Genomic DNA, 144,179 nt, shown 5'->3' with positions numbered 1-144,179 from the left:
TTGGCCTCCTCTCTGTTCCTGTGAAGCCACATGGTCAGAATCACAACCAAATGCTATCCTGGAAGAAAGAGGAGCGTGCTGAGACTGTTAGTTCTTCAGTAATGGGAGGTAAGACTCTCCACACATAACAGTAAATTAAAAAAAAAAAAGTAGTAGAGATACTGGAGAAGTATTCTTCAATTCTATGAAAGCAAAAGAGAACCAAACAAAAAATCAGGTGCTGATAGGAAAGGAGATAAGTTTGATGGTAGACAAATGAGGGGGAAAAAACTGAAACAAAAACCACAGAGATTTCATTGTTTTGTTTTGGATTTTTATGTCTGTTTTTAAGAAATTTTTCTTCTTGAAGCAGAAAATCGGAAAAGTGCTGCCAAGAAAGTCAAAATGAAAGAAAAAGGAAGAAGCCAAAGGATAAAAAAGACAGAAAACATTTGAAGATACTTGACAAATCATTGCATATTTAAAATCAATAGGGTCAGATGACATGAATTCTACATGTTCAGAGACTGATACCTAATTTTGCAGAATATCCTACTATTAATTGCTAGAACTTTTAAAAGGCAAAGAAAGGTTCCAAAGGAAAAGAACACATTTAGACCTTGCCTTAAAAAAAACAGGTGTTTGGAAAGGCAAGCACCCAGCTAATTACAGATTGGTCAGCTTAGTGGTAACGATCAAGAAGATACTAAAAGAAATTACCTTCCCCCCAAAAAATCATATTTCGAGCCCCTAGAGAGGAACACAGTTCTGAGAAGCAAACAAGGTTTTGTGAAGAGTGAATCATGCCAGACCAACTTAATTTTCTTCTATGATAGAGTGGCAGGCCGTGAGATAAAGGGGAAGTAATAGATGTAATCTACCTCGATTTCATTGAGGCTTCTGATTCTGTCCTACATAGCATTCTCATCAGTGGGTTGGAAGATTGGTCTATGCTGTACCATTATTAGGAAGGAGCATAAATGCCAAAAGACTGCCCCAGAAGGATGGTTATCTGTGTCTCAGGATAGACGCGTGTTTCAAGGACTGGTAGGGTATCGTAGCCCACAGTATGTTAGGAGAGAGCAATGGATGGTTTAGCAAGGGGGGCACAAGAGGTCTCGTGCCTACCTTTATTTATCGTTAATCATTGTATCTTCGAGTAGTTTGCTTCCTTTCTCTGGAGCTCAGTTTCACAATCTGCAAGATGGGTGAGTCAGAGCAGAGATTTCTAAGGTCGCTTTGAGCTTTAAACTTGTATGATCCTTTGTTAATATTATTTTAGGGATTTCTTCATGACTGGGCTAATAAAATTGAAGGTTCTCATAGATATGTGGGCTGTTTCAACCTTATTTACAACTTCCATTTAACAAAAAATGTTACACAGGAGCGGTTGCTCTTTTTCTAGTAACTCTCATATCTATATAGTTTTTTTCATTTGCGTAGTAGTTATTTTGAGTGTTTTTTTGAGTGCCCAACATGTGCTCAATGACAGGAAATGAAGGAACTCAATTTGTCAAAAGCAGCAACTCTACCTTTTATGTATCGTACATAATATCTATATCAATGTTTTTTGAAAAGCAATAATTACAGAAGAATGTTAAAATGAAGTATTTGCTAACGGATTAAAAACAAGGACTAATATAAACCGTAAGTTTAAAAAATTATACTTAGAGTCATGCAAATTAATTATGTTTGCTACTTAAATTATAGCAAAATGGTTTATTGAAATAAATGAAAACTCAAATGCATAAAATCTAGACCTCACTTTCATTGACTTAAAAGCTACTTGCTTATTAAAAGCCTATGCGATTTTCTTTTTCATTAAGTAGTTTATTCAGAAAGCTAACTAACCTTGGTCAACTCCAAACCATTCTTAATTCCTGAGAGCTGATTGATTTCTTATGACTTTAGCTAGTTTATATGGAAAGCATATCTCTAAATTTCTTGTAAAAAGCACCCAGATGGAATCACATCCTAAGGTGGTAATATGCTTATTGTTCATTACTTCACTTTTTAAGTTGGCATTTCAGATTAGTTAAGCATTTGATAAAGCTCATGTTTATGCAAGTGTTTACAAATTAGAAAAGCTGTTAGCAGCATTTAATTTGTTTGAATATATATTTTTAATTTACTGCTTCTAATGGAAAGAAGCTTAAGGGAATTTAAGAGTCATAGCCTTACTGATAGACATTAAGCATATGCGGAATGCAGTTTTTATTGTTAATATTTTACATTTGCTGCATGCCAACAGTTAGGTGCAGTAAAGAAGGCCGTGTAATTCCAAAGGCAGGAATGTCTACTGTACATGCAGGTGTTTATATCACTATACATATTTATCTTTTTGTGGGCTTTTTCACTGCCCTCTAAATGAAATGTGGTTTCCTCCCACTAATTTCCTCACACTAGCGTTATAATGAGAATGGAATGCTCCTCTGATCCTTTGGCATGAGATTTGTCTAATCACACAGAAATTCTGGACACAGCTCAGATCCTGTCATGACAAATATCATTTCAAGCTTTTGCCAATGGCCAGTGTATCTCCAGGACTATGTGATTAAAATGAACCATTTAGAACAAGATATCATCCAGCGATCTTTCTGAAACCCATGCAAAGGGTTTACGTTGAGACATGCTGCTCCTGGCTATGGATCTATGAGTAATGATGACTTCATCTTTATTATTTTTGGAAATTATTTGATTTCAAGCTGAACGACATCACTTATTCAGACATGAGTTAAGCACCTACTTTGTGCCAGGTTCTGAGCTGAGTGCTGGGAGTGCAAAGGTGAATAAGAAAAGGCTCTTCTCATCATTATTTCTAAACGGGGCTGTTAGAGGCAGCCTTCTATCTAATTTCCCTGACCCTGATTTTACTGGTCCCTTCCGATTTATCCTCCACCCAGCCATTAAAAGCAACCCATCTCAAAAATAAATCAGAGCATGTCGGACCTTACGTTTAAACTCTCCAATGACTGCCCTGTCTCCCACAAGATAAAATCTGGGCTTTCAAACATAGCATCAAAGGTCTTTCATAATTTGGCCTCTCTGCAGTGCTATTTGTCACCCTCTTCACTTACACTTTTTGCTCCAATAACACTGAACTGCTTCTGGTTCCTCTGTACACTGTTTCTTGCCTTGCTTATTCTATCTCTGGCAAAAATTCTCTCATTATCCGCTGTCTTCTGTTCTTCCTTCTAGATTCAGTTCAACCACATCTACTTTTCTGATCTTTCCAGCCAAGGACCAGACAAATTAGGGCCAACTGTGTTAAGGCATGTGTCACGTGCCCTACGAATCTCTATAACTGCATTTACCACCTAGTTGTGTGATCACCTGTTTATTGTTTCAGCCCCCCACTAGACTGATGTTTCCGTCTTTGTTTGAAATCAGTGACTGTGTTTTTTCATTTCAATAATTCCAGTTGGTTCTTTTTAAAATTCCCACCTGTCTTTATTTCCTCTGTGCATGAAATTTAAACAAAAAATTATCTTCCCTATTTGGGGTGTCATTTCTTCACTTATCTTGAAAGATCCTAAATATATTCAGTTTACATTCACTTTTTTGGAGACTCTTCAGTCATTCCCATTTATATTAGAGTGAATTAATCACCTGATTGTCAATTTTGTGATCCCGCATGTTGCTACTTTTCCCAATCAGTTTCAGAATTTTGGCTTTAAGTTTTATCTTCAGTGGAAGCCTACCTACAACATTCTGCCCTCGACTAGGCCCCTTGAACCTCATGGTCTGAACCAAGTCCTTACAGTCTCATAGCTGTGGCTTAGGATTCCTGTCCTGTGAGGCTCACATCCAGTCATCCAACAGTGAGCAGCCTGCCCAGGTTTGACAGAGAGACAGACTGTGCCTGTTTTCACCCTTTTAATTTAGCCTATAAGCTTTAACTGCAGGTATCACTCAATCACATTTTGTTTCCCAGGCACAGAAGGGGTGCTTTAGCCTGTCGTTTTTTAAAATGAACGTGAGTTCAGACTGTATGAGGTCTGAGACAATTCTAACTCCCACTATCTCACCATATACATACTCTTTACCTCTTCTCTTCTGAGACTCAAAGCCCTGGAGACTTTGGGAGAGGTCAGTCTTTAGTTAACACTTGGAGTTTCTATTCCATTTCTCATCTGCAAAGTATTCATCTTTGGGCCATGGTTATGTCTTTTTACTTTTTCATTTTAATATTTTATTTAATAATCTTATATTTGTGATGAAAGGAGGAGGAGTCAAGGAGCAAACTGGTATGTTCATCTGTCATTTTCATTTCCCTTTGAGGAAATAAGTAGAAATGGGAAGTGGAGACCTAAGGGTACTGAAGGAATGGGATGAGTCAGTTCAACAAATAAAAATGAGACTATTCTATGTGTAAGAAACAGGGTTTGAACCCAAGAAGATGGAAATGCTAATAAGATAGAGGCCTTGATCCTCAGGGGTTAGGATAATATATGCTTAATTTTATTCATTCGTAAAAAAGACACTTATTGAGTACCTAGTCTATGGCAGACATTGGTTAGATGCTAGTAATTCATTAGGAACAAAATAGACAAGATCCCTGAGCCCAGCAATCACTGGAGAAGATGTGACATATAAAATTTTAAAAAATTAATAATGTGGAAATTTTGAGGAATCTAAGCTATCTGGAACACCAACCTTATGATTAAGCTGACACTAAATGATGAGTTGAAATGAACCATTCAACAAGTAGGGGTAGTCTCAAAAGAGGTAACAGCATGCAGGAGGCCCTAGAGGTTAGAGAGAGTGTGGTGTTATGGAAGTACAAAGCTAGTTCAGTGAAGCTAGAACAGGTATGGGCAAAGCTCAGGTCATCCAACCTCATCGCTGTATTCAATCCCCTCTACAAAGAGATTATTTCCAGTAATGGAGAATGCCTCTTAGACCCTGCAAGTCTATCTTGGTCCATTAACATGTTCCCTAGGTATTCACAATGATACCTGGGTACCTCCTCCTTTTCATTCTCCTTTAGATCATTTGGTATTACACAATTCAAACTGAAGTTTTTAAGAGCTGATATAATTTTCCTTCCAAAGATCTCATGTCAAGTATCTCCAAATTGTTTGGAATCCAGTTGAATAAATTATAATATATGTGACTATCTTTTTTCTCCCAACCTATCATGAACTCTGAAATGATATGATGTCTCACTCCTAAATTACTTAACACTGTTGAAATGCCAACTAATTCTTCCTGGTTGGCCAAAAATGAGTACAGGATGGCAGTTCCCCCAGGAAATTTTCTCCTCTGGGAAATGAAGCTGTTAGCAAAGCAAGTCAAGGACCTGTTAGACATTCTGCTGTTAACCAAATGAGACTTCCAGCAGATGTCTGGAGAGTTGAAATCCCCATCACTACTCTGTCTTTTCTCTGCACTGATTTTACAATCTGTGTCTAGTAATACACCATACATTTCCTCCATGTGTCCCAGTGTACTCTCATAAAGATAGCACTTCTGTGTTCTTCATTTGTCCTAATCCATATGTTCCTGCCCTCAGGTCTGGAGATTTCCATATGAATGTATATCTTCATGACATTTACCCCTGTTCTGCCTCCTGTCTAAGCAGTCTGTTTATTTAGGAGTGGGTATACCCTCTGATTACAACGTTGTAACACCCTTCCTTTGAATTATATATAATATAGAGCCCGCAAAATCCAGGGAATAGTTAAAATCACCCCACTCTTGCTGGCCTGTCTCCAGTGCACTGTATCCAATGCTTTTTTCTTCAACTGCTTTCCAATAAAAATTACCAGGGTTTGAGTGTTAAACTTTCTGTAATCTTTGCTACTCTGGACCAGCAGCAGGGACCTCTTCTCAGAGCCTATTAGAATGCAAAATCTCAGGCATCATCCCAGACCTACTAAATCAAAATCTGCATATTAACAGGATCCCCAGGAGATTTACATTAAATGCATATTAAATTTGCAGAGCACTACTCTATCATACCAGATTTCCCCTGTATATCTAAACCTTATTCTCACTTCCTCATGCCATAAAGCCTTCTGGATCAGCTTCAGTTGGCCTCTCTGCAAGCAAGCTCACCAAAGGTAATCAATCTCTGTCCAAATTCATCCTTACGATATAGAGAAGACAATTGATTCATTTGGCATTTAAATATATGACCCTGTTTGCACCATGTTTTCTCCAAATAGCAGACATGAATGTACCATTTTCTTGACTTTAACATATCTGGGTTCCACTGCTTATAACCTTTGAGAAGGTGCCGTATCACATAACCTACCGCCTGTTTTGTCAAGTTTACAAGATATTCTTAAATCTTCTTAAATATTTATATTTTTAATTTAATATATTAAAAACTTAAATTTATCCTAAAATATATCAGCTGTTGTGAATAGAAGATAAAGTTAAGTTTATCTCCCTCCTGCCACCAAGAAACAAAAACAGAAACAAAAACAAACCAGTATTATTAAATTTGAGTTAGATACCATAATCTGCCAAAATCTCTGAGCCCAAGGCCTTTTCTTTGTTAAAGGGAGAGATTGTGAAGTATTAAAGGTATGTTAAAGATACAGAGTGCCAAACAAAGTTTTTTCTCTTTGATGTAAGGTGAAGCCCTGAAAGACTAGAAAAGGGAACTTTTTGCATGCAATGGGTTTCAAATGTTATTACCAACTACAATTAATCTTGCAGTTGAGTCTTTGGAAGACACCATGCTATTCAGCAAAGACTATCTATCACTTAAGTCCTATAGTGGTAATTGCTAATAGAGTTAAGATTATAAATCTGAGGGAAGTGTGTCTACTTTAATTAACTGGATCAGAGGGAAATTTTTAGCCACTTCTCAAAGATACTGCTTCCTTGACATATATCTATGTGGTATTTATAAGTAACCCGTGGTCATGAGTGATAAGTGACTTGTATTGGTCTGTTTGCTACCATAAAATAGGGAGCCTCCTTATCAAAATGAGACTTATAGTTTCAAATTTAGTGTGAAATCTTTCTTTGTGCCAGGCACACATTTGGAAACAACCTCTCTATTCTGCTAAGATCTCAGTGTTTATACTGGTACATTTTCCACAGTGACAAGTAATGTACAAGGCAGAACAAAACATCACCACAGCCTTGCAAAAGCTTTATAATAACATTGTATTGCTTTGAACCATTCAATCAATTGTAGACATGGTTTAACTGTACAGAAAAACTAAATGCAATACCATGGGAAAAAATGAAAAGTATTTTGCAGCCTAGCTTCAGCATAAAGAGTTTGGGAGCATTTTTTTTTTTTAAGAGAAGAAAGTTACACCTAGGCTCCCTGGATTATTATATTTCTAGTATGGCTATAATAATTTCTCTTTAAAGATTCAGAAACCCAGTATTTCACTCAACAAAGCATGTTTTATGCTAATTAAAAGTGCCCAAGAAGTCATGAATTCCCTATGATCTTTATGGAGAGAAATCAATACCTGTATCTATTTCTATAAAACTCCAGGGTTTTACTGGTGGATATTAGAATCCAGAAAGGTAGGCTTTTATGTTGTGTTTCTTGTAATAATGAGCAATCTAGGGTCAAATAGAAGTCTCATGCAGAGTACAGAATAAAAGAGTAACTATGAACCATTGAAAAATAAATGCAGAATCAGATATTTGTAATGCTGCTTAAAGCGAGGCTAATCTTTATTCAACATTTTTTACTCACATATAAGACTCCCATTGTGTGCTGTCTTAGCAATGGATATATTACTGAGGTTCTAAACATTGAGTATTAATGCAAAGAATTATGGTTTTATAACTCAGTGGGAGAATGCATGCACGCACACAGACACACATACACATAGACCCCAATCATTGGTACCTCCAGCAGTATTTATTATAATAGGAATTCTTGAAGCATCTTGCTTTTGTTGCAATTAAAAACTATTGAAATGTTTTGAGGAGGGGGACTGGCTGATATCTACATGTTCACCCAAGAGTAAATGACAATGATAGCTTTAAAGAACACTAAGATATCTCACTGCATGCCTCTAGCGGATACCATTCAGATTGGCCGCAATCATAATCTTAATCATCGTCACGAAAAACTTAAAAGTCTATTTAATCATATTTGATTTTTTGTCCAATAAAATTATAATAGTCTATCTGCAGCATTGACTAATATCACAATAGAATGAGCTTTATTGCTACAGATCCCTAATGTGTTTTCAACAGATTTTTCTGAAGAGTGGGAAGATGCAAGATTCAATGAGGGAATGTATTCCAAGTGAGCTTCCCATTGTATATTTACTTGAATATTAAGTTCAGTATTATAACCGGTGCCCTTTCTCAAATGATGTCATTTTTTCCTGAAGCACAAGGGTTTCAATATAACAATGGAATTATTTCAGAAATCCACTTATGATAACTCATACATGACCAATTGGCTGATAAAACTTGTGGCTCCATAGGAAGACATGGGCATATAAAACACGCACATCCCAGCAACATCACAAACAGAATGAAATGATAAAATGTCAAACTGCTTTTGGAAAATTAAAAGCAATTCACTGAAAGTTGTGTAATTGACGGTTATATCCTCTCGCAGGTAATTGTTGTCTTTATTTATCACTGCCAATAAGCTGGCAGTAACTCATATTAATCATAGATGAAGGTAGGATTCAGGATTTTCTTTTTCTGATCACTGTCCTAAGTTTACCCAACAGAGGCTATTGTTAGTACCTCAGTGCCTTAGAATTTGTTCACAGTGCTGGGCTGTGTTCTGAAGTCCTCTAGGAAAAAGGGCTTCAAAATATACCTCTCCCTATCCCTCTTGTTGAGAGCTCTTTTCTTGTGAGCCGGTAGGAAGTAGCATCGACAAATCTGTGCTCTTTGATAATTGGCACATATAGGATCCCTGTGCATGCTGGTCCCTGCTGACTCAGGAGAAAGAAGATGACAGGGGGCGGTGTCTTGGGCGGGCCGTTTGTGCTCAGGCTGCATGCTGAACACAGCTCCTGGGCAGCCATCATTTGTAGACTACCTTTTCATTGGAAAGTAGGCCTTCACCTTTGGCAGGTGGCTCTATTATACTAAGCAGCTCACAAATCTGGTGGGGAAGCGCCTCAAACTTTCTTTGAATGGTTGTGTTCCACATTCATAGGTGGTGTTCAGAAAACCTGCATGAGAGCAATAATTGTGCTCTATTTAGAGGCAGTGGTGTGTCCTGAAAAGCTCGCATGGATGAGCCATGCATGGCCCCTAAAGCCATCCGTCACAGTTGTAACAGAGCACACCAGAAGTCATAATAATGAAATGCTTTGCGGATCTTTCTCTCGGCTGCCTAATTATGAAGCTTCTATTTTACAACCATTTGAAGTTTTTTTGTTGTTGTTTTTTTTTTTTTTTTTGGAAGAGTTGTTATTTCTCTCAGCGTGAAGGCATCCCACATGGGTAGTTTACATAGTCACGGAGGTAAGGTTTTAGTTTTATCTTATTTTTAAGTTAGGTATCATTCAGGTCTAGCTTTACCAGCAGGCTTTGGTCCGAGAAGTACTGAAAGGCATGCACCAAAGTCTCCTGCCTCAAAATGCCTCTCCTTATCAATATTTGAAATCTGCAATTAGAGATTGTCTTCAATACATACAGGTGTCTATACCCTTAAGATTTATTTATTAAAATAAAAAAGGTACCAGAAATGGGTAAATAACAAAGCTGTTCCTTAGCTCAGTTCAGAAACATGTACTGAGCATCTCTTAGACATCTGAAACTCTCTGGACCCCAGAAATCCAAGGAGTGGGTATATATTCACTTCTCTTTCAAGCAGCTGACATGAGGTTTATGCTGGATCTTGGGACTAGTTTGGAAACTAGGCCCATGTTTGGAAAAGGAAAGAGTGAAGAGAAAACAGGTTTAACTTCCCCCTCAGTCTTTTTTTTTTTTTTAAGATTTTAAAAATTTATTTATTTGAGAGAGAATAAGAAAGCACAAGAAGGGGGGTAGTGTCAGAGGGAGAAGCCCACTCCCCACTGAGCAGGGAGCTTGATGCAGGACTTGATCCTGGGACTCCAGGATCATGACCTGAGCTGAAGGCAGTCACTTACCCAACTGAGCCACCCCGGTGCCCCTTCCCTCACAATCTTAACAAGAAATAGACTCAGTTACGTTTAGTTAAACTGTACACTTGACAGCTGCTTGTCATATGTCATTTGGTTCCTACTATGCTTTATGTACACTCAGCAATAAGCTTAAGCATAAAAAGAATAAAGGGATGAGAAAAAAACACTCGGAATTATATAGCAGTTATTTAATGCTTAGGGGGCTGATGGGAATATATGAAATACCTAATGTTTAAGGATGACCCCACTATCAAGCCATATTGCCAGATACCACAAACAGATATAAATTGTCAGAGCAGCAAAAGTACACAGTGACCCTGTGTTCAACTAAGCACAGCATTCACTACAGTAGTTAACCTTTGACTGTAGTAGTAAATTAATGCAGATCTCCAAAAAACACTCCTATGCAAAAATCAGTCTGGAAACACTGATGCATAATAATAAAAGTCTAACAGTGACTTGACCTCCAAAGCTTATGGCTAGGGGAGGTATCATGTAGTGTTGAACTAGGGAGGAGCATATGTTCATTAGGAAGGTTGTTGAACACTAGACATCCTATATTTTATGGTTAAATTCTGCCACAGCCAAAGAACAGCAACTTGTGTTATAAAGACAACAATGTCAGGTGTTCCAACCTATTTTAGTAACACCCCTTTATTACTGAAAGTGTCTCCGGTAAATGCCCAAATTGCCTATTTGCACTAAATAAAATGTCACTTTGTGAATAAATTAAGCATTTTATGCTACCTTCTGTATGTCTAATGACATCCGTTGTAATATAATGTTTGCTTGTCTCTAGAGGCTGGCTCTAGAAATCAGCTTGCACCTGTGGCTTTTGGGAGATATTAAGTAGAGCTTTTTTGTACTCACTTCCCCTGGCAGAATGTCAGCGATATTCCAGGAACGACTTGAAAAATATTACCAGGGTATTTCTCGATACACCTCTGGGGCTTAAAGTTTTGAATTTACATGGACCTTTTGACATGTCACAGTCCCTGTCCAATGGGAGTTCCTAGCAGCTTGTAGTTCATACTCTTCACCTTGATTCTGCCTGTGAACAACTGGAGTCAGATTAATGCTGTATGCTTGGCATAAGTGTGACTAACTCCACCATTTTTTTTATATGGTCTGGTTTTGCATTTATCTGTTGTTGCCTCTATCCTTGAAACAACTCAATTTCTGCATTCTTTTTTTTATGCACCTTGATTTCAGACAAAAACTATAAATTTAGCATGATCACCAGAAGGGAAGAATGCATCTGTAGTGTATCGTGATCCAAATAAATCCTCAAAGTTGCAAAAGTTATCCAAATCTCATGTTACTATGTCAACACCTGAAAAAAAGTTTCCTCTCGTGGCTTTCTTGACCCAGTATATACCAAAACACCAAAGTTAGTGAGCTGAGTTTTTGAAAGATGTTCCCTTGAAGGGATAGTCCAGGTAGGCCTTTCACACAAAAGTATAAGGTATAAAGCATTTGTATTCAGCATTTCTTATCTTCCTCTTTTGTTCAATTTGGCAAGCACTGGTAAAAATGAGGACCCCAGTAAAGGATACCCTAATGACTCATCATCTAAAAGAGAGAAATTATGAAAATAGTTATAGTTGTTCTTCAGCATACTTGACTGTATGAGAATTTTGAATAATAGCAATTGCTAACATAAATTGAGTATTTACTATGTGCCAGTAATTATCTAAGGCATTTTCCACACATTATCTCTTTGAGTAGTTACAACAACCCACTGAGATAGGCAATGTTTTTCAACAGAAGAAGAAATTGGTACTGTAACAAGCTACATCAAAATTAGGACAAATCCCTTTATTAAGTTGTATTCTTTGCATTACAAATTCTCCTTTAACTTGGAGAGTTGCACAGTATGTTATTTATAAGCATTCAGTGATGGGAGTCAGAGAATCTAGTTTAAATACCCTCTTTGCCATAACTCTTTAGCTGACTTTAGGTATCGGTTGGGATATTTTCTATTGCCAGTTAGAAAATAACACAGGCTCACACACAGAGAAATATTGGGAAAAGAAAAATTTATTCCTCATAGAACTGAAATTGCCAAAGTAATGCAGTTTTCGGGCATGATGAGTCTCAAGATTTCCACAATGTCAGCAAGACCCACTCTGTATCTATATTCCAACTCTCTTCTCCTTCCTGTTGACTTCATTCTTAGGCTTCACTTGGTGACATGATGGAGGCTGCTACTTCAAGTCCTAAATGCTCCCAGGTTCAAGTTTAGTGAGAAAAACAAAAATAAAAGCAAAACAAAACAAAACCCCCCAGGAAACTCTCTTAGCCCACTAGTTTGAGCAAAAGTCTCAAGCCTCATAGATGCATCTCTGAGCCCATAACTGAAACCAGGGGAATGTAATGCATTGATTTGACAGCATTAGTCTGGTTCATATGTTCTTTCCTGGAGCTCCAACTTAAGCACCTACAATAAGAGTGGATATGAGTGGTTCACCAGTAGAAAATTGGACTGTTCTTATTGGGAAAAAAAATATGGAATGGGGATGGAGGAATTGATTCTGAGCCTCAGAAACAACAATGTCCAGTACAACTTGGGAGATTCTCTTCATCTCTCTGAACATTACTTTTTCATCTGTAAAATGGGGGAACTATTTACTATCTAATGGAGTTGTGAGAATCTATACAACGTATGGCATCTTCTAGTTAATTGGCTTCTCCAAATCTTGTTTCTCTTCTTTTTCCCCTTTTCTCTTCCTCTTATCCATCATTTTTATTTTTATTTTTACTTTTCTTTGTCATCGTCACCATCATCACCATTATATTCATAAATCTCTTACTACGGGATCTGGCTCATGGCAAATCTCCTTTAGAAAAAGACCCTTCCAGAAGGAATTGAGTAGAGAAGATCTGAGACTAGCTCATGTGACTCCTGGAAGTCAAGCTCCTCAAAAGAAGGATCCTGGGTCTCAGTTAAATATCACATCTAAGTATGCATACAGTTGCCTAAACAACACTGCACACATCATTACCGGCTTAGAGATCATCTAGTCCTCTATAAAATCCAGGTTCTGGTGTTAAAGGTTATTTCCTTCCCTGTCTTGGAGCAGCAACCAGATAAAAATGTTCCATCACACCTTATAAGTTGTCTCCTAGAAAAAGGAGTGAACCCCAACCTAGCACACACATATCTCTTAAGCTTTCATTGCACATCTGCAAGGAAAATTATACATTTTGTGATTTATAACAAAATTATAGAAGACAATCATGTTCCCTGTCTTTATCTCTGATTGGATACATCACATAAGCCATGCTTTATTACCAATCCCCAAATGATGTGATTGGATTATAAATGCTAAAATTCACAACTTCTTCATCATTGCAAAATAGCAAGCTGATTAGTAAAAATATACTTAGTGTTTAAACCCAGTCACCACCTTTTCTGAACATTAAAGCTCAGCATACATTTCAGTTCAAATTAACAAGTGTACAGTGAGTACCTGCTTGACTTTCCTTAATTTCCAAAATAGAATCCTGGGGTAGGGATTTACTGGTCCAGGATAGATCAGTTGCACATCACAGGACAAATGAATATAGTCCCAGGAAAGTGACATTACATCAATCTGCTCTCCCCAGGGTACTCATGAGGGGTGGGTTGAAAGCACATTTAAAAAAAAAAAAAGGAAAGAAAAAAAGAAAGAGAAAGAAAGAAAGAAAAAGAAAAGAAAAGAAAATGGTTCTGGGTAGAGAACAATGTTCCATCTGTATCTACCTCCAATACAAACCTCTCAGAATAGCTAGAAATACTTGTATTTCAGCTTTATTGAGGTATAATTGACAAAATTATAAGATACTTTTTAAAATTATAAGATATTTACATCTTGTTGATTTGACGTATATGCACATTGTGAAAGGACTCCTAATCTAGAATATATATATATATATATATATATATATATGGATGTTTAAGTTCTACTTTCTTAGCAAATTTGAATTATACAACACGGTATTAACTTTAGTTATGACATTATACATTAGATCCTTAGATTTCATTAACCTTATAGCTGGAGGTTTGTACCTGTTCACTAACCTCTCCCTATTTCCCCCACCTCCAGGCCCTGGCAATCACATTCTTACTTTTTCTGTCTATTAATTCAACTTGATTTTAGATTCTACATATAAGTAATACCACGCAGTATTTGTCTTTGTCTGGCTTATGTCACTTAGCATAATGCCCTCAAAGTCCATCCATGTTGTCACAAACAACAGGATTTCCTTCTTTCTCATGGCTGAATAATATTTTATCGTACACACACGCAGACATAGACACACATACACACATGCACACATACCACATTTTCTTTACCCATTCATTCCTTGACAGACACTTAGATTGTTTCCATATCTTGGCTCTTGTGAATAACGCTACAGTGAACATGGGAGTGCAGATATCTCTTTAATAACCTGATTTCATTTCCTTTAGATCTATACCCAGTAGTGGGATTGCTAGATCATGTGATAGTTCTATTTTTAATTTTTTGAGGAACCTCCATATTGCTTTCCATAGTGGCTGCGCCGATTTACGTTCCCACCAGCTGTGTACAAGGTTTCCTTTTTCTCCACATCCTCACCAACGCTTCTTTTTGATACTAACCATTCTAACAGGTCTGAGGTGATACCTCATTGTGGTTTTGCATTTCCCTGATGATTAATGCTGTTGAGCACTTTTGCAGGTATCTGTTGATCAGGTACATTTTTTTCTGGATGTTTGTCTTCTTTGAAAAAAATATTCAGTTCCTCTGCCCATTTAAATCAGATTGTTAGGTTTCCTTTCCTATTGAATTGTGTGATGGATATTAACCCTGTATCAGATATATGATTTCCAAGTATCTCTCCCATTCCATAGATCACCTTTTCATTTTGTGGATGGCTATCGTAAGTGTTGTACAGAAGTTTCTCAGTTTAATGTAGATTTTTGTAAGTTTTCAATAGTTATGGGTTTCGTTGGGGGGAGGCAGTCATGAATAAAACTTACCACCTTCCTTTCCATATATCTAAAACCCCATTCTTTCTTTAACAATCAGCCCAACTTTCCTTTGCTCTTGGTGTCAAATAAAAAAAAAAAAATCTTTTCCAAGATCAATGTCAAAAGCCTACTCTCTATGTTTTCTTTTAGAATTTTCATGGTTTCAAGTCTTGAATTTAAGTCTGTAGTCCATTTTAAGTAAGATTTTTGTGTATGGCATAATATAGGAGTCCAGTTTCATTCTTTTGCATTTGACTTTCCAGTTTTCCCATTACCATTTATTGAAGAGACTGTCCCTAATGTATATTCTCGGCTCCTTTGTCATGAATTAGTTGGCCACATATGCATGGATTTATTTCTGGGCTCTCTATTTTATTTCATTGATCTGTGTGTCTGTTTTCATGCCAATATCATACATTCTGATTACTGTAAGGTATCAATTTGGTTTGAAATCAGGAAATATGATGCTAAACTTTATTTTTATTATCTTGTCAAAATACCACTTACATCTTCATTTAGAGTTATTCATTCACAGATTAAATAATCATCTAGAATTACCTCAAAAAGAATTCATTTTTTTGTCTTTGTGCAAAAGATGTAGGTCTAAGATTTTATGTACTATAAATAGTTGTGGGTTTTCTTTGGTTTGAGACAGTCTTTTTTTTTTTTTTAATTAGTTTATTTGACACAGAGAGAGAGAGAGAGAGCACAAGCTCAGGGGAAGTGGCAGAAGGAGAGGGAGAAGCAGACTCCCCACTGAGCAGGGAGCTAATACAGGGCTCAATCCCAGGACCCTGGGATCCTGACCTGAGCCAAAGGTAGATGCTTAACCTACTGAACCAACCAGGCCCCCCGGTTTGAGAAAGTCTTGCACAAAACTTACCACTTCCCCTTCTATGTGTCTAAGACCCCACCCTTCATTTAAGATTCAGCTTAACATTTCCTTTCTGAAGCATCTACAGCTAGAAATGTGGAACACAAATACTGTGTTGCCTTTTTTATTACTTTTTAAATGTGTATGCCCTATCCTCTGAACAGGATTATAAATCAAGGGAAAACAGTGAGTTCCAGTCTTCTTTGTGACCTTGGTATTGAGCCCCAAGTCTTGTATAAATATTTTTCTTTAGCTATAGCAATCGTTGGAAATAATAATAGTGACTGCATATTGAGCTTCAGTGATGTGTTGTGCACTGAGATGAGCACTTGATAGTCATTCATGTAATTCTCAAAAAACACTAACCAGGCAATTGTTAGCACCTCTTTTAAGTACACAGAAACTGAAACTAAAGTGATAAAGACTCTTATCCAAGATGGCGTATGGAACTCCATGCTCTGTTTCTTTTTTATATCCTAAGACTATTATAAATTACCTATTAAATCTCAAAACCTTTGCATATGTTTCTTCACAATGAGAAAACAGTGCGTTTGTAAACATTACTACACTGAGGGGTGTAAGATTCTTATATCACAACATGTTTTCAGGCCCACATTGAAGCCCTCATATCTAAGCCCTTCTATGAACTTCTTTAATAACCTTAACACATCAGTATTATTGCACTATTGGGTATCTGGTAAACTGTGAACAAATGATGGATGAATACTATGTTGTATTTAACTTTTTTTTCTCGATACTTGGTATAGCACCTGACATATTATAGCAAGTATTGAATAGATAATGCTTTCATATATAACTGAAAGAATGAATCAATCCATCCATCCATCTATCCATAAATACAACAATTAATAAACAGGTTAAATGATGCTACAGAGATTTGTCTACAAAATATCATGTAATCTGACTTGGATAAATAATAGCAATAAGTGACTTTCCTAGACTCTTACCACCTTGGACCTTGGTAGAGCACTGCTCAGAGAACTTTCTAGGGCTGATCGCCAACACATCGCTGCCAACACAGTGCCAAAATCCCTTGACTTCTATTGTTAATACCTTATTCTTATGTATTCTATCTGAAATATGGTTTAATATTAATTTATGTACTTGAATCCTGAGCTTTGCTATCAGCAGCGAACATTTTCATGTGACATAAACAAATGTGAACGTTTAAACAAGCAACAGATTACCCAGCAGTGAAATGTACTCACCACCTCTAAAGCAGTGATCAAACCAACATCTTCTGAGCACTGAGTTAGCAGGTTAAACTCGGCCAGAGTTGTCAGAGTTTACATATGCACCCTTCCTCATAAGCATATAGGGGACCTCCTGTGTTGCCAGCAGCCCTGGACATGGTAAAGGTAGGATCACGTAACTCAGAGAGATCATTTAAGACTGTTAATAAATTCACCTTTTCAGTGTAGATTGGAGAAGAGCCATTGTGGTCTTCCTAATTCTTGAAAGTGGTTTCCTCCAAATATTCTTAAGTTCCATTTTACTTACTCCATCCTTAAAAATCTGTAATATAACTGAAAATATCATTATCCCTTTAGTGAATTTTTTAGTCTCTAACAACATTTTTCTTTGTAACAATATTTTAATGTATTTGAAAAAGCACAGGGTAAGTCTCCTTACCTAATCTTACTAGATGGAAGATCCATTTACTTTGGTGTTTTTGTTTTCTTTTTTCTTAATGTGCAGTTACCATATCCAAATCCAAAGCCTGAAATGTTTCAGATTGTTCAAAAGAAGATTTTGAATAATCACACGAGCTAATAAATGTGGCTTAGTATTCTCAGTCATAAAACGGTGCTATTTTTGTTTCCATGTTACATGTATACATGTATGTATAAAAACTTACATATATTTATAAAATAACTATTTCCTGATTATGCATAATGCAAACTTATATCATGCTATAATTCATCTCTACATATCTGACCTTTAGCTAGATAAAAGAAAATTATATTGAGCAACAATGCAATATAAATGAACAATATAAAGCACTAATGTATTATCATTACTAGATAATAAAGCAGTGTTTTCCAACAATACCTAACCTAGACTGATACACAGTCGTCAAAAAATAAATACAATATAGCCCTGATATTTCCTTCTCCTCTACCTCCTCCTCCTTTTCTGTCTCTGCTTCTGTCTCTGTATCTTCCTCTTGTGCGTATACACACACATACAAAGCTTACTAATACATGGTTGATTGGCAGCTGGATTCAACCTGAAGAAAATTTTTTATAAACCAGTATCTTCATAAAATTAAAAATTTTGAACACATAGCCACAAAAACACATGAAAAAAATTATTGGATATACTAGCATGACTTTGTTGCTATCATCGTACGATTGCAGCCAGAACTTCATTAGGGATTTAGCTAAATGTTCATTTGGCAGTGACTTCCTATTTGAATAGTATAGAGTAAGACTTTCAGGATGTTGTGATTTCTATGCTTCTGCTGATAGATATACTTGCTGTCCTCATAATTGGTTTATCCCAATAGATAGCCTCCTTAGAGACCATGCAGTCACGGAAAATATCACCCAATTTCCTTCCAAGAATTGTTGGAAGGTTTAATCAAGAAATGTTTGTGAGGTGCACTGGGGAGGGAAGTACTCTCCAGAGGCAGAGAGAAATGATTATTACTGGAATTAGTCTTTACAAAAATCTCTAATCATCACCCAAACAAGATGAAGAGATGATGGAAAAAATCCTACACAAATTAGGAACCAAAATTTCTAAATACATTTTTTTCTTTAATTGGAGCACAGTTTTTTTTTTCCTTTTAATATTAGTTACCACTGGGGGTCTAATATTTTAAATGAGTTTTTAGAACAAAAAGAACATTAAAATTATGGATTTGGACTTCATTCATTCTATGCTTCTACAATTCTAAATTGCCTATAATTTCCTTCTTTACACATGCAGTGTAAGAATGGTTGTTTTTCACAGACCCTGCTTTTCTACTAATTAGTTGCCAGAATTAAGTTTGCAATTAACTAATTGAAACATTTTAAGAAAATGTGTCATGTATCAGAAAAATAATTGAAATGCATAATTTGAGGAGGAATTTGGATCCTGTCTTGTATATTGTAATAATTTGGATGTTCATGGCAAGTGAGAGGGATCTGATTCAAACTGATTGAAGCAAAAGTATAGATTTATTATAATGATCCTTAAGTCACTCATGAAGCCCAAGAACAAGAATATAGTTGGGCCAGAAGACCTATTGAAACAACAAACTCAAACATATCTAAGATTTGCTTTCCCTATCTTTTCTCTTCTCTCCACTGATCAGGCTTTCTTCTCTTTCTTTCTATAACAGGATTTTCTGTTTCATTAGCCCTTGTGGAAGAAAACTTAGTTGCCAAGAATTGCATCTCATGTTCTAGACTCTTCGAAAGAGACTGACACACTTTCCTGTTTCAGTTCCAGAATTCCTAGGGAGGGACTCATAGTTCCAGGCCAGGTTGGGTATCTACATTTAACTGATCAACTTAGTTAGATGGGGGTCTCCCTGAAACTAACCTAACAGTTCCTAAAAAAATCATGTGGATGGAGTGAAGATTGAGGGGCAATCTCCAGACAGAAGTGCTTGGGAGACAATTGCCCAAGGACCTCCTTCATACATTAAAAAGATAATATTTCTAAAACCATCCACAAGTTGCTTTTCTAAGTGTAAAGTAGGGGGAAATCATACAATTAAATAATATTATATTTAACCTTATAAAAATAACTTGATCTAACTTATCCCCCAAGTGTAAGAGTGAAATTTTTCAGCTGGATAAGACATCATCACTACACAAGAATGATAAACTCAAAAGAGTGAAAAACTTAAAACTATTCATGGATGATATTGTCCTTGGTTCAAGCATACAGTGAATAATGAATCTGTGGAAACCCTTGTGCTAGGTAGTGGGAACACAACAATGAGCAAGACAAGCTAGTGGAGCAATTGACACATTAACAGATAACATACAGTAATGCAGAAAATGCAATGATGGAAACGTCGACAGATTATTATGGGAATACTGAGAAGGAACAAACTGTAAGGAGCGAGGGGTAATTGTAAGTGGCTTCCTAGAGGAGTCAACCCCTGAACCACCCCTACAGCAATAAGTAAAATTTATTCAGATAAAGAAATGGAAAATGAGCAGGAAGAGGTAAGCAGGGACAGATGATAGAGGAGCTTGAAAACCTAGCTACAGAGCTTGGGTTTTCTTTTTTTCTTTTTTTTTTTTTTAATAATATTTTTTTTACTATATTATGTTAGTCACCATACAGTACATCCCTGGTTTTTGATGTAAAGTTCCATGATTCATTAGTTGCGTATAACACCCAGTGCACCATGCAATACATGCCCTCCTTACTACCCATCACCAGCCTATCCCAGTCCCCCACCCCCCCCCGAAGCCCGCAGTTTGTTTCCCAGAGTCCATAATCTCTCATGCTTCATTCCCCCTTCTGATTACCCCCCCTTCTTTATCCCTTTCTTCTCCTACCGATCTTCCTGCTTCTTATGTTCCATAAATGAGTGAAACCATATGATAATTGTCTTTCTCTGCTTGACTTATTTCACTTAGCATTATCTCCTCCAGTGCCATCTATGTTGCAGCAAATGTTGCGAAATCGTTCTTTTTTGATAGCTGAATAACAGCTTGGGTTTTCTAAAAGTTCCTAAGAAGAGACCATGGGAATGGCACTATCTAGTTTGCTCAGAATGAGGTCTGAGTTACATTTCCCATAAGCACAGTCCTAGACAGTTGGTTTCTAAGTAACTTCTCAAGTGATTAAGTAAGCTAGGCTAATTTTGAAAAAAAAAAAAAAAAGGTAGTCCAGCACATTCTGTCATGTCCTAATTATACAACACCCCTGTCCCACACCCACATACTCCCAGGTGGAAAAAATCTGTTAGTTCCAAGAAACAATTGTGTTTAATCAAAAAAAAAAAAATCAACAGAATTAACTATTTGAACACCTTTTTCTTCCTTGTTCCAAGAATGAAGAACACTTTACCACATTCCCTTCTTTGTATCGCTCACCCCCACCAAACCCAGGCTTTCAATTATAGTCAGGCTAAATTGCCTGCCTTTCCCTGCCTTTACTCATCATAAAGTCATTTGAATTTGCTCTTGGGAATTTTCATGCCCAGAACCGACTCTTTCTCCCTATCTGCCAGAATCTATGGTTCTCATTATTAAAAACTCAGTTTGAGGCCATTCCTCCTGGGGCTGCTCATTACATTAGATAGGGAATGTGTGGGACTCTCCTTCTGTCAGTCCCAACCATCTCTGCTACTGCATTCACGATATGTGAGTGCATTTTTGTTCCTAACATTTTTGTGTGTGCATTCTTCTTAAAATACCCAGAGCTAAAGCCTCAAAGCATAATGATATGCCCTCTCCAAAATGTTTATTAAGTTGAATGATACTAACTTTAATCACAGAAACAGCAAACAGACGTGGTCTGCTTTCCTATGTGCATGTTTCGTATGAGTTTCAGAAACATTTCACACAACAAAAATATTATTTCTATTGCCACCTTTAAAATGAGATTGTGTCCTGAAACAATATTAAAATCACAATCCCAGGAAACTCATCATTTCCCAATAATAAAATGTATTGGCTTTAAGCTGTAGCAAGTCCTGAGAAATTGGTCCGTGAAATCAAGGCATAATAATTTAATGAAAATCTATCTAAGAGTTTTAAAATATATATGAGGACTAATTATCTGTTACTTGTCCTCTATGGTGGATCTGTTATAGCTATCATCTGGTCCTCCTATTTGGCAAATAAAGAAAATGCCAAATAAAAAAAAAAAGTTTTTATCATTCTGTTTTTTTCAGATACAGTCTTTCCATACTCTAGAAAGGGTTTCTGATCATATATATTTGTGTGAGGCCTTTCTCAATATAATGAGAGGCATCTATTTACTAAAAAATGCTAGCATCTGTCATTTAACAGAAAATACTTGATAAATTCTAAGTCTACCACCATTTAATTTTTTTTATCCTCTAGGTACAGGGTTGTTCCCAAGCAATTGCTATTTATTTATTTGTTGGCATTAAGAATGTTTTCAGGACTCCTGCCCTGGATTATGTGTGTACATGTGCGCCCTTCATTTCATTTCTCTGCTCCCCAACTTCTGAACTCTTCCTTGACCCTATTTTACTCTCTCTAGACTTAGCTGTTCGACCACTATTCTCCCAATCCTCCTCTATGCTTTGTTCTCTTCTCCCCTTTCCAACTCTACCTGTGCTTATTTTACTGCACAATTAATGTTTTATTCCAATCATACAACATATTTGCAATTTAATAGGACTCTCCTGGAACTTCATTTTCAACCTTAAGGCTTGGCTATTCGAGTGGCAATGAGGTGCAATGAAAAAAAAATACTAGAGGAGAAAGGAGGAGACTCATTTCCTGTGTGCATGTTTTATGTGAGGTTTAGAAATATTTCATACAATGAAAAGATGATTGCTTTTGCCATCTTGTAAAATGTGATTGTGTTTTGAAAAAATATTAAAATCACAATCTCAGGAAACTCATCAGTTATGACACTTATGAGCTGGGTGACCTAAGGCAAGGAATTCATACTCTCTAGGATTGTCTCTTTCTTTACACTAAATCAATGGTTTTGCTAATGTGTTTCTTTCTTTCTTCCTTTTAAGTAGACTTTATTTCTTAGAGCAGTTTTAGGTTCAAAGCACAGTTAAGGAGAAGATACAGAGATTTTCCCTGTACACCCTGCTCCTATATATGCGTAGCCTTCCCTCTTATCCGCATCTCCCACCAGATTGGTGCATTTGTCACAAGCAATAAACCTACATATCATTATCAACCAAAGTTCTTAGTTTACACTAGGGTTCATTCTTGGTTCTGTACATTCTATGGACTTGGACAAGTGTATAATGACATCTATCCACCATTATAGGATCATACAGAGTAGTTTCACTGCCCTAAAAATCTTCCATTACAAATGTGTTCCTTGTCTTTGTTTCTTTTTACTTTGTTATTTTTATTTTGCTTTTGTTTTTGTGAAAGAGTGACACTCTCCCTTTGTTTTTAGTTTTAACCAAATCTTCTGTCGAATCTGAATGTTTAAAGCAAAAAAGAGAATTACACTATTTAATGAAGAGGTGGAATACCTGAAAACCTGTCTCCTGGGATCCATCTTGCTGCATCACCCCAGACTCCTTCTTTATGCTGGTCGGAGAGACCTCTGTGGAGTCAGAGGAACATAGTCTGAAAACCACTGCTAACCCTCTCTTTACCTGGCTTTCCTTCATGAAACATACCTGGGATGGAGCTGAGAAAGAGAACCTTTGTTCAAAACGGTGCCTGTTTAACACATTCACATGGCAGCTGTTGAGATAGTACTAGAAAGCCATCAGCGTTAACAATATGAAAGGCTAATACCAAGCTGCTCAACAGATGATCAGATCCATATAGAAGAAACAATAGTTAACACTATTTTGTGTGCTGGCTAATTCTCTCAACCATCAACCAATAAGTATCACAGCTCTCAACTTAGTGGGCCCTGGCTTGCCTCTCCTCCCATGCTGCAGCACTGGGCCTGTTTGCTATCACCTGCCCTGCATCAGCCCTTCTTAGTTTCCAAAGTTGGGGATTTCAAGTGAGATGAATATGTTACTTAGAGACCTGGCTCTACCTACGTGATGTGGACTTACAAGTTACAGAAAAAATTGCCTTTCCTGTTATAAAAAAGAAAGCACCCAGACAAGAATGCCAAAAGAAAGTCATTTAACAGAGTTACTAAGAGACATTCAACAACTAAAAACCCGTATCGATTTCACTTTTCTTGTTTAGTAAATATAACCTGTGATTCATTCTTAAAAGCATTTGCTTAGACCTCATAGCTTTTGGAAAGTCAAACTTGATGACAGATGCTGCATACTTATGTATTCCATTCACAGATTCGCTAAGAAACTTGTCCTTATGATATCATGCATTTTGATGTAGTAATTAACCACACAAAAAAACACAGAGAATTTATGAAGAGTTAATATAGACATGTGGGATGGACAATGGCAAACGTTTCATTATGACATGTGCAATAATTCTCATTTCAAGTAAACTAACTAAATGTCATTTTAGATAACATTTGAGGTTGGGATGATTGTGGCAGATATACATAATTTTATTTGATGTATAGCCACAGACAAGTGTCAAAATTAGGAGAAACAGAGGGAAAAGCTTTACTTTCAAGCCTCAGTGCAAGTTTTAACACTACTTCAGTCTTCAGGGCCATAAATCTTCAATGTCCCCTAATCCTTACACTTAGATCTAGATTCAGTCTGACTTTCAGGCCATCAACAGCTGGGCCACGAACACCCCCATATTTCCTTTATTTTTGGTTTTCTCATTACACTTCCTGTCTTCCAAAATCCTACAACAGTAATGGTTGATATGCAATTCAGCAGTCGATGTCAGAGTATCTTTTGAAGCTTGCTAATTATTTAACATCTTATTCTCCTCCTCCCATAGCCTATGAACAAATAAACAATTTTTTTTTTCCCTTGTTCCACTCGTAGAAGGATTCTGGAAAGGTTCATTGGAAATAGTTATTGAGGGTGCCCTTCATAATTTTGCAAGGATAATTTATTGGAAAGAAGAAGAAATAGAAATGTAGATAAGGTCCAAGAAAATAAAATAGGGAACATAGAAAACAATCAAAGGGAGCCACAGGAAGAGAAGTATCTCATCTTAGAGCATGTGCTTCCATTCTGACACCGGGATCTCACAGAGTTAACCTAAGACTTGAACATCATGTGTTAGCATCTCATAAAAACATATGTTAATGGAAGTCACTATTCATTGCTGTTGCTTTTATCAGTGTCATATTTGTTATGGAATTGGCAACTTTATTATTTTTTGAAATTACTGACTATAAATCCAGGCCACAAATCCAGAATGATTAAAGTATTTACCTTCTACCTAGTGTTTTGTTTTGTTTTGTTTTTCTAGAAGGTAGAATGAAAGTTACAATATTGATCAATGCAGTGTCTAAACAGGGAACTCTCCCCCTCTCAGCAGCCCTGAGTAAGGTATTTGTGAAATTTGACTCAATGAAATCATTTTTTAAATTATATATATAATATCTCTTCCTTGGAGAGATATATAGATATAGATATAGATATAGATATAGATATAGATATAGATAATCTCTTCCTTGGATAAATTAAAGGTAGCTCTACTCACGGGTCTTTGCATAGATGTGTATGTTTTAATACATTTTAATACACTATTTGTTTAAAGAAATAGAGGCTACTGTGAATTTTTGTGGTACGCTGGGATTGTGATCCAAAAAGCATGCTTCTGCCTTATAGTGAAATGATCGGTCTTGCATTTGTGCTATCTCCCCCCATTGAAATGAGCAGCAACTGTGATAATTACCCAATGTCAATGTTTATATAAAACATACCAAATATAGACATTTGCTAACTATCAACATATATGCCGGCTTTTATAGATGCACTTGGCATGTTTAGCAATTATCACTGAAAGTATTTCCATGAACTTGAATGTAGATGTTGAAAATTCTATTTAACTAACAAAATAAAAAATATCGTCTTGTCATTATTAATGTCTCAGAAATGTGTTTATAATTCAATGAATTCAAAGTAAAGGTGGTTTTTGCCTTGAATGCTTTATTCATTTATCTTTAATTTTTATCTTATTTAAATTCTGCCTTAGCCTATTTTGATCATAAAATATACTCAGTTTAATTTCATTTTGTCAACTTCTTAACTATTAAGCTCAAAATACCACCGTACCTGTCACATGATTAGCGAATAGTTGCTCTCTAGGATTTACAAGATGCTTTTTTTTTTATGCTGATTGACAAGCAAAAGGGTAGACCTCAAAAGACTTATTTGCCCCTTCACTCCACTTTTTCTCCACTTATTCTCCACTCTCCTTTCTTCAGTGAAAGTAGATCTGACATTTATGATCACTTTCTTAATGAGCAGAAGGAGTTGATTATTGCTGTCTGGGTGTCTTATCACTTACGGGTTCCTTTAGGGCATACTTTGTATATTTGCTTCACTATGGTGTTTGCCACAAAGCCAAGTCTTAACAAGTATGTTAGTTGAAGGAGCCAGTATTTGATTGTATTCACATGTGTTGGGCCAAAACTGACTTCCTAATGTAGTAAAATCACACTATGCTTCACATAATGACTTTCTTTTTTAAAATTGTGCCCCATGTTTATTTTATGCTCATCGGTATCTGATTTTCCAATACAGTGGCCAAGTTTCATTTCTCCACTTACCGAAGCTGTCCTCTGAGGTCCTCATCATTAATTGATATTTATTGAGCATTTGCTAGCGTGCGGCTTTACACCGGCCCCTCTGTTTAAAATATTCCTCCCGAAATGTAAGAATCTATTGTTTACATTAGACACGGTCCTCCATCAGATGCACAGAAGTTTCAAAACCCGCACTGGCTGGCCCCTAATTAATCAATACCCAACGCCGCTGCTGCTCGTTTGGGGCTGGGTGCCTTCTCAGCCCTGACCGGAAGGCCTGGAGGAGCGTTGATTGTAAGATGTTCTGACTACAACTTATGCCGCTTAATAGCCATCACGCGGGAAATTTACGATGCTGTATCACACTTTAGGGAAGCTTCTGCAACTTGCCAGCTCACTTTGTTTGCAGTAGTCAAAGCCCCGGAGGCATCAGCATTTAACTGTGATTTGAAATTGCTGAAGTGGGCTGTTCCACCAGGCCGGGTGGCCCACACAGCAAGTCTAATAACAGAAGGCGTCTGTTTGTGGGGAAATGGCCGGGCATGCTGTATTCAGATTATCCTCAGCGAGAAGGCCTTAAATGCCTGAAGCAACTGCTTTTCTCCCTTACCCCCCACTCCACCCCTTTTTCTGTTTGAGGATGGAGCACAAACGTAACCTGAGCTGACCTTGGGCTCAATGTACTTATTCATGGTCTGTTGAACCCGTGGTCAAGTTTCTGTCACTGTTATTAATCATTCAGATTCCAATTGTCAAACAGACAATTGGAACCCTTCTGCACAAAAGCTGAGTAAACAGGGTACAGTTGGGGCGGAAAGAGAAAGAGAATGAAAACAGAGGATTAAGGCAAATAAAATGGATTAATCCTTGACATGATCATTTATACCAGGACTAGGAGTCCAACAGAAGAGCTGTTGTAGATTATGTGTGTGATTAATCCCTGCTATAGTTTCATCGGTGACAAAATGATTAATAAAGTTTAGGACAAAGGCAAATCCTTTTGGATCTGCACCCAAGCGTGTAAAATCTAGCAAGGACTTCTCAATTCAGACCTTGGTTCCCTTGCAAGACAGGCAAACTTCTAATTCATATTTCTGACGCCGTAATTAGAAGAGAGCCCCACCTTTACAATAGACCAACCCTCCATTAGCTTGCAAAATAGGAAGGGGTTAGGAACAAGAACCCATTTCTGAAAAGACTTCCCAGCAAGAGGTTTATTTGCGTTCAACTACCAAGAAACAAAAATATTGCTAGCCTGCAAATTAAGCAATAATCCCTCCAGCCCTTCTTTGCTCAAGTAAGTGATTGTGCATTTCAGTACAAAATAGGGCATCAACAGCAGAGATGGCATGGGAGAATGGATGGATGCAAGAGAGGATTTAAGCAATATAGCATTTTAGTTCTGATTTTTTAATCATACTCTATTTCAGTAGGGGATATGTCAGTTTATGATGTTCTTTCATATACTTCACACCCTTCAACTCCTTAAGACGCACAATAACAAAACTTGCTGTGGATGAAAATCACTTAGGGCATATGCAGGTATATGTAAATGCAGGCTCCTGAGTCACTCCCCCAGGGATTCAGCGTCAGCAGATGAGGGGAGAGGGGAACTATGGGTAATCTGTATCTTAATCAACATCTGCAGGTCAGTCTGTTGGAGGCAGATCTCAAAGAGGCTTCACGAAATGCTGCTCGAAGGCAAAGTATGTTGTTGTAATCTTTTTTACTTGGTGAAGAAATTAAGGATCAGAGGAACTAATGTAAGATCAACATCAAACTTTGATGTTTTGACCACTGTCCTTTCTTTCTGCACTGAAAGAAATTTTGTATGGGAAGAGTCCCGACACAGTCACAACAGACAGCCACAGAGGAATGTGCTGTAAACAATACAAAACAGGGCTTTCCAGCCTTGGCTACACGTTGAAATCACCTGGGGGGGTTTCAAAAATACAGGTGCCTGTGTCCTACTCTCATATACTTGTTTTTATTGGTCTTGCGAGTGCTTTGGGGAATGGGTATTTTTAAAGACCACCAAGTGATCTTTTAAAATTGAAAGTACACGTAAGTTTTAGGACCACCGATATGAATCAATGAATTAAGACAATGTGCCTATGTTGACTCCAGCATGTCCTATGAAATATGAGATGGCTTTCTGTAGTAGAGGAATATTTTAGTTTTAACAGTTATGTATTTGTTTTATTACATATTTTTGAAAAATATATTTATAAAACAAATCCTTTATCTGATACATATTCCTTAAGACAAAGCTAAATTAGGCATTGACATTTTTTAAAAAAGTGAATTAATTAAAAATATATTAATCAATTAATTGTATAACTGTATGGGGAAATGGCAAAAAATATGGAAGTAGTATATAAATAACTGAAACTTAGCGCAAACTGGGTTAAATTATTATCTCTCTAAAAAGGACCCATTTCATAAATGCAAGTAGGTTATTGAAATAATATCTAAGCCCTTAATTATTTGATCAGCGTATTAACATACTGATAAGTCAACATGTTGTCAGCTACTCAGGTCAGATGTCAGGTAGATAAGACCATGAAGCATCTGGGATGAGAGAGAATGACAGAGGCATGTAAGACAGGGAAAGACTAGAAACAGTTTTACTTTCTTTACAAAAATGGGCCACCTAGACATGAATTTAGCATATAGAGATAATGTAGAGATGCAGAAGGAGACAAGATATTCCTCCTAGTAACTCAGGACTTGAAGAATAGACCTGAGATTATATTATTGAAAACAATACTGGAAATTATCTGAATTCTAAATACAAGAAGATAGGAAAGAAAATCTTAAAAGGCCTAATGGTTGAGAAATTGCCCAGCCAAATATTATAACATAAAATCACAATCATGACCACAATAATAATAATAGCGATAATAATATGATAAAGTACTGGCAAAGGAATATCTGAGAAAGATGAATGATACAGCATAATATCTAACAGTCTGTCCCAACATATTATATTAAGTATGTGATAAAAACAAACATCGAATGTGTTGGCAAACGGCATTGGGACAATTAGAAAATAATAATGTTGTATCCCTAATTTGTCACTTATACCAAAATAATTTCCAAATGAAATAGAGATATGCATGTAAAGAAAAAAAGGTAAAAGTATTTGAAAAAGACATAGTAAAATATAAAGATGTATAATATATTTGAGTGGAGAAAATTCGCTTTGATGAAATCAGAGACAGAAACCATAAAGGAACATGTTGATACATTTAAATAATTCAGTTGTCATAGGACAAAATTAGTGACAAATCAAAAATGGACAAAAATATTTACAATTCATGTTATAAAATGTTACTGTCGTTGGTATATAAATAGGTCTTATAAATCAGAAAGCAAAAGACAAATATGTCAGTAAAGAAATGGTCAATAGACACTAATATGCAATAAGAAAAATATATTTATTAAACATACAAAATGCAAGTAATGAAATGTAAATGAAGATAATGATAAAATACATTTTTATCAGCTTGGCAAAACTATTAAATTATAAATAGGTTATAAGTAGTAAAAATACTTTTGGATGACTAGTGGACAATAAATAGCAAAATCATAATTTTATAAGACCTTTGATCTAACAGTTCTACTTTTAAGGATTGGTCAGAGGAAGAAACAAATATTGACAGGAACAAAAATTTAGCTCTAATATTGTTTATTTCCACATGAAATGGAGGGTAGCAGTCTAAAATCAGGGAGCCAGCATGGTCAAAGTCTGGTGAGACCTCTCTTCCTCCCAGCTTGTCGATGATCTCCTTCTTGCTGTGTCCTCACATTGGGGAGAGAAAGGCTCTGGTATGTCTTCCTCTTCCATAGAGGCATTAATTCCATCATAGGGGCTCCACTCTCATGACCTCATTCAACCTAATACCATCACACCAGTCGGGAGGGGGCGCGGGTGTTAGGACTTCAAATATATAAATTGGGGGAAGGGTGATATATTCAGTCCATAGTAATGTGGTAAAAAATATAAATATGGGGGACTCAATGAACTAAGAATGGCAAAACATTGATATTGCTAAACTTGGGCCTGAGACACAGTTGGGCTCATTATATTATTTTCTCTCCTTTTTTATATGTTTAAAAGTTTTCATATATAAGTACATTTTTAAATTTATGTGGTAGGATAATATGTAATGACATGGAGAAGATTTTCAATATATTTAACTAAAGAAACAAGCTGAAGAGACTTACATGAGGGATGCTTGGGTGGCTCACTTGGTTAAGCATCTGCCTTTGGCTCAGGTCATGATCCCGATCGAGCCCCGCATCAGGCTCCCTGCTCATGGGGAGTATGCTTCTCCCTCTCCCTTTACCCCTCCTCCCTGCTCGTGTTCTCTCTCTCTCTCTTGCTCACTCTTGCTCACTCTTGCTCACTCTCTCTCTCAAATAAATAAATAAAATCTTTAAAAAAACACACTGATCAAATCTGAAATTTTAGAGTAAAAAATGGCAAATATCTTTGTGGCCTGTATAGGGGGAAAAAAATCTCAAAAAACAATAGCAGGAGGTTTAAAAATTATCGCATCAGTATTAGGGCTATACATAAATTTTTTTTTCAATAATCCGTATCTTCATCAAAAAACATGTGTTACATTTTTAATAAGAAAACATGTTATAAAAACAATGCTTGGTATCAATTTTTCACCTTGACATTTAAAAATACAAATTTCCTTTAAGTGGTCAATTATTTTTTGACATTTATTAAGCACCTAATATGTGTCAGGCCTTCTGCTTGGAACTGTAGATAAAAAAGGTAAATATGACATAACCTCCTGTCCTCATCATATGCGCAGGGGAATTAGGTATGCAAATTAAATAATTATGTCATTATAAATGCTAGCATACCAGGGTACATACACGGCTATGAGAACTCACAGAGAAAAAGGACATTAGCTTGTTTTTACTTGAGGTTTCCTAAAAAGCAAACAAGAAATTATCAACTAACTACTACTGGTGAACTACAAGATTTCTAGTCATGAAGAGGTGTGAGTTTTAAGTAGACCTTCTTATAGCCATTCGCTGTGACCTGACACTTGGCCCAGACCATTCGACCCCTGGGCCACTCCATTTCTTCTTGATTCCTGGACAGGTTCCTTGAAGCCGGGAGACCAACCAGTGATCCTGACCACATGGAGATACTTCCAGGTGCATCGTAATTAGTATGGGCCTTGATTGAACCCTCGTGTATTAGAATATCTATAGTGACCCTACATTCCTGATAGTTATTATTAGAAGGAAATGAAATGAATCCAGTCTAATAAACCTTACCAAAAGCAGAGTACTCACTCAAGGCCAAGAGTTGAACTATTACAGTACTTCAAGGCCAGAGAACATGTGAATTTAAGTGCACATTGCGCTGTGCTGTCACCATAAAATACACTCCAAATTTTGAAAAGTTATATATATATATATACGGAAAACTTAGTTTTATATATATATGCATATGTATATATGCATATATATGTATAACTTTTTAAGTGGGGGCTACTAGAAAATTAAAAATTACTTGTGTGGCTTACATTTGTGACTTCACATTATAGTTGTAGCGCATTAGAGCACTGGATTAAAAGCTTCTGGTAGAAGAGCATCAAAGGGACCTCAGATGCTGACATTTTGTAAGTATTTCATTACATCTTCATAACAATTCTGTCTGGTGAGCATGGCATTTTATAGGCGGAAAAACCATTAATATGTGGCCCATCGGCTCCCGGTGGATACAAGGAAGGAGATCTCCTGGAATCCCACTCCCTCAAATAAGGATCTTCCTTGGTTTATGTAGCCTCAGGAGACAGGGTAGATAAAATGCCTTAAGAGAGAAACCAACCAGAACTAGTCAAATTAACAGGATTTTATCCACTTACTTCAAAATTTCGCCATATATTCTCTTGGTTTCCCAGAATTAACTTTTACATTCTGGAAAGGTCAAATGCTTTTCTATTTCAAGTTTGAGACATATTTTTCTTTTGGAGGTAAGTGAACACTGAGCCTCTTTTATTTTCCTCCCCACCCCCGCCCGGCCCCCGGCCTTTCCTACAATTCTTAAGAAAAACACACCATGGCCAGCCTGCTTTCACTTCACCCTCAAATTCTTCGTGTTTAGGATGGTCACATCTGGTAACCACAGATGGCTGTCACTGAAGGCAGAGAGAAAGTGGAGACCTCCTTAGGTTTTCAGCTACTCCATGTGTTTGTTGTTTTAGCCCTAATAACGTTTCTTTTCTACTTACAAATAAAGCTCAGCCACCGAACCTGTTCAGGGAACTTACTCTCATTCCTCAGAAATCAATGATCAGGAAGACATCAGTATTTGGCTCTGAATGAATACATGTCACTCTACTCTGAAGAAAACCCAATGTTTACATTTTTATCTGTTGATATTTTAATTAACAATGTAAGTGCAATGTTTGCCCTGTGAGTTCAATGGGAAAAACTCTGCAAATAAACAGCAGTTCCCTCTTGGACAATCACTCTGTAAATTAGCTTACTTTGTCAATAAAGTGTATGCCTATCAGGCTCTTCAAAGCAGCAGGGGTAAGGATGTTCATTTACTTAAGCAGTAGGTTCTACCATTAGCGTTTGTGATTGGTGTTAATTAGAACTGTGTGTGCATGTCTCTCCGCCACAGAGCCCACATTTTCAAAATCCTAGTAACAATCAAGCTATTAATAAATTAAGTACCCATATTTGTTTGTGTTCTTTTTTAATCTAATTGAACCTTTCTGAGCAATACCAACTTGATAAGCGTTTGAGGACTGGCTTCTCAGTACTATGATGACTTGAATCATGCTTGATCTCTGTTTTTTTAAAGAGCTAATATAGATATTTAACATTTCCATTGGACGTTTTTACAATGGGTACAGTTGGGAATCCTATGTATTTTGACTCTTTGAGGCAAAAGCGTATTTATTTTTTACCTTTCTTTTTGCCTTAAATGGGCTTTGATAAAGCAAATGTTTTATTGTCTCAAAACCAAACATTGAAAGCATGTAAATTAGCTTTAAGGCATCCAAAAGAATTTTATGAGGTATCTAAGTGGATATTAATGTTATGTTGACAAAATTAAGTAGTTCGAGCCATTATGTAGGTAACTGAGAGGATGTAGGTAGAGGCATAGATAGGGAGCTCTGCCATCCAGTGGGGAAGAGAGTATTTCCCTTGGACCAGAAATATCCAGACTGGCTAGATTATTTTCAGCTCTCTATCTCACTTTGCCTCAGGAGGTACAACCTGAATGTTTCCTGGTGATGCTGAAACTGGACATCAGGTGAGCCAGTGCAACTCAAAGCCATTCACAATAGTGGTAGCATTACAATAAGGCAAAGAAAAAAAGTGGTTTATATATTACTCTGTAGGAATTTTTTTTTTTTTTTAATCTGCCAACACATATTTCTCTGGAGAAGTTCAGCAACATCTCAATCTAACTTTATGCTTTGTATTTGCGTCTTAAAGAGAAAAAAAATTTTTAAAGATTCATTTATTTATTTTAGAGAGAGAGTGTGCATGAGTGGGGGGGAGAGGCATATGGAGAGGGAGAGGGAATCCTCAAGCAGACTCCCCGCTGAGCACAGAGCCTGATGTGAGGTTCCATCCTGGGACCCTGAGATCATGACCTGAGCTCAAACCAAGAGTTGGACGCTCAACCAACCAAGCCACCCAGGTGCCCCCAGATTAAAGAAAATTTTAAAACTTATGCTCCTTGGAAAATTTCCAAGGGATCAAGTAGGAAAATCACAATTGTGGTTTTGCAGTAGTTTAGCTTTGGCTTCAATATCACCAATCACCCAGAACTATTTATTTCTTAACTTCTTGTCTTAATACTGGTGATTTGATTCTTGGATATCTAAGGATCAATTGTTCCTATGCTTGTGAGTTCGTACATCCTTATGGGCGTATCTTTTAATGATTAGAAAAGCCAAAATAAATCTTACAAAAACACTTAGAAACAATTATACTTTAGTTTCTAATTTTCTTAAAAATATTTACGGCATTTAGCTTTAGACAATGGAATTTGTTGTGTTAATAAATTTTAGCCTCATTAGCTCCTGATTCTTATGTGCTCTTGAATTCATACTCCTGTTGGTAGCATCCCCACAGTTCTAAAGTAACCGTGCAACATGCTACAGGATTATTACAGTTGGGAGAAGAATCATCACAAATTGAGGACACTTGCAGTAACAATGAAAAGGACACTTAGAAATGTCCAACATGCATGGACATCGAATTTGTTTCTAAACTATGTGCTGTGGCACAAAAGGAAAATAATTTGTCTACATGTCAATAGATACCTTTGTATCTGTGTATTCCTTGTATGTGGCAATTCTATATTTAAGGTGGTTTTATTTTTTCTTTAATTATATTGAAGTCTGTGTGTGTAGACACTTGGGAAAAGCAGAATGTTGCCTATCCCACATTACATTTTCCTTCTTTCCTAGATTTTAAATAGTATCTTATTACAAGGGAGAAATTTCTCATAGAAACATAACATAAGCTCTTCTTAACTGGTAGAGTAATTAAGATATTCAGTAAATTAAATTTCTAATGAAAATGTTTGTATTGTGAGGATACAACCAGATTATTTTTCCTATTGCTAGATACTTAGAATTTGCAGGCTGTATCTATATTCTTCTTTAAAAAAAAAATAATAAAGGCAGTGTTTACAAAGAAAACCAGCCAGTTATTTTCAAATATATGATTTCCTTTTCTTAAAAAGGCCAATGTTTTAAACAATAAGCTATTTCATGGATGGTATATTTCTGATAACAATAAAAGATAGATGTTAAATTTATATATATCTTAAAATTTCATGAAAAGAGAGAGAGAGAGAGAAAAAAAAAAGAGAAATAGAGAAGCTGTTTGGGTCCACTGAGAATGGGTGTACTTCTATATAATATCAGAGATTTGCAGGTTTTTCCTGGCCTGAGGCATGGGAAAGATAAAGCATTGATTTGGTTTTAAAGGATTTTGTAAGCAAATGTATACAAAGTGTTTATAAAGGCCCTTGGAGTATGTTGGGAAAACATACTGCAAAGATACTGCTGAATTTATAAAAATAGCCACTAATAGTAGCCCAGATCACAGTATTCCTATTTATTGTACAATGATAAATTCTGTTTTTATATTGTACAAAAATATATGTTTAGCCCCAATGACATTGTGTGGATCTAAGAGTTGCTAATATTTGCAAGTCTTAATGCATGTTCCTTCACCATAGTAAAGGTACGTCGGACTCACATGCCCTTCGGAATAAGGGAAAATCGGACTTCATTTTTAATTTGGCATTCACTAGTATGCAAATATTTCTTTTCTTAATTTTTAAAGAATATGAATTTTCTAAATTAAAGCAGACACTGTCAGTGCCTTCCTTATATCCTTCCACCCCACAGATGATTTGGAGCATGGGAACTGGACTTAGAACTATCAGTACTGGAGACTCTCGGCCTGAAAGATCTCTGTACTCCAAAGTCTGACTCTGCCTGTATGTAAGGCAGACTGCAAGTGCCAGGGTCCTCATGCTTCTGGAAGCAGTGCTCCATGAATGACTGAAGGGAATTGATTGACACATAGCTCTTCTCAGTTGTCCCTTAAGAGAAAGAACTCTGAGGCATGTGTTCTACACTGTTTCCTAGGGTCTCCCATGGGATTCCGCTCCAGTTGCTCACAGTGGCCGTCTGTTATTGTAGACTTATTGGCTTCCTGCCCTTTCCTATCTTACTTCCCTACTTCTGTACCACTGATTCCTGCAGTCATGTCTCTATTTAGACTGTGTGAAAAATAATTCTTGTTTTAGGGTCTGCTTCTGGGAAAGCCCAATGTGAGTCATGCATTTTTTTTTAAATTTGGTTACGTATCCATGCAGTTAAAAAATTCATAGGATAGAATATATAACAAAAAATAATTCTCTATACTATCCTTGTCCCCCAACAGTAAAACACTTCATAGGAATGGGCAAGAAGAGTCCTTGTCTTGTTCCACATGTTTTAGAGAGTCACATGTGTCTCAAATACACAAAGATATAAGTTTATTAAAAAGATGAGATGCTTTTACTCTCAGGTTCTGGCATTTAATGCTGGCACAGGGCCCACCCTTAATATCATAGTTCCAACCCCATGGAAATGCTTATTCACATCTCTTGCCTGAAGTCTTGAAATAAAAGGCAGTTGTGTTCAAATGCTCTGAAGGTTGTAGGTTTTGTTACAGTCAATGTTGAAAATGGACACTGCTTCAGAGGACAGAGAAGTTTTGAGCATGGAGCACTTAAATAAAAGACAAATCAATTAACTTGTCAAGTCCTTTCTCTCAGCATAAATGTAATAGATTCCTGAATGATGAAATATTATTTCCCAGTAGTGCTAAATATCCATTCTTGTTCTCTCCCTGTTCCAATTTGTGGTCCTGAGGTATTCATGAATTAGTGTGATGTTCACCACTGTTATACATAGAAATTGAAGAATTTTTGAATTATTAAACGATTTAGATTCTTAAGTTTGTATATATTATGCAAATCTATACAATTACATTTGAAGTGTAATGCAGTCTGATACAATTTTTTTACATTATCTACTAGAGAGACAATGCTGAAATTATATTTTTTATAAAATTATCTTAAAACATTAATTTATATTTCAAAAAAGTAAATAAGCATTTCAGTTTTATTTGACTAATTTGTTTTAAAATGATAGTATTCATTAATTCCAATTTACTTTGGCTTTTTAATTTTTAACAAATAGTTGAGTTTTTAGAATAAAATAATTTTGAAAGCATGAAAAATTCTTCCATTTTGGTATACATTTCCATTAACTTATATTTTTAATAAAATTACATTCAAATTTTGCAAAAAATATAATTCAATTACTTTTTATATAATTGAGATTATATATAAGTCAATATTGGGAAATAAAAAATATTACATTGGCACTCAGGGAAAAAATGGCAGAAAATTTAAAAAATACACAAATTTTCAATGCAGTGATTTAGTTAAATTTTCACACTAGACTTCTGTCATACAAGACCCAAGAATTCATGAAAAGGGCATTACACATTCTTTACTTAATAAATATTTAATTACTGCTCAAAACAAGGAGGATGAACAAGAAAACTATTTTTATCCATTCAGCAACATGAACAGGTTTGAGTTTTCATATACTTTACTATGTAAAATTTTAAATACTTATAAATACAATGAGAGTGAAGAAAAGGATTATTCACATCAAATTCATAATTCAGAAGCAACAATTATATTTCCTTCCTGCACATTAGAAGCTAAAGGAAATTATGCCCACAAAATTATCAAATTGGACAAGAGGTATAAAATAAACTGGAGCTTTATCAAGCTTATAAATGGTAGTTCTAGAATGCAGTCTTCACATTTCTCTGATAGTGCAGGAAAAGTTTTCTAGTGAAACAAAATCCAATTCAAATTAAGAATTACAATTTTCCATTGATTTAAGATGGCAAAAAAGTAAAGTATTTAATTTTATCCCAAATTATTTCAAATGGATAAAGAAACTTGAGAAAGTAGTCTTTACATCCTAATTTCAAAGACAAAATATGTAGGTATTACAAAATATTTGGTCAAAGATTAGCTTTTGCAAAAAAATCATATTTGTGATTAGAAGCGTTTTAGGTTCTCAATTAAAAGAGTATATCACTTGCACACACATACACATATACCACACTAATCATTAGAACTAAAAAAAGGCTTGATAAAGAGCAAACAATGAATAGTATTTAGCAAAGACAAGGAAACTTTGATACGAAACATTTGTATGAATGGTTAAAGAATATAATATGTCCAATATTTAGCCAAGAATAATGAAATTTTACACAAAATAGACAATAGAAATGTTGAAAAATATATTTACTTAATAGAAATATTTTGAAATGTGATGCTAGCATGGCCAAACATATGAAATGATTTAAAAAATTATTAAGATCTAGAATAATAAATTCAAAATGTGAACATTAACGTAGTGGATAATAAAATGAGAGATTAAGTCATACAACAAATTTTTTTTAAAGATTTTATTGGGTATTAAGGAGGGCACATATTGCATGGTGCACCGGGTGTTATACACAAGTAATGAATCATGGAACTTTACATCAAAAACTAGGGGTGTACTGTATGGTGACTAACATAATATAATAAAAAATATTATTTAAAAAAAAGATTTTATTTATTTGAGAGCGAGAGTGAGCAAGAGAGAGAGAGCACGAGTGGGGAGCAGGGATAGAGGGAGAAGGAGAAGCAGACTCCCTGCGAGCAGGGAACATGCCGTGGGGCTTGATGCCAGGACTCTGGCATCATGACCTGAGCTGAAGGCACACGCCCAGCCGACTGAGCCACCCAGGTGACCCTATACAACAAATTTTTAATCAAAAGTAAACATTTTTTTAAAAAAAATAAAAAATAAACATTATGCACGGAGATTTTTATCACAGAAAAAGTCATGTTTGGGGCGCCTGGGTGGCTCAGTTGGTTAAGCGTCTGCCTTTGGCTCAGGTCATGATCCCAGGGTCCTGGGATGGAGCCCCATGGTGGGCTCTGTGCTCAGTGGGGTGTCTGCTTCTCCCTCTCCCTTTGCCCCTCCCCCCACTCATGCTCTCTCTCTCTTTCTCTCAAATAAATAAATAAAATCTTTAAAAAAAGAAAAAGGAAAAAAGTGATGTTGAACATCTACTACTCCTTAGAGATAGATACTATTGAGGTTTCCAAAGATGAAAACAGGGGCGCCTGGGTGGCTCAGTCCTTAAGCGTCTGCCTTCGGCTCAGGGCGTGATCCCAGCATTCTGGGATCGAGCCCCACATCAGGCTCCTCTGCTGGGAGCCTGCTTCTTCCTCTCCCACTCCCCCTGCTTGTGTTCCCTCTCTAGCTGGCTGTCTCTTGCTTTGTCAAATAAATAAATAAAATCTTTAAAAAAAAAAGATGAAAACAGAAAAATAGAAATTATTTCATTGGGTTTACACCTGTTCTTATTAAGAAGTACATGTTTTGACTTAAATGAAGATCTGAAAAGACACTTTTTTGAGGTTTGGGCATTGATTTAAAACATTGTCTAATGTTTTTGATAAGGGAACTAATGTGGCCAGTAAGGAAAGAGGCATAAAAGCCAGAATTTTGACTTAAAGTCCAGAGCCATTCTTTGTGCAAGGCATGGCACATAGTTTGAATTGGTTACTAAGAAACATGGTCTTAACTGGGAATAATCTTTGAAGCAATTCAAGTGGTAACTATGGCATTTTCGGGATCTGCTCTAAGATGGAAAATGTTGATGAGACATTTTTCAAATGCAGCCTTACTAAAACTCCTGGACAATCAACAAAACTAAATTATGTTAAAGCATTAACAATTTAGACAATACATGAAATGTACTGAAAAGTAAGAGTCGTGAAACAACAGAATATCTTTAAATAAAGAATGTATCAGGATCTTTAGTAGAAAATGAAATTAATTCGGAATTATCACTCTCCACACTTTTTGATGATTATAAATAGTGCTAGCAAAAGATTTGCAAGAAAGCCTAAATAGATCTGAGTTTGGCAATATCACTTATTAATATAGTTTTATTCCTTTAACTGAAAAAAAATCATAAATCAAAAGAAACAAATATGCGACATAAGTGGCTCTGCCCATACATTCCTATAATGTGTATGGATGCTTTTGCACTACAAAGGCAGAGTTGAGTGGTTGCTGCAGAGACCAAATGTCCCTCAAAGTTTAAAGTATTTACAATTTGTTTTCACAGAAAATGTGCTTCGAGCTCTGATGTAGAGAGTGCTTAAAGAGACAGTCATCTCTGATATTTTGTCCACTTTTAGTCATAAAGCCATAGCTTCACACCTATTTCTCAACTTTTTTTATTATAGAGTAAGATTTGTCAAAGGAGAGGGTAGACTAATAATTTTGTTAGCTTGACTTATAACTTGTAGACATTTAAACAAATAGCACATGGCCTTTGTACGTACTCCTCACCCAGGGCCTGCCAGTATAAGAACTGGTCGTGTCCCTCTGTTTCCCAGATATCTTCTGCAAGGACTAGCACCAGAATCATTTTCTGAAACGTCTTTGCAAACATACATAGATGTGCACACACAAAAGGAATTTGAAGCTGCATTTGTTCTCGTAGCTTGCCATTAATATCATCTAAAAAGACTCACAGCATCTCCTTTACCTTCTTCCCTACTGAGGATGACAGAGCCTCAAAGATGATGATGCCAGTGGGAGCTCTAGATGCTAGTGATACAGGTTTCTACATTGTGTTCAAATGTACCCTACCAGGTCAATTAGGTTCTCTCTCTGGCCTTCTTAGCGTTTTATCTATATCTATATTGTAAGATATCTATGTCTTCATTTCTGTAAGAATTATTTCTGTATTTTTTTTAAATGATTCGTATGGCTTTCAGGGGTGTTAGATATTTCTTCACTCTTTGGAGTATGATGATGAGTGTGGGGGCATAAGTCTAAAGGTAGAAGCCATGAGAGGGATGAATTGGTTTGTACAACTAGTGAAGAAAAGCGGAAATAAATCAGTGGGAGTACATAGATCAGAAGAAATCAGAGCCAGAGGGCCCTATGTCTGGAAGAATGGCAGAGAAAACCTGACTGGCCCTCACTTCCAATGCCTCTACCCCACCCAGTGGGAAAGAGGAAGACAAGATTACATGATACCTGATGGAGGTCTTCAAGTTTTGGGGAGTAAGGTATGGCATTAAACCCCTCCTCCATTTCTACCACCTAATTTTAAGCTAAGCAACTATAGACTTCACTTATATTTCTGGTGAGAGAAACTCTTTCTGGCAAATACCAAGAGAAGTTTTAGTACTGCCTGGAATTTGAAGCAGAAGAAAATTGGACACAACATGTGGGGACAACTGACATCGGATTGCTTTTCTTATATGTCTGTTTTTCTTTCCCAGGTCTGTGGTTTCAGACCATGAGAGAATATGTCTTATTCGTTCCTGTTTCTCCTATTCTAAAAAGGTGCTTTGGTTGCAATTATGCAACCATTAATTATTTGGAAATCTTATTAGGTGAACCAGTTTCTAAGTTCCAGAAGGTATGGATAGTGAAGGTGACTTACCATACATACCAAGGGTGTAGTGAAGAAATCTGAATTTTTAAGCTGGGTGATACCCAAGTTCTATCTCCCCTTAGTTAAAATAGAGGCACAAGTATTAGCCATTCTCTAATTTAGTGCAATGCTGAGGTTAAAAACTCCATTGTGATAAAGGGGTATTCCTAAGCATCTAATTCCCAGGAATCAGCTTACATAACTGAAAAGACTCTCACTTATTTTGTAATTTCTGTTCCTTTACAATATACTAATAAGTACCACTTTTGGAAGAATCATACACGATTCATTTTAGTCTTTGCAATGAATTGAAACTGAGGCATTATGAAATCCTTGCAAGGATTCCTCATGTTTGAATTTGATGCTCTCAGTGTTTAAATGACACCCCTTGAAAAGATTCATACCGTTTTTAAAAAAAATAAAATAAAAATAGACCAATTTCAGCTCTGTGAAGAGAATATGGAGAAATTAATTCCTCTGCAAGACATCTTGAAATGCAAGATTGGTTTATAGAAACAGATCGTGTAGCGCGATCTTATTTCTATTCCACTAACCTTTTTTTCTGTAACTTGGATTGTTTTTGATAGAACACTCTGTTGATGGAAATGCGAACATCCAAGGAAGAATAGATTTTTTTAATGATCAGAAAGAACAGCTTTCCCATAAAATATGGGGTTCACTGAATTTCCAGGCACACAGAATTTTTTTTATTATATGTGAATTTTTTATGAACCAGCATTCAGAAAAGAGGTTCCATGGGCCTAAAGGGAACATAATGTGTCAGATTATATTGATTGAATGAGTGGTAATAATGGTAATAATAATAGCTAAAATTTATTTTGTATTTTTCTTTTAAAAAGCTGGAAGTATTTCTTGTATACGCTGCTTTCTTTTTCACCCTGCAGAAGGAGTATTTTCAGAAGGATGCTGACCCATCAGGAGGCCATAGGGAAATAGTTTCATTACCCTTTAGTGCCAGGCTGTGTAAGAAGAATATTTATCTTTCTGGGGCCTGAGATGAGGTGAAACATATGTAGTCATTCTGATCATATAGCCTTGAAGTCCCTGGGGCCCCATTTCATGGTCTGCAAGTAATTTAAGTAAAAACACAGAGAGTATATAAATATGGAAATTCTGCTAAGACATTTCCTCCTTTAGTAGAATTCTCAAGGTTCACTATTCTTAGTCCTAATGATACATCTTCATTGTTTTTTTTTCTTTTTTCTTTTTTCTTTTTTTTTCAGGGGGAGGGTTGTAGGTGGTACTGAACTAAGGACATGTGTGCTAGCCATGGTCCAAGATTGGCTGTAATCTGGGCAATAGGAAGAAGGCAAGTTTATAGCCAAAAAATTATAGTATTTAAAGTATACAGTGCAGTATTTCTCAAATAACTGACTACTGAGATGAGAAAACAAACTAAATAAAGGCAAGGGACTTGCTTAACATCAATCAAATCTCTCACGTTCAAATGAGAATGAATATGTCTCCTTCCTCTCTCCTTGACAGTTCAAAAGGGCAAGGTTTTGATGGAAAATCATGAACCCTATTAGCTCTTATTACATTTGAGCTGAACTAGTGATAAGGGATATATTAAAGTCCTTTCCATTTTTTTCAGAGTAAAATAGGAAGAGGCTGTGAAATTTGTCCCCATTCCTTCAGTTCTTTCCAAGTTCTGCCTGCCGCACTCTTACTGACATACCATTCCAAAAGGGTTGCTCCTTTTCTTCCCTAGAGGGAGAGTTATTAATCACATTAATTTATTTGCCATTGTCACTTTCAATTCTAAATGAGTAAATAAAGAACTTTTCCTTAATAAAGAAGTAATTTTGTACAACCTAAGTACTAAAATATTTTCTAGAATATTCCTGACATTTATCCCCCTTGCCTCTGAATGAAGACCTCCAGGGATTAGCACTCTCTCCACTACAAGGAAGTTATATTAATTATTAGACCATTCTTAATGTTCATGTTTAAACATTCTTCATTATAATAAACTACTGCCTGCCTTCTTCTCTGTTATAATCACTGGCCCTAGTTTTGCCCCCTCGAGCAACACAGATCAAAATGAGTCCTTCCTTGTGATAGTCATTTTCATATTTGAGGAGAGCAACTTCATCATTCTTCAAATTCATCTCTTTTTCAATATAATGTATCTCCAAAGAATAAAAATAAGGTGGCCCCCTTTAATTTTTAATTAAAGTTTGGAAAAGATAACTAAGTCGGACATATATGAGAAGTCTTTAAGAGAAGTGGTAGGTGATCTAAAAGTCTTTTAGCATGAGGCAGGGAGAAGACACCCAATATTCAGCCATTTCTGTGTTGATAAGAACGCTTTTCTTTTCCTTATGAATTACTTGTAGAATAGTATTTATAAACTAAGAAGATTGGATTAGATAATGATCGTGTCTCCCAGTTCTAAATGTCTTGCTCTCACCACATAGTTTGGAAAGAAAACCCAATATTAGGCTTACTGCTCCCTTGAAATTCTGTTGGTGGTTGGTAGTTTTAATCCACACATTTCAGGTAAATTCTAAAGCATATAGTGAGCTGAAGATGAATGCCTTGAACAAACTCTACTAGGGTCTTAGAGCCCTCACAAGACCAAAAATGAGTAACAGAAAACACCCTAGTTGTAAATTTCCTGGAATTTTAAGCAAATATGTGACAAAGCCAATTAAACAGGTTTTTGCCTCTGTGAAGTCTATAAAATCCTAGTCTGGTTTGTTTAAGATAACATACCTTCTTATGTTGGTGAATAGTCTATGTTGTTTGTTGTTTTGTGGGGAAGAAGGCAAATGGGATTTTCAATTCTATCTTATATAAGGACTGCACCTAGGTTATTTGTAGACTAAAGGTTCAGTGTAGTCTCTAGGTGTGCCATAGTTTGAGTAAGACCAGGTCTGAACAGTAGCTAGCTCTCCTTATATAGATGAAATGTTTATTAAGATATAGGAGGCACAGACTTATTAAATTTAATAAAATTCAGTAAGACAAATAAAAAATAAATGTCTCATTTTAAAGCAGCGAATAATAGTTGTAAATCCAGGTACAGAACTCAAGTCTTCTAATGCAAATTTAGCTTTTCCTGTTACAGTAATAGGCAACTGCCTAGAATCTACCTATAATTCATTATTCTTCATTATACAATTATTTGTATCATTTGAGATAATATGTTGGCATTTTGAAACTTCTAATTCATTTGGACTAATCAGCTGAAGTTACAGTTGTGAATATTTTTGATTCAGAAAAACAAATTGATGGGCAAAATATATCTTCTTCCCCTTCTGAAGAAGCGCCGTTGCAAGGTTGAGGGAGAATAAAGTAGCGCTGTGGTCTCCTACTGGACACTCTACTATCTCTTGCTAATCTCATTTCCAGATTTTGGTGTGTGTGTGTGTGTGTGTGTGTATGCATGTGTGTGTTATTTCTCTTTGCTACTTTCCTACGGCACTACTAATAATCTCATGAATACTGCACAGATGTTTTCTCCATTCTGTGACATACTTATTTTTCAAGTGGCTTCTGAGAGCAGATGTTCCCATGTGTCTTTGTAACTTCTTTTCAGTTGATGCTTTTGCAACATAAAAAAAAAAAAAAAGTGTAGGGGTAGAGAAGAAGAATACTAAACACCAATTATAGAAGGAAAATAAAGACCAATGTATGTTTAACATTTTTATTGTGAAAGAACCTCCATTCAATTCAGTTAAATTTAATAAGTATTTATTGGAAATCTATGTGTAAGGCCCTTGGCTCAGTTCTGGAAGGGTTCAAAATAGACAGATGTCACATAGGTTGGAGGAAGGATATTTGCAAAACAAGAACACATTCACAAGGCATATATGGGAGCTGGTATCTCAGGCAGAAGGCAAAAATAAAGTACGAATGTTTAGAACATATGCAAAGAAAAGTAAAATTATCAGCAGAATCTGGGTATTGCCTCATGTGGTGGAATAATTGGGAATTTAGATTCAGGAGGTGGTTTAAGGCTAGAGTATAAGGAACCATGAACAACAGGCTGAGGAGTTTGTGATTAAGTGGATTTGTACTGGTGACTCTTTGAGTAGAGGAATAACACAATCAGAGCCATGTATTTTGGAAGATTATTTTGGCAGCCATGTATAAGAAGGATTGGGGAAAACAAAGGCAACAGAGATAAGAAACCACAGCTATTCATTCTACTGGTGATGAAATAATAAGGTAGGATGTAATCTGTAAAAATGAGAGAGTTACAGATGTGAAGATATTGAGGTAAGAGAGTCATTGTTTATAAAGTGTTACTTTTGTTTCTTTCTCTCCCAAAAGGTGTGAGTTAGAAAGACAAAGGAAATAGTGCCATTGATAGAAATTGGAACTTAAAAAATGGTAACATAAGGGTAGAGATTATGAGTTTGATTTGATTGCAATATATTCAGTTGCTAACGTCCAATAGGTATGCATATCGGCTGTTAGGAAGAAAGTTTCAAACTAGCAATAGATACATAACGTTGCTGTCTGTACAGAACTGAACAGTTATCGGAAAGAGGCTCAGAAAGACTGGGAAAAGAGACCCAAACAAGTCCTTGGCAATTCATGTGGTACTGATAAGAGAATCGAGGAAGAAGAGCCTATTTAGGTGACAGAGGTTGCAAGTTCAGTGAAGTAGCAAGAAAAGCCTTAATAATCAAAGTTGAACAATAGGTCCCAAAAGAAAGGAGAATCTACCTAATTCCATATGGTAGGTAGTTTGAGGAGTAAGCAAAGATTAAAGATTTATTGTAAAAAGGTTTTGATGACAAATACTGGGTTAAATATTGGTTGGTGGTTGGGCTTAGAAATGAGAACTTCAACATATGCTTTAATTAGCCAATGTCTTATGGATAGAGAAGTTTTTTTTTAAATAAAGAAACTTGTTAAAGAGTATGTGTTTTACATAAAAGACTGGGTGTTAGCTTATTTTAGGGTACTGAAAATATAAGGAAAATTTGAGTAGAATCTACGTTATGCTCAGTGAATCTCTAATTTCTCTGTAGTCATGCCAGTGAGAGACTGAGAGTCTGTTACATCAACTAGAGAGACCTAGGCCCCCAAACTTGGTGCCAGAAATTGCATACTCTCCCACTGTCCTCCCTGCAAGGTAGCCTCATTGCAAACCTCAACTGGACTTCTCTGTTAATCTATTTGTCGCTCATTTATACCAGGAGATGACCTCTTTTTCCTACTATCCTGATTTTACCTAATTATAATAATATTATAACCTGACAAGGACATTATCTCCCAGAATCCATGGATTGACTTTCTAGGGCAATCTTGTGAAGGAGTTTTTGCTTCTCCATTTCTGTTCTGGGCTTTTTGCTTTAGAAGCTTTTAAGGGCACAGCTTTTCCTCTCAGCAGGTGAAGTGCTTTAAGATCTCAATTCCAGTTCATTTTAATTATTGAAGATCATCATTTCCAATAGAATTGGAGAGTCTATGGTGGTTAAGCCCATTGTTGTACCTGTTCTAATTTTAGAAATCCATTCTTTATATTCAACTGAGTCTTCTTCCCCCCAAATTCAAAATGTTAGTTCTTTTTCTCCCTCTTAAGAAGGAATAAGAGACATCAAGCAAGTCGCTTAATATATGTGATTGTCACTTTTTCTTCTAAGATTGATACGATTATATGTGAAATTGGTTATGGAAGTGTTACGTAAAACTATAAAGCATGAATGGGTTCTTAATTGTTAGTGATATTAATTATAAGTAGGAAAACAAGCAGTTAGAATAAACAACCATGGGGCGTGACAGCTGGCTGTAAAAAAGACAAAAGTTACATTAATTATAAAAATATAAAAGCAAATGTTTGTGGAACCATATAGCGAAGGGATAGCTATGCTAAATACACAGTGATCCATGTTAACATTAATAAGTAATTTAGAGTACCTCAATCGGGCATGAATTAACTAATTAATACTTGAAATACTAATGTAATAAAATACTAACTATAATACAAATGTAATATTTGTAATATTGATCCAAATTTATCAATAAGAAGTTAGCATTTTCTATAAGAAAATTATATTCAGCATATTCTGTACAGGAGGAGGGGAGAATGGAAGGCATTCAGAAACATTTTCAGCCCAAATATTTGAAATCTTTACAAAAAGTCTTGTACTACAAATTTAAGCCTCGGATATTTGCAAAAAAAAATTTTTTTCTTCCATGACGCTGATTTTCCCAGAAATGCTGGGTAAACCCACCCATTCAGCACATTCATTGGACTAAGGGGCTCAAGCCCCTCTCCTGCAAGATGAAAAGTAGAGGTAGCACAACCCTTATAAACACAGAGAGTATCACTTTCAGTACTGTTCTTTTTTGGTCTTTTTCATTCTAGCATTTCTATTGCTACGATTCCTGAAAGCTACTACTTTTTTACCCCTACAGAACAGACAATTTCAAAACTCAATTAATAAATTAAATATATATATATATAATTTCACCCTCCTGGTGAAAAGATGAGCACTATTGCAGCAAAAAGCTACTTAATCCTTGCTTGAACCATTCCATGTTTTAAATAGCTGCAAATTAGTAGAACATACCTAGAGTTCTCCTTCACTCATCAAATGAATGCATAAAAATGATGCCTTCAGGGACCAGGAAAATATCCTCAGTGAAAGAAGAAATATGTGATGTAGAAAAACAAATACTTATTTGTTCCTATACTAGTGCCTACTACACAGTAACATTCCAGTGGGTACCTGATGAATAACTTGGAGTTATCTTTTAAAGTTTCTGCCCAATGTGGTTCTCAAATGAGGAAGCTGAATGTCTACCTTGCAAATGTTTAGCTCAGAGTTCTTTCTAAACAAAGAGTTATATCAGGAGAGAATTCCGTCTTGCTTTTAGCTTTTGTCTTCTTTAAAGGTGAGATGTTGTATACTTAAAGACAAAGTTTTTTACTTGTAAATCATCTGGAAGGACAGTTTCATTCTTTCCGGGGGAAGTAGCAAAAACTACTCTGTGCCCAGGAAGAGGTAGTCAGATTAAGGACAACCTCTGGTTGGAAGTGTTGACCCAGAAGCTACACTTAAAGGAAAAATAAAGTAGGACCTACACACTCCATTCATTATTTTATTACTTGTAGGTACTTGTGCTGGGCAATACATAATTTATATATTATAAATCCTGAATACCTAATTAAATTTATTATGGGCTAATTACTGTATGCTTATCTGTCCATGAGATCATGCAAGGAAACCCACCATCTAGTAATCTACAAAATGAACAAGCAAAATCTAGCCCTGCATACAATCACCTATACAAAGAATAAATGTCCGCCATGAAAAATTCCCTTTGGACTGGAGGATATGTCCTCTAAAATTCGTGAGAATTGAACTTCAATTATTCAGCTTTCTTCTTTTGATTTAGATTACATGTTTACAACATTCCTTCTCCTCTTATTATTTCTTTAGTGAGCAAAGTTTTGATATTTGGTAACCTGAATAGACTTCTCGGTAGAGTATTATTGTTATAAAAAACAGTTTATAATGTTACAAGGATCCTCTTGCTCTACAGTAATTTTAGAAACATAATCAACTCTGTCGATTCTATCTATGACAGACTTTTAATCTGCCTTAACACCCTCTGCCACTCTACTACTTTATTAGGGAGGCTGTGCTGACGAAATGAAGACTGGCATCAGAACCAGTAAAACACATTAAACAGAGAGGAAAAATCGTCACACTTAGAAGACGTTGAAGACCAAATAGAAAGCCGAATGAAAAGCAGTTGTTTATGATTTGTTTGTTAGACCTATACGTGATTCTTAAACCTCTCCATTGGTGCATACATCAGAGACCTGGCTATATTATTCCTGCTTATTCTTACTCTAAAACATTGAGAAAGCTCCTTACTTAGAGACTGTGACTGAGGAGATGACTTGCTTTTACCCTAGCAAAGCAGTGATATCCATCTGTCCAACCGTATTAACTATGCAGTCATCCATCTCTTATTCAAAGCTTCCTGTGTGCTAGCCATGACTTTCTTCAGTTCCTACCAAGCAAAATATTGTTATAGATACTTAAAAATATTTTACAATTAATATATGTGATTTTCATTAAAAATGGACAGGGATTGAAAATAATAAATAAAGGATTTTGTAGTACATTGCCCATTCTTCCCCCAACGCTGTTGATTTATAGAACCAGTTCCATAGGACAGGTTTTTTAAGATGAGCAATTTGGCCACTTAGACAAGCTGTTGATATTATCATTATTATAACTACTATTATTATCATAATAGACACTCCCACCTCTCATCTCTGGATACTCATGATCTCTCTTGCCCTGTACTATGCCATATAATTTAGGTTTTTCAATTATGTTTAAGTCTTACCAATGTTAGAAGGTAAGTTGAACAAGGACAAGAATCTTTCTTGTTTTATTCTCTGATGTGTCCCAAACTTTTAGAAGTGGGTAGGGCAAAACATGGGCACTTAATATTTGTTTAATGAAACAATTATGTCCTATTAAGAACAACAAGAACTATTATTATGTGTTTGCTTTGAAGCTATGTAAGTGCTTCTATGGACAAGAATAAACCCACATATGTAGACTTCTGCATGTCCAAAAGGAAGATTCTGGATGATTTTAGTTTGCAAAGTGGAATGAGGACAATCATTGCTGGCAGGATCTGCATATAAAGAGCGTAGCGGCCCTATGCACTAGACACTGTGCTAAATGCTTTGCAAATATTATCATCTCATTTATCTAATCTCAAAAAGCACGTTATGCTTTACGATATTTTATCATTCTCTTTTCTTACTGAGGAAAGAAGGTCCTCGCCCGAAGTCACGGAGCTAGTATGCTTAGTTGAAACTGAATAATATGCGGCATAGTCCAAACTCTAACTATACTCTGATATATTATCTACGTGCACTATATTAATAAGTGTTTCTCAACTCTTTGAAACAAAAGGAATGTGCAATTTTAGGGCATCACCCATTTTTAAGGAACAGTATCATATTTCCTTTTTTAGGGGAGAAAAGAGAAAGAGAGAGAGAAAGCTGTCTTCAGCCATCCCTGGTAAAGCCTTTGTAATACCCGTGTAAGTCAGGAATTCCTTCGCTTACTGTGGCAGTTAACAACCACAAAAATAAAACCAGTCAGTGCTCTCAACAGCCCTTTCCCTTTATTCAAGTGAGGTTTTTGCCATAAACTGTCTTTTAAAAGTAATCTCTGAGGTTCAGGTGACACTGTCCTCTTGGATTGTTTGTGTCCTGGACTGTGGAGAAGCCGCTGACTACAACCCCATCATTACCTGCCATAAATGGAATCTAGAGAAAAGCAAGGCTCCAAATGAGTGAGGAGGTGGCTTCTTTTATAGTCCAGCTCTCTTCCCTAATAGATAATCTGAGTATCAAAGAGAAAATTCACCGCTTCTCCCGAACACCAAATAAAACAAATGTTATTGTATCTGGGAGGCGTTGGTGCTTTAAACATATTGATGGAACTTAGAACTGATTGTAACATAGGGAGAGCTTGCTTACATGACTCACAGAAAAAAAATGATTGAAATCACCTGAATAATGACAAACACAGGGTCAGGGAAGGACAACAAGAGATTTATTACGGACAAGTACAAAGTAATATATGCATGCGGCAAAAAGCCATCAGACGTTCAGTGCATAGAGGGAGGGAAGCTGGCCCATTTGTGTTTCCAGTGGGGCAGAGAACAGTCTGGGTCTGGTTTAAGGAGGCATTGAGCCACAGAGAGTGCAGGATCTTAGAAAACATGATCTGTGACAGAAAGATGTGGGCATGGCATTGATCAGACTTGGGTTCTAGTCACATTGTGCCTCCAACTGGCTACATGGCTTTAGGCAAATTGCTTCATCTCTCTTCACTGTGATTCCTTTAGTTCTAACAAGAGTGAGGTTGGCAAGAACATGTTCCCTGCTTACCTTGAATAAATTTCATTGATATTAAATAAGACCATATGCCTACTGACTTAAAAGGAGGCCCATTGCTAAAATTGTTTAAAATTAGGACACAACAGAAAAAAAATACTATGATCCCACACGAGACACACACACACGTGCACACACACACACTGGTCATAAGCATATATAAAATGGCAATTTTATGTTTATCCTTATTCTCTGATTTCTCTTTGTGATAAACATCTTTTTGTTCCCAGTCATTTCCATTTTTTTGTGAGAGAGAGAAAAAGAAGAGTAGAGAAAAAAGAAACCTAAGTATGTAAAAAAGGAAAATTCCAAATGCTATGAAAGGGAGAGAGATAGGAAAAGAGATTCCAAGATTAGCTTTTTAAATTTGTATTTCTTTATATTCAAGTTTTAATTTAAATTTTAGTTAGTTAACATATAGTGTAATACCAGTTTCAGGAATGGAATTCAATAATGATTCATCACTTACAGATAACAACCAGCAAGATTAGCTTTTTGTTAAAGCATAATGTGTCACATTAGAATCTTGAAAGAGAATAGAGGGAAGAATTTGCCACCTTGTGAGGAGAGCACACATAGTAATTTGGGGGCAAATATTGATTAAATGAGTGTATCATTTAACATTAAACCCTGACTTTTGTATTAATGGAATAAGGAAAAAGCTGCTTTAGACTCAGAGGCTATGGACTTGACTTGAGTGAACCCATGCAAGGTAGCTTTGACAAGGTTTCTAGGCTCATTTGAGGTTGCAAGAGAAGAGTTAGAACTTTTAGCATTCATTTTATACCCCTGCCCTGATATTTGGCATTTTCAAAGATACAAAGCAATATTTTGGAGCAGTAAATATCAATAAATACTAAGCCATCCTTACCTTTGACAATAATGTAACACAGATCTCCTCAGACCCATGTGTTCTCTCTCCTTATACTTGCCTTACAGTCAAAGAGAACACACCACTCAACCCAGCACACTAGTCAAAACTAAATCTCTTAATGCAAGTCTTGCTTTTCTTGGGGAAGAAGTAGAAGTCTATGGAAGTCAAAGAGAAATTTCCCTTCTCCATTTTTTTCTAAACCTTGGTATAAACAGAATCCTGTTGTTGATATAACTAGGAATTGTGTGCCTCTCACTTCTTTGCAAAAAGCCAAGGAAACATCAGTCTTTGTGATTTTCGTAGTTTTACAGAAAATCTAAATAGTAGGAATTATCCTAATTCAGCAACCAAGTTTTGAAAATAAAAGGTATACTTCTCCCCCCCCCTCTTTTTTTTTAAGTAACTATCTCCCCTGGTGACTTTAAATTTTCATTACTGACCCTTAACAACTTTCCAGGAAGGCAGGAAAGGAGGAGACATTGGATCCGGAAGTAAAAGTGAGGTGCTCTTGGCAGTCGTTGTTCAAGCCTCAGTGAAGATAAATCATCTTATAGACAGTAATGTGAGTCACCTAGTCAGATGGGGTTCTATTTGCCAAAACAGTAATCAAAAACAACCAAAACAAAATGCCTCTACAACTTTTCTGGAAACCAACGACAGTTTGATGGGATATTATGGTGTCTGTGTCCCCTTCGATAAAGATTCTCTAAGTGAAGAAGAGTGGCAGTCATGCCTGCAAAAAAAAAAAAAAAAAAAAAAAAAAAAAATGGGAAAAAAAAAGAATTCAATAAATTAAAAAAGTGAAGGAGAAGGGAAAAGACCCCCCAAAAAAAAAAAAAAAAAAAAAAAAAAATCATGTGGAAAACAAAGTAATTACTGGATATTTCAGATCAAGGGGTGTAACTGGGAGAAAACACATATGCACAGGCACGAACACACACACCCAGATGTGTTAGGAGAAGGGACTCATGTTGCTACCCTATTTGTCCCCTTTTACTTTGTTTTTTATGGATATAGTTCCAGGCTGTTCTTTGTCTTCCTTTAAGAATAGAGTAAGCCAAATAACAAAATGCAACCATGGCTAGTAATTGATGTCTTTTATGGCTGCTTCATTAGAAAAACTAAAAAGTTGGAGAGGGGAAAAAAATGTTAGATGTGTATCTGGCATAGTGGAAGAGATATTTGACATGCTTACACTGGAATTCCCCTTAGAGAGCAAATTGTATTTAAGGGAGTACCCTAAGAAGCCTCTTAAGCTAGTAGGTGAGACTTTCAGCAATTGGATAGGAGACAAGATAGTAAAGTGATAGCTAAGTTGCTCTGTTTTATATGACCTAGGAGAGGGAAGGAGGGGAAAAGGGTATGGCTAAGAATTATATCCAAAGACATTTTTAAAAGGTGATGTTCTGTGTATGATTTCCAGTTGGTTTTGTTGCTATAATACAATGCTTCCACCATCCTCCTTAAACCCTCAGTAAAGCTCCTTTATAGAAAAATCTCGTGTAAGGATCACTTTTGATGGTAGTTCAGAAGACAACTGTGTTCCACACGTGGGTCAGTGTCATAGAATAAAGGTGACGTGTACGGCATTTGGGTGATCCATAAATTGAGCTTAGGGTGAGGCACTGGTACCAAAGGAGTTGAGAATGTCAGCCCTCTAGGAATATAGAGGAATCTGAAGAAATTGAATCCCCCCCCAAAAAAAGTTTATCTATACAAGTGATTGGGAAGATAAGCCCAGCTGACATCTGGGTTACACAGAGAAATGTAGGTTTTTGCAGAAACAGCTTTTCTTGAAAAAGTTATGCATTTTTGACGTGCATGCAAAAATATTGGCCATTGGTGCAAAACAGAATTGCATGTCTCTGAATCATGGAATTCCAGTACCTGATCTCTGAGACTATCTCACCCAAGTGACTCATTTTACAGGTGAGGACAAAAGCCATCCAGAACCGAAAGTACTGAGCTGGCCTGTCTAATGCAAAGCATTGTTCAATCTACTGAGTTGCCTCAATTTGAAATGATACTGACTTTTTTCTTAAGTCCTTATTAATCACTCGTGCTAAGTTTTATGTGTTTGAGCACTTAATATATGCTAATTTGTTTTACTTGGACCTACTAGATACCATGGGGGGGGAAAAACAGAGAAAACCAAAACTGAACTTGAGTCGGAGAAATTGGGAAGTGGGGAGATGAATTCCAGAATTAAGAAAACAAGGCATGTATGAGATTCTACTCTCTCAGTAGCAACAAGTTGGCTCGGTAGCCAAACAGGATCTGTATTTGAATGTCTGAAGACAGTCCCAAACTTTTCAAGTTCTGCAGGGATGTGTATTTGAGATGCAAACATAAGAGTTGGAAGCAGACTCTGACTCAGCAGTGAAGTTAGTGGCTTGAGTTCAGCAGTGTTTCACAAGATTTGATGTCTTTTCATTGCTCTAGAGCAGAAGTGGTAGGAAAAACATCTTTATTAAACACACACACACACACAAAATATAATTTAAAAATAGCAACAACAACCGAAACAACTTTTTTTTGTCCTTCTGGAAAATCTATGCCAGGGCCTTCAGATATAAGGAAAGTCAAATAGCATAGACTGTCTCTTAATTGCAAAGAAAAGTAGCTATATTCTGCTAAGTCAGTAATTACTAGATGTTAAGCATTTTACATATGATCTCCCATTTAATAATTATGTCTCTTGAGGGATATTGGATACTTAGCAAGGACAGAAAGTTCACTCAAAGCCAAGAAGATGACATAATGGTAAAATTAAGCCATGTGTCAGAATTGGACTTACTAGTCAGTTTCTCTGTTTTTATAAACATCTCTTTCTTGAAAAAATTATGAACAGCACCAAGAGAAAACAGGTCTTTGTCAGAAAAAGCTTTCATGGCCCTGATTCATACTCACATCATCTGAATTAGAGGGCATTCAAAGATTATAGGACACCATGACAAAGCAAAATATATAGGTACTAGACTTTGACACACATTTGTGCATTGTCTCATGGCAATGTTATAACTTTAGTAACTGGCAGGAATAATGGTCAGATATTTGGGGAAACTCAAAATTGTAAAATCAAATCAGTACTGAGCTGGTGAAGATACTTAGAACATCATAAAATGAGGAGCAGATGCTCTGTTTGGGGGTTTTAATCCTGTATATTTTATAAATCAAGAGTTTATAATATATTTTAATACATTCCTTGAAGGCTCCAAGCTTTGATCTTTGGCTTTCTCTTTGCTATGTAGAATTGTGTACAAAGCGAGTTCTGAGAGTAAAATTTGGCACCATTTGTTGCTAGTCTTAGGGAAACCAAGTCCAAAGCCAGAGATAAACATTTTTCTACTATAAAATTTTGAAAGCAATGGTGCTCATCTCACTCTGTTTGATAGCAATGCGAATTCAAGTGGCTCTCACTTTATCCACGTTTGCTTCAATTTAGATCTCAATAGCATATATGTGGAAATTGTTTTGTATATTTAAGAGAACATGATATTTAAATTAACTTGAATACATTTTTAAAATCCATTACCAGCACTACACTTTTTACTTTGGAGTATTAAAAAATTACTCTCATTTCCCCTTCTTTCACAATGAGTTTCTCTTGGTGACAGCCCGTCTTTACAAACTGATGTAACCCTGTCCAATAGAACTATGACTGCACATGGCCCCCCTCCTTTCTGGACTGGGCAGTGAAAATACATTCTGAGATAAGTTGGCCAAACATTATCTTTGGGCATAACTGCACAGGACCTGACCACTGTATGCATTTGTCAGTCAGATATGAAATTTAGATGGAAAGTGGATTAGTACAAAGCAAATCCTAACCTATTGTAGACTGAGTCTCCTCCCTCCTCCCACCAAGTTCTTCTTTGCCTCTGCACACATTAGAATTCTGTTTGGATATCAACAAAAGTCCCCCCCATACTATGATCCATCCTAAGCCAGATGAGCATGTGTCCTATGTTTCCAGCAAGGCAACCTGGTCACCAAGTGTGATGATCCCATTTAATTTGCTCTATTTTGCCTAGATTTCTCTAGTACTTACTCTAAATAATTGAGATGAGTCCTGGCCCAAGTTCCTTGATGGAATATGCCTTTTCCACCTGTGGATTTGGCCTTTTCACCCAACTTTAAGGAAAGTTTAAGCACTTACTGGGATGACTCCTTGGAGGGTATTACTCCTTGGGGTACTTTTATATTATAACTACATATATAATTCTTTCTGGCTTTCCTCACTAGGAAAAAAAAGAAGAGAGTGTTGGCATTTTTAAAGCCTGTGTCTCTGCATTTGATTCTATAAATCAGCTTTCTTGCTGGAGTCAAAGGTCAGTCCTCATGCTGCATAACAATACTTTTCAACCTAATATTAAAAGCTGGCTTCATTTTACTTTGTAATAAAATAAAGCTTCACTTTAGCATTAATATCATTCAAAAGGCAGCTGCTCACATAATAGGTTCCTTTTAAGCAAAGTGGGAAAACACACATTTATCAAACAATTTTCAGTTTGGAGGCTACAGTTTCAATTACATCAAAAAACCTCAACCAATCAGGCTATTACTTCTGAAAGATGTCAGATCTATGCATCTGACAGGATATCGAATAGTCAATGAGTTTATCGTTGCATAACATATTTATAAAACCCTTTATAATGTGGAAAGGAAGGAAGAAAGGGAGCTTTAAAAAAATGTTTTCTAAGCCAATTTTAAAGAGCCCATGTCAAAACTGAGACATACTTCCTGTAAAGAAAATAGTGTACTTTCCTGGATACTATAACATGATGAATGGCAAAAGCAAAATTGAATTTATCTCAGTATTGGTGCCATTTACTCGCGTAGATTTTATGTTAGTGATAGCAGTAGAAATGGAAGCTTCTTGTTTTGCTCTCTGTAAGTTATTCTAGTAAAATCCATGTCACTTATGCACACTGAACCTAGAATCCAGCCTGGACATGAACTATCCTACCAGGGCTGGGCTGACATGAATTTTAACCATGGAGATATAAATCTTTCTTGCGTATTGCATGTCAGCCTTGTACAATGTTAGAATATATAGTTTGGCTTACAAAGTTATGGAAAGCTTCTTTTTAGTATCTATACACGTATTTTTTCTTTTCCTTTCTCTGATATGTTCTAAAGCATGCAGTATACTCCCTTAGCTTGTGATCCCTGAGAGTATCATTTTCAAATAATTTATGAAAGTAGAAAAATAATATGGTGGTCAATCCATCTCACATGCACCCTTGCAATTTCTTTTTCCTATTGCGTTTGACATTTAATTGCAAATACTGAGATGGAATTGACCCAGAGAAGTCTTGCCAAACCAACCCACAAACAAAAGCCGTAGTCAGTTCTTTCTGTCACTACGATTGATAAGGAAACCAGTGCCTTAATTTCTCAGGTGATTTTCCTCTCATCCTGATGAACCTGCCAATCAAACTCAAGAGACAGGCAAGAGAAGAAATAAGTTTCAAAAGAAGGAGCAGCAGTAGGTGAAGGCCTTTATTGCTACCACTTCTACCTTCATTTTTTCTGATTTCTTCTTCTTTTTTTTTTTTTTAAAGATTTCATTTATTTATTCGACAGAGATAGAGACAGCCAGCGAGAGAGGGAACACAAGGAGGGGGAGTGGGAAAGGAAGAAGCAGGCTCATAGCGGAAGAGCCTGATGTGGGGTTCGATCCCACAACGCCGGGATCACGCCCTGAGCCGAAGGCAGACGCTTAACCACTGTGCCACCCAGGCGCCCCTGATTTATTCTTCTTTTTGTTAGTCCTCTTGTCTTCTCCTTTCCTTCTTCTATCCTTTCTAGGATATCCACCTTTTAAATATCTCCAACCTATGGCAAAATACTCACATTTGTCACTTAAATGCCACAAGTGGCTATGCCAGGCTATGAGTCTCGGAGCTCTCATATCTTTAGGTTTCAGTGTATTTTTTTTTCAATAACTTTTTAACATCAGCCCCTCTGACATACAAGTCTCATGATCCTCTTTCACATCACAAAATGATATTCCAGAACCATCTGTGTTTAGATTGCTATGTGTAGTGGAAGCTAAAAACATGACATTCATTTCCAGGGCGCCCTAGCACCCCTCTCTGGCATTTTCTCCTTAAACAGTAAACATATATACATGCGCATGTGCATGCATATACAATTCTAAATGGAATTCATAAGACATAGCACTGGGAACAGCTCACTTCTTAGAAATTCTGAAGAGCTAGAACTACATCCTCCCCCACCATCAGAGACCCAATAAGCCTCCACTGAGGGGGAAAAATAAATAAATAAGAAGCTGCAGTTGTAAGAGACAGCCTGATCTAATTGATCCCAGCCCCTTAGGGAGGATATTCTTCACTCAATTAAGAGCACAGCCACCTGCTTGGTGTATTGGTGTCTAGCAATTCAGTTGAGCAGGTCCATCTGCAGATGAGGACCCCAGCTTTTACTGATGCATGCTACAGAAACACTAGCATATTAAGCTCTAAAGCTGGTTCTTAAACTGTCATAATGCTGCTGAATTATAGCTGATTGGAATACCGAACATGAGAATGCTGATTGGCTGAGAGCAAATCAAATCTGAGTGAAACCACGCTGCACTAATAGAATAATAAGTCAGAATGCTTGAGAGAAATTATTTATACCATTGCTTCGCAAAAGTCCTGATCAGTCTTTTAGCTTATGTTCTCCAGCTACCATCCTTTCTAAGATGTTTAATCAAATCCAATGTTAGCTGTTCTTCGGAGTGTTATTGATATACGTTTGTCCAATGCCACATTTTATGAAAGAATATCACTCTTTTAGGCTTGTACTATATTATGTGTTAACCCACACACATAAATCTGTTTATGGGATAGGTAAAACTTGGCAGTTGCAGATTTTTCAAAACCCAAACGATGACCAATTTCTAAACAAAATTCAAGGATTCCTAGAGTTTTTGGGTAGCAAACAAAAGCCCCAAGTGAATATAGTTTATTTTTTAAAGAAAAATACGGGTTCTAACTCTTGACATTGTGGTGAAATTATAAATTCACTAAAGCACTAATTAGAACTAATTATAATATGAAGTTAAAGGGCACCAGCAAGCAGGCTTAAACCAAACTTGCATTTGTTTTACATGATTTAACTGTTCCCCGTTTTTCTTTCTACTTTTTAATTTTGCTTGGGCTCTATGTAGCAAGGCCAACAGTTAGTAATATCAATAGTTAATAGGATAGTAGGCCTAAGATAAAAATTTATAGCATTCTTTAAATATTAAAAAAATCAAAACTATTTTTGATCGAGTATATAATGTTTCCTACCCTCTAAATTCTAAAATAAACTCTTCAAATTCTAAAAGTGTATTCTCTCTAATGTACTTGTTCATTACCTTTAAAAGTTTTAAGACCTTTTACAGTAAAGGTACTACGGATATGCAGAATGACATATTTTTTAATATTTAATATTTTGTTTAATAACTCCTGTATTGGTAAGAATATCCATATGATAAAATTATTTAGTATATATTTATATTTAAACATTTTTCAAGAATACTTTTGTCTTAAGAAGTCCAGCACAAAGAATGTCATCAGTTATATATTTTTAGAAAGGGTCTTTTTTGTTTTGATTATTTTTCATGAGAGTTGACACACGGATTTTTATAACATATTTAAAGTTTCAGAATACAAAAAAAAAAACAACAACAACAAGGCAGATGTTCTCTTTGCTCTTAACTCATCCGCAGAGACGATTACTTTAATAATTTTTATAAATCTCCATTAATTTTTAAGTTTTATATATGTATATTTATTGTGTGTGTTTTGTTTTTATAAATTTTTAATATGAATAAAGTCAAGGTCTAGATATTTTTTTCTAACTAATTTTTCCACAAAGCAATATTTTTGGAGGTCTTCCCATGTAGTTCATATAGATTTACCCATTTTTTCAAGTGCTGCTGAGATTTTTTGTGTGTAAATAAGTCATAATTTATTGAAACATCCTGATGTTGATAGAGCTTTAGGTTGTTTTCAACATTAACATTCACTCTTTTAATGTTGCAATGAAATTACATGGAGATACGAGTATATCAGCCATATTAGATACCTGGAACAGCTGTGTTCAGGATAATGCATTTTATATGTAATGGAGAGGTCGGCCCTTCAGTGTAGGTGAAAAAGTGCGTCAGTTCTTCACTGTTCCCTCTGCCTGTCCTCTAAATAGTCCTGTGGCTTTCTTTCTCCCTCACTTAAGATTTCTGATCTCCCTCCACACCCTCTATACTTTCTCCCTCTACTACCTAACCTTTACTTAGTTTTTTTTTTTAATTTCACTTACAACCATCCAATCTATAATGCATTTATTTGTTTCATTATTTATTGTCTAGGTTTATTGGTTTTGCTCTCTTCTATATCTGGTACCCAGATCAGTGCCTAGTGCTTAATAATATTTGTTGAACAGTGGAGGGAAATGAGGAAATACATGAATGATAGTTTTGCCTCTACCAGCTCCTTACCTTGGTATTTGGCTTTCCATCTTGAAAGCATAGGAACATGGAAAATCAAGATGTGAAAATTACCTATGTGTTAAAGCCTTTAGTAAAGTTTTTGTTAAAAATACATGCCAAATTCTCTGCTAAGGGAAACATAGCCTTTGTCTCTGCAAGAAAAAGTGCATAATCATTTATGAACTCCACCAAATGAGAAAACAGTAGTCATATAGGTTTTTGTGATCATCTGAAATGTAATCCACTTCAGGTATTGGATAGTTTAAACACAAGGCAATTTATCTACTTTTGATATCAGGACAGAATGAAGTAATCTCCCAGAGCCTCTTATAGCATGCTTGGTACTCGAACAACAGGGATCTTATTGACCAGAATTAATGCTATGCCATCAAAGTCGACTTCTTGGTGTTCCCCGGAAGCTCTGCCCTGAAAAACTTCCTTCCAATTACCACCGTGTTTCTCCTTTGTCTTTTCTTTTGTGTTGCTGAGACTTCAAGTAGGATGCTTATGCAGACTATGATATTACATACCATTGATAACCAAATAGAAAATAAGAATTTAGAACATTGTTTTCAATCTGCCTTGGGACTCCTGGGTGGATCAGTCAGTTAAGTGTCTGCCTTCAGCTCAGGTCATGATCTCGGGGTCCTGGGATCTAGTCCTGCACAGCAGGATGTCTGCTTCTTCCTCTCCCTCTCCCTCCTCCCCATTGCTCATGTTCTGTCTCTGTCTCTGTCTCTGTCTCTGTCTCTCTCTCTCTCTCTCTCAAATAAACAAATAAAATCTTTTTTAAAAAATCTGCCCTCACTCTCTTAATTGAATTGTATCTGTTTAGTACTTCAGAATGGAAGGTTTAGAGGATTTAATTTGTAAAAGCTGATATCCTTTTTCTGATCATTTTAATACCTTAACTCCCTAAATAGAATTTCATGGGTTGAACAACTTATCAACTCAGAGATGCTTCAGTGAAAGTAATTCAGGAATTTCAACACATTAAAAGTCAAAGGACATAAAATTATAGAGTAAAACTAGCTTAAGAGACGAGAAAGCAAAGCCAGGTTGATTCCTGAGGTAGGATTTATTGTCTTCTGGAACAATTTAAATTTTCAAAAAATATTTTTGAAAAAATTAATGTTCCTATTAAATGCACACTCACTCACATACTCAGCATTGAAGAGAAGCCAGATAGAAACTAATGGAAGCTGGGGCACCTGGGTGGCTCAGTTGGTTAAACATCTGCCCTTGGCTCGGGGTTCTGGGATTGAGCCCCTGCTCAGTGGGGAGTCTGCTTCTCCTTCTCTCGAGGGCTCTCTCTCTCTCTCAAATTAAATTAATTAATTAATTAATTAATCTTTAAAAAAAACTAATTGAAGCTGAAGTAACTGATGAGAGTTTCGATATTTTGGTCTCTCCTTTTTAAATCTCTAGTATGTTTTGGTTTTCACTGGCATCACTGCTTATAAGAAATTGTAAATGGCAAGCTTAAGGCAATGTTTGGGATGGCCTGTGGTATAGTAGGGTTATGTTAAGATTCAACCTCTACAGTTAGAAAATATTCTGAAATATTGAATGAGTAATAAGTTGTAATACCTTAGAATACAGAAAAATGCTGTGCATTCCAAATGCTTAGGTTGTCACTAGCTAGTTGGAAAAAAAAAAAAAACATTTGTGCCAACTTCATGCATATTAAACAGATACATGCCATGTGGCCAAAAAAAAGAAAATTGGTTGGAATGTAAAAGTAACTTTTTTAAAGGCTACTCATGTATGTCTGTACTCCCTTTTAATCTCTTTGGCATTTTATAGTTGGCACTTTCCTTTCAGTTAAAAAAAAAAAAATTGAATGCCTTCCTCTGAATAAGAATGAATCACCAACTTATTTCCATGTTTACCAAGAGTAGCTCAAAAGTTATTGTTGTTTTTCTTGATGGCAGTAGCTTCAAAGGATCTTGTCTCTTGTGAAAGTCATTACAAGATTTCATTTTTTTTTTAATTTAAGTTAGGTTTGTAGTCGAAGAAGTTAATTGATTGCTCAGTCCACTCCAAAAAAACTTTTACCTATTTTATGACACCTCGATTTTGTGTTTTTGAGTTAGAGAAAAGGAAACTTCATGCTTGAGTCAGGGGGAAAAAGAAGACTCAAGTCAATGAAAAATATTTCTAGACTCTTAGGAGTTGAGCCATTTTTCTGGACTCAAAATCCAGTGTAATTTACAGATTACATTTAAGTTTGATCATGAGGCAAATTTGTTTGTCATTATTTCAAGGATCATACTAATATGATAACTTGCAGATCTGAAATCAGACTTCTTTTTTTTAGTTTCTTCTTTTAAGGTTTTATTTAGATTCCAGTTAGTTAACATACAGTGTAATATTAGTTTCAGGTGTACAATACAGTGATTCAACACTTCCATACCATATGCCGTGCTCCTCCTTGGACATTAATTAAAAAAAAAATACTAATGATTGTGTGAACACATTTTTATTTAACTCATTTATTCAAATTTACTCATTCACATATTCAGCTGGTACTTAGTGAGTACCTACAATATGCTCAGACATGTGCCAGATTGTAATGTCATTGTGATGTAATGGTGAACAATAACAGATAAAGTTTCTTCTCTCATACCTTTAGAATCATATATAATAATTTTCAGGAGGGAAATCATTCCACGAAAAAAATATTTTCTCATCTGTCAACCCTCCAGAAGGTTCTGATCAGTCTACAAAGATACTAAAAATTTAGTCACAGGAACAAGTTCTTGACTCCATCAAGGTAAATCTTAAAAAGTAGAGAGAATTTGGTTATACCTATGGTTATAGAATATTGCCAATTGCAGATGGAAGCAGAAGTTCCAGATAAATCTTATGATACTTTTCAGTTTAGGATTAACAGTTTTTTGCCCCACAAGGGGTGGCTGAGGCTTACAGTGAAAATTCTTCCTAATAGAACTTCAGTTTGGCTGCTAGAAGACTTTGGCCACAAGGACTGACAGTTAACTCAAGAATGGAAAACAATTAGAAAAATAAGAAAAATTCACAAAATATACACAAGGTTGTATTGACACTCAAGTTGACCAGCAGGTGAAATAAAGTAATTCTTTTAACTGTAAGAAAAGGAGAATGTTGGTATGATGGCAGGAAGGGAGACTTCAGTTTAAAATAAAAGTCCAACTGCAATAGGGAAGAAAAATAGTCTTTCAAAAAGAAAAAGAGAAAGAGAGAGAGTTTGAGTATTTTGGGTGGTAACTTATAATAAAGTAATTTTATGATATTGCAAGGTAACCTGAGATGAAAACTGGGAAATCCACACCTCTCTGTTTTTCTTTGTGTTCATCTTCATGTTTAAAGGTTTAAATCACTTGAGGATCAAAACACCCAAATTAATCTCGGAATACTTTATGTTCGTCCAAAGTTGCAGTTCTCTCCTTTGAGGAAGACAGAATGGTCTTGCCAGAAGAGGTGGAAAAAGCAGGGTTTATAAAAAGGTTGAGGAGGAATCATTTAATTCTCACCATACTTGGCTTTCCCAGGAACGATTATGCATTTCTTATGAATGTGACATTGAAAATCTGTACTTTTTATAGTACGCAGGGGGAAAAAATGTAAGCTGTAAAACGTTGCTTTAAAAACGTGTTTAAAAACAGTGTTCTGACACTTTATTGCACAATGAGCTCTTACATTAAGCATTTATGGCAGCTACAAATTCACAGCATGGTTTTGATGCCGTAATAAAAAGCACCAAAATGGGTCCAACTGACATTTTACAGCCAGAACAAAGGGTTGAAAGTTTAAAGCTTATCTATAGCTACTACTTGTTACATATTAGCTACATCATCTATAGCAAAATTACATGTTACTCACCCTAAAAATATTTCTAACAATCAGTTATTAGTAAATTTAGTATTTCAACTACTTTGAAAGACAAAGAACATGAATTTATATGGTCAAACAAACTTAAGGTAATTAGAAGAGACTCAGTGTGTATTTATGACCACCAAGTGCATTCACAGTTCATCCAAAATCCATCCTTGCTGAAAGGAATGAACCAATCTCTACTATTATTCTCTGTAATTCCAGAACTTTTTTCTGTGTTCTTCGAGGGTATTGAGTCTAGAATTCTCTCAGGTATTCTGAATTTTGGCAAAATATTGAGAATATCTTTTATACTTTCCGTAAGCCAACACAATCACAAACACGTAGTGAGGTCCAATCTTCCTCCTACTCAAATTCCCCTACCTACCGTGACCACAGCTATGGTTCTTTATCAATATCATATTAGTATGTTGGCTGAGTGATGTTTTGCCTAAACCTTATTCAAAATACATGACAATCTTGGAGTTGCTGCTTTGAAACCTTAAGGGACTTGATAGTTGAAAACAGGTGTCCTATGTAATTCTGGCAGTTCATGAACAGGGTTTCCTAAGTGGATTTAAGTTTTAAAAGATACACAGTTAACTAGGTAGCTACCTATCTAGATAGATAGCATTTTCAATGGGAGTGAACAATCTGACATTTTACTTAGTTCATGAATTTGTCTATGGAAAAAGAACTAGAATTATTTGCCCAAGCCAATATCCGTGTGTGTGTGTGTGTGTGTGTGTGTGTGTGTGTGTGTGAAATTTCCACTGCCAAAAGGCTCATGACTTGGACACAGCATAGTCCAGTTTCTCGGTATTGCAACAGAAGCCAAGATGTGCTTTTCCCCAATGGCTGGTTGCATTTGCCTGAATGCCATGTTCATCAATTTTAATGTTGGACAGACATTTGGGGATTGATTTATATAAATATATTTACCAGCCAATCTATTCTTAACATTCTGGACAAATCAAGTATATGCCATCAGTAATCAAACTATTTAAGGTATTTTTTTTGTTTTATGGATCCAAAAATATATAAATCCATAAATATTTGTCAGGTTTTATTCTTTTTAGAATACTTTAACAAACTGTGTTTCATTTGTTTTATGTCTATGCTCTTTGATAGCACAGGTATCATTTAGGTATATGACAATGTATATCTAGAATCAGAAATCTTTAATTCCTTGAAAATAAACCTCTTATGATGGCATAATAATGTCAATGTAATTAAAATCCTGGGATGAAATTAAAGTTCCTTTTGTCTTTTTTTGAGACTACTATGGATTTTTTGAATCACATGATCCATAATGCTGTCTTGCATAATATAAGGTTAGTACAACCCTTGAAAATATCATGTGTGTGTAGTTGACAGTCTATAATATATGATGCCCCTTCTAGCTCAAAGATACTTCATTGGGTTCCTATATATATATATATATATATAAAATTCTATATATATAAGAATTATATAAATCTTTAAAATAATAATAATAATCTCATATTATTATAGACCTAAGGTTCCTAACTTAGGGTCTGTGGAATACCTAGCTATTGTGGAGAGGTCCACAAATACCCTGAGATTATATGCCAAATTCTGTGGCTGCTTGTGGTAGTGATATGTACATGTGTGCATTCTTCTCATGTAATTGTCTGTGGCTTGTGTCACGATGACAAAGGAATTCATGGTCTCCAAATGTTAACAATCAGTGATATAGACCTTCAGAGCGTACAAGGCACTTTCACCGTTATTAACTAGTTTGATCCTTACAACATAGGCGCAGACCTGGCACTAAGCCCAGGACACTTATTTTTTTCACGTCTCTGTGGTCCAGAGAAAAGTGGCCTGGAAAAGCTATTTTTGCTAAACTACCCTTAGGTAATGTAAAAGCCTCTCCTATAGTATTTGCATTTGACACTGAAGGAAAATGATGTGAAGATGTTTTATAGATCCTTGGATGAGGACAAATCTTTTTTGTGGGAAAGGAGAGTGGGAGGCTTCCCAGTTTTTCTTACCTAGTACTCATTGGCCAAAACTACCATCGATGAGTAAAGAAATAAGTAACTTGTAATAATAAACATTTTACTTCAGTGGGGTTACTTGAGGAGAAAAAAGCTTCCTTTATGTAGTGAAAGCTTCATGCATTTCTTTGAACCCTAACATTTGAATGTCAAGGCATTAGAGACAGGAGAGTTATTACCCTGATAGTTCAACTATTTATTCTTCAAGTTAATTTATTAAAACACACCAGGGGAATAAAGACCCACCATTAAAACAAACAAAAATTCAGGAAATTTCATCCTTATAAACATCCATCCTTTCTTAGAAGAGTAATATTCACTTCCCTATCCTGAAACACATAGACATCCACTCATCTGAGCTTCAGTCAAGCTAAAGCAGAATGAATAGAAGCTAAAGTGTTTTTTAAATGTCTAAATTTTAGCTATTTAGAACCTTGACCCTCTACGTACCCATCTTACTCATTGCCAGTGGCCAAATTGAAGTACTCTTCTTTATAGTGCCTCTTTGAGAAGTTTTAGCCCTAACTGATCTCCTTCTTTAAGATCATGAAACATTTACCAAATCATTTTGATATGTACTTTTATTTTTTTAAACTTATTTATTAATTTTTTAAAGTTCCATGATGTATTACTTGTGTATAACACCCAGTGCACCATGCAATACGTGCCCTCCTTAATTCCCATCACCAGCCTATCCCATTCCCCCCGCCACGAGGCCCTCAGATTGTTTCCCAGAGTCCATAGTCTCTCGTGGTTCCTTCCCCCTTCTGTTTACCCCCCCTTTCTTCTTCCCTTTCTTCTCCTACTGATCTTCCTACTTCTTATGTTCCATAAGTGAGTCAAACCATATGATAATTGTCTTTCTCTGCTTGACTTATTTCGCTTAGCATTATCTCCTCCAGTCCTGTCCATGTTGCAGCAAATGTTGAGAAATCGTTCTTTTAGATGGCTGAGTAATATTCCATTGTATATATGGACCACATCTTCTTAATCCAGTCATCTGTTGAAGGGCATCTCAGCTCCTTCCACGACTTAGCTATTGTGGACAATACTGGTGCGTATGGCCCTTCTCTTCACTACGTCTGTATCTTTGGGGTAAATACCCAGTAGTGCGATTGCTGGATCATAGGGTAGCTCTCAATTCTTAACTTTTTAAGGGACCTCCACACTGTTTGCTTCTATTTTTTATGTTACTACTGAAGTTTCTTTAGAATAGAAAAAAAAGGTCTTTATACAACATTTGATTAAGACTACATACTCTGCCTGGAGCCAGAGAGCCTGAGTTTGATTTCCAGCCATGTCACTTAGACTATAATTTTGAGTAAGTTACTTAACATTTCTAAGGCTCAATTTTCTCATTTTTAAAATGATGATAATAGTACCTATACCTTGGGATAGTCATGATGATTAAATGAGTTTATATATGCAAAAAGTTAGACCAGTGAACGATATGACCTATGTACGTATGTATTATTTGCTATTATTGTTGTTATACCACTTTCACATGGTAGACACTCAGAAAGTATTTGTGGACTGATGAATTTCAGTTTTTATATTCCACAGTAATTCCTGAACCAAAAAAGACCTTGAGCTTGATTGATTCTTGTGATTTTTTAACTTTTTGTTGTCATTAGTGGTACTGCATTTATTTGTTGAATATTTTAAGAACATGATTTCCCAAATGGAAACAAACACAGACTTCAGGGCTTCTGAATTCCTTACCCTAAGTATTGAAAACCAGGGAACTTAGTCTAAGAGATTTATTTGTAAATGTCAAAGATTACATAAAAACATAGGTCTCCTTATTTCTGGTGAGGTTCTTTTTTATTTCAGAACTTAATGATTCACTCTCCATGTGAACTACAAATAACATTTCATGCTATTTGTTATAGATTTACTGTAGTAAGATGAATCAGAATAAATTAGTAACTTGGTCTACACTATTACCTAAACTATGCATAGTAAAGTATGATAAGTTATGAAGAAGTTCTGAAAATTGGAAGGTAGATCAGATAGTTATGCTTATCATCAGTAGTAACCAAACAAGCTATAGTATTGGCATATTGAAGAAAACACAAGCTTTTGAATCAGGTAGACTTAGGTCTAAATCCTCCATTTACCCTGACTAGGCAGCTGTAAGTCCTCATCTAAATTATTGGTTCTTTTTGAGCTTTAAGAGTGGCAGGTGCTCACAAATTCATCATCTATCTTCAAAATTTCATGTTGTCTTCCCATATTTTAAACTGAATTAGATTTTCAGGATCTTAAGTCTCAAGAAAAACAGAAAAGAATGTATTTCCTTATAGAAACCATTTGCTGTCCTAATTCAAAATTTATGCCATAGTGTCTAGTGTACTATACATATCAAATGAATATTAATTTCCTCTTTCCCCTTGTCTTACCCAACAGTCCTAGGCCAGGAAAATAAAATACAGCTGGTGGTATAATGCACCTAGGATAAACAGATATAGATATATACATTTCATAGTTACTTAATTATTTTGAGTTCCCTTTTGCCATATGCAAGTTTTACACATTCTAGTGTGTAGCTTACACTATTATGTGATCTTGATTTTAAATTTATTGGAAGTTTCTAAATTAAAAAAAATAATGGGTAGAGAACTTGCTAGATTTTCTACTTGTATCAGTTGTGGTAGGTTCTGTTTTATAAGAAATTTGTCCATATTATTATGTTATCAAATTTATTGGCATAAGTAAATTATTCTTTTAATATCTATATAATCTGTATGATATCTTTTTTTTAATTCTTGGTATTTGTAGTTCATGGGTTTTTTTTAAATTTGTTTTACTAAGGATTCCAAATTTTATTCAACATTTCAAAGGACCAAATTTGGTCTTTGTTGATTTTATCTATCGTTTTGCTATTTTACAAAATTGCCTTTAAAGACTATGTTAGTGCTATTCTACAGCTTTTGATATGTTGTGTTTTTATTGTGAGTGTCCATCAGTTCAGGGTTTTGTTTTTTGGTTTTTGGTTTTGGGGGTTTTTTTAGAGAGGGAGGGAGAGGGAAGAGGGAAGGAGAAAATCTTAAGCATGCTCCATGCCCAGCACAGAGCCCAGCATGGGGCTCCATCTCATAACCCTAAAATCAGGACCCGAGCTGCAATCAAGAGTTGGATGCTTAACTGACTAAGCCACCCAGGCACCCCAATGGTTTCTATAAGTTCAGGTTTTTTAAGATTATCCTTTGTGATTTCTTCTTTGACCTATTGGTTTATCAAAGTTTGTTACTTAATTTTCAAATTATTCCTAAATATTTCAAGTGACTTCCTATTATATGCTTCAAATTTAATATCATTCTTTTTAGCAAATTTGTTCTGTAGGTTTATGATCCTTGGTATTTATTAAGACTTTTTTATGGCTGAGCATATAGTCTATCTTAGCAAATGTTCTATGTGATATTGAGAATATGTATTCTACTGATGATACATAAGAGTGTTGATGTGTTGAGACAGTGTTATTTGAATCATCTATACTCTGATATTTTGGCTTCTGATTCTATTAGTTCCCAAGGAACCAGTGTTAAGTTCTGAAACTGAACAATTTTTCAATTTACCCTTCAATTCTGTCAATTTTTGCTCCATGTATTTGGAAACTGTGGGATTAGGTAAACACACTTAAGATTATTGTTATCGTTTAAGATCATTATGCCTTCTTGATTATTTAACTCATAATTCGAAATGCTTCTCTTTTCCTCTGATAATATTCTCCATCCTGAAGTCTGCTGTTTAATATGCCACACCATCTTTTTAAATAATTTTTGCATGGCATAACATTTCCTTTCCTTTTAGTTTCAACATATCTGTATCTTTATGTTTAAATCGTGTTTCTTCTAAAAAACATACAGTTGAGTATTTCTTATTCATCCAGTTTGACAATATCTCTCTTTTAATTTGAGTTTACTTTATTTATATTTAATATAATACATTTAGGTTCCAGTCCCATATCAAGTTTGATTTCTTTCTTCTGTTTGCTTTTTATTGCTCTATTTCTCTTTTCTTGCTTATTTTATTGAATAGAATAGATTGAGTGTTCCATTTTCTTCTATTGATTGTTGAATCATGGATTTTTTTATACTATTTTTATTGGTTCTCTAGGTATAACAATGTACTTCTTTATCAGTCTGACTTCAAAAAATTCTATTTTACCAATTAATAATAATCTTACAATGATTGATATACATTTAGTTATTATCTTCCTGCCTTTTGTCTTCTTGTTTTCATGTAGTTTACTTTAAAATATGCTATAAATACCATATCACATTACAAACACTTACACAGTCAATAGTCCTTAAAAGAGATTTAAGAGACCCCTGGGTGGCACATTTGGTTGAGTGTCTGACTCTTGGTTTCGGCTCAGGTCCTGGTTTCAGGGTTTCGGAGTCATGGGATCGAGCCCCATGTCAGGCTTCAAGCTCAGCAATAAGTCTGCTAAAATTTCCCTCTCCCTTTCCTTCTACCCCTACCCACTTTCTCTCTTTCTCTCTCACTATCAAATAAATTTTTAAAAAATAAAAGAGATTTAAAATTATCTATCTCAAGTCCCTTTATATTTATTGACGTAGTTACCCCAGATGTTTGTCATTCCATCCTGAAAAACTTATTTTCTATCTGATAGCATATTCCTTCAGGATAGAGGGGTTTTTGTTGTTGTTGTTGTTGTTTTCTGGTGGAGTGTATCTATTGGAGAAAGTTTGTCCACATTTTGGCTCTGAAATGTCTTATTTTGCCTTCAATTTTAAGGCATATTTATGCTGAGTGTATAATTTCCTCTTTTTTTTTTTTTTTTTTTTTTTTTTGGTTAGCTTTTTAAAGATGTCATTTTGTTTCTGATGAGACGTCAGCTGCCAGTCTCATCATTTTTCCTGTATGCAATATGTCTTCTTCCTCTGGCTGATTTCAAGATTTTCTCTTTGTCTTTGCTTTGCACTAGTTTGACTATGATGTCCTTGATTTGGGTTTCTTTGCATTTGTCTTATTTGTAGTTTACTGAACTTATGAAATCTGTGGGATGATTTCTTTCATAAATGTTGGAGAAATTCATCACTATTATCTCTTCAATATTCTGTCCTATTTTCTCCCCCTTCTTCATCTATGATGCCAAATACATATATATTAGACTATTTGATAGTATCTTTCGGATCCTGTGTACTGTTTTATTCTTCATTTTTTTGCTTGTATTGATCTGTCTTCACATTTACTGATCTCATCCAATATTTTCTCTGTCTGCTGATGAACCCATCAAAGGACTTTTATCCCTATCACCCTTTTTCCCCATTATTTCTAGCATTGCCAATTAGGTCCTTTTATGGTTTTCATCTCTCCGTCTGCTTTTGCATGTTGTGAACCTTCTCCAACATATTCATCATAGTTATTCATCAGAGTTATAAAGCTACTCTCTAAAAATTCTAACATCTGGACTATATCTTGTCTAATTCACTTCCTTTCTTGATGATGAATCACATTTTCTTGCTAATTTGTATGTTTCATAATTTTTTATTGAATGTCTAACATATATAAAGTTTGAGGTAAATAATTTTACCCAAACATTAGTATATGGATTGCCCATCTAGTTCCAGTCTATTCTGTATTTGAAGTAATTCTGGACTTTGTGTTGCTGTAGTTAGATTCATTTCACCATCAGCTTAAAATTATTTGATGCAGGGTATGAATGCCTAGAGTCTGTCTTTCTCTTTCTTTCTTTCTTTCTTTCTTTCTTTCTTTCTTTCTTTCTTTCTTTCTTTCTTTCTTTCTTTCTTTCATCCTGCCTCTCCTCCCTGTAGGTTACTCTTGCCTAGTACACAGTGAAAAGCATCAAGTGCCTGGGAGACATCTCTCAGACTTCTTGCTTCCTGCCTTCCCTTCACACTTCAATAGGCCCTATGTGCCTCTGCCTCAGGAAGATCCCTTTTGGTTTTCATGCCCCTCCTCCAGCTATACAACCATGTACAGTCACTGCTTCATACTCAAGGGATGAGGCTCAGAGTGTCCATATGGTTTCTCTCAGTTCTAAATCCATACCCTCACCATTCAGCAGTTCTAGGAGCGTCTTTCAGAGGTGGAAGGGCACTCTCAGCTCTTCCGCCCCTCCCCCAGTCGTAGCCAGCCTCTTCTAGTTACTCAGTGCAGGGGCTGAATTATCTGTAGTTTCTCAAAGTTCTCAACTCCACTTTCAGATATTAGAGCTCCACATGTGCTGGTGCCTCAGAAAGTGCCTCTTTCAGCTGCTCTGCACTGCCTCCAGCTTTTCTCATAAACATTTGGTAAAGGCCTGTCGAAAAGAGTGTGGGCACAGATTTCAATTGTTTCTGGAGTTTCTGGGATTGTAAACTGGCATACCAGTATACATTCAGGCTTTTTTCTTTTTTTAATTGATTTAGGTGCTTTTTACCCACATCTGTGGAGTTTTCCTCTCTTTATGGCTCTCTGTCAAGGAGGAAAACAGAAATGGCTTTCTTTTGTCTTAGAAGCAGTTTGGCAGTTTTTGGAGTTTTATTTTATTTAGTTTCTTTGTGACTCCTGCTTTCTAATAGTCTTTAAAAACTGGGCTTATGTATGTTACTTAGTTTATTTTTATTGTTTGGGTGGGAGCAACAACCTCTTGTGACATACATGCATACATACATAGAAAGATAGGCTGGTAGGGGCACCTGGGTGGCTCAGTCGTTAAGCGTCTGCCTTCGGCTCAGGGTGTGATCCCAGCATTCTGGGATTGAGCCCCACATCAGGCTCCTCCACTGGGAGCCTGCTTCTTCCTCTCCCACTCCCCCTGCTTGTGTTCCCTCTCTCTCTGGCTGTCTCTCTCTGTCAAATAAATAAATAAAATCTTAAAAAAAAAAAAGGCTGGTAGATTGGAATGCTCATACAACTTTACTCTAGCTACTAACTACTTTCGTATCTAATATGTCTCATAGAAGAGAATTAGTCATAGCAAATATTTACTTATTAATAATATACTCTCAGTTTATGCCAGACAATATTTTAAGCACTTTAAAATCTATTAGCTCATATATTCTTCATGACTAACAATTAAATCCTAATATTATCCTCATTTTAATGCAAGGAAACTGAGCTTCTCTAAGTTTGTGTGAATTACCCAATATATAAAGAACTCAAATGATTCAATGAGATAAGGCAAACAATGAAATGGAAAAATGGGGAAAAGAAATGAGGGCGTACACACACAAAAAAGGAAATGCAGATGGCTCATAGGCATGTGAAAAGGTGTTCAACCATATTAACCATATTATATTAAAACCATCAATCATTTCCTCTAGATAAGTATTAAGTCAAAAAGTCAGGTAATGTCAAGGGTTATCAAAGATATGGGATAGTGGGTACTGTCATCCAACAGTGATGTGCATACCTACTGATACAACCACTTTGGAAATTAGTACAATAGCATCAGTTAGTCAAGTTGAACATTTGTGTGTCCTGAGCCAAGAAATGCTACTACTTGGCATATACTTTTCAGGACATATTTCACAAAGGCCACAAAATTGCACATGAAGACTTTTTCAGAACCTTGATTCAGATCTGGATACTCTATCTTTTGAATTCATCTTCATAATTACTACCTTATTCCAAAAGTAATCAGAAGTTCATTTGTACTCACCCAAGTAACATTCCTGCCATACTAGAGCTCTAATTAAGTCTCTGAGAAGCCTTAGAAGGAACAGAAATGTAGAGAGAGCAGATGATATGTTCAGAGATAGTGAGGCATCCAAGTAGACACCACTCACCAGTCAGGAGTCACTCTCCAATCGGGTATAGATGTATGGATTTCTATAGCAGCAGAGCAATCCTGTTAAGAAATAAATACCTGGAATGAGCTTCAGTGGATCTGTGTATGGTTCTGTTTAAAGCAAAGTAACCCCCTCTTTTGAATATTAACAAAGTCCTTCTCCCTTAGAGACAGATGCTGCATCTGGGAATTAGAGAAAGGTATCAGTTTTTACCCAGCTGAAATATACAGCCAATGCAGTTCAAATTATTTAAACATAGAAATCATTCCTGTTTGTACTTCCAAAAAGCAATATCAACATCTGTAGTTAATAGATCACCCAGTAAGAAACACTCTTGTAACTAAACTCACCATATTTGAATATTCAAACTATCCCAGCTAATGTTGTTCAAAATATTACTTTAAAACAATTTGTTTACAACTAATAAACGTTTTAAGGGGTTCCAGGAGTCATGTCTTGGGAAAATATTGGCAAATTTTCTGTCAGAGGAATGCCCAACAAAGTATTTTCCAGTAATGTCACAGGACAATAGAGGTGGTCTTTTTCTTTCAAATATTGGGTTTAATTATAGGATTATATACCCTACCACCAAACAATGTTATTTTCTTTTCCTAAAATTTCTTTAAACTACACCTAAAACAAGTAACAACAAATTAAATTTTGCAACACCAAAGGAAACATTCTGAACTTAATATTGAATAATTTGTTTTCAATGGACTATATCCAGGCATAGCACTATAGCATGGTACAAGAATTTGTAGGTGAAGATCAGTGTTTTTAATCAAGATCAACTCTAAAATAATGCTTATTGGTATTGCATCTACGTGTCTGAAAAATGTACTGAGTGACAGTGCCATGTCAGAGCCACCATCTTCAATGTTACTACTAATCACCTAACCTTTTTCATTAGGCACCAACTCTAGTACAGAGGGGAACACAAAGAAAAAAAAGAATCACATTTAGTTGTGTTCTGCTCCACTGAGCCCATTGAAAATGGTTTTTCTGTCTCACTCTAATGGTTTCATGGGGGTGGGGATTGATCTGTGAATCTCTTGCATGATATGATTGAAATTTTATATGAGTGTGAAGTGTCAGGTGGTGTCAACCTCTCTCATTACCAGGCAGCAGAGGGAGGCTGGGTTGACAAGGACTTATCATTTTCATAAGATATGGCTCTGTTTTGATTTTTATGGACAGCAGGTTTTGTGCTTTTTTGCATGATTCAGTAGAAGAAACTTGTGTTGATTACTTGACTTAAGTATTGTGAATGGTAAATAAAAGCTAATTCTATTGCATGCTGATTCTCTTAAAAGCATTCACTTCATTGAACTTTCCTTAATTTCTTTTCCATGTGTTTCACTGTACCTTACAGATTACACTTCCCTTAATAAAACCAAAAGGAGTGTCTACCACTTGTCCATTCAATAGGCTGTATACTCTCCTCACCACTAGCAAGGTCAGTCCATTCTCCTCCAGCACTCAAATACACATTTCAAACAGTATTGGTCCATAAGCCAACAGTAAAAGAAAGGTCTCATGGGACCACCATGTTTGGGCATTCATTTCAAAGTCCCTTTCCTCTCTCTCTCTTTTAAAGGTTTTATTTATTTATTTGAGAGAAAGAGAGAGCAGAGGGGCAGAGGTAGAGTGAGAGAATCTCCAGCAGACTCCCTGCTGAGTCAGGAGGCCATAGTGGGACTCGATCTCATGACCCTGAGATCATGACCTGAGCTGAAGTCAAAAGTCAGATGCTTAACCAGCCACCCAGGCACCCCAGTCCCTTTTCTCTTAATTCCACAAATTACTAAGCAAGAAATGAAGCATCAAGTGAAATGAGACATGTTGATTTCCTAGATTTTTTTCTGTTTACCATTCCTATTGTCACAGTTCATGTGGTAAGAGCCTACATTAACACTGCTAAGCCCATGGATTTCTGTATTTTGTTACATAAGAACTTGAGAGAGACATTTTTGCATTATAAAATATACTGCACGTTGTGCTTCTTAAATGTTTTCATTGCCTGAAACTCACATCTTGTAGCTGTGGGAATAAGAATGTTATCTTTAGGTCAAATTACTGTGTGGTGAAGCATGGACCAATTTTCAGTTTAATGCAAATTCTATTTTGGGGTTCTGCATGAAATACCCATTGCCTTTGAGGTGATTATTTACATTTTATTAAAGAAATGCTGATTTTGAGTTATGAGATGCTATTAAGTTTAAACAGCTTTATTTAAAAACATCTCCACTTGTATGATGATATACCAAGATCAGAGTTCCAGTTACGGGGCCTGACAGAGGTAATATTACACATGCTTTTCATATTGTAGATACTTTCTTCGTGCAACATTAAAAAAATGTGTTGACACATTATGTCATAATTATCTTTAATTTTGATGACACCATAAAATAACCAACCAAGGCATTATGAACACATTACTCCTGAATCTTCAAAATTTGATAAGTAAGACAGAGAGAGACAAACACCATATGATCTCATTTATATGTATAATCTGAAGGAAAAATAAGAAAAGAAACATAGATACAGACAACAGATTGGTGGTTGCCAGAGTCGGGGGGGGGGGTGGAAGAAATGGGTGAAGGGAGTCAAAAGGCACAAACTTTTAGTTATAAAATCAGTAAGTCATGAGGATATGTACAGCATGGCCACTATAGTTAATACTGTATTGTGTATTTGAAAGGGGCTGGGAGAGTAGATCTTAAAAGTTCTATCACAAGAAAAAAGAAATTCTGTAACTGTGTATGTTGACAGATGTTAAGTAGTTGTATTTCAGTGACCATTTTGCAGTATATGCAAATATACACAAACCATTATGTTGTATACTTGAAATTAATAGACTGTCTTATGTCAATTACACCTCAATTAAAAAAAGCAAAGGAAAAAATTAAGTAATTTACAGTTCATTCTTACCTCGTTGTGATACTAGAACTCATCTTCTGAGGGTGGGAATGTTGAAGTTTAGAAGATCTCTTTCCACTAAATCATGAATTTAATTTTTCCAGTTTATCAAACAATAGGTGGCATCTCTTCCTTCCATAACTTTCAAGTTTATTTGCCATTATTATTTCATAAGACTTTGCCAACTTTTCAAAGTTACTTTATATAAAATCACACAGGTAATAATTAAAAATCTGAGAAAAAATTCTGATTCAAAGATTTGTGGGGTAGTAGCATAAAGCTGTTGAATAATTTTTCCATCCAAAAGACCATTTTGGTATTGGGAAAGCCATCTCAGATTTTACTACCTCTCTTCTTTTTGCTGCAAAGATGGATTTTTTTTCTGAGAAAAAGCGTCCTTCTTTGTGCATTTTCCCAAGACACAAGAATGCTTCCCTTAGTTTTGCTTTTTATTAAATTATGAACATATCACTGAACAATATTTTAACACTGTAGCCCAAACCCATTTATTTAGATGTCCATAAAACCAGAAGAAACAAAAATTGAAAAGGATTTGAAGACCCATTTGTCTTTAAGTAGTAATCTTTTTCTTCAGTGTTGGTATGAATTAAAAGTATAAACCAGAATTAGGGGTGCCTGAGTGGCTCAGTGAGTTAAGTGTCTGACTCTGGATCTCAGCTCAGGTCATTATCTCAGGGTTGTGAGATCCAGCCCCATGTTGGGCTCTGCACTGGCATGGAATCTGCTTAAAATTCTCTCTCTTCCTCTGCCCCTACCCCCCACCTCAATCTCTCTCTCTCTCTCTCTCTCTCTCTCTCTCTTTCTCTCTCTCTCACACACACACACACACGTATAAACCAGAAGCAAGAAAGTGCTTGAAGTATTTATGGAAATATTAATTTTTAAGCACCATAAAGCACTTCAGGAGCGCCTACTCACGTACAAATAATTGATGTGCTAATTACAAATCTTTTTTGTGTAGTTTATTTCCTCCTGTCTCAACCCTAAAGCCTCATTAGTGAAGTTCTTCTACAGGTTTTGATGTTATCACAGCTTTAGAAAACCTAAACCAAATGTCATGTGTCTTTTTCAAAAGAAACACAGCATGTTTCATAGTGAACTGGACTCCTTCTGATTTTCTATGATTTCTGTGATGGAATTTTTATTTATGTCAAGACTAAGGTCAAGAACAAATGATTTTGCTGCATAATCACTCTTGTGTATAAAGCAAAGTTTACCAGTCTATTTACGCTTTGATCTATCCTGCAAAAGCAAACTTAAAAATATAGAATTATGACATTTTAGAATTAGAAAGGTCCTCAGAGATAATCAATCCCTTCCCATTTGTTTTTGACTGAATTTGATCTAGATAAAATTGAACCCTAGAGAAATTAAGTGACCTAACCACATTATAAATGGCAGACTTTAGAATAGCCATTGAGTCTCCACTGCAAGTCCCAGTCTGGGGTTCTGGCTACTATGATTTAAATATTTTCCTTTGTGCACTTTGAAGTTTGCTTAGACTTTATTCCTATTAATTGAATTTTCTAGTTTGGTTGTATTGTCTAATAGGAGATGGATATGTATATCTCTGTAAAACATTTTACAAACCAGCTCTTCTTAGACTGTATATATGCAATGCCAAAGAAAGTAAAATGTTGTAACACTTTCAGGGAATTTAGGATAAAACATATATAATTTTAGCAATATAATGCTTGTATTAGATGAGTTAAAGAAGTGAATTTGAATTATTTGGAACACGTAAATTCACTTTACTGAAATACCATCCTTCTTAAATTGCAGTATTTCAATTGCGTAGTAAAACTGTCTGGCATCTTTTAGCTAATTTTTCCTTTCTTTTTCCGTTTTGCAGAAATGCAATTTATTATTGTTCTTTAGATAATAAAATTATCCCCTTTCTTCAAATATGTCACATATATTTAGTGCCTACCACATGTCAGACATAGTTGCAGTGTTTTCTCCAACAGTTTTTACTTAGAACACTCTAGGCCCCTACAAAATAAGTTTTGCTACAACCATTTGTCAAAAGAGAAACCTGAGGCTTAGGAAAGTTAAGTATCTTGTCCAAGGTCACAAAACTAGTAAGAGTTAAAGCAGAAATTCAAACCTGGGCAGTCTAACAAAGGAACCCCTAGTATCATGTTTAAAATATGATCTTGTAGGGGTGCCTGGGTGACACGGTCAGTTAAGCATCCAACTCGATTTTGCTCCAGTTATAATCTCAGAGTCATGGGATTGAGCCCCGTGTCAGGCTCCACACTTAGCATGGAGTCTGCTTGAGGTTCTGTCTCTCCCTCTGCCTTTGCCCCTCTGCCTCTCATGCTCTCTAAATACATACATACATAAAATCTTTAAAATATGATCTTGTATAAGATCCCCAAAGTCAGTTTCTTTCTCAAGGGAGGTTATATTAATAAATCGTACTCTTTTATTAATTTCTCTATATTTTTACCTGTAGAACTTACCAACAATCAGCAGGTTGCTGGAAGTGTTCAAATAGAGATGAGAGTCATCTTTCAAGGATACATCCTAGCGCTGTATAGTATGGACATGAATTCTGAGATTCTATGAATTCTAGGTTCCTTGTGAGATGAATTTCACTGGGATACAGTGTTGAGAATAATTCTTATAGGTTTTTTTAGTTAGAATGATGTCTACATTACCACTAAAATTTTTAAATTGAAGTGTTTGTTGTTGTTGTTGTTCAAAGTGCTTCAAAGGCACATATTTGTCTCCAGTTTCTCCCCTTTGTTTAGCTTTTATGGATTGCAGAGTAGTTATAAGAATGCTGTCATTTGGAAACCAGACACCAGAATACTGATGTCTTTAGATGCCTTCAAATGAAAAAAATATTGTTAGTAGTATTCAGTCTGAGTTTTCCCCATTTCCCAAAGCAGAAAATGAGACAAAGATTTATGCATAGGTAGTTTATTTGGAAAGAACAGAGTTGTGAAGGATAGAGTGGTGGAACAGAGGAAGGAAGGAAGGAAGGAAGGAAGGAAGGAAGGAAGGAAGGAAGGAAGGAAGGGAGGAAGGGAGGAAGGATGGAAGGGAGGGAGGGAGGGAGGAAGGATGGAAGGAAGGAAGGAAGGAAACAAACTAGGATGCTTGTCAGGTTGGCCACAGAGCTCAATGGCTATAGAGACTGAATTTAATCTCCCCTATGACCTTCTGAATAACCATATGAAATGCTTTTCAGATCTATCCACCTGGGGCAAGAAGGGGGAAGTATTTGTTCACCTGCATTTGTCTCCTATTGTCAGGTTTCCTGCGCTTTCTGTTTGCACAAGCATGACCACTGAGATAATTCCCACAGGCTCTAAACTTTGCATTCCGAGAAGCCCCAGGATGAGAAACAGGAATAATAGCCATGTGAGCTCAGAGCAAAGCCCCTTGTGGTTGCATCTGCCCAAAGCTGACCCAAACCTGCTCAACTGGTCATTGTACAGCACGAGTGAGGTTCAAGAGGAATTGCAGTTGAATGTAAGAGAGGTCTGCTTCAAAGGCTTGTTGTGCCTTCCAATTTTAGTCTTTTTCCCTATTTCTAATAGGTAGAGAAGCACATGCAGCACAACTGGAAGAAAATCTACAGTTTTGAAATAACAGGTACCTTCAAGCTCAGAGCATGGCTTACTAACCTAAACTCAGACCTAACTAGTCCAGTGGTAAAATTAGTTAGACATGTCTGAGAAAAGGAAGATAGCCTTACAGACTCATGGAGTTGTAGAGATAGAAGGATCATGATATATCACTTAGTCCATTTGCTGCCCTGAGGCATTAACTCATAACATATTTTGTTGTCTTGACATTTAAATATAGTCATTTGACACAATCACTTTTGGGGACAAAGTTTTACTTTCTTGGATAGGGTATCAGTACTAACTGTTGGAGCCCCAGGGTGAATTAAGAAAGTTATTCTTGTTTCTACTAAGGGAAATTTAGTAGTTCTGGGCTCACAAATTTTTACTTATGGGTAAGACTATTCAGTGACTAAGAACTTAATAGATAGGAAGCAGGCATACATGAACAGGAATATTGCATACACATTTCCCAACAGAAGTGTCTGTTATCTTTAGTTTAAATATGGGCTCATGGTAAACTGGTTCTTAGATATTTTTTTAACCTTGATCTCTAGACTTAAATGAAACCAACATCTCCACCATTGTTTTTGGTAGGTTATAAACATTTTATATGAAATCTCTTCTAGAAATCTTTTACTGCCTCCTCTTTGGGACCATGTTCTTAGAATTTTTTGTTTGCAGTATATGAGTACCTATTCAAACTACAACAAATACATGCAGGCATTCAGGCAGGTAATCAAGTATAGATACACACACACACACACACACACAGAGAGAGAGAGAGATCCTTTAACTGCCCTAATAAAAAGTTCATAGAATTTCTGGCTTTTGTAATGACTGGATTCAAGTGTTCAAGTGGTATCATTAGCATTCTCTCCGACTCTTAACCCTGTTTTTGCCATAGTGACTTAATTTCCAAATGTGGACACCAACAACTTTAGATTTTTGCTCTGTCAGCCTAGCAAACTCAGGGGAAAGGGCTTGCTCTTTCCCATTAGCTCTAGGAAAATGTCCAGGAAACACTCTGATTGGTTGTTGTGATACTTATCCATTGTTGTGGATAAGAAGATGGAATGCCAGTTGCCCAGGACTGGATCACATGCTGACTCTAGGAAGAAGAGGGTAGAAACAATTCCTCCCTAACTACATAGATTGACATTAGAGGAGCCAGTGAATATTTAAAAGTCAATCTGCGTGTTGTTACCAAAAGAAGGGATGTTGAGCCTGCAAAAATAGTAGGTATATATTCCGTGTTTCTCTAATGACATTTGGCATTTAAGAGTTTAGAAAGTCTGTCTCCCCACTGGTCCAGAAGCATCTTGAGGCCAAAGGCTGTTTCTTGTAAATTTTATTGAAACTATGATCTATCAGAGTGCCTGGCACTTACTACAGATTAAAAATTGAACTGATCACAGTTCCTCTAATTAAAAATATCCCATGTCTTTCAGTTCAGTTTATTTATAGAATAAACCAAACACTTCAAAACTTTATGTGACAAAGAGCAATCATCATGTAATTCAGATTACACCATGCAAAATAGATCAATAATTAACATTCTACCCAATAGAGAGGACCAAATGCTTAAGAAAAACAGTATGGATAGCACTGTTGAAGTCTGCTTCCAATTTTTTCCTCAAAACATTTCATGATCAGTAGTAGTTCTGTAGATTTTTATGCATGTAAATAAAGTAAATGTGCAAATTAATAAAATCATATCATATTTCTTCATGAATAATGTATAGCTGCAGAGTCTTCAATGCAAAAACTAGATTTGCTACATTTTAAGCATTTCGACAAAAACAGAAGTGGGAATCCATTAATACACAGTCTAGGTGTTTTTCTTTGTGTTTAATCTGTTACAGAAAACAAACTGTAATATCATTAAATAAAATGAAGGCAATTGTGTATCTATTCAGGTTTGGCCATTCTCTTACCATCACATCTTATCTGTCACTCACATGGGGATAAAATAATATCTCCTGCTTTAAAAGAAAAATTTCCAAAGTGCTGAAACAATTTTACACAATTCATGGTGAATGTAAAAATAACCTACAATAGGGTCTTATGCCAAATTAGGCAGCACTTTAGAGAAGCAGGGAATAAAGGCTCCAAGTGCGAGGGAGCTAGGAAGAGAGCATTCTCCTCCTTGTCAGAATAATTGGTTCATTAAATGGAAGGAGAGAAGGGGAAGAGATAAAATGGGAGGAGAGTTCCCACTATTAAATATGTATTGCACAATATCTCTCTCAACTTGCTTTGCAGCATCACAGCTGATATACACACACCCTAATAAGCAGCAAAGTGAATAGGGAGCTGGACTCCCAATTGTTCAGTCTGGTTCCCCTCCCCCCTTGATAAAGAGGAGGGTGCACTGGTTCCCCTAATCCCAGGGATCAAGCCCTGTAACTAAGCGAAAGGAAGAAAGGGCTGATTAAAGCCACAGCAGTCAAGACCTTTGTGCAGTTGTGATGTGTGGGTGTGTATAGACACATGCCTGTATAAAGAGCACACATGTGGTCAGTGGAGTGCTGAGAGTGAGCCTCTAGGATGAATAGTGCCATTATAAACATAAGTCATTATTAGTAGCCAGCATAAATAGGTTGGCCAGTCATGGGGTTAAGATCTGTGATCCACTGGGACTTGCTACTCTTCAGAGCAAGGGGATGCAGCTGCTGTTAACAGAAAAATCTGTCTTGAGAACATATCCAAGGGCCCATGGAAAAGTGGTTGCTCGTAGATGTGGTCTTTAATTAAAGTGGTTGTTGTAGAGAGAAGGTCATCAATTGGAGGTGACCCTTGGATCGAGTTTTGATCTCCAACTCACTGTTCAGTTTTATTCAAGGGACAAAGAGTCAGGAGGGAACCAGAGGGAATAATATCAAGGCAGGAGACACATTTACTTGTGATGTGTAAAACCATAAAGGGTTCAAAGTTTGGGTTTTGGTTCAAATAAAATCCCAAGAGTTCAGATGGTTTTCTAAACCCTCTGAACCTCATCAATGCAGAGAACCAGCTGAAAGAAATCTTGCAAGAACAAAATGGTTCTCAAAACGTTTGGCTACTTGACGAAAAAATCTGGCCAGAAAAATACCAGCAGCAACTTAGCCAAGTCCAGGCAAATGACATGGAAAAGTGTGCTTTAAATGTCCTGCAAGGCAGCATTCCCAGATTTTAGCTACCGTTTGCCTAAAGAAAGTGAGATTATGAATGGAGGCACAAATGGTGTGCCTAACATTTAAAAGAAGTCTTATCAAGAAACAAAAAAACTAGGAGGTGTACAGACAGATTATTGAGATTAGATTATGGAGACCAGAAAACAAATCACAGAACCACAGAGTGCTCAACATTTGGTATAGGGACACTGTCACCCAACGCATATCCTGTCTTCCATGTTTCCTGACTTTTCTCCTCCTAGAATAGAAGCTTGGGAAAAGCGATGACGGAAAAAACCAGTCAGTGAGGAAAGAGAATCTAAATTTTCATAGCTGCCTATTCCTTTTTCATCCTTTCACCTCTACTGCCATTACTTCTCCTGTGACAGTATAGGACTGACGATGGGCAAATCTTAACAGAATTTCTTCTCTTAGCATCTTCTCCTCATCATCTGAGAGATGATGCTCTTCTAGAGTCTTTGTAGGTTCTTTCTCTACTGCAACTACCCAGGGTTTCTCAACCGTGGATTTCTCTCACCTCTATCCTGACCTTTTCTCCTCATTTGGCCATAAATATCCTCTTAGCATTGTAGCTGGCAAGCACAAGACAAAGCAATAGTCAGCTACATATGTTAGGGAATAGCTTGATGTGTTTTCTCTTGTGAAGCAAATTCCCTTTTGTGAGAATAATTTCCCAATAAAAATAATGTCCAGTGATGAGGGGGAATCTTTAGAAGAGGGAATCCTCAAAGTCCATCATATATAGAGCTGTAATGGATAATATACTGCTTGGGTTCTCTCACCCTTCCCCCAGCTTCTGGGATTATGCACCTGCAGAGAGATTACAGGTGCATCTCTCACTGGCAAATGCCCTTGACCTCAATCCAGCTTCACCCAAGAATACCCTCTCCCAGGGACAGCTGTGACCAAAGATTGGCAGATGTGGGAGTGGAGAGCCTTTTACCCCTCCCCCCATAATTTACCCTGATTTGTGACAACTCTGAAGAGCCAGCCTAATTCCAGATCACTGCTTTGTTTTAGGATCACCTATGGATTTGGTCACAGTCACTTGTCATTCATCTCCTTCTGCCTCATCTTGCCTTCCTCACTTGCTTACAGATGTGTCTCTTGAGATCACTCCCTAATAAACCTTGTGCATATAGCTCTCTGTTTCCAAAAATACTCAGTGAAAAACAGTACTTCTTACATTCTCAAGTAGGCCAGTCAGCTTCCCGTAAATACTACTGTTCAGTAGAATCCTGCTGCTGATAGCGGAGTGGCTTACATCTTGCATTAGGAAGAAGAGGGTGTTGTAGGGGTTGCTGAAGCGGAGACTGCGTGAGGAAGAGTGAATAGAGGTCAGTGCGGGCCTTGGCAATTATGGGTGCATAATAATGGGTCTTAGCATACTAGAGGAAAACCCTCGCCTCTGTCAGACAAGCTATCATTCCATTTTCACCTCCAACCTGCAAATTTCAAACCTGATCCTTACTTTTTATATCTGCCCTCCATGTTGCAGGTACAAAAACATTTCAGAACAAATGTGATCTGATCATTTTCCTATAAATAGAGATCTTAATTATCACATTTATCCATTTTATTTCTTTTGAAAGGTTTTTAGAGGTTGTATATCAATGACATCCCTTCCAAAGGATTTGCATTTGAAAGGCTGTTGTTCAAATTTAATTCACATTTGACACAATGTTTTCTCTTGCAGAACATTATGGAGTATCTGAAAATCAGTTTTCAGCAGGCTCTATTCTATATCCCTCTGATCATTTCTCTTTTTATTATGGGTACATTCTAAGTGAATTTTATGTGTGTTGTGGAAAATGAAAAAAAATCAGAAAATGTTCATATTCTTTATTCAGTTCCATTTTGATTTTTCACCTGCTCTTACTATATTGTCTTCCCCATGGGGAGTGCTGCCCACAGGAGCCTGCAGGACAGTGTCTCTGGGCTTCCTGGGATTTCTGGGGGCCAGAACAAGCATTAACCTGAAGGGAGCACAGTGCCTTGTTGATGGAGAGTCACGATTAATTTTTATCTCTGACTCTTTGCTCTTCTCCTGTGAGAGCAAGTCTGTATGAAATCACCCCACATGCCCCGATGGTTTGTTTTGCACGTCAAGCTCCAGCAGTTCTCAGTGAAAACTGAGGTTACATCCCACAAACCCAAGCTAGAGTGAGGGCTCTCTTTAAGGGTAGCAGGATATACAGCTTTGCTCCTGGCTAATCCCATTATCTCAGGGGAAAAAATAATAATAATAATGCGGGGTATTGATAGAAGAGGTACCCTTCTTAAGGAGAGCTGTCCAGCGCGGAGATTAGAGACAGCGGGAATTAGCAGCTGTTTGTTTGGTATGTTGTTCTCATATTAGGAAATCTTATCGCTGTAGTGAGATCCCCCCAGCCCAGTAGACGCACACCAAAATCAGATGCAAATGCAGGATACAAAGTAAACTGCAGAATGGTATGCTGTCTTCGTATCATTGCTCATTTTACAGGTTTTGTCAGTTTCTGAGAAACGGTGGAGGATAATTGGCCTGAGATGTAAAGCCACACTCGGCTGTTCCAAGGAACAAAGAAAGACGGCTTTAGCCCACAAGGCCATATTTTGTGAAACACACTCTTCCTTTTTAGTAATGAGCAGATACACAGGGCTCCTTCTCAGCTCTGAAAAATCGTCAGTCCTCCCCCTGCAATGTTGAACAAGGCATTTAAACCGGTGCCATTTGTAATTCTGTGGTCGGTCTCATTGAACCGAGAGCCTACGCTTGTTATCGTAACGAAAGGCGACCGACGGTAGCACTCTGGCGTGGCTCTGTGAGAGCCGCAATATCCTTCCAGCGTGTTTGACCTTAGGACGATAGCATCAGAAACGGTGACAGCAAACAATCAGGACCCAGAAGCTGCCGTCCCCGCCACTATCATGATCTTCTAGATGTATTCCATGTTTCCTGTTTACAAGTGGGCAAATATTTGTCAAGAAATATAAATATGAAAATCTGGGGAATTCAGGTCACACAGAGAAGACAGAACAAGTAGGCAGTACTCCCCAGGGGAACCCTGACCACGTTGTTATAAAGAAGACGCATTCCCCGTCCAGACTTGGTCATCTTGCTACACTGCTGGCATCGTGGTGTTGCCAGCAGGTGACTAGGATAACACCTCGACTTTTTGTTCTTACTTTCTTACTTGAACTCTGTCACCATTCTGACTTCTCTTCTTTAAAGTCCCCCCCCCACCCAGCCACATGTCATTTATACTGTAACTTATAGAATTTATTTTAATCTACTCTGGATATAACTGTCAGAGTGATCTTCTTAAAAGTAAATTTGATTATATTACCTCCTTGATAAAAATGTCCAGTCACTCCCATAATACTTAGAATAAAATCAGAACTCTTCAGCAGAGGCTGGGCACGGTGTTTGCTTCCCTCTCAACTGCTTATCCCCTCACACTGCTCTTCTCCCTCATGACACTCCAGCAACAGCAAGTGGCTTTCTTTTCTTTCTTCTCCTAGGACACACCAAGTTTTTCCTTTCCCCAAACCTTTTCCTCAGGCTTCCCCTCTCCCTACCCTCATGTAAACTAATTATTTACTTCACTGACTTAGGTACTTCCTTAAAGTAATGATTTCTTCTCACCGCTCAGGTCTCACCATAAGTGTTACTGTCTGGTTGAAGTCTTTTTTTTTTTCTTTTTCTTTTTGCAGTGCAATATTAGTTTCAGGTACACAACATAGTGATTCAACAACTCCATACATTAAGCTATGCTCACCATGATCGGGTCAGTCACCACCTGTCACCACACAACACCATTACAACTATATTCCCCATGCTTCACCTTTCATACCTGTGACTTATCCATTCTATAACTGGAATGTTGTGCCTCTTAATCCCCTTCATCTATTTTGCCCATCCCTCTGAGCCTCTCCCCTCTGGAAACCACCAGTTTTTATTTATGTTCTCTCTATTTATGGTTCTGTTTTGTTTGTCTGTTCATTTGTTGTGTTTTTAGATTCCACATAAGTGAAATCAAATGGCATTTGTCTTTGTCTATCTGACTTATTTCACTTAGCATAAAACCCTCTAGGTCCATCCCTGCTGTCCCAAATGGCAAGATCTCATTCCTTTTTTATGGCTGAGTAATATTCCATTGTATATACCACATCTTCTTTATCCATTCATCTATGTGGTGGGCACGTAAGGTGCTTCCATGTCTTGTCTTTTATAAATAATGCTGCAGTGAACAAGGGGGTGCATGTATCTTTTCTAATTACTGTTTTCATTTTGCAGGTTAAATACCCAGTAGTGGAATTACTATTGTACTATTTTTAATTTTTTGAGGAAACTCCATACTATTGTCCATAGTGGTTGTACCAATTTACATATCCACCAACAGTGCACAAGGGTTCCTTTTTCTTCACATCTTCACCAACACTTGTAATTCCTTGTGTTTTGCATCTTAGCCATTCTGACAGATGTATGGTGATATCTCATTGTGGTTTTGATTGCATTTCCCTGATGATTAGTAATGTTGAACATTTTTTAATGTGTCTGTTGGCCATTTGTATATCTGTCTTCCTTAGAAAAATATATGTTCATGTCCTCTACCCATTTTTTTTTAATTGAATTATTTGGTTTTTCTGGTGTTGAGTTGTGTAAGTTCTTCAGCTGAAGTCTTTTTTTAACCAATTTATCTGCAGTGCTTTTCCCCACTCCCTGTTATTCTACATCTAAGCTTTGAGTTGATTCCTTACAGGTTAGCAGGTACAATCCTTTGTAATTATTTTGTATATTTGTTTTCTGCCTCCTTCTCTAAACTATAAACTTCTTGAACTCATGAACTGGTCTTTTCTCCCCCATTCCCTTTTTCCCCCCATTATCTGCACAACCTACCACAATACCTGCCACATATTCCATATTTAGTAAAAGTTTATTGAATAAATAAATGTTTCCATGTGGCATACTTTATTTTAGGCCTTACTTTAATTTTCTGCCTTATTTGGCCCCCTAAAGGGTGGAGCTTAACATCCCATCCTGTCCTCATCTTCAACATTTTTGCGGACCCATGGAACCCCTTCCTTTCTCTTCCTTTATCTTGTGTGTTTCAATAGGGAAAGACAAAGCCAAAGTAATGTCATTGAGCATAGGAGAGGGCATCACAGATGGGAAGGAGAGATAACATATGATGGAGGGCATCAGCATGGTTCCGTGTCTTCTCAAAGGGCTCCTGGCAAAATGAGAGCAGAAACAAGCTAAGCAGATGGTAGGAGTCATCTGCTTTTGCAATTCAGTTGTTTATGTTTTGCCTGCCTTCCTGTCACTTTCAGCTCTTGAGCCCTTATTAGGCAGGGTCTTGTCCATGATTATTATTGGAGGTGTCACCTAATGAAGGCTGACTATTTTATAAACACTGACCAGTTTTAGTAGTAAAATTTTTAAGGCAGTGGAGGGAAGTTCAGCAATTATATATGATAAACTTGACTTGAACCAATGGTGTTTCAAATTAGTTAGATGACCTTGAATAGAATTGGCCAGTTTCCTATGTACATTTTCTCAAACAGCTTTTACAATGCTAATTACTCTAGTGATATCAGGTGGACTCACCAACTGAATGTGAAAAAACAAACCATTTTTTTAGTAGTTAAACAGTCCTAAAGCATAGCAGCGCAGGAGCTTTTTAACAGACAAAGTTCACTCATTCAATTCACATTTATTACAGTGGACACTATTTGTTGGTGATATAGAACACAAGGAGAACTAGTCCTTGCCTTTTCACCTTATGCTATTTAAACTAGAAAGATGTACAAAACAGAAAAAAATATATACGTGAAACTACTTAGTTCTCTAGCACAATCAGACTTACCTATCGACAAGTACATCTGATACTACCCTTGCATAGTTAGTGTTGTTTGTTTGTTTGTTTTAAGACTGAATTTTTTTCTTGGGTTAGGGCTTATGCTGACGAAAATTTGTTGCTCATAGGTTTATGCCAATACCAAAGCTTTGAACTTGGTAATCATAGGGAGGCCAAGAAATCAGACAAGAAACTATTGGAAATGCATTTATAACCATGATGTTGTGATTGGGTTTTCGTTTGCTTATTTTTCCTGTGATAATAAATTCTAAGAGTATATAGTTAAATTTAATATAAAAATAAAACTGCAATGTTCAATATGCTGAAACTAATTTTTTAATAAAAATAGAAGACATGTAAGAAAACTACGATTTATAAATAAATGTCAAAAATGGTGACCATGGATGAGCAGGATATACATTCGATCTGACTGGTCTGTTACAGTCATTATCATAAATGTTAGGTATGTGGATTTGGCAATGTATTTTAAATCAGCATTTGCATGTAATATTTAGAATATCCACAATGTGTTACTCACACATTGTGTAGGTCTATTGTGTGTTTAGAAGCCAGTTCTGTCAATAACTATAGAGTTTGAGATTTTACCCTACTTTGAAATTAACAAGGCAGCTTGCCACAGTTTCTTAGATGCTGGCAGAAACGCGAGACTTCTGGATTAGAGACACACGGCTTTATTACTCACAGCATTGCAGGCAGCGTAACTTTATGTTCTCATTAGCTCCTCTTCACCTCCAAGTCCCAGGGGGGCAATGACAAGATGGACCCAAGTAGATGCTACACACACAGTAGGTCTCTGTCATTCTGAAGAACACAGATGTTAGGGGAAACCCCAATCTTTTACTTATTTATTTTTAATTGAATTTTTTTAAATTTAAATTCAATTAACAGATAATGTATTAGTTTCAGAGGTAGAAGTCAGTGATTCATCAGTCTTATATAATACCCAGTGCTCATTGTATCATGTGCCCTCCTTACTGTCCATCACCCTGTTACCCCATCCCCACCCCCCTCCAGCAACCTTCAGTTTGTTTCCTATGATTTAGAGTCTCTAATGGTTTGTCTCCCTCTCAGATTTTGTCTTGTTTTATTTTTTCCTCTCTTCCCCTATGATCCTCTGTTTTGTTTCTTAAATTCCGCATATCAGTGAGATCATATGATAACCATCTTTCCCTGATTGACTTATTTCACTCAGCACAATACCCTCTAGTTCCATCCACATGGTTGCTAATGACAAGATTTCATTTATTTAATGGCTGAGTAGTATTCCATTGTGTGTGCGTGTGCGCGTGCGTGTGTGTGTGTGTGTGTGTGTATATATATATATACACTATATATATATGCAATATATATATTGTACTATATATATACAGTATATATATATATACACACACGCACACGCACACACACACACACACACACATTGTATATGTATTTATATATACCACATCTTCTTTATCCATTCATCTGTGGATGGACATCAGGGCTCTTTCCATAGTTTGACTATTGTGGACATTGCTGCTGTAAGCATTGGGGTACAGGTGCCACTTCACATCACTACATTTGTATCTTTGGGGTAAATCGGTGGAATTGCTGGGTGGTAGGGTAGCCCTATTTTTAACTTTTTGAGGAACCTCCATACTGTTTTCCAGAGTGGCTGTATCAGCTTGCATTCCCACCAACAGTGTAGGAGGGTTCCCCTTTCTCCACATCCTCGCCAACATCTGTTGAGGAAACCCCAATGTTTTAAACGCACTACTAGCAAAGCTACCTAGTCATTGCTCCAGAAGGAGTAATTATCTTTATTATATTCTTCAGGGGAAAAAAAATTTATATATATACACACACATATATATATGCCCCTTGCCACAGAGGGAGACACTATCTCTATCTTCCAAAGTTCTTCTGCTATATAAACATTCTTGAAAAGATAGTCTGGGACAAAGGCTGTGAAAAGACACATACACAGGTCACAAAGAATTACCCTGTAAAAATACTGCTCACTACAAAATAGTAGGCTAAAAAAGATTCTCAATTTTAAATAAAACACCTTAAGCAACGAGCTAAAAGACATAATGAGGGCAGTTTATATTTACAATTTGAATGTAAATTTTTTTGCATGGAAATTTTATATTTAAACTTGAAGTTTGAGAAGTTACATTCTGACTTTTTTTTTTTTAAGATTTTTTTATTTTTATTCATTTGACAGAGACAGCCAGCGAGAGAGGGAACACAGCAGGGGGAGTGGGAGAGGAAGAAGCAGGCTCCTAGCGGAGGAGCCCAATGTGGGGCTTGATCCCAGAACACTGGGATCACGCCCTGAGCCGAAGGCAGACGCTTAATGACTGCGCCACCCAGGCGCCCCTACATTCTGACATTTTTTAAAGAATGTGGGCCCAGCTTTGGTATACAATAAGTCATTATCCTTCTGACCCAGAGAAATGAATGCAGTTTTCAGAATGTTTAGTCCAGAAATTTTGAAATAAAACATTTAATTCCCAAGAAAGATAAAATTGCTTCTTTTAAAAAAATGTTAAAAATTTCAGAATATTAGAACTTAAAATTCTTAGAGAAATTCTGTCACCTCAGAAAATTCTTGATGTTTATTAGCATAATTTAACTCATACAGTCCCCACATGCTGCACAATTAATTTCAGTATACAGAATATGCCTCAAAGAAGATTCAGAAATATGAGTCCACATGTTACAATGGCCTTTGGATGGTTAGAATTCTCTGCTTAAAGTGATGAAAATAGAGAAAACTGAGCTTTCCAACAAACTCCAGCAACTGAAATTTTCCACATTACAAAATTTTCTGGTTTAATTAATTCTTTACACTTCTGTCAAATATCACCTGTATGTCTTGCCATTTACAATGAGCTGGGAAATTAACAATATATAAGATAATGTTTGTACTCTCCAGGAACTCACAGTCTAGAATTTGAGTATAAGAGAAACCATATTGATCCATCCATGCTGTACTATACATTTCCTAAATAGTAATAAATCATATGGAGCCAAAGCTTACTTAAGATTAATCAAGAGGAAGAAAAAGAAAATACTTTCTACCCATAACTACGCTTTCTTCACCTTAGAAACACCAAAGTTAAATCCCTTAATGAAAAATGGTTTGATGAAAATGTATAATAAGCCAAATTCAGCCTTTCAAGCGGAACTTGACCAAGTGTGCTAAGTGTTCGTGACCTTGAGCAAGTGTGCTAACCTTGATTTTCCTTATTTTTTCATTTGAGGATGGAGATAATGATATCACCTACCCAATAATGTTGTTGCAAAAAAATTAAGAAAAATGGAAAGAACTTGTGACCGTGCTCAGCACAAAGTTAGCACTCAAGAAATGTTAGCTATCATAGTTGTGATTGCTGACTTAAAGGGTAGCTTCACTAGGATAGTTTTCAAAAGTGCTCTGCTTGAGGGGCATGTGGGTGGCTCAGTCAGCTAAGCATCCTGCTCTTGATTTCAGCTCAGGTCAGGTCATGATCTCAGGGTCCCGAGATCAAGCCCCACCTCAAGCTCTGCACTGGGTGTGGAGCCTGCTTAAGATTTTCTCTCTCCTCTCTCTCTTTCTCCCTCTCTCCCTCACTCATGCACATTCCCTGTCTCAAAAACAAAACAAATAAAAAAGACTATACTTGATAATAGTGCAATATATTCATTGAAGATACTTTACATTATGTATTCAATAAACAAATAATTCTGGTTAAATATTTTAAATTTTCTTTTTTTTAATCAGCTTTATTGAGATGTAATTCACATACCATAAATTCACCCATCTAGTAGGTAAAATGTGATGCTTTTGAGTCTGTTCATCAAGGTGGGTAACCATTTGTGTATCTTCTTTGGATAATTGACTATTTAGATCCTTCATCTACTTCTAAATTGGGTTATTTGTCATATTATTGATGTGTGAGTTCTTTATTTATTCTGTAATCAAGTATCTTATCAGATCTATGATTTGAAAATATTTTCTCCCATTCTGTGGGCTATCTTCAATTTCCTGATTGACAATTCCTTGGAAGCACACAAGATTTTAATTTTAATTAAATATATCTGTTTTTCTTTTGTTCCTTTTGTTTTGGTGTCGTATCTAAGAAGATTTTGTCTAGCCCAAGATCATGAAAATTTATTCTTATATTTTCTTCTAAGAGGGTTTTAGCACTTACATTCAGGTATTTGATTCACTTTGAATTAACTCCTTGTTCATGATGTTAGGAAATGCTCCAGATTTATTCTTTGTGTGTGGATAACTAGTTATCAAAGTATCTTTTTTTGAAAACACTGTCCTTTCCCCATTGAATTATCTCGGTAAAAATCAATTGATCATAAACATAAGAGTTTATATTTGGATTCTCAGTTTTATTTCAGGAATCTATACATCGATTCTTATTCCAGTATTACATTGTTCTGATTACTATAGCTTCATATTAAGTTCTAAAGGAAGGAAGTGTATGGCCTCCAAATTTATTCTTTTCAATATTGTTTTGGCTATCCTGGGACTCATATTCCCATAAGAATTTTAGGATCAGCCTCACAATTTCTGCAAAAGATGACAGCTGGGATTTTGACATGGATTGTGTTGAATCTGTAGATAAATTTGTGGAGCATTACCATCTTAACAATATAGTTTTCCCATCCACAAACAAGGATGTCTTTTCATTTACTTATGCTTCTTTTAAAACCTGTCAACAACGTTGAAAAGTCTTCACTTCTTTGTTAAATTTATTCCTATTTTATAATGTTTGATGATCTTATAAATGGAATCATTTATTCATGTTCAGATTGTTCCCTGCTGGTGTATAGAAATAGAATAGATCTTGGGGCACCTGGGTAGCGCAGTCGTTAAGCGTCTGCCTTCCGCTCAGGGCGTGATCCCGGCGTTCCGGAATCCAGTCCCACATCGGGCTCCTCCGCTGGGAGCCTGCTTCTTCCTCTCCCACTCCCCCTGCTGTGTTCCCTCTCTCGCTGGCTGTCTCCCTCTGTCACATAAATAAATAAAATCTTAAAAAAAAAAAAGAAAAGAAATAGAATAGATCTTTATTTACCCTATATACTGCAACCTTGCCAAACTTATATTAGTTCCAATTATATTTTAGAGGATTTCTTCAAATTTTCTAGAATTTTTAGTTTCTTTGTTTTTGTTCTCTAATACTAATCCTAGGCAAAATTCCTCAGGATATGGGTCTCTATTGTGTCCTGTCATACAATTTCATGTTTACTTCAGTTTGGTAGTCAAGATTAGAATGCACCTTTTCAAATCCAAAAAGGCCAAATTATTAGAAAGTTTAGACTGCAGGCATTTAATTTAAAGGCTAGCCTGACATAAAATTTTATTTCCATTTTTATCTGAGTGAGTTTCCTGCTCTGTATTTTCAATTGAATTAGAGAGAAATTATTTTTTCATGACAAACACTGCCTTTGATCAGGTAGGTTAATCACAAGATTTCATCAAAGTTAGATTTTAATTTTGACATAATTTTTGCAAAGCCTTTACCAATAGTTAAAAAAAAAAAAAAAGATAGGCAAAAATGTTTAGACCAGTGGTTCTCAACCAGGGGTGATTTTATTCTCCCTATGCGTTACCCATCCCACCTACTCCCCAATCTTGAGGGGACATGTGGTGATGTCTGGAATTATATTGCTTTCACAATGGAGGGAAGGTGCTACTGTCATCTAGTGGGTAAAGGCAAGGGGTAGTGTTAAATACAGAGGAGAGCCCCACATCACAAAGAATCAAAAAATAATCCCATGCAAAATGTCAGTAGGGAAAAGTTTAAGAGACCTTGGTTTGAGAGAACCAGCAATTCTCACATCATGTAACCCTAAACTTTTTTCTTTAGTGCTAACAACTACTAACCAATTCTTGATTTCTACACTTTTGATATACCTTAAAGATATAGACATTCTAGTTTCATTAAGTTGTTGAAATAGTTGGCTTCAGAACCATCCTTAGGATACTTTTCCTTACCTTTCTCCAGAAGATGATGCAAATTAACAACCTCACTGTGCTCTAACAACTCATACCAGTGACTTTCCCTAGAGAAATAATAGTTGTCATGTATACATGTTAACAAATACTCAGNNNAAGTGCAAATGCAAAACATTTCCAAACAAAAGCAACGACACTGTCAAAAGTCAGACTCCAGAGTTTCATATTTGGTTTCCCCATCCTTTCTTATATCCAAACTGTCAATAAATAAAACTCTTTGCCTTTTCCTCTGTCATAGCCAGTCACTAAAATGTTCCCCAGTGATTTTTGTATCCTGGTATTTATTTATACCTCTATGTAGTCCCCTCATGTTGAATTGGGAAGCCTCTGTGAAACCTAGGTATGCAGAAATTATGGTTTGTAACATCTCTGGCCAAGTCCCCTTTGCTCTCTTGGATCGCTTGTTCTGGGAAAAACTCCCTACACTGTCACGAAGACACTCAAGCCATCTTACAGTGAAGTACCCATGGCATGAAAGGAACTGAAGCCTCCTGCTAACAAGCAGTACTAAATTGTAAGGGACGTCAGTAAGCCCCTGGGGAAACAAATTCTCCAGCCCTATTCAAGCTTCCAGGTTGACTGTATCATTGGTCAACATCATGATTCAACCTTTTGAGAGAGCCTAAGCCAGAACCACTCAGCTAAAGTGATTCCAGGTGTCCATGACCTATGTAAGATAACAGAACTGTGTGCGATAATAAATGTTAATTTAAGCTGCTAAATTTGGGGGCAGTATGTTATGCCAAAATAGGAAACTTATACAACCCCTTTTAACATCTGTGAAAGCCATGTATTTTTCTTCGTCCTCACAGCCAGTGTGGTTCCGATCACAATCTTACGCAGTCAAAAAACCTGTGAAGATAATGAGTGTTGCCAGCCAAACTGCCTGGTCCCTTGGACCTCAGCACAGGCATCTATAGTTTTCTCGGGTAGAAGTATCCCTATGAAGTAAATGTTCCTCAGCACACTTAACTGGGCTCCAGAGTGTCACATCCCTTAGTGGACACATGCACGCGCACACACACACACACACACACACACACACTCTATAGTCATTTTCTCCTTGGTAAGAAAAGACAATTGGAAATGGCTCAGGTGCATTTAGACTGCTCCACATTGTGCAGAGTTGCCAAGAGACCAAGAGTTGGTCTGTGAGACCTTGGTGCTCAAGTGAGAGGAAATATTCAGATTCCATATTCTTCTATATTCTATTCCTCTTTACAGACCCGTTTGTCCCATCTCGCAAACTTTTCAATCAGAAGTGTTTCAGACCTTCATTTTTTTCTGACTCATGCCTATTTTCATCGATTAAATTACATGACAGATGAACTTCTTATCAATGAAAATGAACATAAGTTAATGTGTATCTTAAAATCGGTATTATCCAGATCCTATCACCAGCAATATTGAAACTCATTTTTTTGCCTTAGCAAAAATTGCCCTTAACTTGGTCCTTATATCACTGCGCTGTAATCATATGCTAGCTATGTATCTCTCCCACTCTGTCATAAAGTCCCTGAGGGATAAAACTGCATCCTGTTAACTGTTGTATTCACACAGCCTAACTCAATTCTTGGCACAGGCTAGATGATTAGTACTCACATTAGTCCATGAATGAATAAATGAATTGATTAATTAATTAAACACATAGATAAGATGCTAGGACTGAAATTGTTAAAGATCTTACTGTCTTCTTTAAGTTATTTTTGTCCTTTTTCCTTTTTCAAAGGTCACAGATTCTAATGTAGTGACTGACAAAGAACCATGCAATTTTTGCTTAAATTTCAAGCTGTTGCTCAGTGTCTTGGCCACAGATATTTACATACACCAGAGTCTTCTAACGCTACTTGCTGGGCTTCTACTGGAATCCTATTTTAGCTCAGATTGCCTAAGAAATTGAAGTTAGAGCATGATTCTTACAGAACTAACACTGTAGAATATCTGGAAATCTATCATTCTAGAGTGGAACAATAATTTTTTTTCAACTTTTCTTAAAATAAATAGCAAAAGAGTTTTCTCAAGGATCAAGCTGCTTTTATAAGGATAAAGAGAATATAGGTGTTAAAACATCTTCAATTCAATGTAGTACTCTGTCTACTGGGTGCCTTATTTATGACCTCACAATGGTAGAAACGTCAGTCTTGCCGATTCCCCTATTTGGGCCTTTATTTCATGCTCCTGACAGGGAGCAGGTATAATGTACTGCTGTAGGGTCTTATATGTTGTCTAGAAGCCCTAAAATCATGATGCACATTTTTTTTTTAATTTCACCTAGTGACTATTAGAAGTGACTTATCTGTAAGTTTTTCTAGGCGAAATGATGCTGTTCTTCCTGTATTCTGAGCCAACAGAGTACCATGGCTACAGTTAAAACTATTGAGTTATCAATTAACCTTCTGCTATCAACCTAATACAGAGTTAATGGGCTAATTGTCCATTTCCCTTTCATACTAAATTGAGCCTTTCTGTTTCCTTCAGTACTGGGGTCCTCTTAAAAGTCTGAATATTATTCAGGTAATCAATATACCCATAATTCACTTCAGGAAAAGAAAAACAGAGTTAATTTTGCAGGGAATATATCTTATGGGGGAAAATAACAGAATGTCGTTGTTACTGTTTAAAGAAAAGTGCTTTACAATATTGAGTACATTTTTTAATGAATGAATAAACATTGAAATGCTGGGCTTTTCTCTTTGGGTGTTTTACTACTTGCCTTCATGTTTGTTTGATATAATTATTATCCTTTCAAAAATAAAAGCTGAGAGTTAGATCATCAGGAAACAAAGACTCACTTCACAATTTAGTTCTCTAACTTATCCTATGAATTAGATGTAAGGAAAAAGTATTAATCTGGGTCTCCGTTTCTTTCATCCACATCCTCACTGGTTTTGAAGGAGGACTTGTTATTAGACCAATTGAGTCTGTCTCCAGTATTTCCAATCATGGGAAGCTGGATGTGTCACCAGATCCTCTGAGCTTCAGTTAATTCATTTATGAAATGGAGATAATTATACCCAATTTGGAGAGTTAGTGTGAGATTTTAAAATAATTCCATCAAATATTTATATAAATAGTATGAATACTCGGTAACTAATATTTGTTATTATTGTTACTAATAACTTTAAAATTTAAATAATTTCATTTAAATAGATTAGTTCTAGGTAATTAGCTTTCTTATAATCTCTATAGTCCTTTAATAGAGAATGGAACTTTTCAAAATGTTTCTTCTTCTCTAAAGATACTACCTCAATTACAATAGATTTATGGATTTGCTGGTGTGTATAGCTAGCATGGCACACCCTGGCTTTGCTGATTGGCTCCATTCTGGGTTAGTGTCTTTTCTCCTGACCAGGGGAATTAGTGAAATGGATTTGGTGCCTGCTGAGTTGTGGTTCATCCTGTGCCCATCAATACCGTGTTAGGGACTTGGTGTATGTTTTCCATAAAGAATGCTGTCAGTTGGTAGTTCAGCCAATAGTTCTCCGTACTCTGATAGTTTCTGTTCATGGCTTAAATTATTCCCATCCAAACACTGGCTTCACATCTACCTTCATCTCCCAAACCAACATCATAGTTTAGTCCAGTCTCTCAATGAAGTAAAAGAGAAACTCAGTGTAGATATTTTTCCGTTCATACTTCCTGAGTCCATCTCTCAACACTAAGGTACTAAATTTGACCATCACATGTCTTTTGCATAGCGAAAATGTTTTTAATCTTCCAAATATGAAATAATTTCGAAGGACATAATTTTATTTTATATTGCACAACCCCACACACATGAACTTGATTATTCTTACTCAAAGGAATAACTTCTGATTATTTCATTGCTTTAAAACATAATGAAAAGTGTATAGTCATTGAAGCCACAGGATTCTGAGATTCAAGTAAGTTCTCTACTACAGAATATGTACACGCCCACACAAATACAGCAAAACAAAGAGTTAACTGATTTCTATGAATTTCTAACGGTCTGATGACTGAGCAGTAAGAGTTTATCCATCAAAACCATCTCAGATAGCCACCTCATACATTTTGCTTTAATGGGAAGAAATAAATATAAAGCACTTTCCTTTTTCAAAAGTACCACAGAGAATGAATTTGAAGTGTGAACAATCATTTCAGCTGTCCTTTGTGCATAGATTGGTTATCACGTGGCCAGTGGACAACTCAGAACCAAATGCAGCTGAAGAGAGCTTCGGCACTCATAAGAGTGTAGGCATTCTTGCCATGCTTCTTTTTCTTGCTATTGATTTATCTTAATTTAGATATATTACCAGAGTTTTTACCTGGATGTAATAATCATTTCTCCTTTTCTCTTTTCATTTCCCTGGAACAAGACTCACATAGCAGTGGAATTAGCCAAGGGGGAGTAGGTATTCAGAAACTGAAGAGATTCATAGTCTTGTGTGAATACTGCTCAGAATAGGAAAGTGGATTTAAAGAGTGATTAACCGAAGCCATGAATGAAAAGGCAGGTCCATATTCAGAAGAACCTTCTAAAAGGGCAAACAGGATGCCAAAATTTTTAGCCAAGGGTTCAATTAAGAGTTAGTTCCTATTGCGTGGAAGGTCCAAAGGGCAAGGGGATTAAAGGAGAGAGTTTCAGATTTGGCAAAGTCAGAGCAGGCAGCAAGAATTGAATCTCTCAAACAATTAACATAATAATGGCCAGACCCTAAGACTTTTATTGGTAGAAAAATTATAGATGATCATATCCCTCCATAATGCCATAATATTCTGATATCTGTAAACATATAGACACATAAAATAATTGTGATATTTATGTTTGTGTGTGCATCTGTGTGTTTGTATATATCTTATCTTCAAGTAGACTTTGGATCAGAAGGCAATATGTATACTTTGCTGTTGCTCTTTATGGGAGAGCTCCTTGTACATTATGATATTCCTTCTCTCAAACTAGATGTGTCCTGTCTCACTTAAAGTCCCAGATTGAAAATGCCTCTGCTCTGGGGTGAATTGAACAAAAGGTGATGTACCAAGAAATAAATATTTTTCTGCTTATTATAAGCCTTGTTTAGTGAGGGGGGATACCCTTGTTAGAATGGCACTAATGGGCTTCATTTTTATCCCTCATTTTTATTTGTTCTTCTCTGACAAGGCTGTCGAAGAGCATCCATCTCAGTCACCAAACTGGGACACCACATTGGTTCTCTAGAGATAACCCAGTCCCAAACTTTTCTATATTTAACAGGTGTAGACTCACCTATTTTACTCCTAGCTCCTAGGAATCCAGATCATGGTTTTTTCAAAGGAATAACTGCTGAAAAACAGAGGATGGATTTAAAAAAAAACTATCATCTGATAAAAATATATAATCTTATAGAATCCAGATTCCTCTCTCTAATTCTCTACCTGTCTTATCACAGACCACTTTGCTTGGTTCCATTTGTGGAGTTTCTGGCTTTTAGTTACTTCTCGTCGTTTCAATTTCATGTGAGCTAGTTTGCTAAACCAACATAATTGCTATGTTAGCCTAAAGTAAACTTCAGTTGTACCAACTTTCAGACCTAGGTAACTGGGGGGCTCCTTAATACCTTCCGGTACCTGGGAGTTGGATTGCAGAAGAGCTCAGCTGACTTGTTAGCCCACACATCCAACCTCTTGGTGAAAAATGTGATCATTTGGCAGAACTGCATCCTGGGTAGATCCTGAGCACCTGTGGAACCTAACATTTTATCTCCTGGTAGTAGTGACACCATGCCACCAATTTCTCAGATTCCCCATGGTGATGAGTTTGCTTCTCTGGTGTACCACCAAAGGATTGGCATTCTTCTCCAAATCCCTCTAGTTACTTCCTTTACTATGTGACACTTTCAGTCCCAAAACTATATAGCACATAATTTCTAACACAATTCCTAGTCTTCTAACACAAGTCCTTGATCGTACCTCTTAATGAAAAGCTGTTCAGCTTGAATTCATAGTTTTCACTATAGACAAAAAATAAATAAATAAGCTTTCTTCATCTCTACCACTATAATAACAATTTACCTGTTAAGATGTGTTGCTAGGGCTTTTCTTTCCCTTTATTCCCTGTGGATTTGTTCTAATCTAATCAGAAAAAATCTTGAAGGTAAAGATTGCCCCTCCATGTCACTGTAAGAAAACTCCTACCTGAACCCTTGACAAAAGAGTTGACTCTTTCCAACTAACAATTTAATGTATTATATTAAATATATAATATATATATAAATTTTTAATTTCTTTATTATTTTGTTTGTTTGGATTGTGCATGGATATGGGGGTTTTGTTTAGTGTTTATTATTTGGTGGATTATGGAAGAAAAAAAAAAAACCTAACAGCATCAAAATGCTTATCTCCTAGCAGCTCTGAATAGGTGTATGAGTATCTATGTAGAAATTTAAAAGGGATACATTTGAGTTGAACCTATTAATTTCTTAAGTTGTCATAGGAAAAAAAAATCTGTCAAATTATTTTTGACATTCTATACAGTTTACTTTTATAATTAGTGCTTCTATATTCAGGTTGCCGAATTAGGTCCATTTCTGAGTATTTTATTCTTATAGAACATGAGTGATTACAGTGGAAACCAGCAAGGAAGAAGAATTATAATTGGATAAAAAATTTAAAAGACTGAATTAATTATTGGGAACTATAATTAATCAGGGTTATTCTTCTCAAGGTTAACACTTTAAAAAGTATTTTACAGGTAATATAAAATGCCTCACTTAGTTAAAACCTTTCATAATGATGATAATACACCTTATCACAAAGATGGAGTGAAATCCCTTTTATGCAAAACCCCTGTTTTGTTTAATTTTCATAGCTTTGCGCTAACATCAATCCGATGGTCAGCCAGCAGGACAGAAGGCAGGATAATTGGGTTTGGAATATTCTTAGTTGCTTATGGAGGGCTGCAGGCACAAGTGATACTGGTTTTCGCAGTGTTATACCAATTCCTAATAGGCATCTGTCCACTTTCTCAAAGGCCTCCACCTTACATTTGAACTGCCTATCTAGCGTATGTTCAAGGGAGGCCCTTTAGTGGGGTGCCCAGGTTGTTTTAAATAGGCTTACATTCTAGAATCTAGAATCTCTTTTTTTTTATTTTAATTTTATGTTACAAGGAATTGCACATTTGCATAAAAGTAGATAGACTCTGTATGTATGGGAGCTGGAGTATATAGGAAGTCTTTATACCTTTCTCTCAATTTTGCTGTGAACCTAAAACTGCTCTGGAAAGAAAGTCTTAGGGAAAAAAAAAAAAAGTAGATAGGCTGCTATAATGAATCCACCTGTGCCCTTTACCCCATGCCAAAATCATCCACCTATGAGCAATTCCACCCCATCTACTCCATCCATATCCTTTTTCAAATTAATTTGGATAATGGCAAACACGACTTAATTTAACTATTAATAATTTCAGTATATAAGTCGAAAATCAAAAACCCTTTTTGTTAGCATAACCATACATACCGTTCATAACTAGAAATTAGTCATTCTTTAATATGATCAAATATATTTAATGCATTTATAAGGGAACTAAAATCTCTGGTTTGAAAAGAAACAGTTTTCCTGAGTCAACACTTTTTATAATAATATTTTTATTGTATTATGTTAGTCACCATACAGTACACCCTAGTTTTTTATGTAAGTTCCATGATTCATTACTTGCATATAACACCCAGTGCACCATGCAATATATGCCCTCCTTAATACCCATTAAGTCAACATTTTTTAAATCTTACTTTAATTTTTTTCTTTTTATATTCAAGTAAACTCATTGTAATGCTTTCTGAATTTCAGTTTTGAAATGATTTGGGTTTATATGCTTCTGTCTACCTGCTTATCTTTCCATTTATAAGTATGAATAAAGAGATACTTCAACTTGCATTTACATGAAGCTAGTGTAAGCTGGATAGTGGGATCCAAGTTGATTTTTTTCAAAACTCATGTGTGTGTCTGTGTGTGTATGTGCACACACATGCTTTTGGATATTGTCTGAATTTCTTCTAATGAAATATATGTATGTATGTCACACATACATATATATACATATATATATATACCTGTGTACATATATTTTTTCTTTTAAAAATAAATTCGTTTTATAATAATATAATGGAATTATCTGTCATTGCTAAGTTCAAGGGTATAATTTAGAATTTAAAAAGTGTATTCCATATGATTAAATATATTGTATATATATCAGAACAGTCTAAGTTATCCAACAGTGGCAAATGACTCCAAAATATCAGTACCTTAAAATAACAAAGGTTTATTCTTTGATCACACTACACATTTGTTGAAGATCTGGTCACTGAAGTCATTTAGGGCTCCAAGTGACTGAGCAACCAGTATCTTGAAAGTTGTTGGTTGTCATCCCAAACTGAAGAGAAAGAGTTTCCAAGAGGCTTTCAAAAGCAAGTAAATGCTTAGCAAGTCACTTTTGTTAACAACTTATTGGCCATGTCCAATCATATGGCCTTATTGGACAATAAGGGGTCCAAGTGCTTTCCTATCATACATATAGAAGAGATTAAGAGCCAGAAATATTTATTAGACAGCACTAATGTTTACCACAATAATTCAATATTTTCTACATCAATGGGCTACCTGATTCAGATACATATTTTTTCTATTTATGTTTTATTTTTCAAATTTTGCCTACCAAAGTTGCTATGGGATAGCCGAGGAATAAAGAAATTTTCCTTAAAAGGACATACCAAAGAAAGATGTTAACAACACTCTGGGACCAAAAAAAGATGGACACAATTACATACACAATCCACTCTCATGTACCCAAAGACTACTGTGTGCCAGACACTAGGGATAAAGACTGAGTGAGACATAGATTATTTCCTCAAGGGTTTCATAGGCAAGTTGAGGCACCATAACTTTTAATAAGAATATATCTACTATTGCCCCATGCTGTGTACCTGGAATGGTAAGTTAGAGCAGCAGTGCTGTATAAATCCCTGCCGAAAGGAAGTCAAAATTATTTGTCTTTGTTCCATTTGGAAACTTTTCAGACACCTCCTTTTCGGTCATACTGACAAAAACTGAGGCACCCTACGCATTTATTAGAAATCTGCAGAATTATAGTGACTTGAATTCTCTAACCTACCTATTTCTAGTCATGCTTCAATTTCAGTAACATCAAACTTTTTAATTTATTTTCCCAACATAGTTTTTTCTTAATAAATAAGGGACAGATGTTCATTATACATTTTTTAAGATAAACTCAGATATAAATTACTCAGCACTGAAACACCCCAAGGTAACTATTGTCACCTTTGGGCATTTGTCCATGTAGATCGTTTTCTTTGAGTATATGTGATTTTCTTACGGATTGCGCTGTCCGTATCCTAATGTACGTGCTGTACACTCAGTGTACTTCAGTGAGATGTATGATGTAATGCAAATGTCCGCAGTGTTGTAACTGTTACACAAACAATTTCTAGTGCCTGAATTGTGGACAATTTTATATAATTTCCTTAATTATTTTAATTTTTATTGAGCATTTATATTGGTGCAAATATTCCAGCAAATGTAAGTAATCTTGTGTTGAACGCCACTATACGTACACATTACACTCCATTTTATTTCTTTTAGATAAATTACTAGATGTGAAATTTCTAAGTCAAAATGTATGTACAGGGAAACCTGGGTGGCTCAGTCAGTTAAGCGTCTATCTTCAGGTCAGATCATGATCCCAGAGTCCTCGGATCGAGCCCTGCATTAGGCTCCCTGCTCAGTGGGGAGTTTGCTTCTCCCTCTGACCCTCCCCCATCTCATGCTGTCTGTGTGTGTGTCTCTCTCTCAAACAAATAAAAGAAAAATCTTTAAATTAAAAAAAAATTATGTACATTTATAGACTTTTGTCGTTGCATGCCAATTTAAATTTCAACCTGTATAGCAGTATAAGTCCCACCAGAAATGCATAAGAACATTCTTTGTCTTAGAAACTTTGTATGTTAATTAGTGAATTGTGTGTGACTGCTTGTAAAAGATTTGAAATTATAGGGCTTCTCTTACAAACAACAAAAAGTCAGACCTACAGTTAAGGGAAGTATGACAGCTCCTTGTATAATCGGTGGCTTATGATCCTGTCAATCCGCTTTGTTCTTTTTAGAATATGGCTTTGTTCCTTAAGTCTGCTGTACCCCCACAATATGGATACTGTAGCACGAGTCATCATATCTCCATCTACATCAGTGAGTCAGAATTAAAGTAAGAAAATGGATTTGTAAACTTGTAAAAACCACCCATTTGAGTAAGCTCTCCTAAGAGGTGATTGTAGGAAGCCTCATCAAATGGTTGTTGGTTGCGCATTATTGGCCTCCCCATCTATAAGAGAGGGTTGGAAATATAATTTTTTAGCTGAATATATTGCTGCTTTCATCAATATAGGGTACTCCCTTATAAGGAAGCTGTGGTAAATTAATATTGAATAGGAAATTAACAACTTCTTTTAAAACATTACATCTGCACATACATAAAGATAAATATATTTAAATCATTATCAGTAGGTCAAAATTACTTGCTTTTTTAGCTTACTTTTTGATCAAACATTATCAATAGTTTATAAGTATTTTTTGGCAAGGTTAAAAAGACCATGAGATTAAGTAAATTCAGGCCACAGGAAAAATTTCTAAAGTAGGAGGAAATTATTATCCAATAACTTCATACAAAGATAAATGTAAAGGATGTTGTAAATTCAAATGGTACATGTATAACTAGATTAATTATTGAGTGTACCTTTATTTTCTCTACTAAAAAATAATAGCAATTTATCTATTTAGCGATCTGGGAAAGTGAGAATTTTTAGAGTATTTTGAAAAATCACTGGAGAAATGAACTGAAAGTCATGATTGAAAATGATAAATGATCTTTCAAATTACAAAGTCACTTATGGCAGGTTCTCTAATAGTTTAATCTACCCTTATAGTACCTCTCATTATACGTTTTAATAATAAAATATCCCTGAAAGTAATTATACCTTCCATTTGGTTTCTTCGAGCCCTGTCTCTGATAAACCTTCTGTTAAACACAGGGAAACACACACACACATAAGCCATGAAGTTAAGTGTGACATTGTGTTTTTCAACATTGTTTATTTGGGAATTTTCAGCATAGTTGAGCCCTCCTGAAATTCCCATGTTTGGCAACATACTTTCTATGGAAGAATCAAGTCAACAATGGAGCAAAGCAAAGCAGTACATGAATGGAGATTTCTGAGTTTTAAGTGTAAGATCCATTGTCACCATTTACTTTAGATCCTTGAGTAAATTCTTAAATCCTCTGAGTTTAAGATTCTCTAAAGGAAAATGTAGGAAATAACCGATTTATAGTCTTGGATAAGAATAAGAAAAAAAAGAACAGTAAGAGATACAAAAGTATTTTGTGCATAGTAAAACCCTATTCAATATGAGGTGATAATGTGAGTATCATATTAATGAAATTCTTATAAAAGGAGAGTCATTTGCCACACATTATTTGTTTTCTTGGAGGTAAGGAGCAAAACAATATAATTTTAGTTGCTATTCATGGTCTAAGTAGATATCCAGAAGACCTCAAAAATTATGGATTCTCAAGGTACCTGGGTGGCTCAGTCTTAACCAACTCCTGATTTGTCCAACTCTTGATTTTGGCTCAGGTCATGATCTCAAGGTCCTGAGATGGAGCGCCATATGGGGCTGTGCACTCAATGGGGAGTCTGCTTGAGATTCTTTCTCTCCCTCTTCTATTGCCCTTCCCCTGGCTCATGCTCTCTCTGTCTCTGTCTCTGTCTCTGTCTCTCTCTCTCTCAAATAAATAAACAAATAAATAATATCTTTTAAAAATTATCCATGAGTTGCAAAAATATGAAGAAATGGTTTATCTTCAATTTCTTTCTTGGGAGCCTCTGGGACTCATTTATAGGGATCTCTAGCCAAGTGTTAATTTTGCATAAGATTTGATATATTTCAAGAACATGTAATTATATAATGAACAACAGTACAATATTAACTTTTAAGAGACTCTTGAAATATAGAAATATATAGTAAATTGAGATTTTTTGCTTAATTTAAACTACCTTCATCTGAACCCAGAATGGGTAGCTGTTTTTAATAGTAATTTTTGAGATTCTGCCTTGAATTTCAGTTTGAAACATGTAGTGTTTCTCCTCCACATTGGAGTGTGAAGCTTTTCCAGAAATAGTCCAGTGATTAATGCTTTTAGCATCCTCCAGTCCTGTTTCCATCCAGCTCCCATGAAGGAGCCAGAAAACACACTAGATTTCTAATGGGGGGGATTTAATATAAATAATTAATTATGCAGATGTTAGAGGACAAGATCAACACTAAAGGGCCACTGAGGTAATCCAGAGATAGTCACTGCAAGATGTAGCCACCATCTCATGAGCTGAGGGAACAAAGAAAGTAGTTGGGGATATCAGAACTGGGACAATTGGAAGCAGGACTCCACAAAACTGGGACTCAGACATGTAAGGAGTAGTTCCCTCCACCTGCTGCTGTTTCCTTGAGGTCCCATAGAGCTGAGAGTCAAGCCTTAGAGGAAGAATGAATACTGCCCAGATGGTGCTAGCATCTCTATGGGATATGAGGTTGGTTCAGGTTGCGTTGAAAGAAACTGGAAACTGAGAACTAATTGTTACTGCAAGACCAAGAATAACTTATCTAGAAAGTTTGGGACCCCTGCCCTTATTATCGGGTCAATGAAAGAGGATATATTATTGTTTGAGTAGTAACTACCTTCCCCTCTCCTCTTGCTGCTCCCCTCCCAGCGAAAGCAAACGTTTGCCAATAGGGTTCTAGAACCTTTTGTGATTCAAAATTAAGAGAATGGAGGAGGTAGGAAGAACTTTCAGAAATGAGGAGAGAAGGGGAAGATGCTTCTGGAAAGACTGATTCTAACTACAATGGAGAGGAGAGGAAAGGAGAAAAAATACCAGCAGATAGGAATTGAGGTAAGAGGGTTTGAAAGACTTTAGAATAGGTATGAGGAAAGAAAGACTGAGACATTGGAGGAAAGTGTTTCCAGAAGTACTGGTGTGGGAACTTCAGTGTTCTTTGAGAGATGCCAAGAAAAGTTAGAGTTCCTTTTTAGTTACTATCTGGTGGACAAATTCAGCTCCACGCAGAAATTAAGTCACGTGCATCTCAGAATTTATTTAGCTTGCAATGAGTAGAGCCTAGTGCATTTTTAGAATTCTGTAGAAAATACCGTATACATTCCTTTCTATATAATGTTTACATGATGTTTCACACTTATGTTAACCCCAGACAGAAGACCACCCAAATGAAATTCTTCTTCATGTTAGGGAAAAGAAGATAAAATCATGGAACAGAAAGGATGAGGTTCACCAGTCAAAAATAAAACATTTTGAAAGTACTGTAACAATTATATTTATGTGTGTCCTTTAATTAATAAAATGTTAGCACAATTAAAAAGAACAGATGATCATATCTAAATGTTAGTAAATGTCACAATGATTAATTATATTGATTATTTCCTACTGACATCTCAAGTTTTTTTTCCACTAACATCTCAATAAAAGAAAACATCGACTCTAATCATGTTACTTAGGAATAGCAAACACTTTAAAATCTTATATTTAAGAGCATACAGTTAACCAGCAGCTTTCAAACTTCTGAAAAGCAGTTGAATGGAAAGTAGACACTGGGGCTAGCCTGTGTTGCCACTGTAGAATCTTTTTTAAACTCCCTTTTGCTTTTGCATTGATTTTTAAGCATATCTGTAACTGACAAGACTTTCATCTCTGCGCTCTTGCACAAATGTACATTAAAAGTGAATTGAGCTGGCAAACAATGGTTGTAATTTACTTTCAATCACAGAGTTTGCCTGACTTAAACCATTCTGGGTTTTTTAGCACCTTGAATAAGATCTCCTATGAGGAAGCTTGCCTCATCTGGATAGCAAAGCCTGTGACAAATTACAGTAAATCTGGGAAGTGTTTAGATACAATGTTGCAGAAAAAACGTCACTCAAGTGCTCTAGCTTTATGCTCCTAAACATATGACTTCGGTATTGTTACTGACTTTTTCTAAAGTTTAGTTGCTTCATCTGCTTAATGAGGAGACTAATCATGTTCCTGTTATGGATTTGCTAAAAGAATTCAGTGAAATAATGGTTCTATCACTGAAGTATAACTACTACTTGATATTTTCGTTCTATATGTACTAAATATCGTAAGTACTATATTTTCTTTTGTATGTATGACACCTGTTCTGTATGCATATAACAAGAGACTTGCTGGGATTCCTGAAGATTTGGGAGTACTTGATTATGTCTGTTCTTAAGAAATGTCTTTCCCCACAAGAATTAATTACAGCATTTATTTCTTTTTAAAACTTAAAATAAGTTAAACAAACCTGTTTTTATATCCAATGGTACACTTCAAAAATTGCTTCTCTGGTTGATATTAGTGAGGTTAGAAATTACTTATGGATCTTCGAAAACAAGTGTTTTGGGCCTAAGTATTTTAACTATTGTTTTTATTAGAAGATATCATATGCTCAAAAGAGCAGTGCTACTACTAATAGAAACGCTGTAGAATACGAAAGTTCTCCGTGTACCCACTCCATAGAAGCTACCATTTTTACAAAGTCTCCCATATTTTCCTCTTACTTCAGCTTTATTTATGGCAGGCCCTTACTCCTCCATCCAACCAAGTCAACCTATATTCTTCCTTTTTGCCTTCTGCCTCTATTCCTTCAGCCCATAGTGCTTTCCTCATATTAAAAAATGCATGGCATTACCGTGTTCTACTCTTCAAAAAGCACACATGCAAAGACACATATAAACATGAACTTCTATTGAAAATTTCAGATAACCATCTGTGATAGAATCAGAAAACATACCTGGAAGAGATCTTAGTGAATGTTGACTTCCACCTCCTTATCTAGAAGAAATCAAGAACCCAATGTGGCTAAATAACAAACTCAAGGTCACTCGAGGACTAGGCAGAGGCCTGTGTTGCTTCCTTAAAACTGGTTACAACTATTTCCAAAGTAGCATATTCAACATTTATCTAATAAATAGTGTTTGAGCATCTTCTGTTTGCCTGGCACTATCCCAGGCCCTTGGGATATAGCCATAAAAAAGAAAAAATAAGTAAATGACAGAAAGTCCACCTTCACCTCGTTTACTGGTGGAAAAAAATTAAGTAAAATAAATATTTAATATCATGTCAAGGACAGGAAACTTCTATAAGGAAAAATAATCATATGAAATGAAACAAGCGGCTATCTTCATACCCCACTCCCTCCACTCTACACAATGACATTATGCTCAGTGCTCTCTAGGCACGCCTCCTTGTTCCTTTATAGTTACATGTTGCCCTGTCTTTAAGTCACTGATGTGACATAGTCCTGGATTCCCAACTCCTCATTTTGGCTCTATAGGCCTATCGGCATCCTTGCCCTCATCATCAACATGCCATCCCCACTCTAGCTGACTGGTCTTCAGTAGTAGCACAAGATTGTCCAGTGTTTACATGTGCATGCAGAGCTTTAAAGCAATTCATTTCTTTAACTATTCACCTTTCCAACACCACCTCCTTGAGAATCTGTCTATGGTCACCAGTTCTTTACAGCTCCCCGGATAGTGCTTATCCTCTGCTGTACTAAAGAAGGTGAACTCTTACCCTATCCAAAGCTCAGTGTGATGTATTGTCCTAGGGTTTAAAGACTTCCAGGGATAATTTGAAAATGCAGAGACTCAGTGAGGTGACAGAGGCATTTTATTTTACCCTGACTGTAAACTCCTGGTGGAGTCCAGTGCCTATCTCTACCCCTCTTACTCTCCATCTCTCTCCCTCTCCCTCCCTGCCTCTGTCTTTCTGTCTCTATCATCTCTCTATCCATCCTCTCTCTCTTTCTATCATCAAGCAATTCATTTTCTATCTATAAACTTTCTTTCCATTAAGTATTGAATATATTCAAAGCGCCTACTATGCCTGTGGTTCAGAGAATATATCAGTAAGCAACAATAAAAATTCCCTGCCCTTTTGGAGCTTATACTCTAGTGGTAAACTACCTTTCTTCCTTCCTTTCATCCTTTCCTTTCTTTTTTTGCTTTTTTCACTTTATCTAAAGTAAAAATTAATAAGTGAGAAAGTTGTCACAGGGATGCACATGATCATTTTTTTTTAATTAAAAACTAAAGTTAGAATATTTTTTTCCCGATTGAAGGTACATTTGATGTGAAGGACTGGTTTGACAATGAGGATTAACTTTGCTAATTAGCTTATTCAGTTGATTGAACTAATTCTGAAGCTGTAAACCCTGACGAATGTATATTTAAAGCACATATGTAATATACCTCACTCTGGAAAATACATGATTTGTAATTCTAAACAAATGACAATTAAAAATTTAGATTCCATTTAAAAATATGTGAAGACATTTTCAAAATTCTTTTGGAGAATACTCAAAGCTGCCATTTTGAAACTCCCCGTGCTAGAGTTCTTACACTTTAAAATTGATTGAGGAGGGGGAAGAGGGGCTCAAGCCTCCCTTGAATTTACTTTCACACTTACTAGATCAAGACACATTCAGTAAAGTTCTTTCCTAAGGAAATAAGTGAAAGAAAACAGTGTATTAAAAAGGTTGGAAATTGACAACGTTTTTATATTCATTACCCTTTGTTTATAGTTTATGGTTCTTCCTCATGTAAAGAAGGGCTTCTCAACCTCAACACTATTGACATTTTTGAACAGGTGACTCTTTGTTGTGAGAGTTTCCTGTGCATTGTAGATTTAGCACCATCCCAGCCTCTACCTACCAGGTAGATACCAGCCCCAAACCCCTCTTGGTTATAACATTTAAAAAATGTCTCCAGATAGGGCTAGAATGTCACCTGGGGGGCAAAATCACCCCTGGTGGAGGACTACTTTGTGCTATTGGAAGGAGGTGTGTTGACTTTCTTCCTGATAAAATAATGAGTAGTCCACCTGGATTTGCTTATTCCTGGAGCTAAAGTCCCAGCAAACTTCTCCACTTAAATGTAGTCAGCCCAGAACAAAATAAACCTTTTCAAGACCTATTGTCCTGGGGTTAGTAACTGAGTGTCTCACACTGGTGGGGGGGCAACTATTTCATGAGGACTCTTCCTTTGGGAAATTTCTTCACATTCTACATCTAGTTCATTTATTCTTTCAAGATATTTAATTGTACTTAACATGCAACTGTTAAGCAGATTAGTTGCCTGCAAATTAAATCTAAAGATTTAAGGTATACAATCAGGGTAAAATCGGTTACTTACTCCTAACTATCACCTGTATAGACAACTATATGTTGATTTAACTATAGAATATGATTTTTAAAATGAAAAATGCTATGACATTTGGTGAAACTGCTTTGAGTGGAAGAGATCCACATCAATAGGCTGTTTAATGTGATGCAGATCTAATCACAGCTCTAAGAAAGTAGGTGCCAACTGTCGAAATTCCAAAGGGAGGAGCCAGACAGTAGAAGCAGGACTTTCAAAGAAAGAGACAGCTTAAAAACTAATTTTGCAAATCTTATAAAAAGTTTAATTTGGAGGGGCCAACAGGTTGGAAACAATTTCTTGAAAGAGTTCCTCATCGTGGAGAATGGATTGATGATTTTCATTGATGGTTTTCACTTCCTGTCAAACCTAGTTAGAAGGGCCATGTGGAGATCCTAGAGATGTGACTCTTGAAGTTTAGTGGTTATGGTGGATGGTGCCTGATTAACTCCTGAACAAAAAGGCTATCACAGAGCTGCCTGAATTGTCTTATGGCAGCAAAGAACAGAGCTGCATTTGGAAAAAAAAAAAAAAAAATGCTTTCCCCAGGTGCAGGTAGCTGCAAGTCAAAGGTAACTAGGGGACATCCCACAGTGGGAATATTGCCGTAAGGCAGTAGAGAGTATATGCCCAGTGGCAATTGACCTTAGTAGAAGAGGCTGAATGTACACAGTAAGGTGCAGAACTGAGGAGGAATCGTAAGTGACCAGCTGAAGGAGAGGTACCATCCAAGTAAGAGGAATATCCAGGACAGGAGTTAAAGGGGACACACACGAGGAAAAAAAAATCACCTTTCAATATCTGCCACCTCCAGAAAAAAACCAGTACCCCATTACACATTGTCAACCCAGAAAAATCTTCCCTGTCATCATCCTCACCTCCATCTGTTTCAACCTGAGAGAAGCCACAGGCAGCCTAGAGAGTGAGGGAAGAGGGCAGCAGGCAGGACATAAAAGTTAAGAAGCCAGCCACATACCCCCATCCCAGTATAGGAGAGAGGTAGAAGAGGGTGGCAGCTTCAGAGGAGGGTCCATTGGGAGAAACTTAACTTTGAATGACCTTCTGAGTTTGTGATCAATACAACAGAGTGGACAAAGTCATTACTAAATGGAGATGATTTTTATGGCTGAGGTTGAACGAAAAATGGCTTACTGGGTCAAGGGAAGGAGCTAAGCTATGAGATTTGCCCAAGATTTCTTCTATGTGAAGAAGAACTAGTTGCATGAAAGGGATTTGAAGAAGCAGTGAGGGGAAAAAAATAAAGTTGTTTTCTGATTACGCTCCACAAGTCCTGCTTGTTCAACATATCAGCTACGTACAAGTAAACATTGAACAGCTTATTCAGTGATAATCCAATTGACAGCTTTATAGTATAATACAGTATCACTTTTATTTTGCTATAAATTACATATTGCTTGCTCCTTCATCACTCAGACAAAAATGCTCTCGGTTCTCTTTCATCATAATATAGTGAAATCTTGCTGTAGTGCTGTACAGGATTTATCAGTCTCTAGTTTAAAAGAAAAGAAAAGAAGAGAAAACCACACACAGAAACAATTCAGAAATGCTTTTTTTTATTATAAATCTTCCCTAAACATAGTAAAAATAATTGATTCAGGTAGACATTGATGACTGATGTTATAATTCAATCTCTGCACTTTGATTATAACGTAAACCCACTGGATTTCTTCAACAGAAAAATAGTACTCGAATCAATCTTGCCTTATTGGTATCCTTAATACTATATATGCAATTATACAGCTTAGAAAAATGTCACATTCCAAAGGCATTTATTCTTCCAATGGATAGTCAAGAGAGAAAATACTCTAGAGAAGCAAAATTGGAATGAATGTTTGGGTTGGAAGTATATCTCAGCCAAAAGAGAAACAAGTGTCATTTGCTAAGATGTCTTGACTAGTTAGGAAATTTTATATACTATTTATCAGTAAACCTAAGTTCCAGACTTGTGGTTAAGGCTTGTACACTTGGGCAGCTATTATTATTATTATTATTATTATTATTATTATTATTAAGATTTTGACTGCAAAGCTTAATTAGAGGCAGATAGAGGAAAGAAGAGGAGGGAAGGTAGGAGAAAGAAAGAGAAGAAAGAAATATCTATCTATCTATTTATTTGAGAAGGAGAGAGACAGAATGGAGGGGAGGAGTGGAGGGGGAAGGAGAGAAAGAGGGAAAGAATCCCAAGTAGACTCCATGCTGAGCGTGGAGCCTGGCGTGGGGCTGGATCTGATCTGAACCTGAGATCTGATCTGATCTGATCTGATCTGATCTGTGGGCCTGAGATCATGACCTGAACCAAAACCAAGAGTCAGATGCTCAACGAACTGAGCCACCCAAGTGCTCTGAGAATGTCTATTTTAAATGTAGCTGAAAAATTCTAAGGTGGTTGCATTTAATTATAGCTGGATCCACGTGTTCAAGTAAAATGAAACTGTCTCTACATTTTACCTTTTCTTACTTCTTGTGTTGACTTCAAGTTCATTCATCATCTATGTTGACTTTTGCAACCAGAGCTCCATGTTTGAGCTCCAAGTTTAGGGGAGGAGAGTGTTTTTTCCATGGTCTTCGTTCTCACGTTAGTACTTAATAAGTTGTCATGGGTTGCATACCCATTTTGAACACATCACTGTGATCAAATGCATGGTATATGATAATTGTGCAGGTCTAGAAAATATGCCCACTCTGAGTTATGATGGGTAGAACCCGCCCCAGACAAACCATAGCCACTGAAAATTGGGAAAGGGAGTCTCCAAGCAAGATCTTGATGAAGGAAGAAAGGAAATGAAGTAGATAAAAACAGGTTCCATTTAAGATGATTTATGTAATCTCTTAGGATTTATTCTTTGTATGTGTAAAACAAACATTAGTAAATGACCTGTATGTGTTTCATAGGGTCATTATTGCAAAGCTTAAATTAGATCATAGACATAGAAGTATATCAAAAGAAGTATTAAGAAAAATAATTTTATGTAGTATGGTAAAATAGTCTGCAGATCAAAGAAAGTTATGTTAAACTGTCTATATGTTGACACTAGCGAAATAGTTCTTCAGTGGAGGGTTTTGTGATATTTCTCTCTGTGTACATCAGCAATTATTGGTATTTTGTTTACTAGGACGTAAGTACTGCATTAAGATGATAATATATATTCAGTTGTTGTAGTTCCTCAATTGTATAATAACTCTATGACATGAATAAGCAAGAATGAAATATTGGGATTCAATAAATTTCTGGGCAGTCACAAGGCAAATATTTTTTGGAGGGTGAGAAGGCTATTTCTTTTTCCAAAGATGACAGCTTGGTACAATGAAAAAATATAAATTTGAGATTCAAACAACACTGGATTTGAGTTCCTGCTTTACCATTATTCATGTGTGAGATGTTGAACATGTGACTTAAGAGATGATAACTAACTTGTGAGTTGTTGGTGAAATTTGGAGATAACGTATGCCATAGGAGCTTTCACATAGTAGGCACTCAACCAATGGTGATTTCATTCTTTTTTATTTTTATGTAGTTCTCAGTACACTCTCCTAGCAGTTCTAGATAATAAGATGCTTTCACAGGATAAGGTAATGATGTGGGACTTGAATTTAGATGAACAGGCCAAATGCTTGCTAAATGACCTCTGCTGTATTTCAGAAAAGTATGAGTTGGAGTTTGATGCGAGAAGCAGAGCCACTGTAAGTGATGTGGAATGATGGATTTTCAAATAGGGATTAGACCTATACAACTCTGGGAGCTGGCAGAGACACTCAAGGAGGAGTTCTGGGTGTGGAGAAATGAACACATGGGAGGCCACGTCTGTCTCTCACCACTTGGTGTCGCTGCCAGTGTGACCTGCAGGAGTTGCTGTGCTCTGGTCTTCACCACCAAGTTGTAACACATTCAATCCAGGACTAGCAGACACTGAAGGAGGAGATTGGGTGGGAGCTGAAGAACCTATGGGTCAAATTTATGTCCCATGTCCATTGAGTAAGCTACCAGATCAGTGACAGTATGTGTAAACAAGGCTGCTACACCAACAGCTCCGAGCCAAGAAGTTGGGCAATAAGGAGGAACTGAACGAGTGACTATTTGTGGTTACACTGACAAGGGGGAGAGGGAATTGGAAACACTTTCGTCCTATTTTTTTTAACATTTTACTTTCAAATAATTTCAGCTTGCAGAAAAGTTGTGTTGTACAAACAACCTCATTATATCCTTTACCCAGATTCTGCCATTTGTCAGATTGCATATTCTTTTCTATCTCTATAGATGGACACACACACACACTTACTGTCCTGAAACATTTGAAACTAAATGTTAAGCTTGGAGCCCCTTCAACCTCAAAGACTTCCATGTGTACTTCCGAAAAGCAAAGACTCTCTCCTACATGACCACAACACAATTACCCAAAACAGAAAACTAGCTGTGATACATTATTATTGCCTAATATCCAAAACTTATTTAAATTTTACCCAGTTATTACAATAATGTCCTTTATGGCCAAAAAAATAAAAAAGTAAAAAGGTCTGGTCCACATTCTAGTCCAGGATCACATGTTGAATTTGGGTGTCATGTCTCCCTAGCCTTTACTCTGAACCAGTTCTTTGGTCTGACTTGGTCTTTCATAACCTCGTCATTTAAAAGTATAGGTAGGTACTTTTGTATATGGTCTCTCCACTTGAGTTCTCTGATTTTTGCTTAAAATTAGACTGAGGGGTTTGCAGGAAGAGCAAGAAATGATGTGTTCTTTCTAGTCCATTACATGGGATGGTATCTGTCTTCTCTTATTTTTAAGATACATTCCTGTACTTTATATACACTGGTGCTATCATCGCAGAGAATTTCTGTTTCCTTGAGACTAGTGCTGGCAATTTTTTTTCTGTAAAGAGCCAGAGAGCAAATATTTTTGACTGTCACTACTCAATCTGCTCCTGTCACATAAAAGTAACCATAGTCAATATATGATGAACATGTGTGGCTATGTTTCAATACAGCTTTATTTATGGACATTGAAATTTGAGCTTCATGTAATTTTTGCAAATCACAAAATATTATTCTTCTTTTGATGTTTTTCAGCCATTTAAAAATGTAAAAATGGTTATTTGCTCCCGAGTCATAGAAAAGCAGGTTGCAGTCCATCGTTTGCTAAATCCTCCTCTAGACCTGCTGGTATGGATACTTGAAGCTGCTTTCTTCCTCATCACAGCTTCTGTATCACACAGATATCTCAGCTGGAAAGACCATCATTGAATGTTCTCTCTGCCATTGAATGGCCTGAAGTGTGTGGAGGGAAATCAGAGCTGTTTAACTTGTATTTATAGAAACTGATTTTTCTTTATTACTCCATATTTTTCCTCTAGTTCTCTTCTTGTATGTGAGTATTGTACTTAGAACTAATTTTCATCTATTGCACATTAAACAATACTATTAGTTTGATTAATTAATGCATAATACATCCTGGAGACTAATTTGTTTACTCCTAGTGGACTCATTAAGACTTGCTGTATGAATGTGGGATTAGGTTTAAAAAGGGAATCACCTTAGAATGATTGACTCCCGTGTCTGTTTGGAAAGAAAAGAAAAAAAAAATCTGACAAATGAAAATCAAGTAATCTATATCCCTCTCTTTAACCATAAAAGAACATTAAAGGATTTCTAATGTTTTGTGCATATAACTTGGCTTCCAGTGGTGATGTTATAGAGTTTCATGATTTACTCTCAAAAATTGATCATAGAAAAAGCCAATTAAAGCAGTGTGCTAATATTTTCCTCCATAGGTGAATAGAGCAATGAGCACTTGCATCTCTGCTTTAATTCTGCATGCCAGTGCATATTTTAAGTTTAGTATCTTGCCACCCATGTTAACATTATTGCCCCTCATGCAGGAATAAAGTAGCTTCTAATAAACAAGACTGCTGTTAGGTGAGCCCCGGCCAGGAAGCATTGTCAAAGGCAGGAGAACAAGTTTCTCGATGATATATTTTTATACTGTATTTTGCCTTTTCGGAATACATCTTGGTAGGATGAGATGGTGGGCATAATAAATTGTAATCCTTCCCCATTTTTGTTTCTTACGCACTATTTTTGGCTGAGTAATTAGATATTCTGACAGAGCCTCCATTAGAAAATTCAGAGATACCTAGACATATGCACCTGTCCTGTGCGTATTTCTCTAAACTCTTCTCTGTCACCAAATGCCTCTTCCAAGGTCTTGCCCCCTGAAAGGAGCTGAGATCCAGTTATCAGTGGGGGTTTCCACTGCGGACATGTGCCTGAGGGTTATTTTAGTAAGAACGGGTTTGGTAATTAGAAATCTTGGTGCTGAGAGTGTCCGACAGGGCTGAATATGCAGACACTTCCCTTTCATTGAGAAATCTGTGTAGAAGGTTTGAGGCAGATCTTCACAGCTTATTTTGCAAGAGAGCAAGTGTATTGTATTTTTATTACTTGTGCAGCTCTGGGTCATCTCGGAGAGTGGCAGTGGCGTAGTTTATAAAGAGTTGTCATTATTGCCTGGCTTTGGGTATTTATGCTTTCAAAAATAGTGGAGTAAACAGTTTGTGATAAATTCTCTCTGGGCCAAGGTTATTGGAACTCCTTCACTGGAGATATTTAGGTATCCCAACTGTCCTATACGGTTTCGATGCAATCAAGTCTGCAGGTCTGGGGTTGAAGAAGATGACCTCCATAGATAGGCTGGCCTTGGGCTAAATTGTTAAGTATGCAAAATTCCCAGTTCCATTTGTCATTTCACCAGAATGCCCTCAGGCTGTTCCCTGCCTCCCCAGAGTTATTCCATCCCTCACTTCATCAAGCAATCTCTCCAGTCTTAACCCTCAAAATTTACCTGGTCGGTACCCTGTTCCCCTAGGACCTCCATGATTGTGTAAAGGGGTTATTTAAGTGAAATCATTTTAATAACTTAATAAGTGATTCTAGCTTACTCTCCTATTCCTCCACATCCTGTTCCCTCGCCCTTCATTCCCTTAGCATATGTGCATTTCAGAAGGAGCCTACTAGAACCTCAGTGTCTTCGAGTAAAGGCATAACTCCAGTAGCAAATATTTCAGGTATCATGGCACAAAGTGAGGAAAGTATTTTGGAGGCCTTTCACTCTTAAAACCATTCCATAAGGCAATAGTTCTTAGGAGGAGCCAGTGCCTTCTCTAATAGTATTAAGCCTTCCTTTGCTGAAAGGTTAACAAATATTAATGTTGACATTCAGAATAATTCTTCGGTAGGTCTCCTTGACTCCTTGCAAATCAGTGAGCTGTAATGGGGCAGGAATGATAAAACAACAACAACAATAATAATAAAATTTTTTAAAATTAATTACAATAATAAAATAAAAAATAAACAAGAAAGCTTACAAAAGGGAAAGTTGGAAGGAGAAAGGAGTGACAAGAAACAAGAGGCAGAATAAACTTATACCTGGATTTAATTGGGAGAAGCTGCTTTAATCAGCCGGAGAGGAAAAGATGAGCAGATAAGGTTTGTTATTCTAAGTGAAATGCTGCTAATAAGCTGTAGACTATGGAAGAAGTTGTAGAGACAGAAGTGATTCTCAAATTCAACTAAGCCATGTATTTGGCCATGCTATGTATTTAAAGGTGAGGAATTTGAAACACACAATATAAAACTGATTCATCAAACTCAAGATAAAGAGATATTGACTATAGTACTGGGAAAATTAGAGCCCACAAATATGGAAGAACAGAGTTTCAACTCGAAGCAAGCAACCATAACAACACAGTGCAATGATTATAACAACAAAATTTTAAGTCAAATGTATTTAGAATCCTGCCTTGCTGGTTGTGTGACATTATACTGTTTTGCTAAACCAACCTTGGTACCCTCACCTGTAAAATTCAGTTTATTAAAACAAATGAGGACCCAACAGTATAATCTCAGTACAAGGCCTGGCATAATGTAGGCAATCAATCAGGAACATTGCTGTGATTTAAGAAGCAATGTTTCTCTTCCCACATGTAATACATGAGGTAGCCCCAGAGTAGAAAGCAATGTGAAATTGTTAAAGCTTGATCACTGTATGAAATATCTATAATCTGCTCATGTTTAGGTATACTCCAAAATTTTCCTCATAGGGAGGTTTTGGTTTTGGGGGGGGTTTGTTTGTTTTTCATGAATGACTGCATTCTGAAGAGGGATAACTGAAGAGAAGGAACAGGAAAGATCTGAGAGGAGGAGAATGACTACAATTGAATTACATTTGGGTGATTTAGGACAGCAGTCTTCAATCTGGAGAACATGAACTCCTAGGTCTATGTAATGATTGTTCAAAGGGTCCACAAGCATGGAAAGTTTAAAGAAACTTGATTCTCAAATCCCAACTTTTCTACGGATCTCTTCCTAAAACTGTTCTGCCCGGGAACCCTGCTGTGATCCTTCTCTATCATAACTGCTTATCCTACAGTCAGAAAAGAAAGCCAGATACTTACCCATCCAACATCCTGAATCTTCTGATGCATTGCTCTAAAGGAGAAAAGCAAAACCAAAAACCTCTGGGTTGACAGAGGACTTTTCAAAACAGAACTTATAGTTGATATTGAGAATCGAAATGACGGCTCACCCTTGCTGTCCATGTCATTGAGAGAGAGATTCTCATTAAGATTACTCTCTCCATTTAATAACTATTTTCCAAAAATTTATGATATGTGTATTTGAATCAATTATATACAAATGATCATTGTGATGCTACCTAAATCCTGAAGAACCTGTTTAACCCTCCAAGCCATATATTCATGATTGTATACGAAATCCCTAATACAAATTTAATATTATAGGGTTTCTTTCTTCTAAAGAAGCATTGTTTTTTTTCTCTTAAGTTGGAGTGCTTGGTTCCTAATATTACCCTATCCACTCTTTTGATTTATCCTGCATTTCATAATTATATCGACGATACACTAAAAATAAAACCACTAAGTGAAGTTAAAAACATTTTTGTAGTTCTTTTTGTCCTGGAATATATAGTATTATGGATATATTGTCAGACTAATGTCTTTATTATATACTTAAACTCCATATAATGATTCAATCAAATTTTTTACAGAATGTTCTTCATGTTTTACTTTATTTTGGATTTTGGGGTTAGTCTTAATGATTCATTTATGTTTTAATACATAAATAAAATCATTTACATGATTTATTTATTTTTTTTATTTTTTTATTTTTTTAAAGATTTTATTTATTTGACAGAGATAGAGACAGCCAGCGAGAGAGGGAACACAAGCAGGGGGAGTGGGAGAGGAAGAAGCAGGCTCATAGCTGAAGAGCCTGATGTGGGGCTCGATCCCATAACGCCAGGATCACGCCCTGAGCCAAAGGCAGGCGCTTAACCGCTGTGCCACCCAGGCGCCCCCATTTACATGATTTAAAAAAGAAAGACATTTTAAATCCTCAGAAAACTCTTCCTTTTGTCCTACACTCCATCCCTTTATAGGTGCACATTTTTACTATCTCTTGTTTCTATTCCAGTGTTTATTTTTTTTAATAAATATAAGCAAGTCCTTATATATGTGTATTCCTATTTCTACTTCTTTAAAATTTTCATTTGATGTAACCTGGAGGTCATTTGGTACCAAGACATAAATACTGGTCTTCATTCTTTACAGCTACATCATTCACCCTTTTGGTAGAAACACAGTGATTCATTAGACTGGTCCTTTCATGCTGAACATTTCATTTGCCTCCAACCTTTTGTTGTTTCATATCATTTTGCTATGAATAACCATTCGATACTTCATACTTGAGATGGCTTTCTCTCCTAGATGAAATCCTTACAGTCAGATTGCTGAGTCAAGGTGTAAATGCTATGCCCTTCTGTTTGCTATTGCCAAATCCTCCTCTGTAGGAGTTATGCCACTTCTCAGTCATTCCAGCAACATTGCAGAGGGTCTCTTTCTCCGTGCATTGCCAACAGAGCATATGGTAAATCTTTTGGATTTTTGTCAACCTAAGAGGTGAGAAATTGCCTCTCTTTGTAGTAACTTATATGTATCTTACGATCGATGAGACTAATCATTTTTTTTCATACACTTAAGTGTTATTTGCTTAACTTTTTCTGGAACTCTCTTTAACAATTTTTTGCCCAATTTTATATTAGAATTTTTAACCATTTTCTTCTTGATTCTTTAGGAGCTTTTTACATAGTAAGAGGATAAACTATTTGCCTATAATATAATTACCAATTTTGTTTGTAACTTATTTATGGTGTTTTATTTTCTTTTAAAACAATGTTATCACTGTCATCTTTTGTTGCTTCTGGATTTTGAATGCTAAAATGCCTATCTCCATTCCTTGATTGCAAAGTAATCCATTTATGTTTTTGTTTACCACTGGTAGTTTTAAAAATCTTTAATCTATTTGGAAGTAGTCTGTTGTAAACCCAGTGGGATCTAGGTTCAGTTTTATCATTTTGTAAATGACTAGGCAGCTGTCCTAAAGTTATTGATTAAAAAGTTTACTTTCCCTAGTGACTTAAGATGTTACTGAAAACATATATCAGGATTCTGGACTTTTCTAAGGCATTGCTATCCAACTATTCATGTACCGATACCTGCACATTTTGAAAAAAAGTACATCATAGAAGGGTTTTGATGTGTTTCCATTTCTGGTAAGTCTGTCCTCCCCACCCCCCAACCCCACAACTGCTTATCTTTTTCAGGTTTTTCTCCTATCATTCTTATTTGGCATATTTTTTCAACGAAGCCATTGTAATGAACATGTCTAGCTCCGGATAATAAATTGCTTTATTTATTGTGATTTTATTAAATTTACTAACTTTGAGATCATTGCTATTTTTATGAAACTAGATTATCCTATCTAAGAATAGGGTTTGGCCGCACTCACATTTGTCCAAGTCTACTTTTGATCTTTCGGGAAATTTAAAAATTGTCTTTACATAGGCTTTGCTCATTTTTATCAACTTTATTTGTGGCTATTTAATCTTTAAATTTGCTACTAGAAATTTTTTTTTTCTCTTTCATTATCTCTTCTAACTCCATTGTTTGAAGCAATGTCAAGTCTATCAATATTTTATGCTAATCGTACCTTCTGTTATTTTACTGAATTCTTATTGTATGTAGTATTTTAAAATAAAAACTTTTGGATTTTTTAGTTATATGATCTTATGATTTATATAGAGAGATAATTTTACTTATTCTTTTCAATTTTATGCCTCTAACTGGTTTCTCTGGTCTGGTTACATTGATAACACCTCCAACCAAATATTAAATAAGAGTGGAAAGTGGCATTTTTGCAATGTTCCCATCTTTAGTAGAACCTCAGTCATCCCATTGTTTCCCCAGTATGTAAGATGTTGGCTTTTGGCTAAAGTTTTCTATTGATCTATTTGTTCATATAGATAAATAGATGATTGATAGATATGACTAGTTTTACATAGATAAAAATAGTTGTACTAGTGAAGCATCCATAAATTCCTCTCCTAGAGAGTAATTTTGAGAATTCGTTTCTTCCCAATACATGAAAATGTGTTTTTTCTAAATACATGATGATGCGTTTATCACCTCAGATCCACTAACATGGATATCTATTTATTTTTGGATATTTTTCCCTCACCAATGCGCAAATTGAAGTCCGTTGCTTTTTTTTTATGGGTAATGGATGATTTCCTTTACTCTTTCTGCTTCCTGTTTGCTGCTTTTGTGTTTTGTTTTGTTTTAAAGATTGCAGAATTAAATTTAGGCAGTGATCATTATCCTATGGTTACCTGGAATGCTTAATAGACTTACTTTTGTTAAGTAATATATTTGTAAATCTTTTTCTCTTTGTTTTTTAAGAGGAGAGCTCTTTCAGTTCATTCTCTAGAGGTTAAACTTATAAAGAAATAAATCATCCAAGCTATTGTATAAGACTATAGTGATGTTGTCTTCCTAGAAATTGTGGAGTCATGGTCTTCCCAAGATGAGTCCCAAACAATTTGTATTTGCTTTTGAAATATCTCTGACCTTGCAATATCTCTACTGGGGTTTTCTAAAGGGTTCTCTAAAGGGTTTTCAACTCAAACTCCCAGTATAAGTGGGTTATCTCCTCCAGGGGAAATCTTCTCTAAGCTTCCTTAGTGATTATCTCTCTCCTGAGTATTTAATGGTGTTTTAGACTTGTTTTTATTTGTCTTGTTTGTTTTTGTTTTTACTTCCATTACATAAGTCTCCTTTCAAAAAAAGATAGATTGAAAACTTTTTAAAATGTCAGTCATAAGGTTAATTTCTTTTTTTACCTAATGACTGTGTTTTAAAACCTACATTACACAGATATTTCTATAGGTAATTATTAACCGTATTTTTTAAAATAGGAAAGCTAACTGACTTCTTTTCAAGTGTTTTGCAAACAAGACTTGGTTAAATATAAAAATACAAGTTTCAAGAAATCCACATACTTGATGCAGGGAATCATTAAAAACTATGCAAATGTCCCTCTATTGAAATGATTGCTGCTTCACTCAATTATTACATAGTTTTAAACCAAATAATTCCATATTCACATAAAAATCTATTTTTACTTATACAGATAGTTCAAAACGTATGTGTAAATTTTAGAACCACTGAATTACATCCCTTATAAAAAATTTATCACTGATGAGTATTGAAAAATTGCTCGAGAACTATTCAGTATTACTGGAACATTGCTCTATTCTCACTGACAGATTTTTTTTTTTTTTTCTAAAAAAGGCAACATGTTTTTCATTTCTTTAAGAAGTTAACCTCTTGTGACCCAGCTTCTAAACAGCTATTGGAAAATAAGAGTGGTCAATTCCCATCTTTCAAAGGAAACAAAACAGCTTAGAACAGATTTTAAAAGATTTTAAGGTTTTTGGGTTTTTTTTTCCCATCATAATATGAATCCAGAAATCTTCTGAGAATAAATCCTGTTTTTGAGTTCTAATAGAAGTCATCTTGTGGGTCAAAAAAGAAGAGGTAGGAGTGAGGAGAAAGGAAAACATTTGTAGACCTAAATCCACCCATAAAGGTGACTTACTATGTTTATTATTTTCTCAGATGGGTGTAGGAGGAAGAAAGGGAGCTAAAATATATTAGTTACCTATTATGGGCCCTATCACCTAGTCATATTGTCAGTCCTCATAAGTGTACTTTGCGAAAGGCATTCCGTATTTTTGGATTAAGAAACTGAGGAAGGTGACAGAAATTAAACTAATTTTGTCCCAGGCAACTCAGCTGATGAATCATCTTATATCTTGGATGTGTGAGTCTGTTTTCTGCTTTTAATGAGTATCTTGATCTCTTAAGACAATACTTTCTAGACTTTTGTCATTCGCACAGTACCATCCTGTATTACCGCTGCTGTGTACCACTTATACAATTATTTAGTATTTTTCCACCTTTACATTGACATTAGATCTACTCACTTGGTTATCCTCACATTGTTCTAAGAAGTAATAGCCAAACATAAATATAATAGACTGGTTGTGCTTTCTGTGCTATATATTATAATAAGTACACAACTTTAAGCTTGTGTTACATTCATCCATGCATTACCTAAAATATTGTTACTGCTTCGTGCTTACCACCTTTTCAGAAACACTGTACTGGAAGAACTGTACTGTCACTAAGATGCATTTCTCCTTAGTCCATTTCCAAGAAACCAATCTTGCCTCTGTTTGGGGCCATCAGCCTCCCTTGGGCTCATCCTCCTCTAAAGAAACTATTAAGCAGAATAGAGTAAAAGCAGGAATGTAAGTAATTTAGTAGAACCTCAAGAGAATAGAGTTAAAAGGTGAAATTTAGGAAGGTAGAATAAAATAAGCCTAAGGCTGTAGCTAGCTCAACTGTGGACAATTCTTGAGGTCCTGACAGGAGGAGAACTGACCTATGGCTTTCCCGAAGCAAGAGGAAACATGCAGATTATGCACTTCTTTCCCAGGTTTAAGTAAGGAAGATGGCAGAGAGATTCCAAAGCTTACTCTGGGGATCTTAAAACAATGCTCTGGCTTTGAGCGTTTTAAAAATTTTAATAATCAGATACTCAAAGGAAGAAAAAATAAGCAAAACATTTTCAAACAGAAATGAATTTAACTCAGTTTAGGCCCTGACCATTGCAGTTCTGGGAAGCCAGGTCAGGCAGCCCTTTAAATTAAATGATTTGTAGATACTGTTTAATGTTTCCGTGAAGAAAAATCCAGAATAAAAAGGGATAAACATTGATGAAGTTGTTGTAGATTTTTGTTTGTCGGTATTCTGCGTCTGCATTCCGAGAATAGTAACAATACTCCGATAACAATAACAACAACAAAAATGCACTCTTGTATTTTTCAATTAGGTGATGTTATGGAGTGAACTTATGTATATTCCCAAAATTCATGTGTTGAAGACTTACCCACAATGTGATGATATTAGGAGGTGGACCTTTGGGAGATAATTAGGTTTAGATGAGATCATGAGCATGGGGCCCCATTGCTAGGATTAGTGTCCTCTAAGTAGAGGAAGAAGCTTTCACTGTCTGTTACATGAGGATACAGTGAGATTATAGCTGTCCATAAGCCAAGAAGAGAGCCCTCACCAAGAACCGAATTTGCCAGCACTTTAATCTTGGACTCTCCTTCCTCCAGAACTGTAAGAAATACATGTGTGTTGTCTGAATCACCTAATCTATGATATTTTGCAATAGCGGCTCAAGCTAAGACAGGTGGCAAGGAAATTACCTGGGGGAAAATGAGGGTTTAGGAATTCGTTGACTAGTGTCCTGGAAGAGATATAGCAAAGGATAAGGGTTTAGGAATTCATTGACTAGTGTCCTGGAAGAGATATAGCAAAGGATAGCTGGCTTTAAAAGGAAAAGAAATATAGCTAAATGGTTGGGATGGAGTAGGATGCAAAAGGCCAAGGGTAGAGAAAACCCCTGGAAAGTTTAAGATGAGGGGATTTCCTAGGGGTTCTTGGCAGCTTGTGGGCAAATTTGAGATGCAAGAGAGTATGAGATAAAGCATGGCATCTTGGTAAAGTACACGGACTTCAGACTCAAACTGGTTTTTTATCTCGGGTCCTTCACTCACTAGGTTTGTGATGTTGGAGAGTTCATCTCCTTACTATCAATTTTCTCATATTCAAAATGGGAAGAATTAAAGTCCCTAATTCAATGGGTTCTTTCCATCAAGTGAGGTAATACATGTAAAATATTTAGAATTCATATTAGCTATTTACTATCAGTATACTTCTGTTACATAACAAAATTCACGTGGAAATATTCTTGCCACCATACTTGGACTGCAGAATCAAAAGTTCATGAATAGAAAATTGCCTGGGAAGAATAGATATTTGTGACCTTTCGTAAATGGAGAAAGGCTACCACACCTCTTTAGGGAAATCACGTTTTTATATGTGTTTTACATGACAATAGTTAATGGGAACAGAAAAGGAAAACATAGATTGTTTATAGATGGTCCTGGTTATTTGGAAGAGCTACTGGTGTTTATAAAGGCAACTTCATTTACCCATCTATAGCAGATGTTGTTGGATTAATTTTTCAGTTAGTGGTGACAGGTGTCAATGTATTCATTTCCCACTGTTTCTAAGGGCTGGCACGTTGTCTGTGGCTGCCCGGAGTTCAAAGTATTGTGAAAGACTGAAGCCGGTTTGGGTTTCCAACATCCTACCCTCAAACTACCTGGGTCAGCTAGCACCAGCTATTGTAATAATAGCCCCCCTCACTATATAGGCAAACTGTCAGATAACCATTTTATTGTTTTATTTTTTCCAACCTTATGTAAGGGTTCACAAAGAATTAAGATATACTATTGCTTCTTTTTCTCTTATTTCGTTTGTAAGGAAATAAAAGAACAAGGTTGGTGGGGGGTCTATATTAGGATGATAGCATTGGAAGCTATAGCTGGTTGAATACTCCTCCTGATGTGCTCCCCCAACAAAATTAGCATCCACCCAAATAAACTTCTTATTTAGAAATAGGGTCTTTGCAAGTGTAATTAATTAAGATGAAGTCACACTGGATTAGGATGGATCCTCAATACATTGATTAGTATCTTTATAAGAAGAGGAGAGGACACAGAGAGACCTAGAGACTCAGAGGAGTGAATAAAGCAATGGAAGTAAATATTGGAATGATATGTTTACAAGCCAAGGAACAGCAAGGGGTGCCAGGAGCCACAGAAGCTCTTCCCTCCAGGGAAGAGGCAAGGAAGAATTCTTCCCTGAAGCTTCAGAGGAAACATAGCTCTGCTGACACCTTGACTTTGGACTCCTAGCTACTAGAACTGTGAAAGAATAAATTTCTGTCATTTTAGTCCACTCAATGTGTAGTCATTTGTTATGGCAACCCTGGAAAACTACTATGGAAATAGATACCATTTCCCTTCCATCTTGCATTTTTATAGGTAAGGAATGAAAGGTACAGCAAGGTAACATAAGTTGACAGCTTAGAGTTACAATATATTCAGAATAGATTTGTTATCTAGGTCTTGCTACTTCCTGTATGTCTTACTGATTATCAACTACCTGTTCAATGCCTTTAATTCCCACGAGAAATGCTGAAGTTCTGTGGTATGTGTGTGTGTGTTAACACATTTGTTTCATTGTGTTAAAGTGTTTCCGATATCTAAATTATGGCTTTTTTAGCAAAGCACCTATGATTATTTTAAAACAATTTCTATTCATTTCCCTCCATCCATATGTCATTATGGTCAGTGAAAAGAAAACTTCAAGATATTTGTTGTTATTGAAATTCTTTCTGTTATCCCCTACCGGCCCAAATACTCTGATATTTTGTCATTGTGAATCTTTTGCAAGGACAACTTCACAAGATAAGGAATAGTCTTAAAAGTGCTTGAATCTTAAAACATAACCCTGTTTAAAAATTCTGTTTGATGACAAAGAGATTCTTAGAACGTTATCTTTAGTAATCTCATTTTGAAGAGATTGAGGTTATTTGTTACTGCCTTTGTAAATTAGGGATAAATTGTTTTTGATTTGCTCCAGTTTTATTTAGGGAACAGAACAATAAATCTTTAAGTAGCAAAAGATAAATATAAAAAATGCTGTCAGAGTAATTGAGTTATGCTGAGCCATAAGTATGCATTTTGACAGTAATTTAGTGTATCCTTTCAGAGAGGCCCTAGGAATAGAAATTCCGAGAAATAGTAACATATGTTATTTGGCTGGTAGGAGCTTGCCTTAGGAAAGTTACCAGATACTATAGTGACACTAATCAGGAAAATACAAAGGCAGGCTGATTTCATGTGTAAATGTGCATTGTCTTTGGGGAAAATGTGTTGCATTTCCATAATCAGAGTAAGCCACTGTGCTAACATATCCACAGGAGAACATTTGTACCTCTAGTGTCTTGGTGTATATGAGATGCAGTGACATCTTTACACTTACATCATATTGTCCACAGACTCTAAAGGTTCTGCCAAAATAACTCCCATGAATTTTTTGAAATCTCTCATTTTCATCATAATATGGCCTTAAATATGGCCCTCAAAGAACAATTCCTTTGGTTTCTAAGCATTCTCTCAAACACATCTTGGCAAAGGAAGGGAAGGAGTGAATGAATGAAAAATGTGAAATCTAAGAGAGTAGGGCAAAGCCATTTGGGTTTATTTAACCGCCAGGGTCTTCTGGATGCCAAGGAATCCCTTTTTCCTAACCTCACAAATTTTCCCAGAAAATTTAAATTAATAGTAATTATCCCTGAAGTGGTTTTCTTGGGCTGCCATAACGCATTACCACAAACTAGATGGTTTAAGACAACAGAAATGGATTCTTACACAACTCTGGAGGTCAAAACCATGGTGTCTGATGGGTTGGTTCTCTCTGGATGATCTGAGTAAGAATCTGTTCCCTGTCCTTTACATAGTGTCTGATGTTTGCCAAAAATTTCTGGTAATCCTTAGTTTGTAAAATGCATCAGTAATCTTTGCCTCCATCTTCAAATGCCTTCCTCTGTGCTTTCTCTAATCTCCTCCTTTGTCTTCTAAGGACACCAGTCACTGGATTTAGGGTCCTTCCTAAATCTGCAATGTTCTTATCTTAAGATCCTTAATTATATCTGCAAAGACCCTATTTCCAAATAAGGCTACATTCACAAATACCAGGGGTTAGGACTCAGACCTACATGGGAGGGGGGGGGGCACTATTCAATCCACACCAAATCTCCTGTATTGCAAGGCAGTCATATTCATCTCTGGCCAGATGAGTCCTATAATGTTATCACTGGTTTATTCTGGCTCCCACATAATCTACTAACTTGAGATAATGTGCCTATTCCATAATATTCAACAGCGCACAATAAAACAAATGAAATTAGGGATACATTGCTTAATTTAGGATATTATAATATTATACCAGAATGCACAACGTTCCTTCTAATTTTTTTTTTTTTAAGAGAGTGGGAGGAGGGAGAGTGAGAGAATCTTAAGCACCCTCTATGCCAGTGCAAGCCCAATGCGGGGCTTGATCTCACAACCCTGAGATCATGATCTGAGTCAGAATCAAGTCCGATGCTTAACTGACTAAGCCACCCCGGTGCCCCTCTAGTTTTGTGTTTAAGACAGGACACCTGTCTCCATCTCTTTATCACTAATCTAAACTGTGTATCTACAATGCAAAACCAAGAGGCTCTAGAGTTGTAGGGCCTAACCTTCAAAGATTCATCTGAACACCCAAGTAAAAGGTTGTTTCCTCCCATTCAGCTTGCTTTTCAGAGTTGAAGAAGGAACTGTAGCTGCCCACTCTGCTATTCATTAAAAATAAATGGTGGTTGTAAGGAATATTAATTATAATAATCTTTAAAACCCAACCTTTCAAAATGGGACTTTGGGTGAAATTGGAACACCAGGTGAAGGGCATATCAGAGTGAGCAGGCTGTAACTCCAATGCTTCATTGAGAGCAGATGGCGTTCAGAATCAGTCCACTTATGATTACTCCGTAATAAAGATTAAAGTTGCATGTCCCCTTCCAGAGGTATGCTCGGCAGGCTGCCAATGTTCTGAACAAGTTCTTGGCCCACCTTGTTCCATGTTAGATTTTTTTTCCTCCATTTATCTAAATCACTTCATATTTCTACTAATAAATCTATCCATTAAAAAGTTAATTTTAAAAAAATTGCTCATTTTATATCATCATTATTTTTGTTATACAGGGCTGTTAACAGTGACTGGAATTTTTTTATTGTTGCAGCTTTTAGTCTTACAATAATGTTTTGAATCATACACGTTTGAGCTATAGTCTTTTTCCAAGGTATGTGAAGTTGATAATTAGACAATGAATACAGGGCATTTTTCTGTGAAGCTGGCCTTGTGAGTAAAGAAATGTGGGTGTTACAACGAGGTAGCAGCTGTAACCGAAATGCTAATGCACAGCAGGGAGTCTGATACAAGTCAGTTTCATTCTTCTCCTGAGTTGGCTGGAAGCCATTATTTCCAGAGGATAAAGTAGTACATTGTTTCAAACCATGACCACTTGTGAGTTTCCACGGACAGCCCACACAAGACCTTGGCGTGATTATACACACACAAAAAGCAACCAGTGGACAATTTTTTGATACAGTTTGTATAAATCTAGACTCTTGAAAGCATGCAGGTGACTACAAAGTCAAAAGAATATATATTTGAGGAATCCCTTAAAACCAGCCATGCAGTTCACCCTAAGAGAGCCCATTTGCTTCTTTGTCTTAGTATGTATAATGTTACACAGAGGTAGGTTTAGGGTTGGCCTGTCTGAGAGGTCCAATTGCGTTTGCTCAGCAACAACCCATCTCCTTGTGACTATTACTCTTCTTCTCCACTAAGTATAATTTTTAAACTTTTTAATTAAGGTATAATATAAATACAGAAATGTGCCCCACGTAAGTATCATAAAGGGACAGTAGATGGATTTTCTCAAACTGGTTACACTCAGGTAACTCACACACAGGTCACAGAACATTACCAGATTCCCATAATTCCTTTTCATATGTTCTTCTAGTCACCATCTCCCCCAGAAAAACCATGCTGATTTCTAACATCATAAACTTGTTTTCTACTTTCTATCAATGGCCTACGTACAGTTTATACTCTTTTGTCCCTGCCTTCTTTAATTCAGCGTTATTTTTACAAGATTTATCTATGTTTCTATGAGGTTATAATTTGTTCAGTCTCATTGATGCATAGTATTCCACTATGAGAATATACCACGTTATGAATTTTGATAATAGATTCTGGACTTTTCCATTTTGAGACTATTTTGAGTAGAGTTACCAAGAATATGCGTTTTGATGACCATACATTTTTGTCGGGTATGCATAAAATTTTAGGAGCACAGGCAGTGTTCTGTTCAGCTTTTGTAGAAATCAAGTATCATTTTAATATGCTATCTCTGCCTATATTTCTATGAACATATGATTTTTGTTCTTGTTGAGTTTTATATTTACTTGGAAGGCCGACACTTTTCATGGCAGGACTTAAAAGTATCATTCACAAGGATGATTACCCCAAGAATTATTGGGTAGATGAATTTTGATCTTGCCACTGAATATTGATTATTACAGTTATGACTACTAGTTATCTTACTTTCTCTCGAATCCTTCCCTTCTCTGTAATTGTATGCCTTGCCTTTAGCTCAGACTCCTCTCTCACCTACACCACACGTTAGTTACTTAGCTATTTTCAGCCAGTGACACTGGAACCAACTCCCCACTGATGCCCTCACTATGGTTTGATGGTCAACACCAGATAATCTACGCCACTTCTACAAGAGTTATGCTTATTAAAACTGAATCATAATTTTGTTGTCTCCAAACCTTCAATGTTATATCACATCCAAGTTTTTTCCCCCTATCAAGTTCCTGCCTTCACCGGTAGTCCATAATTTACTGATTTACTCCTGTCTCAACACAGTCATACTTTCTAGGTTCCAGCTTGTTCCTTTATATTTTCTTGTGTTTAACACTATTTTTTTTAATCCCAAAGGTTAGGTACAACACATTTTAATCATACTGTTCTCTCTGATATTTCCTCTAAGTTTATATCATTTTGTATTATTATGCATGCTACCATAAAATTTATTTGTTTTCCCTATCAAGCTAAGTAAAAGAAAATACCTGGGCAAGGACTCTCCTCATTTTATACCCCAAGTACCTTGCATGGTCTTTGACACATGGTATACGCACGTGGATAAAACTAAAAACAATGTTGACTGACACTTGTTGTGTGGGGTGTGTGCTGCTACTCCCAAATATTTGGACACTTGAATTGATTTCTTATTTTTCCTTACTATAAATTCCATATACATTCAACTCAGCTGCTGATGTTCAAAATAAAATTCTTTTTTTTTTTTAAAGATTTTATTTATTTATTTGACAGAGAGAGACAGCCAGCGAGAGAGGGAACACAAGCAGGGGGAGTGGGAGAGGAAGAAGCAGGCTCCTAGCGGAGGAGCCTGATGTGGGGCTCGATCCCATAACGCCGGGATCACGCCCTGAGCCGAAGGCAGACGCTTTAACCACTGTGCCACCCAGGCGCCCCTCAAAATAAAATTCTTAACCAGGATTGATTCTTGATGATTTCTCTTGCTGTCTTGCATCAAGTGTGGTGTGCTTTTGCTCTTAAAAATCAACTAAGCTGGAAATACTGTCCTAACCAGGAAAGCGGCATTAGCCAGGTTTTCAGGGGGCACAGAGTTATGTTTATACAATATTCTAATCCTCCAAATGTCAGAATTTAGTCAAGGTAGGAAACACCAGCTTCATATTACTGATCAAAATCTTTGCAAGAATGCAAGGTCTCCCTTCTACAAGCTGGTCAGTGACCTCACCTCCCTCCAGGCTGATTGCCAATGCATGGCACTTTGCTGACTCTGCATAGAGGCCTCTAGAATGCTCATGTAACTGCAAGATAAATTATGTTTCAATTCCAGATGTGTATTTTCAGAATGCTTAGCATCAAGTCATATTCCATGTTCATTTCCTTTGGCTTTCTTTTTACTTTTTAAAAACTGAACAGCACATGTATCAAATGTGTTAAATTGATGATTTCACTTGCTGTTATAACGTACCTAGAGTGCTTATCCCATCAAGCCCCAGGGCCTGAATTTACTTCACAGGATTGTAAGTGCTGGAGGTTTAAGTAGCACATGTGCAAAGTGTTTGTCTTAAACTTGAAAAATCCTGAACTCCTGTTCTTTTCTGTAGCTATCAATCCTAAATTACAACTTCAGTTTTATAACACCGAAAAGGGGCTGTTGTAAAATACAATTGTTGTACAGGTTTATCCTTTCTACAATGAAAGGGAAAATGTGTGTACTAACCTTCAATAAACATTTAAAAGATTATATTGAAGGCTCTTCAGATCTGGTAGAAATCTGACAGAAACATTGCTGAGTCCACAACCTACAGGAGAGAACCAATATGACTGGCACAATTTGTTTCTTAGTTTCTAAATCCAGGTGAAGATTTCTTTCAAAAGACAAATACACTACTGCAAATGTACAGGAAGCCCAAAGAGATTTCTGACTTATAGTACAAAGATGTAAGAAGTGAAATAAGAGATATTATCATCACATTATGATTCAGAAAATATATATATTCTGTACTCAAGCATTTGAAGCAAGGGCTTTACGAAAGCCGTTGGACTCTGGTCTAGCATGCTATGAGGTTTTCCTTGGCCAAGCCTACATTCCCTCTCTTAGCCAAGACTACGTTTTGTTGGCCAAGTCTTACTTTCCCCTTGTGGTTCAGAGAGCAAGATTTTTGTCATTATTTGTCAGTCTTACATTTTCTTAGAACTGCATAAGGAACCCCCACCAGCAAGTAAATAAGGAATATGGTCCAGCCAAAATTGGCAGATAAACTACTGATTGTGAGTGTGGATTGGCAGAATCTTATTTGTGGGCTTAAAATAATAAAACCCAAAGCCATGCCAGGCCCAGGCAGAGCCCCTGATCTGCTGCTGCTGTCTATGGTGCTGCAATACTTTGAAAGACCAGGGCATCATTCTTACAGTCCATGGTGGGTTCTATTTTTCAACTTTGACCATGAGAGCCGTCTGTCTAACACCTTCAGAATTCTGAGCCAAATGAATCAAAAAGTAGCAGACATATGGAAGGGAGGAAGCCAGAAAATAGACAAATGAATGAGGCCATTGGAAAGGCACAACTTCTGAAAAGAGAAAAAGATGAAAACAGTTTCCTTTTAAAGTGATAGGGGGCCCTTGGTGTCTCAGTTGGTTAAGCTTCTGCCTTCTACTCAGGTTATGATCTCAAGGTCCTGGGATGGAGCCCTGCCTTGGGCTCCCTGCTTGGCAGGGAGTCTGCTTCTTCCTCTGTCTCCCCTCCCCCCACTTGTGTGCACTCTCTCTCAAATAAATAAATGAAATCTTTAAAAATTTTTAAAAATAATAAATAATGTGATATTTGAGCACTCAGTCTCAAGGGAGCAAACTAAAATTGGCCAAGATGAGGTGACTCAAGAAAGGGAAAGGGTGTAATAAGTAGTATTGTCTTAAAAGAAAGAATGTTCTGGGGCACATGGGCAGCTTTCTTTTAAGCGTCCAGCTCTTGATTTCAGCTCAGGTCATGATCTCAGGAAGATGAGATTGAGCCCTGCGTCAGGCTCCACGCTCAGCGCAGTCTGCTCGTCCCTCTCCTTCTGCTCTTCCTCCCATGCTCTCTCTCTCAAATAAATAAATAAAATCTTTAAAAAAAATAAATAAAAGGAAGCAAGTTCTAGAATACAGAGAAAGGACATTTTCTCTTGGCAAAATATATCATTTATTGAAGTGCTGCTTGAATATGCCTAGTTTTTTTTTTCTGTCTTTCATATATTGAAAACATATTTTCAATTGTCACACTGTAGTAAAAAAAATATATGTACATTCCAAACTGGGCACAGGTAATTTCATGTGCCTCTTGACATTTGTATCATATTCCTGATTGTTGCAGGTGTTTCTCTCTCTGGTGATTTTAATGAACATGCTCTCCCCTATTGACAATCTGCTTATGCTTCTGGAGCTGATAAACTTGACTAATAGATAGAATTAACTTTACAACTCAAGGTGAGTTTGAGTGAGGATTTTTTCTTTTTGGTTTATAACTTTCACTTCACAAAAGGAATGCAGATCAGCATAAAGATTTTACGTGTTTTGAGATACGGTTTGGGTAACAAGAAGACTGTTGACCATGGCTATCTTGTTCATGGATTCATCGTTTCTTTTCCTTCTTAAACCCAGTCTTGTTGAGCTCAGGTGGAGTACACTGTTTTTGAATTTTGGAAGAGATATAAATACCTGTTGTTTGAAGCAGCTGTTTTTGAAATACCCTTGCTTTTGTACATTGAAAAACAGTTCTAGTGACATGACTTGGTTTGTTGTTATGCTTTGTACTTTTAAGTGTTACTACTCACATTTCACATACATTATCTCAGGAACTGTTCCCAACTAGACTGCAAGTCAGTTAAATTAATTTACTTACCATTGAACAAAAGGGAAAATGGAATTCAGAAAGATCAAGTGACTTGCTTAGGATCACTAAGGTAAATCCTGACAGATTTGAAATTAGAAATTAGCTCTACTGAGTCCAATGTTTGTTTTACAACAAACCAGAACCAGACTCTCTCTACTGCTCTACATCAGACTGAATGAAAGTGGAATGGACTCTCCTGTCTCACTTATTGAATGGAGCCTAAAAGTCGTTAACTTTAGATTATTAAAACACCTGCATTCCAGTTACCAGATTTTCATGCATGGCAGCTAGAAGCACTCTCCTCAGTTGTTATGGGTTAGCACTCCTTTGGCTGTTATTTCTAATACTTTCCAGGAATCAAGTTTATTCCTTAAGATGGTCCAAGATTTTGTTCTCTCATTTTTCTTTTGCTCTTTATTTTTTCCACAGGAGAGTCATAAGTGGATAGTACTTCTATATATCTAAATTATTGCCATATTGACCTCACATTTATTTAGGAACACTCTAGTTATTGTATAAAATAAGTAAAATGATGATAATTTTCTCAGTTTTTATAGATAAAGTCTCTGAGTCTTAGAGAAGTTCAAGAATCTCTGAAGTTCACAGAGATAGCCAATGATCGAGGCGGGACTGAAGTATGGGTGTCTTGAGTGCGGGTCCTAACCTTTAACCCCTGGCCCCTGTAAAGCAATGATTCTTGAAGAGAAGGGGAGGTTTTCGGCCTTCCAGGGAGCATTCGGCAATTCTGGATACATGAGTGGTTGTCAAAACTGGGAGTGTGATGCAACTGTCATCTAGTGAGCAGAGGCCTGGGATGCTGCTTGACATCCTATAGTGACAACAGCCCCCACCTCAACAACGATCCCACCTGAAATGTCAATAATGCCAATATTGAGAAAACCCTGCCTTAAAAAATCTGTCAATATTTCCTCTCTTTCCTATTTTCCTAACATATACCAAAGAGTAATATGCTGATTTAAGAATACCAAGTGGAAAATTTGAACCCAATCAGATAAAGACCAGAAATGATCAGATAGCAAAATGAAAAGTACCCAGACTTTGGAGGTGGATATAACTGCTTTATAATTCTAATTCTTCCGCTAAGACGTATATTCCCTTTGGACAGGCCACTTAACCTCTCTGTGCCCTATTTTCCTCTGGTATAAAATAAGACTTATAATTCCTACCTTGTCGGAGTTTTGACAGGATTAGAAATTATTCTTATTATTACCATTATTATTATTGTTATTATTATTTTCCTTCCCTCCCTTCCAAGCCTTTATCTCACTTCCATCTTGTGCAGCATAACGCACCAGCATGTTGCCTGTGTGTTCAAGATCCCTCACTTTAATGATGCATTCAGTGAACATTGGTCCCATCAGCCTGACCTTTGGTAAATCACTGTTTGCTGGTAGATACACGCCCCAGTAGGAGCCTGCCTCTTTTAGTCAGTGCCTCGTTTCCAGAGCTTCACAAGGATCCCCTTGGATGGGTAGCATAATTGACAGAAATTATGATTTATTGATTCACTTCACCCTTATTTGTCTCCCTCAGAATTAAAATGAGCTCAGGGTGTGTCATGTCTCCACTAATGTCCCAAAAGGGGTGAGAAAAACTATACAGGGAAGAGAATACATTTGACAATTAGTAAGATTTGAGCTCAATTCCATTTGCATCTCTTCTAGCTGTTTATTTCTACAAATCATCAATGTTTCTGAGTCTCAGTTATCTTTTCCACGAAATAGGGTCTGAAATAGGTATGAAAGGAAATAAGCAATACACATAACATGCACCTAGCTACATGCTTAACAAATGGTAGCTATTTATTATCAAAATTTATTAGTATCACGTTCATGCATTATGCTTTCATCATGGGTTCTAAGGATCCAACCTTAGGTTCACTCAAAGTCATCTCCATTGCATTTAAAAAACAAAACAAAACAAAAATACTTACAAGCATGCTTTTCCCAAGACATTTTTGTACTTCCTTTGTTATTTTTGACTTTTTTTTTTTCTGAAACCTCCAAATTAACATGATATCATCATTTGAAAGAATGTTTGTTTTGCTTTGTTTTTTAAAAATTTGGGACACCTGGGTGGCTCAGTCAGTTAAGTGGCTGCCTTCTGCTCAGGTCATGATCCCAGGGTTCTAGGATGGAACTCCATGTAGGGCTCTCTGCTCAGCGGGGAGTCTGCTTCTTCCTCTCCCTCTGTGCTCTCTCTCGCTCTAGCTCTCTCTCAAGTAAATAAATAAAATCTTTAAAAAAATTTTTTTATAGGAGCACTTGGGTGGCTCAGTAGTTAAGCATCTGACTCTTGATTTCAGCTCAAGTCTTGATCTCAGGGTCGTGAGTTCAAGCCCCATGTTTGGCTCCATGCTGGGCACAAAACCTACTTTAAAAAATTAAAATTAAAAAAATTAAAATTTACATCTGGCTATTACCATCTAAACTTCAGTAGTTTAATGACAGGACAACACTTTTCCTTTTAGTAGCTCTAGTCCTTGGGAATGTTGAGGTAATGAACATTTAGCAGATGTTAGTATTGTGACTACCGAATAAAACAGGCCCATTCTGGAAAGACATATAAGAAAAAGTTAAAAATCCTCTCATTTCAAAGACTCCTGGTTTTATCCTCTCCCAACTTCATCAAAACCTGTTTTCTCTGTGCACATTGGAGGAAAACATCATCAACAGAAATGAGAAGTGAGATTGCCTCTCCGATCTTTATTCTTAATTCAGTGGTGCTTCTCCTGAGGAACTCTGTTTCCTGAGGACCTTGACACATTCAGTGGGGCACCTTCACAATTGAACCCAGCGTGAAGAGATTGGAAGGATAGAGCAATGACATCAATACTACATAACCTAGAGGAAAAAGAGATGGAATATCTCAGGGCAAGGATGTTCCAAAATATTCCAGTACAATTCCTTAATCCATAAGGAAAGACAGTAGTCTAGAAGAGCATGAAGAACAACTAGTGAGTAGAATATTTTCACATTCACGCACTTGCTACTTTATTAGTGGGAGAGGCCAGAAGTCATTCCAATTCTCATTCATTAATTTTTGTTCTAAGTCACCTGAACACTAATGTCATTTGGGCCATCAGTTCTCCAACTTGGGATTCTGTTCATTTATTCATCTTTCTATTTATGTACTTCTTCACTCAATAATTATTTATTGAGTAATTAAGGATTCTGTATACAGCAATGATTTAAAAAGAAAAACATGGTCATGTGAATATGACATTTAAAATCTAGTGAGTAAATCATAAAAAAACAAGGAAATAAGTGAAATAAACCATAAAGGAATGTATTACTACAAAGGAAACAGGTGAAATAGAGAATAAGAAGGGCATACCTTAGAAAGGTGTCAGGCAAGGCTCCACTAAAAAGTTAGTAATTATTCTGGGGTGTGTGTGTGTGTGTGTGTGTGTGTGTGTGTGTGTGTGTGTGTTGGGATGAAATGCAGGAAAGGAAAGTGCATGAGTATTTCATATTAAACAAAAACACCTGAAAACTTCAAGCCCCCTCTAAGACTGTGCTATGCCCCATTGCCTCAAAACCTTGCTAGATGCTACTTCAGGGTTAATATGGTAGCTTGAGAGCCAGAGTTTCATTATGTGACACATTCATGTTGCAGCTAATATACCTAAAAAATGCCTGTCATCTAATGTTATTACTTGATACAATGATTCTTGGGTGAATTATAGACCCTTTGACAAACAGATGGCATGTATTACATGGATAGGGTTTTTGTTTATTTTTTGTTTGCTTATAGAAGTAATGCCTTCCCATTTCCTTCAAAAAACCATACAAAGACAGCTGACAACTGCACTTAGAACAGCCTATAAATCTGGCCTATTTAGTATTGTAGTTTATGAAATGCCAACTTGGTAGTGGCATTACTAGTTATTTGTTCCCTATAGACTGTGCACTCCTTGCAGACAGCCATTATGCCAATTTTGTATCTCTAAAGCATATCATGATTTCTGCATTACAATGGGATTCATTACATGTTTGGTAAATTAATTCATGAATAAATGAGTAAATGCTAAACTGGTAGACTTTGGAAAGGGCTTAGAGGAAACCATTCTAAGAATCTTTCTAAACCAAATCAAAGAAAATAACTACAGGAGCGCCTGGGTGGCTCAATCAGTTAAGCATCTGACTCTTGATTTCAGCTCAGGTCATGATCTCAGGGTCATGAGATCGAGCCCAGCATCAGGCTCTGTGCTGAACAGGGAGTCCTTTGAGATTCTCTCTCTCCCTCTGCCCCTCCCCACCTGCTCACGCTCTCTCTCTCTTTCTCTCTCTCTAAAAGAAAAAGAAAGAAAGAAAAGAACTGCATAAGAAAATAATGACATAAGAAGCAGAGCATATAAATTGAAAAACTCAACCATTGACCTTATTTTGCTAACAAGAAAGAAGGGAAGGAAGGAAGGAAGGAAGGAAGGAAGGAAGGAAGGAAGGAAGGAAAAGAGCTTGGTTAGAAACATTCAAATTTGGATTGAAAGTATTGCTCTATAACTTATCTCCCACTTTGCCTAAAGTAGAGAAGTTTCTGTCTTCTCTCTTCAACTTTCTGTTCGTCTCTGGAATCTTATATTCTACATTGGCAAAAGATCTTTTATTTCCTTACCTGAAGGGGTGGGACATTGGAAGCAACAAAAGAAGTGGGTTAGGAATATGTATCAATCTTTTTTATTAGAGAAAAAAGATGAAGGGGGGACCGAGGGTGGAAAAGAAGAGAGGGGTGTGGTGTGCTGCAAGTCCATATTGAATTTGGAGTCCCTTCTCCATGTGTGGAAATGTTTATAGAATCCATGTGCATCCATTTTTCTTTTAATAAAAATATTTTTTTTCTCACATCTTCAAGTCAAATGGACCTTCTAGGAATATGCAAGATTTTGTTCCATGGCAGAAGGTGTGTACCTTCTGGCATCCTGACTCATCCTACCTCTTTCTACTACTTTGGAAAACATGTATGCAAGTATACAAGTACATTTGTACATTTTTGCTAGAGAGAAGTTCTATCAGAATCTCAAGAAAGTCTTTCTTAGAAAATAAATGGAAAAGAATAAAGACTTATATGGTGAGGGCATGAGCCAGTACATGAATACAAATATGGGGGACTAAAGCTCTAAAAATGACCATATTGTCTTTAGCAGACTTTCTCTTCTGTCCTGAAGCCTTCAGATATTTCCAGGTGTTCCAACGGGATAGGATATTTTCTGCAAGTGCTGAAATGCAGACATTAAGAGTATTATCAATGAAGGCTATTTTTCATTGTTTTTGATTGCTGTGGAAGAACACACAAGCCTACAGCTGAGATTCATTGAAGCACCGTTCTCTTCCTCAGGGAGCTGTTATTTCAATAAAAACAATGGAATCAGTTAGCATAGGTAATAAAATAATTATAGTAATTTATTTTGGCTATTAAATGTTGCATCCCCTTAGCTAATCATCCACTTCAAGCTGTTATTCAAAGTGTTCTGCTCTTTTTGCCTTTAAGTTAAACATCATGAATTTCTATGCACTGATAAATCCAAATCTAATAAATTCCTGATGCGTTTCCTTGTGCTGTGACTACCGACAACTCTCTCTATCTTGTTAATTCAATGTTATTCAACACCAGTAAAAGATGTTTTCTAGTACAATATAAAAGCAAAGAGTTACTGCACCTAACTTTGTACCAAGTTGCAAGTATATTTAGCTTTCATTACTTTATGGCTATAGAGCTGCATTGAAAATGCTGTATGGGCACTCAGTTACAGAAAACCTAACTTATAGAGAGGCAGATGTGGAAAAGTGCTAGCAAAGCCCAACATTTCTAAAATAGTATGGCCCTGTAGTCTTGGGGAGGGTTAGAATTAGAGGTTTCAGGGATCTCTAGTGAGGGAAGTCAAAAAATAGACAAAGGAAGTATCTGAGATTTTAATCATAGGATCTTAGAAAGCTGTACTTTCTAAAATGACCCTAAACATCTCCTGCCAACATTTAGTGCATGGAAGGATATCTTTCAGGATTCAAAGAACCTAATGCATGTTTTACCATATGATTGAGTTAGGTTTCTAATTAATTTCAGTTCTCTTCATATCCATTTTATTTTGATAAGCTTTAAACCAGGCATATCAAATAATCTGAAATTAGAGTTGTTTTCCTGTTTTGTAGGCATGTTCTGTGAATTGTTCAGAGAAAAGCCAAACTGACATTCCCGATTCTCATTATCAGACTCCAGATAATTAAACAAAAGAAGCAGCAGAAATGACTTCACATGATTCCTGTAGAGATCCATATTCAGAGGCTAAAACTCAGTGTATCTTTGTACTATGATCAATGAACTTTAAAGGAAACAATTCATTCTTTAGCCTTTACTCCATCTGTCTGCTTTTGAACCTTTGTACTTCTAACTCACCAAATAAATCAATACAAGTTTGCCTTTATTTTGAAATAATAATAATAATAACAATTTCTGGAAAACCTTGTTCTTTAGTATGGGTTCTAAGAATAATTTCCAACGTGAAAATAGAACATACTTGAGAAGGTTTTTATTTGTTTAAAGAATTATTTATTTATTTGAGATAGAGAGAGTACACGAGAGAGCAGAGTGAGGGGCAGAGGGAAAGAATCTCAAGCAGACTCCC

This window comes from Ursus maritimus, unplaced genomic scaffold, assembly GCF_017311325.1.
Source record: "Ursus maritimus isolate PB19 unplaced genomic scaffold, ASM1731132v1 scaffold_15, whole genome shotgun sequence".
Classification (NCBI taxonomy): domain Eukaryota; kingdom Metazoa; phylum Chordata; class Mammalia; order Carnivora; family Ursidae; genus Ursus; species Ursus maritimus.
Note: the sequence above shows the minus strand (reverse complement) of the source record.